The 144,179-nt window shown below is 46.9% G+C and overlaps 1 protein-coding gene across 3 annotated transcripts; it reads right to left on the bottom strand.

Moving 5' to 3' along the window:
- Positions 1-502: 502 nt before the first annotated feature.
- On the bottom strand, positions 503-75,448 carry FRMD6 (FERM domain containing 6). Of its 3 annotated transcripts, XM_074956526.1 has the most exons (15): positions 75,335-75,448; positions 74,846-74,904; positions 43,942-44,191; positions 42,015-42,105; positions 36,364-36,443; positions 34,135-34,211; positions 31,247-31,433; positions 21,799-21,954; positions 18,653-18,718; positions 17,656-17,724; positions 14,522-14,696; positions 11,293-11,628; positions 10,117-10,248; positions 6,980-7,071; positions 503-5,848 (listed from the first exon to the last, which is right to left on the bottom strand). In XM_074956526.1, the coding sequence occupies exons 3-15, from the start codon at positions 44,038-44,040 to the stop codon at positions 5,576-5,578; spliced, it is 1,833 nt and encodes a 610-aa protein (XP_074812627.1). In that variant the 5' UTR covers positions 44,041-44,191; positions 74,846-74,904; positions 75,335-75,448; the 3' UTR covers positions 503-5,575. The 3 variants fall into 3 exon arrangements, with proteins under 3 accessions (XP_074812627.1, XP_074812628.1, XP_074812629.1); XM_074956527.1 differs by lacking the exon at positions 74,846-74,904; XM_074956528.1 differs by lacking the exons at positions 74,846-74,904; positions 75,335-75,448 and adding an exon at positions 56,797-56,916.
- Between the last annotated feature and the right edge of the window lie 68,731 nt (positions 75,449-144,179).

The following is a 144,179-nucleotide window of genomic DNA, read 5'->3' on the forward strand; positions in this document are numbered from 1 at the left end:
TCCCCCCTGTAAAGTCAGGATGGTAGATACCTTACAGGGTAATTAGATTCAAAACATAGAGAACCCCTCTAGGCAAAAACCTTAAGTTACAAAAAAGATACACAGACAGAAATAGTTATTCTATTCAGCACAATTCTTTTCTCAGCCATTTAAAGAAATCATAATCTAACACGTACCTAGCTAGATTACTTACTAAAAGTTCTAAGGCTTCATTCCTGGTCTATCCCCGGCAAAGACAGAATATAGACAGACACACATACCCTTTGTTTCTCTCCCTCCTCCCAGCTTTTGAAAGTATCTTGTCTCCTCATTGGTCATTTTGGTCAGGTGCCAGCTAGGTTACCTTTAGCTTCTTAACCCTTTACAGGTGAGAGGAGATTTCCTCTGGCCAGGAGGGATTTTAAAGGGGTTTACCCTTCCCTTTATATTTATGACAAATCCCTAGGGAGCGTTCACACATGTGTTGGACAGGGCGCTGCTCTCCTATCCAGCGTGGTGTCCCGGCTGCTGCGGGGCACCCCTACCCTCACCCAGCACGGGTGCTGGAGGCTGTTCAAGGGGCATGGAGCATTGTTCTCAGTCTGTGGAAGGTAAGGAGCGCACACACTAAAACAGAGCGATACAGACAGAGTGGGCGGGCCGCAGTTAGACCACTAGCCTGGGCCTCAGGAGGGCTCAAATCCCTGTTCTGTTGCTGGCATCTTGCATGACCTCTGGCAAGTCATTTGATTTAGGCCCAGCTCCTCAAAGGTCTCTCAGCACCTAACTCCCATCCTGTTGACTTCGGCACCAATGTATCTTTGAGCATCTGGGCCTTAGTTGGTCTGTGCCTGTTTCCCTAGACAACGGGGATAATAGTTTTGCCCTCCTCGCGTGAAGAGGGGGAGTTGTGAGGATGACAGATGGTGAGGTGCTGAGACACTGTGGTAATGTGGCCAAGAACCACAGATAGCAATGACTGGGCCTATGGCTATCTGCCCCTTCTGAAGTGCTGACCTGACTCAGCATACATCTGGCGCTGTGGTGACCTCTACTTAAATGACCTTTGCTCTGGAGACATTTCTCTGTTCCTCAATCAAATGGGGTACATCACATGACAACACACCAGCTACCCATAAGCCATCCCCCCACCCCACTCCGACATTATCTGATGCGATGGGAGTACTTCAATAAATCATGCAACAGGAGTTCTCAGCACTGGCATAAGATGTTTGATTGGTTGAAATGTCATTTGTTCAATCTGAAGGAACCTACCCACTCCCGCAGGTGTCAGAGCAGACTATCAGAATTACTGAAGAAGGAATCTGTAAGCCAAAGGAAATATCTACTCTAAGAAGCTCAATGTTACACAGATGTAACCACCAAAGGATTTTGTAGATGATTCACAGATTTTAAGATTAGAAGAGACCTCCTCTCATTTGACCTCCCGTGTATGATAGACTAGAGAATTTCACCGTTACCCTCTATTGAGCCCAATAACTTGTGTTTGGTTAAAGCATCTCTTCCAGGAAGACATCCAATTTTGAAGACACCACAGGATGGAGAATCCACCACTTCCCTTGGTAGCTTGTTCCCGTGGTTAATCACCCTCACAGTTAAAAACGCTGGACCTTATTTCTATTTTGAATTTGTCTGGCTTTACCATTCAGCTGTTGGTTCTTGCTTTGCCTCTCTCTGCTAGATTACAGAACCCTTTAGAGCCCAATATCTTCATGGATTCCAAGGTCAGAAGGGACCATTGGGATCATCTAGTCTGATGTCCTGTATGACACCAGCTACAGAACTTTATTGATACCTTGTAATCAGGTCTCCTCTCTCTCTCTCTCTCTCACTGTAAGGCATTTTTTTTTTTTGAGAACTCTATTTTGGTGGAGCTTCTCTGCACCCTCTTCCATTTTTCAACATCCTTTTAAAAATGTGGGCACCAGAACTGAATGCAGGATTCCAGTATTGGCCTCATCCGTTCTTGCATGAAGGATAATTTCGCTGCAATACTCTCATTGAAGAACTCACAAAACTTCACCAATTAGTTAAAACATTTTTTATATTGTCAAGACTCATAGTAATGCAAACAACTGTAACTTTATTGTAATCTCTAACTGTACCATGAAAGGCACATAAACTTCAATGTAACAAAATAATTCCGCTATGTTTCCACACGCACACTCCCTTTCTCGTATGGTTGTGACAGGAAGATCCTTTCACAGAAAGGATTATTTAGTTTGTGCATGCATATAGCTCATTTTTGCAAACGTATCAGTGTAAATGTCAGAAGGCAATGGACACCAAATCCGGACGTTGACCATTTGGGGATTTCTAACCGATGCAGAATAAATAACTTTATATCATACAGCTTTCTAGTACCAAGTGTAGAATACAAGATATTGCCTTTTCAACTGCCAGCACCCCACATTACAAAGATCTATTTGCAACAAATTATGAGTATTATGACAAAAGCAATGACGTGTCTTGTTATGGGTCAATGCTGTCTATTCATGTAAGTTAACTACTTATGAATCCAAGTAGAACACAACTTGAGCAAAACCACCATGTCTGCGGAACCACATGAATGATTTCAGACTTTTTGGTTGGAGTATAAAGCAAAAGGCCCTGATCCTACAATTGGGTCCAGATCAGCAGACCCTCATGGAAACCCATGAACAATTTTAGGGCTCTGCATGATTGCAAAAGGTCTGTCTTGTACAGACTGGATTGCAGGATCTGGACTGAAAGTAGCCCGCTTTCTCGACGGCATAAAGCACTATTTGCATAATTAATCCTTTAATTACATTCTTCCCCCTATATTTTAACAAAATAAATAACAAGAACAAATAGGGCTCATATCATGTTGGGGTCTCTTCAATGATATGGGTGCTTTACAATTTTCAGTTTGGCCAGGGTCATACCAACGCGCAGCACACACCATTTCAAGAAAAACGGGTTTGCCAACAATGAACGCGTGAAGATGAGTAGGAGGGAAACCTTACATATTGCACACCACCACTGGGGAATAAACGGACAGAGGAGCAGGTATTTTGTACAATCCTTTTGACCACAGAAACTTGGCTTATCCAATCAGTTGGCAAGAAAAAAAAATCTGACCCTGTGAATTCAGAATAATTTTTCTTTTCCATTTTTGACAGTTGAACTTTGATAACTGCAATGTGATATAGCTGTGTATATTATATATGTTGTATAGACACTGCGTGTGCGTATATATAGCGTATATATCAAACACATCCATGTATATAGATCTGTGGTCATCCCCAGAGATACAACCCTAGAACCTGAAAATTCTGCTTGTTCTGCAGGAGGGGACCATCTTTGGTGCAGGAACTCAATGTGACTCAGCAGAGAGGGAAGAAACTCCAGTGCCAGCAAGGTGGACTTTTAAGGCTTGGAGACTTTGCACATGGCCGAGTTAGATCTAGTTTTGGCTTGTGCTGATGTGGGAAGGGAAAACCGCTTTCAACTGATGCAGAACCTCTCCATTGCTAGCAAGAGAGATGCCCGGCACCAGGGATGGTCTCGAGGAAAGCGGTGCGAGTCTAGCTCCGCAGCTAATCTGTGCATCTCCTATCACCTGCAGGAAGTGTTGGCCAGCAGGTGGCGGGTGATCCTATTGCACAGCACCCTGCAGGGATGTGCTGGGTGCCACCAAATGCTGCCCCCTATTGATGCGCCTGCATGCTTCACTGCTCACTCTCCCTGCACTGGCTAGACAGTACCATGGCAGCAATTGGCTACATATATCTTACACACAATGCAAACACTGATGTTATTATACATAATGGGCAACATTCACTGGTATGTCCTGAATGCTCTCCCCCACTCGCGCAACGTAAAGCCCTCACAAACTTGGCAGCAGAGTGATGAAAAGTAGCCAGTGTTTATGGAAACCCTGGCCCATTTTCTAGCAAAAAAAATATGTATCAGGCAGCAATGCTGTAGCAAATTTTGCAGTGTTCATTATTTGCTCTATAACACTGTCTCCCGTATAGCGATAACACTGATTACGGTGCCCTGCGCCAAAACTCTAAAGTCCTTTTTGTTACCAAAAACACACCCGCATTTCTTATAAAAATATCACACTCCTTATTTATAAAATAACCATTTTGTTAAGAAAAGTTTCCAGTTAAAAATATGATATAATCAAAATATGGTAAACTATGGCTGTAAAATACTAAATCCTAATTAAAAATAGGTCCTTTAAAAAGAGGCATTGTGCTGTAAATATTAGTTGCTGTAATGCTTTGCCCCATATTTACTGATTGTAAAATTATCATGACACCTGTTCATGTTAATGTCATTAGGACACTCCATCTCGAAAGCTGCACCTGTCGCATTTCTGATAGAACATCTTCCTCCTTTCATCAGAACTATTTAAATGGTAAAGTATTTAATGATGTGTGGAAAGCCTTATTTAAAAGAACAACAAAACTAGGTTAACTGAAAACAATCATGCTAACAATGCAGTTGCATACATATTATTTGCAACAGGAAAGTATTTTTTCACCTTCCAGACAGTTCGTGTTAGAAAAAACAACAAAAAACGATTGTCTATACGTATTATTAAAGGAAGGAAGCATATTCTTGGTATAAAAAGTATTTTAGAATAAAAATAAAAAGGGTCTATAAAGATCCAAACATATATAAACATATATAGAATTTTATATATGTATATTATATATATTTAAGGTACTTTGGTCAGCAAACATTATTGCTACATTATATATGATCTGTTATTTTTCATTTTTCTTTAAAATAAAGAAGTTTAGAAGCTTTCTAAGTTCCCATGTAACATCAATTTGATTTTTGTAAACTTTACAAAATGCTGAACAAAAGCTCTGTTTGGAACCAGATTCCAAAGGACATTTTTGGAAGAACTGGGATCACACAATACGTCAACTGCAACTGAACTCACGGGTTTCCACGGTATTAGGAACATGCATAGCGTTTCTTGTCTAGTTATTGCTTAAATCTCATCTTCTTGATACTGGCATTTAGGATATTTACATTTCTTTGGCCTGACAGAACACAACGAAGGGAGTGACGTTTTCTTTTTAGCATCTACAGAAGCTAAAGCGATGGCTATACAACAAGAGGCAATGGCATCTTTAGGAAAAGAAAAAAAAAAACCTAAACAAAAAAACCCCCAAAACCAAAAAAAGACAAACCCGACCAGACTCAAGAGCCTTCCTGAGGCAGGAATAAGAACGTAGGATTATCTTTGATTAGGTTAAATAAAGAAACGATGTCGTGCTTCTCCAAACTGAAATAAGATCATCAGTATTTTGCACCAACTACTTCCAAATAAGAAAGAGAATTCCTCTCTCCCTCTGACTGATTAACCTAGACAGGGCTCGGTCATGCCACACAATCTCTATCCCTACTGCCTGGGTACTACTCAAAGTGCAGTGGTAGCTAAAGCCTTGATTTGTAGTAGCAAAGGGCCAGGTGTGTAGGCAGAAGGAAAAGCCATATGGCACCAGACACATTTCAAGGAAATGTCAATAGATTTCAAGTCTTTCTAATAGTGCAGGTAGCCAGTCCAGCCACAATACAGCTGTGGGGCTTAAACAACGAACTCTGGAACTTCATCATGGGTCAGATCCAAAGAGAAGTATTTGCTCGTTCTTTTGACTGGGAAACTGTCCTGGATATTGATACACTGCTGAGCCAAGCAGCTGTTACAATAGAGACCGTCTTCATCCAGTTCGTGGCCACAGCCAAACGTGTAGCTCTGAGCAGTGTCCGCTAGCTGCAAGAAGTCTTTTTGGTAAAGCCGGATGTCATCCAGGCTTAAGCTGTGCCGGTCGGAGGAAGTCTTTGGTTTTCTGCAGGCGGTCTGTACAGAAGAGAAGATTACAGGAAGAGCATTAGCAGGCATCAGTTGTCAATCTAAAAATTACATCACTGGTGCACCTGTATGGCAGCCAGACAGCGCCATTATGCACTTGATGGTCTTCGCTCACCCTAAATATAACTCTCCCGTTACATATACGGAGATATGGTGAACGTGACCAGGGAGTGAGGGGGAGATTTTTAAAGGCAAAAACAGCAGTTAGGTGCCAAGTCAGCAAAATTCAGGGGTCAAATTCTGATCCTACTAAAAAGTCACTGGCAAAACCCCCACTGACTTCAGTACGGTCAAGATCTCACTTTAGGTGTTTGGACCCATTATAAAGATAGGGGCCAGCTGTCCAATTCAAATCCAGATGTGGGGTTGGATTTCAAATAACCCCTAGATCTGGGATCTTGGTTTGGACCCATCTCTAGACAGTGATAACTTAGTCTGGTACAGTCATTCAGGAGAGCAAACAAGTCAGATCCAGCATTGTGAGTTAGCGTATGTCTATTCTGGAGCGGAAGGTGTAATTTCCAGCTCAAGCAGACATTCCTGTGGTAGCTACATCGCTGTGGTCCTTGGAATCGTCTCTGCAGACAAAGTGAAAGCAGGATATGGGTGATGCTGGGGTGTTAAGTGACATTGTTGGAGCTCATACTGCTGTATGTCTCTGGACAAAGGAAACTTTCCTGGGCATTGTAACACACCAACATTCGGGATCAAGATTAGTGATGAGTTACCTCAGAAGGGCTGTGGGTTTGGTTTGGATAAAGCACCGGGATATAGGGCTGGTGTATTCCAATCCATTAAAGTCTCTGGGATCTGGAGATCTGATCTGATGTTCTTGTAAGGTTTCTAGCATTCCCTGTTTCTGACGTGGTAAGAAATGCAGTGGGAAAAGGCCCTCCCTGCTGTTGCTTTCAAAAGGCCCAGGTTTGCAAAAAGGAAATATAATGTTTTTTCACCCCCAAAAGCTAAAATTTACCTAAAAACTCTCAGAAATCCCATATGAGTTTGGAGCAAGGTATTGGATGGGCTTTCCCCCCCCCCCCCAGATTGGTTTTTCCATGTCTAATCAAGACACGTCATTTGCTTTAGATCTGGCCGTACGTCTGAAGTCGCAATGCAGACCTGAGGCAACGAGTCGCTGCTTTGACCACGAAGTCTCACCACTGTTTCTGAAGAGCTGGAGGTGGATGAGCTCACTTCCTTTACCATTAACCCTGAATTAGGAAACAAGGAAAGAAACAGATCTAAAGTCTGGAGTGATTTAGAGTCACCTTCTGGGTTGCCAGGATACGTTGCTGCCTGGTTAAGTTACCTTACGGAAGCCACATTTAAAATTGCACAGATGAAGTACTTGGTATCAACATTTTGTCACATCAAAAGAGATCCTCTTTAGTTACAGGGGCCATATTCATAAATTAATCTAGAGGGAGTCTGCACTGGTGTCTCTTCAACATGTATGTTATGCCAATTTAGCCTCCCTCAGGCACACAGGACCAAATTCAGAGATGCTGAGTATGTTAGATCCCTTTACATTAATCTTGGACTCCTCTGCTTACACACACGACGTCACTGTGTATGTAGGTCCAAGCAATTGTCAGTTACACATTAAAAGGCCACAAGAAAGATGCAAGAGGCTGAGGTTTTCCCGCCCCACTTTAACTTGTGTCTTTCTCCAGCTCCTCAGCAGATATGACTCCCATCAGCAGAGAGCATTTCAGAAGCACGTGGAGAAACTAAGTATAAAGAGTTCACGATACTTCCTGCCTCCGAATTTGGCTCCTTGAGTTGCTTCTCTAGCCACAGTCGAAAGCTGAGATCATTGAAACTGAGTCTGTATCTTTTAATAAACTCCTATGCAAAACAGAAACAAAGCCAATTTCTGATTATTCCTGAAGTAAGAAAATAAAGGAATGAACCTCTATATCTCTGGCACTATACTGATGCTCCAACGGAGCCCCAAGGCGAAGGGTTCCACTGAGGTTGGTAGGAGTTTTGTCATCGACTTCAGCGAGGCCAGGATTCCACCTATGGTTTATAGGTGGCCTGGGACTGAGGGAGAAAACTGGGATGACAATGCCAGGAGACTCCATCAGAGCTTCACTGATTTACACCTGCTCAGGATCTGGCCCTATATGTTCGTATGCTGATGGGCTAACGGTGTTCACTTTACAGTGCTTGAACTACAAACTTCAATCCACAGTTTTCTCACCTTAAGAATGCATCAGGTGTCATTGTAACCATTACAGCAACCTAATCTTTAGCAGTTATAAACCCTCCCCATAACCTCTTGCACCCAGTGAGAAGCTGAAATGTGATTAGTACTTAGGAATAGGAATTTCTCCTTTTCTAGGCGTGCCGCAAAAATCTGAAGTACAAATCCTGACATGCCTGGGTCAGGGCCCCAGTGCATAGTGGCAGTTCACTGATACAGTCTCTCTAGAGGGCAGGGTGGCCTTCATCTGACAACGTGCTGCTGAAAGAATGGTGAAGCTGACAGAGAAGTGCTGAAGCGTTCCTGTCCTTTGAGTGAAGATGGGAAAGGGAAGCGAGATCAAGGAAAGAAACTATGAAAATGGAGACAAAATGTGTTTAAGTATCTTCATTTGGAGTGAAGGCCAAAATGGCAAAACCACCATGCAGGTCAGTTTAACAGCGCCGTTTACAAGAGAGGTTTTACTTTCTATCTAGATGAAAGAAGAAAGGGCACTGTGTAAAGATCATTAGAACTGGTGCTAATAATTCTGAAAGCAACGGAGTTTGTTTTTAATCTCTCACAAATTAAGAGACTAAACGGATATTTAGACACAAATCACAATTTTGTCTGACAAGGTTTCACCTGCGATTGTTACAAGCAACACCTACAGCTGCTATAGCTACAAGAGACTAGAGAATGAGATGATTCCTCTCTATTTTTTCCAGTATGTGCCTTTAGTGGCCTTGTGCATAGAGTCAGTTTCACCATTTCCCCCGGACAGTCAGTAAATCTCCGTTCAATTGTGGGCCTGTCACCCAGCAACAAAGGAGTGAAAACCCCATTTAATAAAAGGAAAATGGGATTGCAGAATGACAGCGATTGCCAGAGGCCTTCCAGGGCAGGTGCAGAGCCTGCATCTTCTTCCAACTTATTTCTGAAAAGGTCTAGATTTCAAGTTGATGGTGTCCTTCAAAATGGGAATGGCTCATAGAAAAGTAAAATCCTCCAAACAAATAGCCTTTGGCTCACCTGATTACATCACCTAAGAACCCATTTTACATAAGTAAATGGGTCAGATTTTCCATAACTCCGGACATGTGCATCTGCACCACTATTTGCGTCTGCACCATGGTAAAGTGCATGCTCACATAGACAGGATCTGCATGTGATTACTGAAATTACACATGCAATCGGGGAGCTGTGCACGAAACAGAGCTGGGCAAGCGCACACCTCAGGTTCTGAGGATATGACATGTTTTGTTCCTCAACTCTTGGACTCAAGAAAAACAATTGGGACGGTCTGTTGGGCCGAATTCTGCATCGTGTAAGTGGGCTAAACTTCCAATAGCTCCAAAGGAGAGAGAGAGATGCTTACACTAGGACTGAATTTGGCTCAGTATGTCTATTTTTACTCTATATGAAATTCACTTGTGTGCATAAAGCTTTATTTGGAGGGATTAGGTGGGACTGAAGTGATATGGTATGTAGACTTTCTGCCGGCCCCCTGCAAAGAGGTGAATTTCATCCTAGATGTACTGATAAAAAGATACGTATATTACAAGCTACCGAAGTGAAATGTGCTTTTAAGATCCTCCCACTCCTGGCAATCCCTTATCTTAAAGCATCACCATGGTTTCCAGTACACATTCATCTGATCTTTAGTTTGACCCATTGCTACTGTGCAAACTCCTCATTGCTGTCCCGTGAGTGGTTGCCTTAGGCAAGTTTCACTTGACTCAAAATTAAAACTGGCATTTGCACCATCGAACCCAATGCTGCCACACAAAGAAAAGGAGATGAAGGGAGCTGGAAATCCTGCTATTGACCTCCTCCCCCAAAAGCAATCTAGTAGACTGTCCCACTTTGTGCTTTTATCTCACACCTGAAGGTAAATTCATGGGGATCTGACCTCCTGAAAAATCTGACTCCAGCTCTGTTGTGGCATTTGTCAAGATGACCCTTTTTCCTATTGCTTCTCATCCCCAGCACTTCCGCCTATGTGCTTTTAGTGATTTCCCCCACCATCATAGAAAGCAAGGTCAGGCATTTCCCCGTGGCATTTTACCCGAGTGTCCGTTAAACTTCCGTGATGTCAGCATATCCTCAGTGATGTAGATACACATGTCTGGGCTAACCTCGAGGGGTGACTCATTTGTCTGCTCCAGCTCCCGGGGGTCATCCACCAGCATTTCTATTTCTGAAGCCGAAGAGGAAGCAAAGATTGAATTATTTTCTAACATGGAAAGAGTGCCAGAAAAAAAATCCAGAGGCTCTCGGCGTTATACAATGGTTTGTCCCTACTGGCCAGCAGCTGCCGCATAAAGATAATTCTTGAGTCCTAAAAAGCAGCACTGAATGCCAGTCACGACTGCAGAAATGCTTGAGAAAATGATCATCTGTTATGTGTGTTATGGTCCCACCTACAGGTCTAAGCCACATGGTTGCTAGGTGCTGCACTAATGAGCTGAGGGTACATCCACACAGCAACTGGCAGGTGTTGTTCCTAGCCCGGGTAGACAGACCCACACTAGCTCAGCTCAAGCTAGCGCGCTAAAAATAGCAGCGTGACCGCTGTGGTATGGGTGGTCACAAGTCCAAGCTTGCCCAACGGCCTGGATTCAAGCTCTGGTGGCTAGCCCGGGCAACTGCCTGTGCCACAATGTCCACACTGCTGTTTTTAGTGCACTAGTTTGCTCCCCTCTAGTGTGTCTGTCTACCCACCTCTAAGCTCCAGTGCGGACAGACTCCCAGGGGCCCAATCACCCACATTGTGATGCTGGAAAGGGATGTCTGGGGTGACACGCGGGGGAAATCATTTGCCTCCTGGCTGTCTTTGGCCAGCATTCCATCCTACCAGCAATATTCAGCACCATGACTGCTTCTGACTGGATGCTGGGATGCAACAGCAAGGCTCAGGATTCTCACGGCACAGCCCTGATTCTTTCCCCTGGTGTCTCCAGCATCCTCCCGAGCGATTTCAGGCTAGGGTACTAGACTGATGAGGACGAGCTGCTTGGAGCAGGTACAACACTGAAAGCATTTTCACTGCCAGCAGCACTGACATATCCGTCTAACCTAGAAATCTATTCTTTCCTACGCAGAGCCTATTTCAGAAGCTCAGCTGTGCACGGGTGGAACGCAATAACCCCGACGGTTTGGTGCCAGATCTATTGCAACTCAGCAGCCAGCGAGACAGACTGCAGAGAGTGCATGTGGAACGGAAACCATCCGCTCGGCTTACCATCATCCTGAGAGTCCTCTTCCAGCCGGTCCTTCCCACCGCTCTCCACCCCGGAGGTGTGGGAGCTGCCATGGCTGGTCATGGAGCTGCAGGTTTTCAGTTTGCGGTGCACAGCGGTGCCCAAGAAGCTGTCCTCCGGCCCCATCTCCCTGGGCTTGGTGTCTGCCTCGATGCCGGAGGTGTGGGAGCTGCTATGGCTGGTCGTGGAGTGCCGCGAGAGGCGCTTGTGCTTGGCGCTGCCCGCGCTGCTCCCGCTGGCTCGGGAGCGTTTCTCCAGCTGGTCCATGTCCAGGTCCACGGTGTCGCTGATGTAAGACTCCCGGTACTGCTTCTTCTCTGCAAGGCAAGCCAGCAGCATGGTCACGCCCCCATGGGAACCTGGCGGGCTGCGAGGGGTGCCAACGCACCCGGGATGCGTACCGACTCTGGGCCAGATTGGGCCTGGGGACAAGAAGCTGCTTGTTCCCTCTCCTCCTCACCCCGTGTCTCCTGCCTTTGGGCAGCTGCTAGGCAACCCTGCAGCCCCTGAGCTGTCAGCGGTGCGGGGACAGGCTCCCCAGCATCCCAGAAGACAAGGCCATGGCCCTCAGAGCAACTGGCTGAGCACACAAGTGGGAACCGGCTGCCCCGCGGGCATGATGGCAGGGGCACTCCCTCCCCAGGTTGTATTCGGATACCCCTTTCTCTCCCTCCCGCCACAAGGGGGTGCACAGCCCCAACCCCGGCAGGGCCTGAGCCCTCCCTGGTAGTTATAGACTGCCTTGGGTCAGGCAGTGCAAGGGAGCACTGACACTGCTCCCTCCCAGCACCCCTGGGGCTGACCATCCCCAAAGAGGGGGCCAGGAGAGGGAGATGGAGCCAGAACCAGCCCCACCCCCAGCCTGTGAAATACCAGCTACACAGGACCATGCAGGGTGCACCCTCCCCTGTAATCCCGGGACCCTGATGCACAATCCCACCCTGCAGCACATTAAGGCCCAGTCAGGCCTTATTGATGCAGTGCAGCTATCTAATTATGGTTGTGTTTATCACAGCACAGGGCCTCCTCCTGACTCCTCCGATGGCCAGGGGCCTTATCAGTAGGCCAGCATCTGCCTCCGGCGTGGTTATCGCCCAGCCTGGTCTGCTGACGCTCAGCCCACACAAACAACGGCATGCAGATTTCCCACAGGGAACACATTCTTGATCTAAGTGAGCTGCAGGCTGCGTCCGGCCAGGCTCCGACTGGGAACACGCTGCACAACACAGGTCCCCAGACAGCCCCTCGGGTGGAGGTGGAAGGGATTTTTAGTGGCACCACAGTGTGCCAGGGTAAATTCAAACCATTCGTGCGGACGTGACTTCAGGATTGGGGAAACTGAAGGCAGGCTGAGTTTCAGGGCAAAGCCCGGCTCCTTGCCTGGCTGCCTTTCGCTGGAAAAAGCGGCGCGGCAGGCCAGAGGCCGAGTGCACTGGGGAACTCGGGCCGTGACACAAGGGGATCAGTTGCCCTTCTCATGCTGGAACTGCGAACTTGACTGCACCCTGCCAATGCTATCTGCTGAACAGCAAAGGCTCATGCATTTCTACACACAGCTCTCTGCAATTTGGTCCCAGTGCTGGCAAACAGCATGGAGTCCAGGGAAACGGCTCTGGGCACGCAACGGTGCAGGGGGCGGGGCTGAATCGCCAGCCCCAATCTGTCTATCTGCTGTGCAAGCCGGCCAGCATCACCCCCACGGGGTATAGAGGGGCAGTAGCTCTGATCCCCCACCATAACCCACGGCTTGGGGACTCACATGGCCCACACTGGCTATGCCACCTGCACTCTCCCAGCCTACTCTCAGGCTCTGCCTCCACGCTCTCCTAGACCGTGCCCATCACCATGGTGTCTGATCTCCGTTGTGGGGCTTGACTCCTTGGTGTGATGTGGCTCCGGATTCCCTCTGCACTTCCTAGCCCTGTGGCACCATGGGGAGATGGCATTTCTGCCTGCTTTTGGCCCTCACACGGCCACAGGAAGGGGTTTGCCCCTTTGATAGTAACAGCCGGGGCTGAAACTTCCCCTGATTTCAAGAGCACCAGGAGGTGGGGAGCTGCCCGTCCCAGCAGCCCACAGTGCAAGTCCCTCCTCCGAGCGCGGGTGGGAACTCATTCAGAAACCTGCGCACACAAACCGTACGGCGCGTGAGCCAGAGCGGGAAACCACAGGAGCAAGGCAAGCAGGGCCTGCTCATGCCTAGAGCGTGCCGAGGAGCATGGGTGTTGGAGGAGCAGATGCTGGGGCCTGGCACGGATGGCAGTGCCACCGCCACCGCGCCAATTCAGTCCTGTCGGGGGGTGTGTGTGTGTCGCTTTCTCGTCGGTTTTACGCAGTCACCTCCAACGCTTGCCACGAGGAATTGGTTTATTTTGAGGGTTTTTTTAAAACGTTCCTGTCTGAAAAATGCATTGGCTCTTCGGGGGGAGGCCTCAGTCTTGTCAGCCCAGGGTCTACGCGCTACAGAGTCTGGAGAGACGAGAGGGGCCTGAGAAGGCTGGAAACAAGCTGCACCACCGCCAGCAGCAACAGGCCACAGCCTGTCTGGGTGCGAACGGCGGGACAGAACGAACAGGTCCGGGAGGAGGGCGCACAGAGAGACTCCCTCCAGTCCCCCGCAGCAGCGTCCTCGGCCGGAAACAGCTCGGCTCCAAGGCTCTGAGACGAATCCTTGCTAGAGGCCACAGGGGATGAAACTGCAGCCGCGGGCAGCAGGAGAGCTGGTCAGAAAGGGTCCGAGGAAACACTGTTCTCATTGGAATTTGCCAGTTCAGGGAAATGAGAATGTTTCTCACATGTGGTCCGATTTCTCCCAAGAACCCACTGAAACCCTGCCAGCTGGAATGCCGCAGGGCTGGGGACCCCAGGGATTCCAGGGTCTATGGCTCTGGGTCACCTCTGGGCCTGCCCCGGGGCTGGGTGGTCTCCGGGCTCTGGGCCTGCCCACCAGGTGGACTGTCCTGGGGCTGGGGGGAGGGGGCGGCTCTGGGCCTACCCCGAGGGACTCCATCCACTTTCATCGAGAATTTTGAAATTCTTGGTTTCCCTCCATGACCTGGAATAGCCTTTTTCCACCCAGCTCTAGTCAGCAGCTCCAGCCAGATGAGAGGTTGCAGCTCCACTGTTCGGAGTCAGACTGTTGTAGGCTGCGGGGGAGAAAGGGGGGAGCAGTAAAACACAGTCTAGCCTGATTAAAAAACAGCCGAGTACCTTCATTCTCCTCAAGTTTCCGGACATGCCGCAGGATCGGCTGCAGATTCATGTAGAGGCGATGGCTATTGCTGAGAAGCTGCAGGAGGTGCCGGGAGCGCATGGGACAGCCTGTATAGTAGATGAGTTTCCGGGCTGATGGCAAACCATCCGGCAAAATCTCAAATTTCTTACCCTGTGCGGAGCAAGGAGGAAATATCAGTATCTGCACTGCAAAGGTTTGTAAAGGGAGGCGTCCAGCCTGGAATACAGAGACCGATTACTCTGTTCCCTTGTGAAAGGTAAAGGGAGCTTCGAGGGAATGGTGGGAGTTTGCTCTATTTAAGAAGACTCCTTGAAGTTACTAGCAGAACAATCAGTTACCCCAGGGCACATTGTCTTGCAGTGAGACAAACGTAGAAACAAACACGGTTTGCTCTGCATTACACAATACTGTCAAAATCCATGCCCAGTGTCAGGGCTGGCAGGTTCCCACGGCAAGACCGGGCAAGAGGTTTGGCTTCAGTTAATTATTCAGTTTCACAGGGGGGAAAGTAGTAAGTGCACGAGACACTTCAGCAGGAGAACAAACAGATGCATTTACACAATTTAATACACAAACGATGCTTAATGCTCCTGTGTCAGGCAGGAGGTTAGACAAGAGGATTATAATGGTCTCTTCCGGGCTTAACATCTATGAATCTTTCTAGCACCAACTCTGCTCTCTTTGGTGTGACGGAGAGCTTTGCCAGTGATTCCAATAAGAGTGGACCCTGGTTTAACAAGTTCCCAACCTGTACATTCTATTTGGTGCTTCAGCTGTAATGATCTAAAGGAAATAACAGATGAGTTACTCTGGATGAATTATTTCCCCCTTTACTAAGACCATAAGAACAGCCATGCTGGGTCAGGCCAATGGTCCATCTAGCCCAGGATCCTGTCTTCCGACAGTGGTCAATGCCAGGTGCTTCACAGAGAACAACAGAACGGGCAGTCAAGTGATCCATCCCATCACCCACCCGCAACTTCTGGCAAACAGGGGCTAGGGACACTCAGAGCATGGGGTTGTATCCCTGTCCATCTTGGCTAACAGCCATTGATGGACCTATCCTCCAGGAATGTATCTAGTTCTTTTTGGAACCCTGTTACAGTTTTGGCCTTCACAACATCTCCTGACAATGAGTTCCACAGGTTGACTGTACATTGTATTGACTTTATGATGCTCACATTTAAATACCCAGCAACCAGGCAACTTGATGGATTGGAAGAGATTCTAGCAAATTTTCAGGAAAGCAGAGTTTCTAAAACTGCTTTCATACCTGTACCATTATGGGGAAAAAGAATCAAACCAGGACTATTCATATTGATTTTCCTCACAGCAACATTTCGTTATTGCTCTCCAATTCAAAATGAGTTCACACTTGAGATTTAGCTTCTTGCTGTTGCTAGGTCTAGAGTGCAGAGTGGGGGGTGGGCTAAAAAACCCAGAAGAGGCTAAAGGAAACAGACTTTTCCCAATCAGGTGCAGAGTGTATCTATGATCTTAGAGCTTAATAAAAGGTATGAAGGACTTTGCAGGCTACTGTGTTTCCATGAAGCCGTATTCTTCAAAAATGTATCTGGGCAAAAATGTCAAAAGTAGCTAGAGATTTGGAGTTTCTCAGTGTTTAGGTGCCAAATCTGTGACACCTTAAAGAGCCTGTTTTTCAGCAATGCTGAGCACCTGGCCTCTGAACATTTTGGCCATTGTGAACACAAAATCTTAAGTCTAAAATATTCAGGACTCCCACCCAGCTCAGCCAGCTCCTTCATGGCTTGGAAACTATTGTTACAACCCACCAGATAACAACCCAGCTTGTAGTTTCACTTCCCTGTCCTAAGAGCACTGTAACATTTGCCTTTTTCTGTACGAGGTTCTGATACACTGGTGTATTACAGGGAGTAATTCCACTGTTTTCAGGGTTTTGAAAGGGATTGTCTTCAGTGTTGTTACATGTATGTAACAGATCAGAATCTGGCTATATGACAGTCACAGATTTGTAAGATATACAGTTAAGTACAAAGCTGACTGCGAGGAGTTACAAAGGGATCTCATAAAACTGGGTGACTGGGCAACAAAATGGCAGATGAAATTCAACGTTGATAAATGCAAAGCAATGCACGTTGGAAAAACATAATTCCAACTCTACATATAAAACGATGGCATCTAAACGAGCTGTTGCCACTCACAGAAGATCTTGGAGTCATTGCAGACAGTTCAGTGAAAACATCTGCTCAATCTGCAGCGGCAGTCAAAAAAGTGAACAGAATGCTAGGAACCATTAGGAAAGGGATGGATAATGAGACAAACTGTCATAATGACACTATATAAGTCGACAGTACGCAATACACTTCGAATACAGTGTGCAATTCTGGTTGCCCCATTTCAAAAAAAGATACATTTGAATGGGAAACGGTACAGAAAACGGAAGCAAAAATGATTAGGGGGTACAGAACAGCTTCCTTATGAGGAGAGATTAGAAAGACTGGGACTGGTCAGCTTGGAAAAGAGACGACGAAAGGTGGATATGGCAGAGGTCTATACAATCATGTATGGCGTGGAGAAAATGACTAGGGGAGTGCTATTTACCCCTTCACATACCACAAGAACCAGGGGTCACCCAATGAAATTTATAGGCAGCAGGTTTAAAACAAACAAAAGGAAGTATTTTTTCACATAACGCACAGCCAATCTGTGGAACTCATTGCCAGGGGATGTTGTGAAGGCCAAAAGTATAACCAGGCTCAAAAAAGAATTAGATAAGTTCATGGGGGACAGGTCCATCAATGGCTATCAGCCAAGATGATCAGGGACACAACCCCATGCTCTGAGTGTCCTAAACCTTTGACTGCCAGAAGCTGGGAGTGGATGACAGAAGATGGATCACTCGATAAATACCCCTGTTCTGTGCATTGCTTCTGAAGCGTCAGGCATTGGCCGCTGTCGGAAGACACATACTGAGCCAGGTGGACACTTGATCTGACCCACTATGGCCATTCTAATGTTCTTATAGGCAGTTTGCAGGTCAAAGGGAAGCTGATGAAAGATAGGAAGAAACATCACTGTTAAAAAAGAAAGATCATATGTTACGAACCCCTGATTGTTCTGTACTCACCACAAATACAAGTTTTCCCACGTTTGTCCAGGGAAAGTCATAAAGCAACTGTCTTTCTTCATTTAAATTCTGAGAAACAAATTGCACACAGAGAATGGGGTTTAAGAATCCTGAGACAGATTCATTACTTTTACTGACTTATGAACAAGCTGAACACAGCTGATAACATCTTTCACCCAGCACATTCAAATTTTGAAGCACTGTCCTGTAAGGTCTCTAGTGTAGACATGGCTTAAGTTTCATGAAGCCATCCAAAAGGATAAAATTCTCTGAGATGCACATAAGTTATTCTGCATTCATTCATTGCCTGCCAATCCCAATGACATCAATGAAAACTCAGCCTCTGGAATGCGTGCAGAATATCCAACACAGATCCAAAGTGCAGCTCAGAGAAGAGGATTCTGCTGAATGACTTTTCTGTAGCTGACATCTCGCAGAGTCAAAGCAATTAATAATATTTGCACCCTTTAGCAATTTGCTCAGGAAGACGTTTGTCTGTGCAAAACCAAGTGCTGTAATACACTGTAAATTGTTGATGATACCTACTGGCGTGTGCGTGTCTTGCAGGTCCCCCTCCGTGTTACAGATCTCAGCTAGGGAGCTGTGACTCTTTAGTTCATGCTGTTGGCTCTGGAGATTCCTCAGTTCAATCCTTGGGGCACTGGCTAGCAGTTTAGCACATTTCTAGCACAGTTAGTGTCTAACAGTTAATTTTTACTAGATGATTGACCCAAACAGTGATTGTTGAATTTCAGAAGTATTTGAGAAACTTCTGATTTTAAAAGAAATGATTAAAAAATAAGCAGGAATCAAAATGGCCAACTTCCACTGGTGAAGCAAAAGCCATTAATTCTTGATCATGAAACCTGAGGTCATCAGGTGAGGAAAATGTATCACTATTTTCATTTCAGACAGCCTGATTTCAGTGAGAATTGCTCAAGATATAAGAGCATAAATGAGAGCAAAAATTGGCTGATGGATACATTTAGCTACGTACCTGAAAGATCTGTATGCCCCGTGTTGTCAACCCAAGGGTTAACGAGGCTTCGATTTCCCTTTTGTCCTAAAAAAAATCCACAGTGCTTTTAGTAAATAATTTTCAATATAAAATAAACATCATATAGTAGATCCCTGAAGAGAAGAAAGGCAATAGCCGAGGCTGTCATTTTGCGGGAAATAACTGTAGCATTATGCTGTTTAATAATTGCATGTGGATGGCTCATGCTTCTTGGATACAATACGTAAAAAGGATCTGGGTGAGAGTTACTGGAGGTACTGGGCACCCGCTGCTCCTCCTGACTGCAAATGGAGTTGCAGGTGCTTGGCATGTCTAAACAATCAGGCCCATACAATACGATATAAATATAAAATATAAATATAAAAGCACAGCACTATCAAACAAATGTGAGAAAGAGAGAAATTTTATATATAAACAACATGGTCTAGAATTGGTGACACACACACACAGTTTTGACAGCGCTGCGATTCTCAGATACAGGCATGAGAACCCCCATCAAGAATTCCATTACACTCCCTGTCAAAGCCACCCAAACATTTTCTAGTTTCGATTTCTATAGCAAGATATTAAGCCCAACTCCTCTGCATTTCTGAGCCAACACTTTTGCATTCCCATTTGCTACCAGGAAAGATTTTGAAACCTGGAGACAAAGATCGCACAACTTCCTGTATCACTTCAGCCTACTGCATCTGTTCCAAAAACTGGATGTGTTTGAAAGATCTACAGTATATAAATCTACTCCTACTGTGTAGGTATCTTCTCTAATCGCTTCCATCTGCTGTGCAGTAACACACACAGTCTCAAATGTTCTATACTAGATGTTATGTCATTAAAAATGCACATCAATTGCTGGGTTTATTTGAAGCACTTTATGTAAATAAATCTAAGCAAACTTCTTAACTCAGACCCCCAAAAATAGGACTCACAGAAAAGTGACAGAAATTAAAGACAGTCCTGGAAGAGGGGCCGTAAAAACCTTTAGGTTTCTGCAGAAGACGTTTTAAAAGAGAAGCTCAATTGTCTTTATTTTTAAAGACGACCCATTTTCTGATGTTTAGACAAAAACTTAAGAGGGAAGGAGAGCATGCAGAGGCAGGGCTGGAAAAGCCTCTGATGCATGTTAACCCTGGACATTCAAGACACATTAGGCATTATCCATCCAGGCAAACACCCGTGTTGGAAGGTGTGTGATGTCATTATTGGGCATCATCCGTAAGGGTTTCACAAAGACCGTGGCTTGAGAATAGTTACTGTTACAGGCATCCAGGGCTGGATCATGACTCTACAATGTGCCCTGTGTAAGGGCTGGTGCATCACTGTAGTGCCCCAGGAGCAGACTGAGATACTGGGATCCTCCATGGCTTCCCTTTGCTGTGGTGGGAGGATCAAGTTACCCCTTCCAACCCCCATTCACCTGGCCAGCTATTCTGGTCAGTGAGTATGGATGGAAGGGGATGGGGGGGCCCCTTCTCAGCTTACTTGTACCCAACAGGGGGTACCAGGTGAGTAGCCAGAAGTCACTATCTTAGCAGAGAAGGAATGGGAATGGCAGGGTGGTGATGATCCAGCCCTAAGGCAAAAATCAGGTAATCATCACACCCATGTGCCTGAGTGCGAAAGTAAGAGGCTCCAGATGTGAGTTTGCCCCAAACACAGAGCGCTCTGACAGCGGAGCCATCCCTACCATTCTGAACAGAGGATCTGAGATTCATTAAAGAGATGGGTATTTGGGAAGGGTTCCCCCCCCCCCACAACCCCCAACGTTCACATGGCAAAGCCAAAACCAGGCATGTAACAATGCATAATCTGGGCCATTATTTCAAATGCTCCAACGATTGACACGTACCGAATCCTCTTACAGGCAGGAGAATGCTGACGAGAGGAGAACTGCCCCCAAGAACCCATCATTGGAGAAATCCTTTTATCCCAGCAACAGGCCAGCTGTGCAGCCGGTGGAAGTAGGCATGGCTCTGCTGAAGGCAGTGGAATGTCGCCGATTTACAAAAGGGGCTTGACGCTGCAAGGGAGTCAACGGGGCTTTTGCCATGGACTTCAACGGGAGCAGAATCAGGCCCAGGTGGGGATTTGGAACAACAGTGCAATAAAAAGGCTTAAACAACTCAATTGAACAGTTCAGGTCCAGTGACTTCAGTGAAGTGACCCCTGATTTTGGCACAGCACTTGCTTAAAGTTAAATATGTGCCTAGGCACACGTCGGTGCTCTGTTGAATCGGGGCCTAGGTGAACAATCATTTAACTTGGCTTTAGATCATTGTAACTGCATTTCATGGAGTTACTCCTGATTTACGGCTGCATAAGCAAGAAGAGAATCATGGCTTGTGTGTTAACACAGCAGTATTAGGAATGGTTCTGTCAGAGCTAATGCCGGCCTCTGTTGAAGCGCAACTGGGTGGTGTTTATTAATGCGCCGGGGGGAAAAGGAAGAGAGACATGGAGGAAAAATACACGCTGCTTTCCTATTTCACCCATTGAGCGAAAAAGAGGGTAAGCAAAAGTAGGTCATTTCAAGCACAGACAACATGGAAAAATAAATCTCGCAGCTGTTTCCAGCCGGATGCCATCTCCATAGTATTCAGCATTTGAATCCTCTTTAATAATTCATTCTATTGCTGGAATTCATCATATCTGTATTTGTAGTTTTCTGTTACTCGGCTCTCCAGCAGACAAACTTCTTCTCTTTAATGTGAGGACTATTACAAAACGTCTTGTGAAACATCAGGCTGTATCAAACAAATTGCTTCATTCCCAGGAGGAAAGAAATGTAAATTTGTCATGGGAGGATGAGAAATTACCCCAGAAATCTTGAATGCAACGCAGCATCCAGCTCACCCATCCCATCGATATATTATGCCTGCTTTTCATCTGGTCTCCTCTTAACTTTTAAAAATAAAAGCACTATAAAAAGCAGCAATATCCGGCCTCTTGAAGGTAAATGCATCACTGATCTGCCTCTAAGACTGATCCATGATAATGATCAAGTGACATCTCAAATGCAGCACTTCCCAAAGCATGCTAGAAATTATTCAGCAGCTGTCCTTTTTAATAAAAAGCACCCCAAATGAAAAACATATCGTTTGCCCTGCAGATTTGTCACCCTCTCTTACCTTGTACAATCTGTAGTAATGAACAGCGACATCATCCAGCCGGACGGCCTCCTTAATATATTTAAGATGTGCTTCGGAGGCCGTGAGTGCAAACTGATCTTTGTGCATGTTTGGAATGTGCTTTAAGATGTAGTCCTTCCCTCTCTTTGTCAGCACCTGTTAGAAGAAAATCAAGAGACACCTGTCAGTGCCTGCTCTTGGGATGAAAGCAGCAGCCTGCAACTGGCCTGCTGCTTCTGAGAGGCAGAAAACCAGTAACCATTTTTTTTTAAAGTTAGGTTTCCATGTGGGGTTATGATCTATTGTACCACCTGTTAGTCTATTGCTCTTAGACATTTGCACAATATCTGAGCATCTCACCATTCCCCTATGAGGCAGGGCAGGGCTAATATCCCCATGGGGAACAGTAGCAGAGAGAGAACAAGTGACTTGCCCAGGCTCACACAGGAAGTCTGTGTCAGAGAAGGGAATTGAACCCCAATCTCCTAAGCCACAGGCTACTGCCCTAACTACTGGGCCATCCTTCCGGCTACCGGCTGTCACCATGTTCTGAGGCTGAACCGGCAACACTGGGAAGCCACTGAGCTCCTCCTGCTAGCGCCGCACAGCTAAGGAGCTGTTACTTAGCTCCGAAAAAGCAAAATCAGGGGCAACAGCAAAGTATTAAAGCAGTCAACTGTCCAGAGTTCTAAAGACAGACTGGGGCGTAACAGCCTCCACCCCGGGGTGCTGCCGAGCAAGTTCCTGGCTCAGCATGCTTTATTTCACCTCCAGCTGCCCAGGGCTGGATGGTGGCAAACAGACCCAGCTCCCGCCTTAGGGATAATGCGCCAGCAGCACTGTTCCAAGGGGGGGGGGGGCAGCACTCCAGGACAGCCAGGGAAAGGGGGGAGGCAGCACCAAGTGCCCCGGAGATATAGGAAGGAAACCACCAGCCTTTCCCCACCGCTGTCTGCGCCTCGCCCTCCACCCGTCTTCAGTCGGAGAGAGGCTGCTGCAGGCCCCTGCATGGCCTGTGCCCCGAGGGGGTCAGACTAGCCCATCTAATGGGCTCTCCTGGCCTTTAGCACTATAAAGGATGACCTGCTCTCCCCCTCTCCTGTGCCAGGTGTCCTTAAACCTCTCTCCTGCCAAGGGTAGAGGGACCACCTGCCGGGGGAGGTTTCTAAAAGCTCTGGGGTGAGAGGAGAGCAAGGCAGCACCCAGGGCCCAGTGCAGAGCACACCGAAGTCGATGGAGAGACACCCCTCCGCCCCCGACTCCAGCAGGCTTTGGGTCAGGCCACAGCTTTTCCAAAATGTTCAGCTCTCACAACTGGGGCCAGGTTTTCCCAGGAGCTCAGCACAGGGGGATGTCGCAAGGATTCATTAGTCAGGGCTTGCACAGCGCTTAGCCAATGGAGAGGTCTATATATGGTAAGTGCTGGGGGCTATTATTACTCAGTGGATCTGTTCCTACACAGGGCTGAAATTCCTCCCGATCGCAAAAGCACATTTGCAAAGCCCAGACCCTGGCTGTGGAAAGGCGCTGAGCTCCCTTCCAAACCACGCAGAACGCAGTGTTTAACCAAGCCAGCCATGTACCTTGGGCTTCCACTCAATTATAAATACTTGGCACTTCCACGGCCCTGAACAATCACAGCCATGGTGCAGGCGGCTACCGATCACCCCCATTTTGCAGTTGTGGAAGCAGGAATGGAGGGGTGAAGAGGCAGTGCTGGGAATACAACACTCCCCACTCCCAGACCCACACTCCAACCACCAGGTACAACATCGCTGCCCTGCAGGATTGCCATTTGCTTCATTCCTTCTGGCTACCAGATGTAGCGGGGGTATTACTGGAAGAACACTGGTACTTCTGCTGCAGGATGCTGGGCCTCAACAAACCATCTGACTGATGATCCTGGAATCGTCACAAATGGATCCAACAGCATGAAATGCCGAGCATGGGCTCTCTTCTCCATTCATGTTTGCTGTAGCCAAGAGGTTAGGTCCCCGAAAACCAGCAATAAGGGACGGTGGCATTCGAGGCCAGGACTGCACCTGCTTTTCAGCTGCAGAAGGCCACCACGCTGCATCATGGCACTGCTTGCGTGTTGTGCTCCATGGTGTGCGTGCTAGGCTGGCATAGCCCCTTACTGCAGACGCTTCTGTCGATGCAGTCCCAACACCAATGCCCCACCCGACGTTAGCTATGCCGGCGAAAGCACTCTTCTTCCTGCCTGGGTGTGCCGACAGCTCTGTTGTGTGGGGTGTGTGTGAATTTTTCCACACTCCTAAACAGCTATAGCTCTGCTAGCAGAACTTCATAGCGCAGACCAAGCCCGAGAGAGACAGCGAGACCTTCCACTCCAGTGACATGCCTGTGGCAATTTGCACCAACGCCCTTGGAAGCAATCCCGTTTAGTTCACCCATACAGTCCCACTAGTCAATGGGAGTTTCACAGAGGTAAGTTCAAGACAGAATTTGACCTACCAACATAATAAAATGGTACCGTTTTCCAACAATGTATCACCCCTACAGACTGAAATTCTAGAAGATCACATTACATTAATGCTAGTTTTCATTTTATATATATAAAATATATGTATTTATTTATATTTTTTTATTTATATATTTATTTGCCATTATACGTGGCTATGGACTATATTCATGCTGAGTAGTGGGTTTTATCCTCTGAAATTTCAGACACTGGACTAAGACATGGGTATAGCACAGTTAGAACATAAAAACGACCATATGGGTCAAACCAAAGGTCCATCTAGCCCAATATCCTGTCTTCCTGCCAGGTGTCCCAGAGGGAATGAACAGAACAGGTAATCACCAAGTCATCCATCCCCAGCTTCTGGCGTACAGGCTAGGGACACCATCCCTGCCCATCCTGGCTAATAGCCGTTGATGGACCTATCCTCCATGAACCTATCTAGTTCTTTTTTGACCCCTGTTCTAATCTTGTCCATCACAACATCCTCTGCCAAAAAGAGGCTAAAACACGGGAGTGGGGAGGTATGTGTTTTTATTTTCTATTCTTATTAAGTTTGACTCTTCCATGAATTGTTCACAGTGTACACAAGGTTCTCTGGATACGAAAGTTTGCACAGAGATCTTTACATTAACAATCATTCAGAATTTGTATGCAGAGATGAGGCCACTCTCCATAGACTCCACCTCCGAGAAAGCAGCCAGTTATTTCACTGGCAGCAAGATGTGGCTTAACGTGTGGCTCCTGGAAAGCACTTCATTTAAGCAATTTTCAGGCGGTAAAATGTGAATAAATATCACAGTGCAAAGGGCCGTTTTTGAGCCCTGGCATCTGAGGCAGGGAAGCAGGCCAGTCTCACAGAAAGCCTAGTTAGGTATTTAGCAGAATCTAAACAGAACCAGCTGAGCACTTCACTTTGATGTAGCTCAGTCTGAAATCCATGGTCAGAGATAAGCATGTGTGGATCTCATTTTACCAGCATAACTATGTTGGTTAAGTATGAAAAAAACCCTATGCTCCTAACCGCCAGAAAAAGCCCCAGTGTCAATGCAGCAAAGTCCTTCTGATGATGCAATGTAGTTTGGGGAAGGGGTATAGTTATACCAGCAAAAGAACTTTTATAAGCTGCATCTCCATGTGGAGGATTTACCCCAACAGCTGTACTGGCAAACCTTTCCTTGAGCAGATAAGGTCTTAGTGTTCACAAAGAGAAATATAGTGATCCACTATAGACAGTTATTCTTGACCATTTTTCAAACAGCTTATTGCCCCGTCTTAACAAAGAGAAAGGACAGAAAACACCTACGAGCACGGGTGCTTTCCTTTAACAAAGCTCTTGGGAACCCACAAAGTTGCAGCAGGATTATTCTAGTGCTCAAGAAATAGGACTGACTCCCCAAAAGCAGATTTTTACTTCCATTTTCAGCTAGCGATTTCAAAGTCAAACACCCAAATCCCATTAAAACTCAATGTGAACTGAGTGCTTAACTCCCTTAGTCTCCTTGGTAACGCTTTAAGGTAATCATCAAGCATTTCAGCAGCTGGTTATGAGACCAGTTGGCTCAATTCTGCCCATTAAGTACACCCCACTGTACTAAAACAACTTTCCGAAGTGATTTTTTAGATTCTGTGTGGGACATGCAGCGACTCTGGACTAAGAAAATGAGGCGATTACTCTTCAGCTAAACCGCGAGTTGTCCGACACCAGCGAGCTCTGTTAAAGAGAATAAGGGCAGCAATCAACAGGGACAACAGTGCCTACATCTTTATTAACCTTTTCGTGTTGAACATTCAATGGCTACTGCAAAACCATTGACACGGACGAGTCACTGTTATGTTGATTCACATCTACCAAATACACAATATTATATTAAAGTTCAGTCTCTTTAATTGCTCCTCTTTAAAACCAATATGTATTCACAGCTTCTCTCCTCTGTTCTAGCTGTTCAGAGCAATTGATTCTTTTTAAAGTCTGTTTACTGGAAAGCACTGATTCAGAAAAGGACTTTGGGGTCAGGGTGAACAGCGACCGAAGAGGATTTTCCCAGGGTGATTCGATGGCTGAAGAGCAAAAGCAAACCTTGGAAGTATAAGCAGGGGCATATTGAGTAGAAGCAGGCAGGTGTTAACACTGCAAATGGCACCAGCGAGGCTGCTACTGCGACACTGCGTCCAGTTGTGGTGGCCACACTTCAGAAAGGACACTGACGTATTGAAGGGGTACAGGGAAGAGCTCTGAGAAGGATTCGAGATAGTTGCTGAAAATTTTCATTTCTCGATGAACCTCCCCCCTGCCCTCACCAAAAGGCATCGACATGGGGTATTTCCCATGGAAATTTCCATTTTCATGAACAAGCCGTTGTGAAGAGCTCTACTTGCCTCTGTTCAGGACAGACGTACAGCAGTGGTGCAGTGTGGGGCACCGTGACGGGGTGTATAACCCCCACACCAGAACTGAAGGGGTTAAGGAACAGTTCTGGGCCCAGACAACTCCACCCCTCTACCCCTCCATGGCTGGCTCCAGTTGGAGGCGGAGCTTAAAAGGGAACCAGACAGCTCAGAAGGGGCCAGAGAGAGCAGGGCAGAGACCCACCCTGAGAGCTCCTGAGGGAGGGCTCTGCAGAAACCATTCGCTGGGTGGAAGAGCCTGCCTGCTCAGCCTTGTGTGGCTGCAGCTGCTTTTATTTGCTTTTCCTTTATTACCTTCCCTCAGACTTCAAGCCTTTGGGTGGGAGGTGGATGGTAGGAAGCAGCCCAGGGAGAGGCAGCCTTGAGCTCTGCCTTAGTCACTGTATGGCCTTGGGTGAGTCACTCTACTCTCCTGCCTCAGTTTCCTTATGTGTAAAATGGGATTGTTAGTATTGTGGCACATGAGAGATTAGTTAATGGCTGCAGTGTGACCGTTTACACTTGTCAGGTGTTATAGACGGGTTACATATCATTTCTGTTCACTTTCAAGCGAGCTGAGACAGTGAGAAAGGAGCTCATTTGTCTGCGGGTTGTTGACCGTTCTGTAAAGGATTTAAAGTTTAAAGAACTCCCAGCTGGGCTGAAGGCTTGTATACACTGTTCCATCCTGATGCACTTTCATACTAGGTGAGATGTAAACTCCTGAAAAGGGAGGTTTGAAATGGAAACACTGGCTCAACCCTGCTGTAAGTGTGTAATCAGTCTATCTTGTGAGTGCACTCATGTTTTCACTGGGGGGTGTCATCTGGAGTCTTAACATACAGAGAAATCTCACAACCTGAGAGCAAAACACATCAGAGACTGCAAGTTGTAACGTTAACACACAGGCAAAGAGAAATAACCGTCCATGCACTAATGAAAGTAAGGCCCCGTTCCTGCAAACACGCACAGGGGTAAAGTTACCTATGTGCATAAGGGTTTGCAAGACTGGAGTGCATGATAGATGCAGATTGGATGCAGCTGAAGAGCTATGAGGAGTCCCAGAGAACTGCTAAAAAGGCCACATTAGCCTGACATATTTATAACAATTTGCCTTAATTTAAAAAAAAACAAAAAAAACACCTGTTTCTGGTAGAGCCCCCTTTAAACAGTATCATCTGGCATTTAAAAATCACCCAGCAGTGTTTTATGAAGGCATTGCTGTTCCCCTGCTGATGTTTATTAGGCTTTTCAGCAAAGGGGAAACTGACTAAGGGCACAGTCCAGTAATGCAATTAAGCCCATGCTTAACTTAAGCACCTGAGTAGACCCAGTGGACCACTTGCATACTTAAAAGTTAAGGGCTTTTCTGGACCAGGGCTTCTAAAGGAGAAAACAGGGAAACTGACTATACACGAGGTGCCGTGAAAAACCCAATTGACTAAATTTCAGGTTTCAGAGTAGCAGCCGTGTTAGTCTGTATCCGCAAAAAAAAACCCCAAAAAACCAAACCCAGGAGTACTTGTGGCACCTTAGAGACTAACAAATTTATTAGAGCATAAGCTTTCGTGGGCTACAGCCCACTTCATCGGATGCATTGAATGGAACATATAGTAAGAAGATATACACACAGACACAGAAGGCGGAATTTACCATATGAACTGTAAGAGGCTAAAAGAAAAGGAGGACCTGTGGCACCTTAGAGACTAACAAATTTATTTGAGCATAAGCTTTTGTGAGCTCACGAAAGCTTATGCTCAAATAAATTTGTTAGTCTCTAAGGTGCCACAAGTCCTTTTCTTTTTGTGGATACAGACTAACAGGGCTGCTACTCTGAAACCTGTAAGAGGCTAATTAATGAAGATGAGTTATCAGCAGGAGAAAAAAACCTTTTGTAGTGATAATCAAGATGGCCCATTTAGACAGTTGACAAGAAGGTGTGAGGAGGATACTTAACATGTGGAAATAGATTCAATAGGTGTAATGACCCAGCCACTCCCAGTCTCTATTCAAACCCAAGTTAATGGTGTCTAGTTTGCATATTCAAGCTCAGCAGTTTCTCATTGGAGTCTGTTTTCGAAGCTTTTCTGTCGCAGAATTGCCACTCTTAAGTCTTTTACTGAAATGGAGAGCAATGACTTTTCCCCACCAGCGTCTCTCAGCGACCGCACTCTGGTAACTGCAGCAGGTGATGGTACGACAACATTCTAGGACTGAAACGCGAGTCGCACGTAGACTGTGTCCCTTTAACTTCCCACCTGTTTTCTGGTGCAGGAGAAAGACTGGACCCGTCTTGGCATTTGGTTCTGGCACGCCGGCTGGCTTCAGCTGCGGGGAGCGATGTAGAGAAAGCAGAAGAAGATTTGCACTGCCTGCTCCATGGTCATGCGGGAAGGGGGCTGCCAGAGAAGATGGCTGGGCCAGGAGGTGGGCAGGCTTGAGTGAGATACATTCCTGTAGGCTTCTTTATGTGGAATTTTAAACCCATTACAAACAAAAATTCAGGTGTGGATTTCCAGTTGGATGGTGTGATCTCATCTGTAGATTATGCTGGTCCTGCAGTACCACTGGGACTCTCTGCTCTGGACAGAGCTTCCATGGTCGCACAGGTCAGAGACTGAAAACTTCTCCAAGGCAGGGCTGCAGCCTCCTCTGAAGTGTGTCCAGCATGGCTCTCGGCCAATAACGACACCACCACCTATCAGCTAGCCACAATACAGTCCCAGGCTCCACGTGATCAAACAACACAGCAGGAAATGGACCACTTGCTCCTACTGTCAGAGTATGGTCTTAACAGCACCTGCCACGCCCATGTGAAGACAGGGAACTAGCTTTACCGAAGCAAGCGTTCCATGCAGCGTGTTTCAGAGGTGCGGTGGGTACATGCGCTGCCTAACACCTTCAGTGCCCTTCTTTTGGTGGGCAACTCACTGGTGGATTGTCATGGCACACAACTTTCCTGTGTCGGGCAAGTAGCGGGAAAGTCTCTCTCATGTAACCAGCGGGACATCGTCCTTCAAGCTGGATCTGTAAGTTCCACGGCGGTCACCGGACAGCAATAATTCTGAATGAAGCAACCCCAGCATCTCCCTCCCCCTCAATTTCTCACACACACACCCCAAAACCTCCCAGGGACCTGAATTTTCTCTTTGGAGGAGAAGGGGAGGATAGCCTTCCCAAGCATTTGCAGACATGGGGACGCAGTCAGTATGTGTCACCCCTTCCTCCCCGCTCTCTGCGCAGCCAGGAGCGGGAAGGAGAGGTGAAGCTGCTCATACGCAGCCCCACAGCTGCAAGGCCTCCTGCGTTTTGTCTCCCGGCCCAGCCTCCTCGCCCCATTCACACTGCTGCTTGTGGCTGCTCCGTGCAGGCAGGAGCGCGACCAGGAGCTGTGAGGAGCCGCAGGGGCAGCGATGGGCGGAGTGCACGAGGGGAAGACTCGCTCTCTCTGGAAAGCCCAAGAACCACACAAACCGCCCACCCATCAGAGAGCCAGGGCCCCCAACAAGCTGGGGCCAAACGGCCCCACTCAGCACACTGGGCTGCTCCCTCCACCTCCGGAGGGCCACACGAGCAGCCGTGCCTAGAGCAGGAGAAGCAGGGACTCAGATCTGGAGCTCTGGCATCCCAGCAATGGCTGGGTGGTGGAGCAAGAACTCGCCAGCTCAGCAGGGGCCCAGCTGACCCCGCAGGGCAATGGGGTGTGTGCGGTAGGGTGACCAGATGTCCCGATTTTATAGAGACAGTCCCGATATTTGAGTCTTTTTCTTATACAAGCTCCTATTACCTCCCACCCCCGTCTCCATTTTTCACACTTGCTGTCTGGTCACCCTAGTGTGCGGGCACAGAGGACCGAGTATGCGCCGTACCCAAGCGCTCACGCCGAATGTACAGCCTGGCTTCGCCATCCCTGCAGCCCATAGCACTCACTATTACTATCCATTCACACTACTCCAGTGCATCCATTGCTGCTCAGGGGGAAACAGGCCCTTGCTTTGGGCTACCTGGGCCAGCTCCATGCTGCGGAGTTCCCACCAGCCCATGGCTTAATCCACAGGCCTTTCCAGTCTCACTGCTGCGAGCCCTTCCCTCTCTCCGGAAACCTGAGTGCACTGAATGTAAGAGGAACATAGGCCAGCCAGGGATCTTCTCGGTCACCAAGCCCCCTGCTACCACAGGCCACCCCGGCACATAATCCCCCATAGGCCTCTTGGGACAACAAACAGCGAGCATTATGATGAAGGAGAAACACCACAACCCTGATGTCCAAGCACAGCATCTGCATTCAGACCTGATCACGAGCCCATTTGTTTGCCCGGCACGCATTTTCCACTATGCCCGAACATACCCACCTTCCACCCCTGCCCTGATGCGGGATCCTGCCACGTGGAATGGATCAGAACAATGCTACTGGCAGCTACCACCACTTGGGTTCCCTCTTGCCTATCAAGCTCCCATTCAGGATATTTCTCGTTCCGATTCACTTCACACTCCCTCCGCCTTTGGACACGAGCGGGGGAAGAGGGCGGTCGTGCACACGGAAGCTCTCTGCCCGGGGAACAATGAGACGGCACCTACCCATGCAGGGAAGTAAGCCTCCGGCTCGAAGTATTTCCCGTAGTGCTTGTTCCTTTTGAAGTTCCCAAGGTCGGCCTGCAGCGCGAAGGCTGCCAGCAGGAAGTAGGCCTCCTCGCGCAGCACACACTGGGAATGCAGCAGTTGTTTTCTCAGGTGCCAGTAATAATAGTACCTGGCTGTTCGGTCACTGGGGAGAGAAGAAGAGCAGAACCGTGAGCGCATGCACGACAGAATGAACCTGCTCCGCGGACTATGGGCCCGTGATGCAGACCACACTGCTCAGCAGCACCTTTCCCCCTGCAAAACAAAGTCATTGCCAAATGCTGGGGTGGTGGGCGTCTGGGAGCGCTGGGAAGCCACACGGGCCAAATGCGCCTCTGGGCTACATTCTTTGCTGGCCCCCTCTCAGAGCTCCCCACAAGAGAGCGGGGCAGAGTTTCCAGCCTTCCATACACATCAGAGGCTCTGCCTGTGACTCAGACCCCCGCGAGGCAGCTAGCACGAGGCGCTGGCGTGAAGGAAACTCAAGGGAGGGCATCTGAGGAGAGGGCAACGGGGAGGTGGGGCCCGCCAGTGCAAGGAGGGAGCTGCGTCCGGGAGCAGAACTCACAGCTGATTCGGGGGTGCAGAGCAAAGATGCTGAGAAAGGAGGCAGGGGATTGCAGGGAGGAATGGGGGGGGAGGGGGGGCAGGACGGCCGCTTATGGGCGCTGATGTGGTGGGGACAACTTGGGGAAGGTGGGAAGGAACTGAAGCTATAGCTAGAGGGCAGCCAGAGGGATCCTGCCTGATTCCCATGTCCCTCCCCTACTTACTCAGAAGTTAGCTGCCCCCCAGACCCCTCTCATCCACTGCTCCAATGGGTCTCACACAGCACCCGCCTTCCTCCCGTCCCCATGGTATCTCTGGGTTGGCTGAGTATAGGCAGATCTTGCCTGAGCACAGGACAGTGGGGATCAGGAGGGCACAGGTGCCCTTACATCTGTGCGTGCTGGGCAGCCACAAGAGGAGAGGGAAAGGGGTGTCTGGTGCAGTCAGGTGCTTGTGGCAATATTAGCTCGGTCTCTGGTTTCTACCTCTCCTTGCAAGGAGGGAGCTGTGCTGTCAGGGGAGGAGGGGCAGGGCCAAGGAGCAGCAATGAGGCAGGCTTGTGTGGAGGATGCGCTGCCATGCACCGAGACTGGGGCTGCTTCGGGTCTGAAGGCTGCTTCTGACCGAACTAGCATCTTTTAATGGCTCTACATTTTACCCTTAATTGTTCAGTGACATTTCACCCGCACATTATTAAGGAGCTCAGACATGGGACCTCACTCCTGGGGCGGGGGGCAGCGTCTCTCCCTGCCGTGGCGGCTGGCGCAGACCCAGTACACAGCGACAGCCGTCAGTCAATATCTCCCTGTTGGGCTCTCCCCATCCCCAGGGCCGGGAGCCGGGGCCTGGATGGGCAGGATCCAGTCGCTGCAAAGGACCAATCAGATGCGGACGCATGGGAGGGACCTATCGGGAAGCAAACCAGTCGGGGCTCTTTCTGGATCTGCAATGTCTGCTCTACAAAAAAAGCTGGACATTGCCTTCTATTGGAAAAATCCGCCTGGACAGAGAGGCAAACAAGAGGCAAACTCGGACGTACGGTAACCCTACCCTAGAGAAACTACATGACCACCATGCAGTCCCGCCCTAGCAGAGGAAGTCACCACGAAAGAATTCTTAGGTCAGGGTTCTCCGTTATGCACACATCTGTGTGTGTGCGCGCTGCCTGGGCAAAGGACAGGGGGTTGCCCATCTGTAGCAATACAGTGGAAAGTTCATGTAAACAATACATAACTGAGTCAGGCTCTTACTCATTGCCCTCTGTTTTCTTTAGTGAACAATTTCTCCCTTTAATTAAAATGGTTATTCCCAGTAGTCTGCAAACCCTAAACACAATCGCAGTCGTTCTCTACCTTTATTGTACCTCCAGGACTGAAGCTCGAGCCAGTACCTCTTATGGTTGGCAAATAAAATGTCTGAAAACTGCTCAGCTCTGAGCTGTGCTGGAGACTCTACATATTTCTAAGCAGTGACGAGCTTCACAGGAGGAACAAATTGCAGTTTTAGCTACTGCACATATCTGTTGACCTATTCCTGACATCCTTGGGCCACATTCTGATCTCGCATAGACCCAGACCTTCCCAATGGGCTTATTTACACATCTCAGTAGTCCCAGTGACCAAGGACTTACACTGATAAGAACCCCAAATTCTCAAGAGGCAGGGGTTGTGCAGAACTTGCACACACAAATAGGCACACCCAACTGCAGGCACACATTGGCTAATAGGATAGATGAGGCCTTCCAACAAGCAAACGGATAGCGGCGGCAATACTAGCTTGTGCACACACGGCTAGAGGAAAATGCAGGGCCAATCATGGGTGCACGACTCCATGCAACTTTGGGATGAGCCACGTCACCCTTCTTTTTGGAAAGTTCGGCTCTATGGCATATATTGTTAATTGAACAAAAGCTGAATGCTGCCTGCTTTTTGCTTTACAGTGGAAAAACACAATATGTTGTAAACCAACCTGCCCAAACTATATCACAAAAGACTCATTGTATCTTGCTAAAGTAAAAAACAAAACAATTTCTCCCTGCTCAGGCCAGCCATACAGGAGCACTTTGCTAATGTTAATCTTTATAAGGATAGAAATATGAAATTGATCACGTAAAGGCTAGTTACAAATAATTTTTTTCCCTAGCAATCCGCTGTTACTGAGGGTCTATGACAAAGTTACAATACATGCAATGAACTCTAACCAAGTAGGAATAACCCAAGAAATTTTCTATTTTTTTCCATTAACAATAAAGCATTTTTTGGTGCAAAAACGCATTCTTTGTAATATTTTCCCCTCACCTGATCAGTCTGCCATTTTCCACATAATATTGCACTCGAAAGTGGATAATCATGGGGGGACCAAACTGGTCAATGCCCTGCAATAGAGAGAAAATTATTCAGAGTTCCTTCCACAGAGGATATAAAGAAACCATTGAGAACATAATTTTTTGCAAAGTTTTCTGTGAAATCAGAAAGATAATGCAATCTTTGATGCTCTATATTCTGTTTTCTCAGTGCAAAATTTATCATGACCACCACATCCAGGAAACCAGAGAAGGTGGAGCTAGTGGAACAATGTAGAACAAAGTCTGGCTGTTTTTCTAAATTGGACATTTTTTATAAAAATGTTTTGAAGTTTTCAAAAGTTTCCATTTTTTGGGAAAACTTCCAAGGGAAAAAATATTTAGCCTGTTGGCTGCTGTTCGATCTATTTTATCCCTTCATTTTTCATGCATCTTTTTCCTGAGTTGCCAATTTCATATGGTCAGGTTAGCCACAGGGTAGGATATATCTCAAAATGAGAAAGCTTCAGATTCCGTTTCAAAACGGAAAAGGTTTTGAGTTCAACAGTTACCGGATTTCAAAAATGGGGCAAGGGGGAATTCTGAGAAAAATTCTGCAAAAAATTAAGAGAAATAATTCATGTTGTTCTGAAAAAATGGCAAGATTCCAATTATGAAATTTTCAAAAATTCTGTGAATTTAAAAAAAAAGACGTTTCCAGCAGCTATAAGGGGAAGGGGGGCAGGGGGGACAGAGGCCATTGTTGTGTTTGGAGTTTGTTATTTTAATGCATTTTTTCCTGTTCTCTACAACTGTCAAATATAAGGGAAGGGTAACAACCTTCCTGTATACAGTACTATAAAATCCCTCCTGGCCAGAGGCACAAAATCCTTTTACCTATAAAGAGTTAAGAAGCTCAGGTAACCTGGCTGGCACCTGACCAAAAGGACCAATAAGGGGACAAGCTACTTTCAAAAGGGGGAGGGGGGGAAGGTTTTGGTCTGTCTGTTCTGTGTGCTTGCCAGACACAGATCAAGGAAGCAAGCCATCCATCTCCATTAGAATTAGTAAATACTAGCAAGGGAATGCATTAGCTTATTTTTGTTTTGGCTTGTGATTTTCTCTGTGTTGAGAGGAAGGTGTATTCCTGGTTTTCTTTTTGTAACTTTAAAGTTTGGCCCAGAGGGAAATCCTCTGTGTTTTTGAATCTGATTGCCCTGTAAGATTATCTTCCATTCTAATTTTACAGAGGTGCTTCTTTTACCTTTTTTCTTTATAATAAAGTTCTGTTTCTTTTAGAATCTGATTGGGTTTTTTTTTTTTTTTTTTTTTAAAGAGTCCTAAAAAAACCCAGGTTGGTCTGTGCTCATCTTGTTTATTCTCAAGCCTCCCCAGGAAAGGGGGTGTGGGGGCTTGGGGTGACATAAGGGGGAGTAGGATCTCCAAGTGGTCCTTTCCCTGAGTTTGTCTAAATCACTTGGTGGTGGCAGCGTTACCTAATCCAAGGTACAAGGGAGAATTTGTGCCTTGGGGAGTTTTTAACCTAAGCTAGTAGAAATAAGTGTAGGGGGTCTTTCATGCGGGTTCCCACGTCTGTACCCTAGAGTTCAGAGTGGGGAGGGAATCCTGACAACAACCTACAAGAGATGCCATAGAATATGTCTAGGTTGGAACTTTTCTGCAGAGATTCAACTCACACTCACCCCCATTGCTTTCCTTTCGGTGACCTCTTGTCTCTCATTACAAGGAACCATCCCCTAACCATTCTTGTCTGACGTCTCCTACCCCAGAGCTTGGTATATGGGTTGACTAGCTTTGACAGATCTGCCAGTTATCATGAGGGTTAATGCTCTAGGATCCTAATGTAGTTCCCAAATGTTCCCTAATTTAGCCTCCCAGACATCCTGCAATCCAGCAGTATTCAATTGCCATCTAGGTAATCTTTATTTTCTCAAGCTTTTCATTTATAAATCACTTAACAATTGAGAACTTCAGATCCCCTCTTGTTTTGCAGGTAGACAGGCCATGCATGAAGAAGTCTTTTTGAGCAGCCCTATGCCACTCTCATCAGTAACAGTTGATTCGTTTTTAATTAATTTTGCATGCTTCAAGTTTTCCTCTTCGTCTTATAAATTATGCACCCTTCAAACCTTCCCCTAAGGTATAACAGCTCCAGCTAGGTGAAACAAGGAATCTGTAGAGAGGAAATAACTGGCCCCTCTCAACCCAACTCTTACGGTCATACCTTGCTAGCTTCTTTCTTCCATTCCTTTGGGCAGTATTTGTAGAGTTTCTGTGATAATTCCATATACACGTGTTCATTGTCTGCATTAGAAAGAGTGGAGATAAGAAAGGAGAAAGCAAATGGTTCCCCAAGATTTCTTTTAAAAAACGTACTATAAAAATTTCACACCCACAGTTATGCAAGCTCCCAAATACATTTCAAAAGAAGAAAATGCAGCATTATTTAAACACTCTCCAGCGTAAACAACAAATCCACATATTTCCTGTGGCAAAGTATCAGATCTTCATCCAGGGCATTGGTGAGTATTCTTGATCCTTACCTTTCTCATACCCTAGAGCAGGGGTCGGCAACCTTTTAGAAGTGGTGTGCCAAGTCTTCATTTATTCACTTTAATTTAAGGTTTCGCGTGCCAGTAATACATTTTAACATTTTTTAGAAGGTCTCTCTATAAGTCTCTATATTATATAACTAAACTATTGTTGTATGTAAACAAGGTTTTCAAAATGTTTAAGAAGCTTCATTTAAAATTAAATTAAAATGCTGATCTTACAACGCCGGCCCGCTCAGCCCGCTGCTGGTCTGGGGTCCCAGCCCTGTCCACATAGAGTAGGTACCTACCTTCTCCCTGGTTCTGGCCCATTCTCTTCCTCTCTCTGTACTGAGATGAAGGTGGGAGTGCACTGAGAACAGGGCTGGGGGTGAAGGAGCAGGGTGGGGATTGGGCTGCAGGGTCTGGCCAGGAGCTAGAATGAGGGAGCAGGCTCAGGGTTGGGGTAGGAGGTTTGGGTGTGGAGCGCTTACCTGGGCAGCTCCCATTTGGTGCGAGGGGTGCAGGTGGGAATGTGGGTGTGTGTGTGTGTGCAGGAACGCCCGTTTGGTGCTCAGGGTGGGGGTGAGGATGTGAATGTGGGGGTGCAAGAGTCAGGTCATGGGGTATGGGGGGGCTGGGTATGTGTGGGGGGTGCAGGAGTCAGGGCAGGGGGGTTGTGAGAAGGGTGTAAGAGTCAGGGCAGAGGGCTGGGGGTATGTGAGGGGGGGTGCGGGGTCAGGGCAGAGGGCTGGGGGTGTGGGCGCTCCCAGCCCTGAGCGGCTCACGGCAGGGGGCTGGATTCCGATTCCACCCCCTTCCCCAAGGTCCCCGGAGCAGAGAGCGCACTGCAGCTCCGCTTTTCCCTCTCCCCCTCAGTAGCAAGGGCCATCAGCTGATTGGCCGCAGGGAGGGAGAGAAGGAGGGACAGGAACCCTGCACGCTGGGGGAAGAGGCAGGGGGAGGGGGAAGCTTGCTGGCCCTGCAAGGAGAGAGCGGTGGGCGGGAGCGGAGAAGAGTGGGCTGGGCGGGGCCGGATTTTTAATTGCACGCTGCTGTCCCCGGCAGACAGCAGCGCGCCATTAAAAATTGGCTCGTGTGCCATAGGTTGCCAAGCCCTGCCCTAGAGGTCCTAGAAGCATCTTTCTGGATTCCTTTCAAGAGCCAGCCCTCACAGGTAGAAGCCAGTGACTATGCAGTGTGGCAGCATGTTCTTGCTTTCTATAGAACTACAGCACTATAAGAAATATTTATTGTGCTTACTCTTATTAAAAGGGACAGTAACATCCTTGGTGCTTTGTTCAGCCCCACTGTTTGGGGTCTCCGAGGGTATGTCCACACTGCAAGTAAAAACCCGCAGCTGGCCTGGGCTAGCTGACTCAGGCTTGCGGGGCTTGGGCTAAGGGGCTGTTTATTTGGAGTGTATACATTTGGGCTTGAATTACAGCATAGGCTCTGGGATTGTGGGAGGGTCCCAGAGCCCGGAACGTCTATACCACAATTCAACAGCCCCTTAGCCTGGGGCCAGCTGGCACGAGCTAACCACAGGTGTCTAACTGCAGTATACTATAGACATACCCAGAGTGGTTAATCGCTCCCTGACAGCGAAGGGCAGAGCTGAGCTGAGCTAAGCAGGGAGATGTGTTACAGGAAAGTCACTTGCTAGACGAACTCAAGAGCCGCAAACAGAGGCAGCTAACAGGAGAGTTTTGGAGGGAGTGTGAGAGGCTCTTTTTCCAGGTTCAGCTGTATTTGCTATTTCAAGATGGCCAGCCATGGAACAATGGTGGTGACCTGCAATGGATGTCCCATGTTTTCTTTCCTGCCTGAAGCCAGAAGGGACTATCTGTGCCTGAAGTACAAGTTAGTGGCTGTGCTGGAGAAAAGGATTCTTGGATTGGAGGAGCAAGTAGAGACAAGGAGGAGTTCCTAGACAGCCCAGTTCAGGAAACACCAGTACCCCAGGTTCAAAGAGGAAAGGAGCCGGCCACCAAGGAGTTGGAGAGGGAGGACGTCAGAGAGGTGACCTGGGAGTTTGCAACCACCAGAAATAAGAGGTCATGGCAGAATCTGAAGTGGCTGGAGATAGACGAGGAAGGACAGCCTGTGGCTTCCAGAGAGAAGAGGACCAGGAGAAATTACACAGAGCTAGAAGTTTCCAATCAATACCAGGTCCTCAACGTGAAATCTGTGGAAGAAACCTCTCAAGATCCAGCTGGTCCAAGGGAAAGGAGGGATGTACAGGGCACACCTGGGGCTGGCAGCTTGGCCCAACCTGTAAGAATATTAAACTTGCCCACAAAGATCTCCAACTATCCAAGGGAGACAGACAATCCTTGTTGGGAGTTCAGTACTCAGAAGAATCTAAAGAACATTTGTCAAGAGACAGGTGGACAACAGGTGGTGTGCTGCTTTCCCAGAGCTAAGACATGAGATCTTACTAAGACTGGATAGGCTTCTGAAATGGTCAGGCAAGGATCCACTGGTGATGGTTCATATTGGCACTAATCACACCACATTGCGGGATATCTCTCAGATAGTCGATCACTTCAGGGAACTCGGAAGCATGCCCAAGCGATCGTCTCTGAGATTCTGCCTGTCCCACGAGTAAAGGAAGCCAGAAGATCTGGCAAGTGAACCATTGGCTAGATAAGTAGTGTAGAGTTTTGGTTAAGCGGAACATTGGTTCCCCTTCTGCTGAAGTGGAAGTCATCTTAACTCGACGCTCCCCCTGACCCCATAGAAGATGGTCCAATCTCCTCAGGGACCGGCTGGCTTGAGTAGTGAGGAGTACGTTAAACTAATAATAAAAGGGGAGGGTAAAAAGAGGGAAGATATGAGCACTCAGCACAAAATCAAGATGAGAACAAAATTAATCAAGGAACCAAAGGACATTATCTATTTCTGAGTCACTGATAACTTAGAAGAAAATGATCCTGAATGCTTATGGGTCAGTGTCCAAACAGATAAAGCACAGGATGGGATATTAATTGGTATCTATTGAAGACCACCAAATCACACCAAGGAATAGGATGACCTTCTCCTTATGTACCTATCTATAAAGTAGAGGAAAAAAGCTGAATAATCATGGGGACTTAATTATGAGTGGCATATGCTGGAAATCTCATACCATCAGAAATAAAACATCTGTGGACTTTCTGAAGATTAGACACAACAATATCCAAACTCAAAAAAAGTGGTGTATCCAACATGGGGCAATTCTATACTAGACCTCACCTGAATCACATGCAGGGGAAATGTTGCTTTCATAGCCCCCCTCAACTCCTGCCATTGCCAAATGGATCTCAAAGATTGGAGTCGCTACCAGGAGCTGGATTTTTCCTGGGCAAAGCAGCAAGGCCCAGATCCTCAAGGGTATTTTGAAATCACTAGAAGTTAGGAGCCTAAATACCCTTGAGGATCTGGGCTGGAGTTCCAAGTGAATTATCAAAGCCTTTAGAACTCATGCAACCCTGTAGACCCAGTCCCCCAATTTGATTTGCATTATCAAGGTCTTCATTGGATAGTGTAGTGGGGTGGCTGCCCCATTCCCACAGAACAGAGGTTAAAAGCAGCCCTGGAGAGGGCTGCGGCTGAGATAAAAAGAGTGAGAGCAGCTGAGGGAGTAGCTGACCACAGCTGTGACCAGCCCAATCAGGCCACAGTGGCCCGGATAAAAGGGCTGAGAGAGGAGCCGGGTCAGGAGTCTCACTCCAGCCCTGGAGTGGGAAGGGCCTTGCTGCCTTGGAGCAGGGTACCGGAAGCAGAACTGTGCTGGGGAAGGGCAAAGAGAAGCTGGGGAGCTCCAGCCTAGCAACTCCCCAGGCTGAGGGCCTTGTTAAAGGCCTAGAGAGGTACTGGGGCTGCAAAGGTGCAGCCCGGGGATAGGCAGAGGCAGCTGGTCCAACCCCCTTGCCAATGATGAGTGGTTTACAGACTGCAGTCTGCCACAGAGAAAGGGGGCTAGATGACGACTGGCAATAGCCACTGAGGCAAGGTGGACACAAGCGGTGGGGGTTCCCCTGGGAGGGGAGACCCAGAGTGTGGGGACTGCTGTGGTACCAAGGTAAGGGGCACCAGGGTCCGGGAGGGACATGGGGCCTGTGCAGGCGAGACACCGGCCAGCAGGGGGCGCTCTGGAGCTGGAGTTGAGCTAATTCCCGGACGACCAGCAGGAGGTGCTGCGGCGGTGAGTATGCAACCTGCTACAGATAGTAAACACTTCTCAAATAAACCCCAGCCCCTACATTTCTGTTCCTGAGTAACTTCAGAAGAGAGCAGGGCACTCTATGTACACCTACACTGCATTCTGAGCCCGAGTCCCCCTTCCATCCACAAATCAGTCTGACTCGGCTCAGCAAGCACTCAGGTCTCCCGTCCTAGGACACTGCGAGGCGGGTGGGTCAGAGCCCAAGTCCTGCTGAGGGTCTGGTCCAAGCCCTGTCATTCTGCAGTGTGGATGCAGCTCAAGATGAATCCATGAGCCAGGGTCCCACAGACCTGGGTTTACGATGCAGCGCAGAAGTACCTTCAGACCCTGATTCAGCCAAGCACTTACGCATGTGATAAAATCCCATTGACCTCAATGAGAACTAACCACATACTCAGGTGCTTTATTGAACAACTTGGGTATGTGCTGAACTGGGGTCTCAATGCAGCACGGCACTCCGCACATACTGAAACTCCTCCGACATTTTGGCCTCGTGCAGTTAGTCCGGCCTCTGGGAGTTACCTAGCAAACACCCCACCAAGAAATGCTGCTTGGTGAACAGATAAGGAAGTAAACAATCAAGCATAAAATCTGCGGGGGACTTTGAAGGAAACCAAAACACATTTTGACTCAAGATGTAAGGAAGAATTATTTGTTTTTTGAAGCAGTGATTTAACACCACTTCAGGAACTATAAAAAGTATGTGGGAGTGCCTCTTTAACAGCAGCAGTGCTCACCCGGGGCTTGATCCAACTCTCACTGACTTTAGTGCGGACTGATTGGGTTCCCTAGACAATACCAGAGAGCACATGATAGTTTGTTTGAACATACAAAATATATAGAAAACTGCAAGAAAATAGAACTTAGATGTGAGCCAGCTCCAAACCAGAGCCTTATCCTGTCACCAATCAGGGCACACAACGAATGGGGATTTCCGGGTGAAGAGGGACAGTGCTACAACGGACAATACTTTATATTTATCATCCCTTGTTATAATAATGCTCAAGTTGTTTATCAACATTTCACTCATGACATGGCAGGTTTATTCCTATTCTGGCAACCAGCATACTTCTGTTGCACATCTGTATGTGACATAGCATTGTTTGAAGCATACAAGTTCAGACTGAGACTTACTTTGTATGACGCTGAGTCCAAAGAGATGACAATCCCTTAACCTCAGAAGGTCGCACACCTGGACAAGTAACTCACGACATAATATTTTAACCTGCAGCAGAAAAACACAGGATTGAAAATATTAAACGAGAATCTGCCAATATGTTCTTCAGATGTTTTATGATCTTTAATCAAGCCCCATCCTGAAGCCGCTGTACATTCCTGGCTTCCACTGAAGGTCAATGGGAGCTTTGAGTGTGTACCAAGAAATGTAAAACATTAGGCATATAAATTATGTATTCTATACCATGCATACTCCAAATTCCAGCTGATCCCATTACCCACTGCATGAGACAGACTACCTAAAGGTACCTAAAAGGTAGGCCAAGATGGTCACTACTTTTGATATCAGTCTAACAAAATATTTGCCTCTAACAAAATAAAATGCTTGCTACAGGCAAGGCCTTTCACACCGACAGGCCTTGGCTACAGTGCCACAGATCCACAGTCACTTAGGACCTCAAGGTTGTCACTATACTGTAGGTGGTGGCCACTCAGCACTGCACAGGAAGGACTAAACTCTGGTCTTCTCCAAGGATGAAAATCAACCTTGTGCAGAGGGCTGGTGTTAGGCCTAGGAACCACCAAAGTCCCAGGACCTTAGTTCTGCATAGTCCCTGAGAAAGGCCAAAACCTACCACTTGTGCTAAAAGAGGATCTTCTTTAGTGGTACCAGTATTAGGGCTTAGTTATGACACAGACCAACAATTCCAATTCCAATTCCAATTCCAGCCAGTAGAGATCTGTGGTTCAAAAACCCACAAATTACAACATCAAGGACTCACAAGAGTTTAAGAATAAAGCAAACTAAAAGTGTCCCCCATGTTGCTGCTCCTGTTAATTTGCAGTACAGGTTTTCTTCCCGTTGGAGTTCTCCTGAAGGGCCCGGTTCTCCATTGTCCTGCACTGTGCGCAGTAATTTACACCCAGGCAAAGGAAGTGCAATATGGATGTAAAACACTACCAACCTGATTCTGTAGCATTTCTACTCCCACCTGGCACTACTGTGAACAACTACACGTAGTGCAGGGGACAGGGAATCAGACACACAACTCCTAGTTCAGAATCTCATTAACCTGTAGAGTGGAACAATTTTTGGTTTCTTTCTCTAGAATAAATTCCAGCCCAGCCCTTTGAAAAAGCTAAGAAACCCATATTATTGTCAAAAGGCTCCATTCTGCCTCTATGTTCACCCTTCCAAAACCAATGGGCGTTGGGCATGCATGTCAGGGGCTTAACTGGACCCAGTTCTAATGATACATAAAGGAATGGATCACACCTAAAATAACGTCACTTGGATTTAGCTAGAGCAGTGCACAAAGAATGAATTCTCAGAGCATCAAGCCCTGATGAGACAGAGAGAATAAAATCCTGATGTGCCTTCAAATGTGACTAACTGTAAAAGGAGTAATACATTTAAAACAGCAGAAGACCGACCTCTTTTAGAAACACATTTGTTAGATATATACACACACATATATTTTCTGTGTCCTAAATCAAATATATTTTATATAAAACGGAGAGGTTACCAAAAGAGTGAGCTTTTGTACATACCCTCCAGTTGCCACTTTTCCATGCTGTTTGATGTAACCGGGCATAGAGAAGAAAGGCAACTGCGTGTCAAGTGGACTTCTTAAAAAAAGCCTGCTTTAAACTAATTTTGAACACTGTGTTGCAAGGAGAGTTGCCCTGGGCAGATAACTCTGCTCATCTGTCAGTCCAGTGGCAGCCTGGAGATCACCTGTGTCACAGATGCCAGTGTGTGATAAAGCGACTCCATCAGTAAAACAGGGGCAATCAGGACAATGCAGGCTGTGGGTACAGCATCCTAGGAGACCCAATGCTAGGTGAATGCACAGGACATACCTGGGTTAAGGCGTTTACCTACATTTATAATGATGTTGAGAGAATCGTCGTTGGGAAGGAAAATACAAACGCTGCGGCGGTCTTGCATGATTCTGTTATTATGGAAGTTCAGTTTGTTCATTGTGTTCTGGGCTCTCTCTAGTGGTTCAATGCAGCGCTCCGAGTCCTGGCAGAAACCTCAGGTTCAGAGCACTCAGCAGCCAACAGCTTCTCCTCATCACAAACCCATCACAGGAGGGACATTCTGGCCTCTCTCTCTGGGGGTGCCATAGCTGGGAAGGAGAGAACACGTGAGTGTCATATCAACAGGGAAGGGATCTCAGCAGCCTTCTTTGAACAGTGGAAGGGCTACAGAGCTTTAGGCCCTGGGACGCATTTCAGTGGAATCGTTTCCCTCAGTGGCTCTCAGCCTCTCCCATCCTGAGACCGTATGTTACAACAGAAAAGGGTTCCCCGCTCCAGGGCCGGATTAACACACAGACACATGTGGCATGTACCTAGGGCCCCAATTCGTCGGGGGCCCAACCCAAGCAGTGCTGCGACCCTGTGACCCAGGTCACAATGCCACTCATTCAAATTCGGCCTGGCTGCCCCTCTGTCACGATGGGGCAGGGGAATGCACCAAATCTGAGTGAGTGGCATCGCGACCTGGCGCAATGGGTCACAGCACCACTCAAACCTGGCCTAGCCGCCCCCCGTCATGAGGCCCAACCTGAGCGGGCAGTGGGGTGGCCCAGGCTGCTTCTCCTTACTGCTTCTACGGGGCCAGCTCCTGCACTGGGGCTCCCCGCACCAGGAGCCTGCCTAGCTTTGCCTTGCTTCCAGCAGCCCACATCCCCTCTACTCTGCCCGCAGGACTTGCTCAGCAACAGCCTCAAGACCTGCTACAAGTACAGGGAGCTGCAGTGAGTGCCCACATAGGGGAGCCAGCCAGGAATCCTAGAGGGATGGACCCAAGGGGTTAACAGGGCAGCATCTGTGCAGCGGGGAAACCTGGGGGACGGACCTAAGGGGGTTAACAGGCAACATCCGTGCCGCTGAAGCCTCTCACTGACTGATCTGGAAAGGGAAGGTTAACTAAGCAACATCCATGCAGCACCAGCTGGATGTACTTGGGTTACGAAATCATAAGTGCAGCTATGCTGGCCAGGGCAGGGTTACTATAAATGCATCCCTAATGTGGGAGCATCTACTTTAGCTGGCCTGTAGAGGGGCCAGAAGTGCATGTTTGCCTGGGTTAATCTAGTCCTGCCCTTCTCTCTTGGGCACCTGCCCCTCAGGTTGGGAACCCATCACTTACACCTAGCAACAAAAAGCCAGCTGGATTTACATTAATTTCCTAACACCGTTAGGCATTTACAAAGTGATGTGGAATTAACAGCTGCAACTCTCAATACAGAAGTATTTGTATTTAGTTAGCTTGCTTTGATGAAATGCAATTCATTGTTATTCAGTGTCTTATGTGGTAGCCTCTGTACTAGCTCTCTAATGCATCCTCAAGGTATGTTCTGACCATCTGCCTCTCAGAGGATTAACGTGGGATTTATTATTTCTCATTTAAAACATCCCTGCCCAGTTTTAAGGTACAGCAGCAGACAGAATTACCAAGGAATAGCAGTTTTATAGGAGGTATTGCAGACAGCAGCAAATGATGCTGAAATTTCACTGCCCCACTTCTACAGACCTGTTGTTTCATGAAAAATTACACGGCTACTGAAATGGCCATCAAATGACACCATCTAGGAGGAGTTCTCTCAGTCCGACATCATTAGCACAGATAGGAGCTTTCAGACCTTTGAAAAATGATAGTCATCTCACCCAATGTAGTGATTTTGAAAAGGGGAAACAAAAGTACCACGGCGTCCAGGTCTCAACTTTCCTTTTTTTTTTTTTTGGAAACATACATTGTGTCCGTGATCCTCCCAATAAAGTTGAACACAGGCATTTTTGTGCTGGGCTGGTCTTTGGCCACGTGGGCTTGGATTCTGCGCGCGCACACACACAACTAGCTGGCCATACATGAGCCATCTCATTGAGTTCAACGTGTAAATGGGTTACAAGATCAAGGCGTTAATTCCTGCTCTGTATATTTCCCAATATACAGACTCCCCCTTCCCCCTGCACTGTCTGCATACAGAGTCTGCACTCCTAGGAGTGGTATGTTAAAGCCTGACAAGTTGGTGAGGTTTCAGTGCAAGGTAAAACGTACTATTAAATCAGATTTACCTTGGGCAGACTTTTACCACCCAATCTGTTCCATGCTAAAGCTAGAAGACTTAAGTGCTCTGCAAGGCACTCTGTTAAAACAGTCACTCACGGAAACTATTTGGACTGGGTCTTTGCTCCCAACTATATTAAGGCCCCAATTCAGCAAGGAACTTAAGCACATGGATAACGTTAAAACAGGCTGCCAGTCCCACTGACTTGGGGTATTCATGTGCTTAAATATCTTGCAGAATCAGAGAGACTTACTCACTTAAAAAACCCATCCATTATGTTACTTGAATACCGCTCTGAGTTCCCACCCATACAGGCGGTGTTGCAAAGAGGACATGACATACCATTTTACCCATATGAACAAAACCAGGTCTGAGGCCAATCTAGTACGTATCAGAGTTACACAGAACCACGAAATCTCCTAGGACCAAAAGCTCAGAGACATGAATTACAGTGGCCAAAAATTCCAACTGACCCTGAAAAGCCTTGAAATGGCAGTTTTATTCTTCTGGCTTGGTTTCAGACAAGCCTCTAAAGGGCTTTACTGGCATATTAAGAAGGGGAAAATGTATATACGGCAAAAACAAAACAGTTCTTTTTGGAAAGAAACAGGAGTGCACTTGGATTTAATTTGTTGCCGCTAGCAGAAAGAATGGGTGGTACCTTTATAACTGCTCAACAACACACCCCCAGCTCTGCTGTATTTAATCCATTTGTTTCTTCCATGATCACTTATATTCTGACCCCTGATTATTTCAGGATTTAACAAACGAAAAAAATCAAAACGCGCTACTGTTTTTACAAGACTATAAATTGGAAGCTCATAATTCTTTCCTTTCGGGTTTTAGAGAGGCGATTTTTTCATTCCTATACAGTTAGTGTAAGTACTTCCCATTTCAGTATCCCCCTCCTCCCCATCAAAACTGTTCTATAGGAGGGATGTTAGAAGTTATTAATGGCTTATTGAAATTCGACTCCTTAAATGGTCTTAACCTCAGGAAAATTTCCTCTTAAAACATACATCAAATATCCTCAGCTGACATGCATCAGCACAGATCCACTGACGTTAACCAGCTGTGGATCTGGCTCCATATTCCGAATTAAACTGCAGTCTCTCTTTTCAGGAATTATCTACTGGTCATTAACACACCTAGAGAACAGAACGAATGTTTCTGCTGACCCACTTTCTATGTGTTAAATTAGAAGCACCTAAAGTCTCACCACTGGGAGGAAGCCACAATTTTCTTAGCAGATTGAAGAAGGAGAAATGGGAAAGGCTCTGAGACATGAATCATCACTACATACAATTTTGTAATTCAACAGCTGAAAGGCTCCAGTCAGATGGGAGAGATTACTGCAGTTGCTTTACTGATATAATTTGCAATGGTCTAAAGTGTAAAATTCACCATCTCCTACAGCTCCGTTTTGATCTTGTAATAAAGCGGATGGGTCAGTCCAAGGCTGCCCAGAATATGACTATGCTCAGATTCCAAGCACCTCAAATGCTGGAATACATTCAAATTCCTCTACTTCTATCTGGTGACAGGGAGAGCACATAGTGACACTAACCCATCTCTCTCCCAGCAGGGAGGTCTTACAGCAACAATCCTCCAGGCTGACTGGCTAGCAGACAAGGGCAGCACTATCTTTCCAGCTACCCAGACGAGACTTTATGAAGGGCAAATTTACTATTGCTTCTGGCCTTTTCCAGGAAAAGATCCTTGTGTCCTTTGATTCTGACTTCACTTGTTTTCAAATCAGGACACTTATAAGCTGTGTTGCAGAGTAAGACACCAGTATGTCTCCGTTGTTGTTCCCCATGGATCCCATATCGAATAGGTTATTCCTTCTCATTTATTTACTTGTTTGTTTGATGTTCTGAATGCTACATTTAGAATGAAGGACACAGTTTGGTCCCTTCTCTTCTAGTCTAGTGTATCAAAGTTCTTATACTGCACTCTCACTATGTGCCATGACTGTACATCTGATACATGCCATCCAAGGCAGCACTGTCCAATGGATAGCGTACTCGACTGGGACTTAGGACACCTGAGTTCAGACTGAGAGCAAAGTTCAACCTGGAATTAAAATGGCTTTAACAGTGAGGGTGATTAACCCCTGGAACAGATTGCTAAGGGGTGGGGTAAATTCTCCATCACTTGGAGTCTCTCAATCAAGATTTGCAAAAGATCCATTCTAGTTCCACTATAAGGTGCTGGGCTAATCACTGCATGAAATTCCCTGGCCTGTGTTATGCAAGAGGTCAGATTAAATGATCATAATGGTCCCTTCTGGGCTTAAACCCGATTAATCTTGCACTGGCTCTGCCATGGGCTTGCTGGACACCCTCAAACAAGGCACCGCACCTCCCTGTGCCTCCGTCTCCACTCCTGCCCTCTGTTTTGTCTAATTAGACAGAGCTCTTCAGGGTAGGGACTGTCGTCACTTAGGAGGTATTTGTACAGCGCCTAGCACAATAAGGCCCTGATCATACTTGTGGTCTCTGGATGCTACCGTAATACAAAAAACAGACTTGGGGAGATTTACCACTGATAGGCCCTAAACTAACCAAACTCTTGTAATGGTCATGGAATAGTTCAAAAGAACCTGGCCTCAAATACATGTTTATCACCATTTCCTCTGCTCAGACACTCCCCTGCGCTTTTTGGGCGTCTGAACGAGGATATGCAAAATAATTGTTGGCCTCCTTTCTGCAGCCTATGATGTAGATGGTTTGCAATGTCTCATGTGACTGAATAGTCCAATCCAAGATTTGCATGGTCTTTGGCAGTTACTGAAAATGTATGGATCTTGGCTGGGAGCTGCTTGCTTCCTAATGGCTCTCTTCTCATCAAGCTGTAGGAGCCAGCTCCTGTCATGGACTTTGATACCCTGATGGAGACAATGGCGCCACTTGTTACAATAGGATATGCAAAGAAGTTTTAAATAGGATAGCAGAGAAAGCGGCATTCTCTCTCCTTTGCAGAAAGCTCTTCACTGAGTATTTCAGTGGCCCTCAAAAAGGAGAGAGAGAGAGAGAGAGAAAAAAAGTCAGCTCAAGGCAAGATGTCTTATGAAATACTCTTCAGAGTACGTGCTCAGCATACACTAGGCACAGAAATGAAGGGGTCCTCCAGCTGACGGAGGTTTCGGTTGAATAGAAGGAGACTCATTTACAGCAGCTGCCCTTAATCTTTCCAGTTTTCCCTTTGATAAGAAAAAGAGCAGTTTTGATGGTATTTATAAAGAATAACTAGGCAACACAGTGGTAATGATATCCGGTTATCAAAAGCATTTTCTTTTAAAGGGTGAGCTCTGAACAAGTAGTTTTAAGTCACCGTGATGATTTATGAATGCCCAGATAACCTACACAATGAAACATGCAAATGTCTCGCATAGAAACTACTACTTCTTCCTTTTTATAACCTGTTGATTTACGCTCGCACTGAGGAGGCTGCCCCCTTCCTTCAGCGGATATTTGCCTCCGACCAAAAGAGAGCACTGGTCTCCGTGCCAGTTTCATTTGCCTATTCTGAAAGTGCCTTACACTACACCCTAGCCTTACCGCTGCAGTAACAAAGTCATGAAACTCAGAGTGAAGGGCCCCATGTTAAACTCAGCTCTGAGCTGTTGAACGTAGGCCTTATGCAGACATCTTTCAGTAAGGGCAAGTCAGCTCCCGTGCTCCATGGCCGCAGAGTCCCCCTGGAGAACTGGTCTGATTCTGCTGGGCACAAATGGAGCTAGGGATTGTATAGTGGGGGACACACTCCTGAGCAGAGCCTCACCCTTCATGGGCTTCCTGCACCACACCATGACGGGTGGGTGGACACACAGGCAAGGCTGCATATTTTGATGATCTTCCTATGATCGGGAGAGGGGTTGGAGCAGGCTCTGTGGCTTGGCTGTGGAGCCTCTATATTGCCTACATGGGGAAGGAGTCTTCCTCCCTCTCTCCCTCTTGTATCTGCTCAGGTATTAGCCTGTCCACATGGGGCAGACACTGGTCTCAGGATTTGGACGTATACAATTACATGACACTAGGTAATGTGGCCCAAGGGGGATGAGTTGAGTGTTGCTAATGAAATTCCCTGAATTGAACTGACAGAATCAGTCCCGACAATGACAAACCAGGGTCTAAATAGAACAGCCACGTTAATGTCAAGGCTCATTAAAAATTACAGGGGAAAACAAAATAGCACTTGCCACGTATCCACAGCCCTGACACCTCAAACTGGAGAACTCCGATTTCCTCCAAACTCATTATTTGGAAACTCAGGATAGGAGGGTGGGGGGACAGCGATCTCACAGAGGCTGGTGGGATGGAGCAGAATGGAAATCAGGCTCTTCTAGTTTTCACCAAAATCAACAGGATTCTGCCCAGAGTCGGGGGGAAGGGTGGCCATAGTGTGGTGTGGGCCTGGCTGGGTGTACAGCTTGGCCTACTCATACAACGAAGTAGATGACCCTCTACTATTCTCCCTGTCCCCCTGTAATTTCAATCCAAGATATCTTTTTTTTCCTTCCTAAAAAGCTTCCTTCCAGCAGGTAACGTCACTGGTGCAGAATGGTGACTCTGGGATTCCTATATACACAGTCAGGAGAGCACTGGGGATGCTGGAGGACACATGGAGCTAATTCAATGCAAATTATTCAAAGGCAAAAGACTTCATTAAAAAGGACACCATCAATCTAGGGAGGGAAATCACTTCTGCCTGAATTCCGATTGGTCCATTCGAGAAGTAATACCTCAAATTATTATTATGAAGCGAGATTAGAGGAAGAGAGCTTTGTTTTTTCAGCTTGTTTACTCTGGACAGCATTTGACAGCATTTTGCAAACAGTCTCTCAATGACTCTGCAGCAAGTATGCTCAGTTTACAAGTCTAAATATGTCCAGGGATTTTAGTGAGTGCTAACGTGAGGGCCACCCTCTGAGCTGAAACACCAGGGATCGAACTGGGGTCCTCCAGACCTAAAAGCGTGAGTTGCTCCAGCATGACCGATAGCAGAGGTTCTCAGCCTTGTTCTTTCTGAGACCCCCCTCAACATGCTATAAAAACTCCAGGGCCCAGTGGGGGAGGGGGGAGAGACTCACGCATAGGCGTAGTTTGACTTCTATTTTGGGTGGGGGCGGGGCCGGCAGGGCTCAGGCCAGCTCTGAACAGCAGGGTGGAGGAAGGCAGCACCACCTCCACCCCGACCCACCTCAGCAGGCCACCCACCTGTCTGGGCTGTGTGGGGTAGGGGTTCACGTCAAAAAGTTTGAAAACCACTCAGGATGCAGGCAGGGAGTAGCTAGGGGCTGAGTGCAAGCAGGGGGGTAGCTCAGGGTGTGGGCAGAGGGGTAGCTGGGGGCTGTTTGCAGGCGGGGGGGTAGCTCAGGGTGCGGGGGGCGGTAGTTAGGGGCTGTGTGCGGGCGGGGGGGTAGCTAGGGGCTGAGTGCGAGCAGGGGGGTAGCTCAGGGTGCAGGGAGGGGGTAGCTAGGGGCTATGTGCGGGCGGGGGGATAGTTAGGGGCTGTGTGCAGGCAGAGGGGGTGGCTCAGGGCGCAGAGAGGGGGTAGCTCAGGGTGCAGAGAGGGGGTAGCTAGGAGCTGTGTGCAGGTGGGGGTAGCTCAGGGGTAGCTAGGGGCTGAGTGCGGGCATAAGGGTAGCTCAGGGTACAGAGAGGGGGTAACTAGGGGCTGTGTGCAGGTGGGGAGGAGCTCAGGGTTCAGGGATGGGGCACCTAGGGGCTATGTGCAGGTGGGGGGAGGGTAGCTCAGGGTGCAGGCAGGGAGTAACTAGGGGCTATGTGTGGGTGGGTGGGGTAACTCAGGGTGCAGGCAGGGGGTAGCTAGGGGCTGTGTGTGGGCAGGGGGGTAGCTCAGGGTGAAGGAGGGGTAACTAGGGGCTGGATGCAGGAAGCTCAGGGTGCAGGCAGGGGTTAGCTAGGGGCTGTGTGCAGGCAGGGGGAGCACAGGGTGCAGGGATGGGGTACCTAGGGGCTGTGTGTGGGCAGGGGGGTAGCTCAGGGTGCAGGGGGGGTAACTAGGGGCTGGATGCAGGCAGCTCAGGGTGCAGGCAGGGGGGTAGCTAGGGGCTGTGTGCGGGCAGGGGGGTAGCTAGGGGCTGTGTGCCAGGAGGGCTTCTCTGTGGTCACTGCTCCCCCAGGGCTCTGCTGGCCACAGAGCGGGGTCCCCCTGTCTGGGCGGCTCTTACCAGCTGCATGAGCGGAGGAGCAGCCGCAACCCCGGGCACCAGCAGCAGACGGGGGAATGCCGTGGCTGCCTGCTCCATGACACCAGCAAGAGCAGCAGCTGCCCGCCTCCGGCTTCCCGCCTCTGAGACCTGGCCAGGGGATGGGGTCTCAGGAGTGGGGAAGGGGGGGGGGGTATGGAGCTGCCCCTGGGACTGCCCTGCTCTGGCACTGCAGTGGTGGTGGTGGGGGGGGGACACGAAAACCAGTGCTCGGGGTTTCAGTCGCGGGGTCCTGAGGCCCCCCCTGAAATCCTTGGTTGAGAACTGCTGACCTAAAGAACCAAGGCTCCATAGCTGGGAGCCGGAACAGACTCCTACCTTCTGTCAATTGGCGCGGAGGGGGACCAGGAAAACACACTCGCCCCTGGGTTACGCCAGCACCACAGCCTGGGCCCGGAGCATCAAACAAAGCTCCTTGGGTCTCACACCAGTTGGAACAGAGGGCCCCTCCTCAGCAATACCCGTGCAACCCCTGGCCTTCCCATTACCCGCCAGTGGCAGTTTTGTAACCCCCACTGGCTGGCGGTTACACATGTGTGACTGACTGGACCTGAAGGTCCTTTGGTTGATAATGTGATAAGGTGGAAGAGAACCCAGCTCCCTCTCCCACGGCTGGGCTGTCTCTGCAAATCTAACAGGAGTCCAAAGCAGTAAACAATCATTTTTCCCACTACAAGCAGACGACCTGATTCTGATTATACCCAGCTGTTCCAGTGCACGAGTGACCAAGATGGAGCTCTGCTCTTGTGCCGTTCAGAAGCTCTTATCCGCGGGAGCGTAGCTCCCTTTCGGTCTCTCTGGATCTCAGCCAACCTTCAGTTCCCAACTTTCTCCCTCTTGTTAGTCCAGACAGTGCAGTTCCTAATTATGGTGGCGCTCCACTCCTGCAGAACCCCTTAGTCTGAGCCCTGCAGTGCTTCACATTGCAAGACACACTCTGCAAGGTTTCAAATTTCCACTGGAGCCACCTCACCCTCAGTCGCTCCCAATTCCTTCCTTCTTATCTTAGAAGCGTTGCAGAAGCATTATATGGGCACATCTGACTGGTACAGGTTTTTATAAACAGTGCACTGGCCTGAGCAATAGGTTTTTTCACCATGCCTGGGCCACGCAGACTTTACTAGGAACATGAAACCCTCAGGGTTGCCAGTTCTCACTATTAATTTGGTGTTTTCTTAAAGCCCCATTTCCTGACGTAAAGTGATTCCGTGAGAATCTCAGCTTTCATTTAAAATCAAAGTGAATTTCTAGCCTTTATATTGAAGGGAAAAGTGTCACGATCTAATCCAAGCGCACCCTAACAACTCAGATGCAAACAAAAAACCCTAACAGTCGTTATTTTTAAAATCTCATGATTTAAGACAACCTCATGATTTTGGGGGCCCGAATCATGATTTTTCAACATTTGGGTTGGCAATACCAAAAACGCAGTTAATATCTAAATTGTTCCACACAAAATGAGCCAAAGGCACTGTTTCTCACCGGGATCAACAGAATTACACGAGCCTGGAGTTTCTAGGCCAAGCCATTTGGATGAAGTGAGCCAACAGAAACCATGGGAATGGTTTCCAAAAGTGAAACCCATCTCATTTTTCAGCCCCCCAAATCTTCTCAATACCTGGTCAGGTTTGTCCCAAACTTTCCAAAAATATTCTATCCTGGGCTAAAATCCGGCATGTGAAATTTCAGATGGATCAGTTTGGTTTGGCAAAGTAGAGCGTGTAGGATGAAATTCAGCTTGCAAAATCTCAGCCATAAATTTAAACTAATACTCATCATAATCACAACCACAAGGGAGAAAAGTGATTTAGGCTTCCAAGGAGGTTTTGTAAGCAGACAGCAAATTTTCACTTATGCTCTTGGCTTTGCAGTGTAAAAGGGCCTGAGCATAAATGAGAATCTGGTCCAGAGGGCATTCTGAAGAGCTATTATACAACTTTCTGATCGTGTCCCTTAAAACAAAGGTTTCCTGTTAGAGGAAAGATCTTTGTACATATTAGATTTAAAATACAAACTTTCAGCTTTCAATTTGTTTTTCATAATACTTCTTGCAATGTTAGCAATTTAGTGAAGACTTTCAATCAAAAGCTCTTTGGAGAAGGGAACTTTCATTTACTAGGGGTAACATTTTTCAAAGTATCTAAGTTCATTAGGGGTCCCGTTTCAAAAGTGACTTAGAATCCTTAGTGCCTAAGTCACTCTCTCATTGAAAGTCAGTGGGAGTTGGGTTTCTAAATGTCTAAATCACTGTCGAAAATGAGACTTGGGTAACATTTTATGATGTGTCTTAGGATACTAAGTCCCTTGGGCATGGCTGGAAATTTTACTCAATATGTTTGCATAGTGAGACTTTAACCTGGTTGGCTTTTAGCTCAGATAATAATATTTCAGTTCTTCAGATCACCTGCTCTTCCTAGGTGATCCTACAATAAAATTCACAAGTGCTAAATTGTGGCATCACATTAACTTAAATAAGAGGCTGGGCTGATAGTCACTTTGCTAAAGAATCAAGCAAAGACAAGCAGAACGGTGAGGGATTTGGGTCCTTATTAAAATACAGGCTTCAGAGACAACAGCAAAGGGAATACTGAAGAGGGCAGACTTAGAAAATTGCTTTTTCTGTAACTGGTTCCTTGTTTCCAGTTTGTTCAGATACAAAAAAGGTCTCTTTAAAGCAGCAGGAAATAAAACCAACCCCTAAAAGTAAAGGAATACCAATGGACACAGACAGGAATAAAATCTAAATCTAAACCTTAGGTCAGGGAACCACACAAAGAAGAGTCAGACACACCTGTCGCAATCTCCTCAGCCTGTGGGAACAGAAACCAGGATTCCTTGCTGATAAGCACTTGCTGATACTGAGGGGAGCACCCAATGAGTCTGGTGAATTTAGCTGCTGGCACTTAAAAGGTTAAACTAAAAACTGTTCTCGGAGTCAGGCGAGAATACAGCTCCAATTCCACAGAGCATCAAGTTAATATCACATTTCCTGCTTAGACTTGAGACTGGTCTCGTCATTTAAATTAGAAATTAAAAGACTAGAAAAGATACACAAGCTGAAAACAGCGAGAGCCGCAGAGCCTGCACGCATTGCTTTGTTCAGACAGTCAGTGCAGCCTGATGCAGAAGCAAACATCTCCCACCATGTGGTTCAGAGACAGCTGTTTAAGGCACTCCCTGCAAAACAAGCCAATGGCCTTAGGATACTGAGCGAAGAAACTAACTTGCATGCATCCAACGAAGTGAGCTGTAGCTCACGAAAGCTTATGCTCAAATAAATCTGTTAGTCTCTAAGGTGCCACAAGTACTCCTTTTCTTTTTTTAACTTGGGGAAAGGGCTGGCAACACTAACACAGCCCAGTCTGTGGCAGAGCAACAAGCTGTCGACCACCACCCAGCTTCTCTGTTGCCTAAAAACAAGTCACGATTCCAGTCCCTTTTGGTCTCCATTTGGCAGCCGGGACTCCCCACAGTGCTCAGCTGCAGTGTGAAAAGTCTTTATGCAAGGAGTTGAGTTTAGGTCAGTTCCCTTCCCACCATGCCCTCTCTCCTGTACACTTCACAGCGAATGATTCAGGAGCATCACACAACATTATTTAAAGCAAATAAGGTATCTCATGCATGCTATGTACAGTGTGAATTGATCAGAAGCAATTTATCAGGAGTAGCTGAGCCTGGACTACTGATGTCTGTGTGAACACCACTCACCATGCTCAAGACCACCAGTTAATATTTTCAAAAGGGACTAGCAATTCTGGGTGCCTCAATTTCTAGAGGCCCAAACTGAGACACCCAAAGAAAACCTGATTACCCGCCAGGAGCTCAGTGCTTGCTTTGAAATCTGGCCTGTACATGGGACTCAAGTCGGGTCCCCAGAACTGAGAAACCCAAAATCATTAGTTCCCTTTGAAACTCCTGGCCCATCATCTTTTCACATACAGTATCCTAGCAAACATGGGCGCCTCCGCCCACTACCATCTGTGTGAGATTACTGTACTGGATGGGAGCTAGCTTTCTTTGCAGGCCACAGAAGTGCGGACAGCAAGATTGGTCTGATTTGGGTGTCATCGGGTTTGTGGTACCGTGACTCTTAGTCAGCTACAATATCTGGTACTATTTTTTGCCCTACAGTTATTGGAGTTGATTCTTCTTCTCACTAGGGCCGATGCTACTAACCAATTGAAAAAGGAGATTTGTTTTTTTGCATTGCATAGCTCTAAACCCCAGAGGGAGAGATCACATTACAGCTAAGGCCCACAAATCATATTCAGATAAGTAGTCCTGCTGAGCCGAATTGGGGAACCCTTCTTCATGTCAAGACTGTTTCAGGAAAAGGACCTTCTGTCGGTAGAGCAATGAGGCTGCTTAGAGTAAGGAACTACCCACGTGGGTGAGCTTGCTGCTATGCTGAGCCCACTACCTGTCATGCTGACCAACACTACCCGGAAACAAGGAGACACTCCCCATCTGTTTGCATCCATCCGTTGTCTCTGGTCTTAGACTGTGAGCTTATGGGACAGGGATGGTCCTTCTGTTCTGTGTTTGTGCAACACCTAGCACAGTGGGGTCCTGGACCATGACAGACTCCTGCACATATGATAAAATAACAATAAATAGTTATGAGTAACAGCTTCATAAACTGACCCACTATGAGTAAGGCAAGCAGGATTTAGCCCTGTACCTATAGAAAAGATCATCCAAACACCATTGGTAACTTTACCAGTAACGGAGTAACTTTAAGAATACTGGATCTGGTCTGTGAAGCTAGACGGACCCAGTAACATTAGCCATCATTACTGCTTACTGTAAGCATGCAGAAGGATTAGTTGCTTTGCAATATTAAGCATCTCCATACATAGCACAAGTTGGGTCTCCACTGGCGTCCCGAGTTCCAGGATGGGAGTTGGCTGCTTTAATCCCACATCAGCCCTGTTCTTAACCGATGAGTAACAGCAGCAAAATAGGAAGCGTTATTTGATGAGAGCCCCAGAAAAGCCCAGCTGCCCTGTCTGTGTGCAATGCCCGCTGACACTGGTCACACGCTGCTAACACAGACACCTGGGGGCCCTCTAGGTGCTACTGCAATACCAATAATAAAGAGGAATAAGAAATGGTGCCAGAGAGAATGCGTGCAGGAGAGAGGCTGCCAAGCCATGGCGAAGGATCCTAGTTGTATCAGAACAAGGGAGCATTGTATTTGCTACACAGCTATAACAAAATGCAATCGAGATAATAAACTAGGAATAAATGCTGGATGGAAACACAGATACAAACAATGACTGAGTTTTTGGGTGAAGAGTAGAGGCTCTCCTTTCCTGGAGCCCTGAGAAATCCAGAGAAGGGGCAGCAGGTGGAGAAAGCAAAGTGTGATGGTGGGGTGAGTGGAACTCGTTCTAAACAGGTCTGGTTCTTACTTCATCACACTTGATGGTGTCGAGGTACAAACTTTCAGTGAGAGAAGGAATGTCAGATGCAAAGCAAGGTGTTTTGCTGATGGTGTCATATTTCCCTTCCCTTCCTATACACCTCTAATCACCCAGCAGACCCTGTTCTTTCCTGGGGCTGTCCAGGGGCCGGTTTGCTCAGTACAGACCCCTGCTCTCCTCCAGAGTCCTTCCTTTTTCCTCCCGCTTGCTATGATCACCGCAAATTGCGCCAGCGGTAAGTCAACGTGTCAAACAGTGAACGGTGCTGGGCAGTGGCTGAATGGGCAGCCACCCATCCGACCCAAGAAGGCAAAAGCATGTCTCCTACGTTTAATGACTAGTCTTTGCCATCTCTGTAAATGGAAGTTGCAGTCCATTCCTGAACCCAAGCCTTTCCTCCTTGCCAAAAATCAGCAGCTAGTAGCAATGCTCTGGGGCCAGCTCCCCCATTTCCCTTGGATTTCATAACAACATTCGCAGAATAAGGCCTGGCCTACATTTAGAAGTTAGATCAATCTAGCTACTTGGCTCAGGGCTGTGAAAAACGTCACACCCTGAGTACCGTGGTTAGGTCCACCTAAGCCCTAGACTAGACATTGCTGGATCGACAGAAGAATTCTTCCTTCGACCTAGCTCCCACCTTTTGGAGAGGTGGCTTAACGCCCGAGACAGGAAAACCCCTTCTGTTGACGTAGAAAGCATCTACGCTACAGGAGCACAGCGACACGGTCACGGCTGGGCTGCTGTCGTGTAGACGTAGACCCTTAGAAAAACAAAATGAAAGCATGAAGAGTATCCTTTTATAAAGAAAAGTTCACACCGTTCCCAGGGCAGGAAGACCATTCAACATTCAGAGATGCAACCTCTGGCTGTTACCTGTCAACTCACATCCACCCAGCAGTTCCTGGTCCAGCAAATGCTACTGTCAAAAATGCCAGAAGGTGCTCTGAAGGGTAGGAGATGAGCACGTCAGAATAACCAGATCACTTGATTTTTACTTGAGAGGGAGGCCTGACTTCTGAAAGATCTCTATAACGTAGCTTGGGTGCACAACCACAATTCCTCTGAACTAAAAATGCTCATTAGTCAGGAAGGATCAATTAAACGGTCCAATAGCGAAGACCTATTTATGGCCAGTGTCCTTAGTAAGCTGGCCATAAAGGACACTCGCCATAAAGTCATCCCTTGCTTATCAGAAGTTAAATTTCAGGGACCAATCCTGTACCCATTTTTCTTCCCTCACTCCATTTGTCTGCAACATCCATTTGGCGCCTGGTCATAAAGCTAGTCTGCGAGTTCCTTTGGACAGGAACTCTCCTGCTGTTTGCTTGTACAGGGCCCAGTGCAAAGGGGCCCTGATCTGTGAGTGGGACGCATAGGCAGGGCTCCTTTTCAAACAATAACAATAGTTCCCCACACACCAAGAACTCCCAGTGAATTTGAAACTTTAGGGAGCAAACGGTCAGCCGACCTGTCATCTCTCATTCACTATTGCGATGTCGACTCCCGTGTACCATCCACCCAGGACACCAACCTCCAATGCCTACTTGCTACACCGTCAAACAATCTCCTTCGTATTTTCTCCCATGCTGCCCCACATGTCTGGCAGGAGCTCCCCATAAACACCCCCCAAACTAACTGTCCTCCTTCAAATCCCTCCTTGGAACTCTCCTTTGCGGTGGTGCTTACAAAAAACGTGATTAGTCTGAGACCAGTGCCGAGCCTCTTGACCCAAATTGTCTCACTGCCTCCTTGTATTCTGCCAGTCTGTCTGCATCCACCTTTTCTTACACTTGCATTATCAGTTCCTGGGGGCAGGGACTGTCTTTTTGTTCTGTGCTTGTACGCGCCTAGCGCGGTGGGGCCTCAGTCCTTGACTGGGGCTCAGAGGTGCTATGGTAATACAAATAATCAACAACATGACTAATCTCAGATACCTGAAAAATTGGTTTCCATGTTGAAAGAGATGCAGGCACTTGGGTTTGGTCCAGTAAAGCTCAACTTTTAGGCTAAGTGTCTTTGAAAGGCACCATACAACCAGGCTGTGCACACTTATAGAATTCATGAATTTTAAATTCCAAGATCCACTTGCTTTTTTTGACAACCACCTGTGATATGAAGCCATGTCAGATGTAGCAACCAGGCACAAAAATTCCTTTCAAACATGATGCATTTCTAGCAGCCTGTATCCGGCGGGGGGGGGGAATGCTGGACTCTGGAAAATTCTTTTCAAGCATCTGCTTCTTATTTCTACAATGTAATCTTTGATTCCTTCATGCATGGGCCTTCCACAGAGCTCCCTTTGGCACATATGCCGTGCTGTTTACTAGTGAGCGATTCGACTGTGAAATTCCTATTATCTGGTAGTTAAGAATGGAATCTGCACATTTAACTTTGGTTATCCCGTCCCTAAAATATCTGCATCTGTTACCTCTAAGAAGGGTCCTGACCCACTCAACTGCCATGGACAAATTCCATCCATTATTTGATCAGAGGCGGCATTAAAAACGCAGGGCCTGATTTCTAGACAAGCCGAACACGCTCAGCTTCTGCTGACTTTAATTGGATCGGGGGGAGGGGGGGGTTGCTGAGCTCTTTGGAAAAAAATCCGTCTGTAAGGAGCTAATGCTCCCACCCAGCGGTGGATGAATGGGGGGGGGCAGTTTAGCTCCAGGCCATGTTTTCCCTCATCTCCGAGCTCATGAAAATCCTTCAGCTCCCACTCCAGAGGGTCAGGCCTCCCACTCCAGACACCACGCGGGAACTGTTGGTGTTCCAAGCAGTGTTATCTGCCACTCGGTCCCCTCAATGGGCTGTGCTCCTCACTGGGGCAAGGTCGCGGTCGCTTGAGTAGTGCTACTGAAGTGGAGGTAGATCACAGCTCACCACAGGGGAACAGTGCCCCCCCTGCAAAAGCTCTGGGATCTGTGGGTTGAGAGCAGAGCTTTCTGCAGATCCTTAGCCACTGCAGGTTGGAGGTCCATGCCCCCAGCTCCTCTGTGGTCCCCAACTTCCTGAGCAGACCCCTTGATGGAAACTCCATGAGGTTCACCTTGGAGCACCCAACCAGGGCCTCTGCTCTGCTCACGTGTTTCCTGTGGCCGTAGAAGGCTGGTTATTTCTCACACTGTAGCATCATTTTTCCTCATTAGAGCACAGATTTCTTCCTTCACCCCAATCACACCCCCTGCCAGAACACACCGAGTTGGCATTGTCAAGAGAATGCTATTTGTGACCACCTTCTATGGTCACTATTAAAACGCACGATGAAGGGAGAACAGAGAACATCAGTTCAGAGCGATCGGCAGATAAACCCTGGAGCTAGTCTGCACTGCTCCGATTCCCCGCAGTGTATTGTTCTCATTGTGTGACACATTTATTCCTCTTCAGAGTGTTACAACAGATTTTCCACCTACTGTATTTAAATAGCAAAGGGATCATCATTGATGGATATGAGAAACAGAGTTCTGAATAAGTCCTTGCATATTTTTACAACACAAATGTTGCCAAATGTTTTTCACACAGCCACCTTAAAGCATTAAACGAACTCACTAGTCACCGACTCCTAGCTGAGCCCTTAATTCTTAAGAGCTACTAATAGGATAAAAAGGAATGGATGAATTGAGGGGTTATACAATAAAGATTTGTACAAGGAAAGTAAAGCAAAGCAAGGATGAAATGTCCAACTGAGGGAGAGTGGAAAGATGAAATTTACCATGCTTCACTTCACTCTGGAGGAATTTTTTATTTTTAAATTTTAAAAATGTCTTCTTCATGATACATCATGTCAGTGTAGGTATGCAGCAAGCTACTGTTACAAGTTTTAAACCCCTCACTTAATACAACTTCTGCTAACCAAAAGCTGGATTAATTCAATTCATGTTTGCGGTTGCCACATAATTAAAATTGTCTCCAATTCTGCATGCATTAAAAAGTTTCCATGTACTGTATGCAAGCAGATGAAAAAGACCTTCATTGGAACAAGAGCTCTTCATTATAAATATCAGATTACTTCATCTGCCACAAAAAGCCAGAGATTGGATGTTGGAAAACCAAAGTAGAAAGAGAGAAATAGAGGATTTGCCATATTGAATTAGATGATTGGACCATCAGTTTCCATACCCCACCTCTGGCACTGGCGATAACTGATGCTTTGGAGTAAGGAAAAATGAACACACGATAGCCAATTATGTGCCGCTGTATATGGGGGAACAATTTGTTCCTGAGCATAGCAGATGACTATCAGATCCTGAGCATCTAACACTCGTATAAACTTTTGTGGCTTTAATAAAGACAAGAGAGTTACTCCAGATCTACAGCACTGAGGCCGAGATCAGAACCTGGCCCAATCGCTCTGCAACTGACCATATGACTAGGGTACCCTTATCCACAGACATTAGCAACGGTCACAGTTCTCCAGACCCTTTCTGAAACTTAGCCACAGGATCTGATCCCAGGACATCCTTCAGCACTGTCGTGCTTATGTCTCATTCTGAAGCCAAGGGGAACGCTGCCAGAGCACGTACCTCAGCACAGTGAGGATGGAAAGGTAGTGGGTGCGCTTACACAGTGAGCTGAAAAGGAAAAGTCAAACCAAACTGTGGACTGCTCTGGGAAGGATGAAGGCAGACTACTGTTTGACCCTTCAAAAGGACAGATCTTAAGAAAGTTAAATGCTCAAAAATGTAAGTCTGATAGCGTGGCAGACCTTGGGAGACAGGCCAGTCCTTGCTTACAGACAGCCCCCCAACCTGAAGCAAATACTCACCAGCAACCACACACCAGAACCACTAACCCAGGAACCTATCCTTGCAACAAAGCCCGTTGCCACTGTGCCCACATATCTATTCAGGGGACACTATCATAGGGCCTAATCACATCAGCCACACTATCAGAGGCTCGTTCGCCTGCACATCTACCAATGTGCCAGCAATGCCCCCCTGCCATGTACATTGGTCAAATTGGACAGTCTCTACGTAAAAGACTAAACGGACACAAATCAGACTTCAAGAATTATAACATTCATAAACCAGTCGGAGAACACTTCAATCTCTCTGGTCACACGATTACAGACCTAAAAGTGGCAATACAACAACAACAAAAACTTCAAAAACAGACTCCAACAAGAAACTGCTGAATTGGAATGAATTTGCAAACTGGACCCCATTAAATTAGGCTTGAATAAAGACTGGGAGTGGATGGGTCATTACACAAAGTAAACCTATTTCCCCATGCTTATTTTTTCCCCCTACCGTTACTCACACCTTCTTGTCAACTGTTGGAAATGGGCCATCCTACAAAAGGGTTTTTTTCTCCTGCTGATAATAGCTCACCTTAACTGATCACTCTCGTTATAGGCCAGAATTCTTGTGCCAAAGTCGGTTTCTGCCCAAGCTAAATTAGGACTGTTAATTTAGGATCAAAGGGGTGGCACTCCTAGGATTTAAATAAGTGTTTCTGCAGGTGCTTCCGATCTATCCTGGGCTGCTGAACCCTTACATTTTGGGGCAAAGCCTGTAGGGAAGCCCTGCCTCTCATGATAGAAGTTACCCAATGTAAATATATGAAGGCCGTACGCTGCAGCACAAAATAAAAGCCCTGGACAAGTCATTCCGAGTGTAACTCCAGTAAAGCCAATCCTGTTACTCCAGGGAGGTGTAACCCAGCTTAGATGTTCAGCAAACAGCGCTTGGGGACACTAGTTATTGCCAGGGTGGGGAGCTATTGGAGGGGGAAGGCAGAAGTCACATGGGGCCCGATTCTCCTTTGCCCTGCACTTTGGGCACTCATTTACTCCACGGCACAGCCAAGCTTTCCACCTGATTTGCACAAATAAAAACGAGGGCACAAAGGCCCCGATCCAGTTCCCACTGACATCAAGGCCCTGCATGGCCACCAACAGGAGCTGAATCAGGATCAAGATGCAAGGCAATCGAGAATCAGGAATGAGCTTCGAAAGATTTAAAAAAACCCAAACATCCAGACAAACACTGAAAACTGAGCAGGTTTCAGAGTAGCAGCTGTGTTAGTCTGTATTCGCAAAAAGAAAAGGAGTACTTGTGGCACCTTAGAGACTAACAAATTTATTTGAGCATAAGCTAAGGTGCCTCAAGTACTCCTTTTCTTTTTACTGAAAACTGAGTAAATTCCCCAGTATCAGCCCAAATTCTCCTCTCAGCTCTGGTGTAAATCCAGTGACCTGGCCCCCATAACCACCATATCTGAACGCCTTGGTGTCTATTTCTCCTGACAACTCCTGCTAAGTTTCACACTCTACTGATCACTGTGGAGCTGCTCTGCTGTCACTCCTGCAGCACCCAGGGTTTCAGACACCTCTGCAGATGGATTACCTCTTGCCACCCCTTAAAAACCCTTCTCACTGGAATGTACAGAGCCCTGGCTGAGCTGCACTGCACGGGACAGACTGTCAGCGATGCTACTTGCAAAGGAGATTTGGCTGAAATCATGTGTCATTTGCTCTGTTCAAACACAGAAACAAAACAAACTGATATCTTGAAAAGGGAGAACAGTTCCTGCTGCACAACACAATATCAGTCATATCTGTGCTGGTTTGGATGCAGAACGCTTGGCAGTTTTCAAGGTCCAGAGCCTCATCTGGTATCAATTCGCAAAGTATATATCTGCATAGCTCCATTGTAACTATGCAAAATCTACACCAGCTGAGGAGCTGGCCTTTCCCGTTCATTTGTAAAGATACACCTTCATCTGCTGCCAGTTTCCTGAGGAAATGCATTTCTGAAGGCTCAACTATTCAGGTCCAAATTCTGGTTGCTTTGTGCACATAAAACGCCCACTGACAACTGCACCAGTAAGGCATTTTGTCTGCACTAAGTTGTTACCCCCAAGGAGAAAAACAATAGCTTGTTTAATGGGACCCAGAATTGCTAAATCTTCTTTGTTTCAACCCAACACCACGTCATGCTAATATCAGGAAACCTGTTTGTATTTGCTTCTGAATCTTTGAGGCAAAGTGTGATTTCCTACAAAAAGACAAGAACCAAAACCATTTCTGATTGCTACCAACCCAGAAAATATCTGAAAACATGACGTTCCACTAGACGTATACGCTGCTGAATAAAGGCAACACTGCAAAAAGCAATGGAAATACACGGGGCCTGCTGCTTTAGCCACACACAATTGAAATGTTGTTTGTGGTTTTTTTGTTTTAAATCATACCAAGTAACAAGGAGTGGGTGGGGCCTTGTCTCTGCCCTGCCTCACAACACACGAGTCCATACAGGAGACGTAATCTGTGCCAGGTAGAGGGCTGAGGCAGGTACCTTGTTCCAGAGGAGTTGGGGGGCAGGGGAACCAGGGTGTGACAGAGTCACAATTCACTCTCCGGTCTGTTTCTAGGGCAGAACCTATAAGGGTACGTCTACACTGCAATTAAACACATGCGGCTGGCCCATACCAGCTGACGTGGGCTCAGGCGTAGGGGCTGTTTAATCGCAGTGTAGATGTTTGGGCTTAGGCTGGAGCCCCTGCTCCAGGACCCTGTGAGGCAGAGGGTCCCAGGGCTCTGGCTGCAGCCCAAACCTGAATGTCTTGAGCCCCGTCAGGCGAGTCAGCTGGTCCTGGCGTCTAACTGCAGTGCGGACATACCCTAAATCCTGCCCCTACACTCAGGGCTCATGGTGAAGCCGCAGACTAATACGGAGGTATTAATGTGTCCATCTTCCACGGTGAACACCACCGAGATAAACCTGCGCTCTGTCCATTTGTTTTCCCCCAGATCTTTCCCAAGTGCTTAAACCTTCAAGTACAATTTTTAAACCGTACAAAGAGCTGCAGCTGAACACAACAGCACGGATGTGTCTGAACAGCTTTAAAGGGAGGGGAGGTAGTTAGCGCAGACAGACTGGGGATCTGCCTTGATGACAGCGACAACCCAACCACCATCTCCAGAAGAGGGGAGCAGCCTGGCTGCACTAACCCCAGGCAAAACACAGACTAATTCTGGGCCTGTTCCACCAACTCTTACTCGCGTAAGCAGTTCTTGCTCCGGCAGCGCTCTCATAGGAACCAAGGGCAACGCCTGAGTGAGGAAGGGCCCAATCCTGCCAGCCTACGTGGTTACATTTTCACTGTGGGCTCGATCGTGCATGGTGCTGACTGCCCTCAACTCCCTCAACTCAGCAGGAGCTCAGAGCGCTCAGCACGTCGCAGGATCATGCCCCAAGCATAGAACAGGGTCAGAGTTCGTGCTGTGCTTCCCAGGGGGCATGACACACAAGGAACGACTTGGGGGAGGGTCGGGGGCAAAGATGGCTACCAGCCATTTCTGCATCCCCCATATTCTCGGTCAGCTGGGGGCTGATGCGTTTCTGGCACAGATGCTACCCACACTGCTGATGGACTGCCCCGCAGCTGGAGCGGCCCAGAATCTTCGTAATAGTCAGTGCTGCAGAAACACCTCGCCAGCCCCAGACACTGCCCCATCACCAGGCTCTGCAAGGGTCGAGGGCCATGTAGTCCTGCACTGCTCTGGTACCAGGAGAATTACTCCCCAGCAAGTTGCAGTGCCTTTACAACCGCAATATACCTCCAGAGTGGGGAATAAGGACCTAGGGCCAGAATTCCACCCCCCTCTCTTTATACAGAAGTAACAAACCAGCACCAAGATCAAATGGGAAGCAAGTTCAGGACCTATGATCAATTGTCTTCCTACACCACAGTAAGTCCGCCACTCTTTTTTGGCTCCTGTTTCCCTCCAGCGTATCCTTACAGAAGTTCCTATGTGTTGTTTTGCTTTATAGCCGTAACTAGCGAAACGGTTAGTAGTAAAACATGGAGCATCCCTCATCCCATACAAATGATTAAATAGCGACACCAAGGCAGAGCTATGTTTATCCGTTTTTAATATTCTTCAATAGTAAAATTTCAGGAACAAAATCTTATTATTTTGACCCAACGCTGCTGCAACATACAATATCTTTCCCTCTGATGTATAATAAATCCCAGCAAAGCTGAGCTCACCCTGGCATAGCACAAAAATGGCACTACATTGTCAATGAATATTTTTCCACAGGCAGTGTGGTACATTCACCCCAGGACTGTAATTAGCGAGGAGACTCTGAAGGCTGTAACTCTTCCTGTTTTGAAATGACCCATGTAATATTAATCAATAGAATGGGTAAGTTGAGCACAATTATAGTGCAATTTAAGGATGGCTTGTTGTATCTGGATGGAAACAATTATCCTACAAGGCAGGAGCTTAGGAGGGGAGACATAATTATGTTTAAAACAGAGGCTGCTGAGTATTAGAGAAGAATCAGAAGAGCTAACTGGATCAATTAGTATTGTAGTTAATAGGCAGGGGTATCATGTACCAGGCCAGCTGGCACAATTTACACTGTGTTTGTATCCAGAAGTTCCAATCTGTACTGATGACATTGTTAAGGGGGAACAGACAAAGAATTGCTGGACAAGAAGGCGGCACTCAGCTAAATAAGTCTGTCCTGTTTGTTTATTTTAGCCACATGGACAATCCTTCAGCATTCTCTCCCTCTAACTTATCTAGTCAAAATATCCTGTTCCCTTTTGATTTCCTATTTATAGATGCCTAGACTTTAAGGTCAGAAGGGACCATCATGATCATCTAGTTTGACCTCCTGCACTTTTCAGGCCACAGAACCTCACCCACTCACTCTTGTTATAAACCCCTAACTTCTGGCTGAGTTATTGAAGTCGTCAAATCATGGTTTAAAGACTGAGTTACAGAGACTCCACCATTTACACTAGTTTAAACCTGCAAGTGACCAGTGCCCTAGGCTGCAAGGGAAGGCGAAAAACCACCAGGGTCTCTGCCAATCTGACCCAGGGGAAAATTACTTCCCAACCCCAAATATGGCGATCAGTTAGACCCTGAGCCTGTGGGCAAGACCCCTCAGCCAGACACCTGGGAAAGAACTCTCTGTAGTAACTCAAACCCTCCTCATCTAATGTCCAATCACCAGCCACTGGAGATATTTGCTGCTAGCAGTCACAGATCAGCTACATGCCATTGTAGACAGTCCCATCATACCATCTGCTCCATAAATTATCAAGCTCAGTCTTGAAGCCAGTTGGGCTCAACCGGCTTTATTAAAGCCCTTCACAAGATTTCATCGGTCACTTCCAAGTTTTCTTTTTTCCTTTTTCAGAGCAGGTGCTCCGCAGGGCACGGGACTGTGGGTGGGATTTAGAAAAGTGCCTCAGGCAGCGAGATGCCCAGTTCCAACAGACATCAAGGGGAATTGGGCACCTCATTCCAGCTTGGGTCTTCCTGTGTGAAGAGTGGGGACTAATACATCTGAGGCCAGACATGGAGACTCTAGCTCATAATTAACAGTACTGTTGGGCAGATTTTTAAATGTATTTAGGCACCTAACTCATTGACTTCCATGGAAGTGAGGCATTTAAATACCTTTAAAAATCTGGCCTTAACACCACAAGCAAGCCCACTCAGATCACTGCAGTGATGCCCTTTGTCCCAATCTGGTCCAGAATAAGGACGACGAATAAATTCAAGCTTTTAGCCTCTCTCGTAACTATGTACGTCGCCTGTTACACAGAGCTTTTCACAACAAGTCTAACAGGAAAGAGAGAACATGTATACAAAAGGATATTTCCCATGAGCCCCATTGGACATCCCTTACTCATGGGAGCAGTTCCAATGAAGATACTGGGATGACCCACTTGAGTGGCAGCTACTTAGTGTGAGGGTACAGAACTGGGTTCTTTAAAAGAACTCTGCAAGTAATATGCGAAAGCATGCATTTGAGGAAGAGACTTCTCCCTCCACGGCTTCTCTTTCTACAGTTAAGTAATAACCAGTGTTTTATGAAATCACAGCCACGGGAATGTCTGGGATGTCATACGTTCAGGCATTATGATTTGGCTGCAGGAGGAGGCAGAATCCATTTGTTTATCCACAACTGTAATAAGCAACACAAATGATAAGTGGAAATATTCAGAACCCAGTTATGATCCCACATTATACTGAGAATTGTCTTTAAAATCAGCAACCATCTTAGTTGTTTATGCTGCACTCCTTCCATGGCAATATCTTTCCAATGGAAAGGTGTCCAAAACGCAACGAAGAATTCTAGACAATATCTCCTCTGTGCCTAGCACAACAACAGAATATAAATCCAAAGAAATGACTCTCTCTGTCTGTGACACATTCCTGTACCTTGTTTATTTTCCACTGGACTCAAACAGTGAGCTGACGGATTCAAGGATTTTTCCACAACATACTCTCAAGCCCAGAACCTCAAAGATATTTTAACTCCTAACTTCCACTGAAATCAATACAAGTTAGAAACCTAAATACGTTGGAGGATCTGGATATAGATCCTTTTCCTCATCAGTAACGTACACTGCGTGACTGCTCCTTTACACACACACCCAGTGCGTAATTTGTAATGAAACAGGTGCCGGGCCTCAAGCATAATGTATGCAGCAAGCCCAGAGGTGCCAGGGCCATGAACTGCCAAGCCTAGAGGTGCCGGGGCCCAGCCTTGGCACACATTAAGCACTGCACACCCACATAGGTGATATACAGACAAGCATAGTGGTGGCAAGAGTAAACCATAAGGTAATGTGCTGACCATAATTAAAAACATTTTGTCCCTGCTTGCTAATGTAACTGTTGCCACTGGCGTCAGTCAAGAAAAAAAATATAACATTTTACATTTCCTTAGAAATTCTATTTGAAAATTTTCCTCTAGTTCCATTTGGTCTGCTTGGTTTTGCAACAGAGCAGAAGATTGATTCATCTACTTGTGTCCAGGCTCCTGGTCCCCTACTTAAATATTTACACCATTGCAGTATTTGAGCACCCACAGAAAGACTAATGGAGTTGACTGGAACTTCTACTGGGGTTATTACTCTCCTCCACAAATTTCACAAAGGAAATGTTTCCCTATACCAGTAGGTCTCTCGTAAACTCTTTCCAACTAAGAATTCTAGTTCCCCATCACTTTTTAAAATGGACCATTCTTTTCTTCACCTTCTGTTTACTGGGATTATAGATAAGAATCCTGCCTTGAACTCCTTAATCCAAGAACCAATGTTTCCTTTTTGGTCCAATGAAAGTACTTTTAATTTGTTTATATTTTTTCCTCCAATGCTCTTTCCTGCTAGAATGTTTACATTGTTGAAAGCCTTCTGTGTATTGCTCATACTACTCTTCATATTCCTTCTTAATTCCATTGACAACCATTGCCCTTTCCCTTGTTTAGGCTTCCCCAGGATGAATATCAGCTGCAGTTTCTTCAGCTGTTTATTAGCTACATCTCCTTTTTCCCCATCCAACATTACAGAACTAGAGCCAGAACAGTTCAGTACTTTGCAACAGAGAAAGATAGTATCTGCCTACAACATGGTCCAATCGGTATCAACACTGCAAGATAACCAAAAGCTTCTTGGAAGGCACATGATGGGCCTGATCCAAAATCTGCTGAAACAGGGGTTCTCAAACTTCATTGCACCACGACCTCCTTCTGACAACAAAAAATTCCTATCCGACCCCAGGAGGGGGGACCGAAGCCCTGGGTGTGTGGGAGGGGGGACAAAGCAAAACCTTGAGCCCCACGGCCCCAGGAAGAGGTCAAATCAAAGCCAAAGGCTTCAGCCCCAACCAGGGGGCCTGTAGCCTGAACCCCGCCACCCGCGCTGAATCCCGGGGGCTTTGGCCCCGAGCTGCTGCAAGTCTAAGCCAGCCCTGGCGACCCCATTAAAATGGGGTTACAACCCACTTTAGGGTCCCAGAAAGACTTTAATGGGTTTTTGACAGACTCTACTAAACAAACTCCATTCATGCTGAAACGAACAGAATCTGATCCTTCAAGACTGAGGCCCAATCTTGTTCTCACTGAAGTCCATGGCAGCTTCGCCCTAACTTCAAATGGGAGAAAGATTAAACCATAAGGAATTACTTTTTAATCCCTGAAATGATCTTCAATGGTATTCCATAAATGAGCAACCAAATGGCCAAAAACAGAATGGTATTGAGGGGTTTTTCTACAAGTGACTCGGTATTGCCTTTCTTAAATAATCCTGTATAAATTTAGCATCCTTACAATGAGCACACACTACAAATTACATTACTGGCTGCTTACATTTCAGATGGAAATAACCTCTACCAAACCAGAGCAGCAATGTGCTTTGTTTCAATTGACAATGTTAATAAACTTCACTTCCTCAGAAGAAAGAGGGAAATGCTGATTGTTTAAAAGAAACATTATAAACCAGAAAGCGCATAAAGCTAGATTAACAACGAGGCAGATATTTTAACAGCCATAATTTGTATATTCCATCTGGGGTCCACAGCATATAAAAAACAGGGAGGAAGAAGTTGAGATCATCTTAATTTGAAATTCACATATATTTTTACATCTGGTCTGAATTAATCTGTTCAGAGCACTGACTTTCATGTAAAGGAATAATTGCTTACAGATTTTGATTTAAAAGAAAATTTCATAGAATCTCAGAACCACAGGGTTAGAAGGGACCGCAAGGGTCATCTAGTCTAACCCCCTGCCAAGATGCAGGACTTGTTGTGGAATTCTTAGTTTGAATAAACTAAGAGTTAAAAATTAATATGACCAAGAACTCCCTTACGAAGTGAGATTAGAAACAAAGTACATGTCCAAATCTGAACACACCATCAAAAGTAGCTGAGTTAAAGGAAATAGCCTCAGTTTCAAGCATTTTGTCCAAAAAGGCCAAACTAATCCACAAACTTATCCTCCATTTAGGAGGGTCAGAGATTTTATAAAGCAGTGTTAAATCAGCCTAGGAATAGAAAAGGTCTGGCAGTTCAATCCGCACAGTTTTGTAATTTTTCTTATCAGGAAAAAGGGTTTGGATTGGCGTGAAAATATTCTTATGAAAGTAAAATACATCAGCCTTATACAAAAAAGCTGACTCCTGTCCCAACAAGACAAAAACATATTCAAATGTTTTTGCTGCACTAGCCAAGTTCTTCACACTGACTAAATAGGTGGAGCAAGTAACACCACTTCTCACTAAAGTTGCCTGACACTTCTCATTATAAGATCCTGTTTTCAGTTGCTGACAAAGTTGCCAAACTTTAACCATTTGGACTGAAATTTTTCATACTGGGTGTTTGCCTCAGACAATTTTTTTTTTTGGGGGGGGGGGGGTATTGTAAATTAAAGCCAAAATGGTTCTGTCATTTCTGAGAATGAGACTAGGGAAAAATACATTGTTTTGCCCATGTTACAAAATTCTGCAGACTTTTTTTCTGAAAAGCTCTAGCGCCCCCAGGCTTTGGAGCAAAAACTTACATTTGGCAGAGGGGTGGCCTTTGTGCAAGTGATGTGCCTTTTGCTGTCCCCATAAAGAACTGCCCAAATTTGGCCAAGTTATAAGCCTCTGGGGGAAAAAAAAAATCTCAGTTTGCACATGCTCAGTAGAAACTTAGATTTTAGCAGCTGAAAGACACCAAAGTTTCTGTTCACACTGAGCGCGCTCCAGCCTACAGCTCAGCAATACTTTCCCTGAAACTGCAGCTCTGGGCGAGGCATGTAATTAAAGACTGTATCATAATACTCATGCACAAGGAGGCAAATTAAGGTTGCACAGGCAACCTAAATTCTGTTTTTTCCTAACTTCTGAATGCTTGACTTAGCAACCTTAATAGTGTTCTTTTAATATAGATTTTTGTGTACAATATATTTTTTTTTAGAAGAGCTGCTAAGTCTTACAGCAGAGATGACCCATACCTGCCGACAGTTGGGTGTGGGGAAGGGAGGAGGCAGAGCGAGGGCAGCCCTGGCTTCAGCTGTGTTACTGAGCATGCTCAAGCCATGTGGACATGCTCAGTACAAGCCAAGCAGCAAAACTGGGGGGGGGGGGCATGTAACCCGGCATACTGCCCCCCACCATGCGTAACCTTTGCCCTACAGCAACTCTAAACTTGCACACTCAACTTTTCCCCCTTGCAACAATGTTGCTAACACACACTTTGGGCATGTCAACACTACAGCAGCACAGCTACTGGGGTTTCTCCGTCACTGTAGTAAATCCACCCCTCAAGAAGTGGTAGCTAGGTCTATAGAAGAATTCTTCCATCGACCAAGCTGCATCAACAGTGGAGGTTAGGTCGACCTAACTATGTCGCACACAGCAAAAAGTTTTTCACAACCCTGAGTAATGTAGCTAGGTCAGTCTAATTTTAGGCAAAGACCAGGCCTTCCTGTCTGCTTCAGCAGTGCTTCCATGAAAAATGACAGATGTGCTGATTGCTGTAGTCACCCACTGGTCAGATTTTTATCTACTCTTGCAAGTCAATTAAAACACTAACTCAAACTCTAGGTATTTGGCTGCCTGGACAAGATAGCATGCAGATAAAATAACTAGATAATAGCGCTCTGCTGTAGACGTCTTTCTTGCTGATATATTACTCCAAAAAGAGTTTAAATATAGATTTTAAAATATTTCATTTTACTTTCTAAAAATGTATTACTTAATTTTCAGTACTCAGTACAAGAGTAAATATTTAAGGCCCTGATTCCACAAGACTCAGGTTCACATATAACTTTACTCATGTGAATAGCCCCAAACGTTACCCCCAAACTGAGGCACTCAAAAATCACTAGTCACACTAGGAAATCTTGGGGTAATATGTCCCAGTTTAGATGGTAACTTGCTCCCTATTGGACTACTCTCATGAAGAAAGTTAAGTATATTTGCAGGACTGGGACCTAAATTTCCACTTTCTCACCAACAAAGTACGTCATTAAAAGGTTAAGCAGTTTTATCTACCAGACTTCCATAATCCAGAGAGGATTCATCTATTTCTTTTATCGGCCACACATTTTAACAGAACTGTCTTATCAGTTTACTTATAAGGTGTTTTCCTACAAAATCCTAATAATGTGTTATGAAATCATCAAATTAACCCTCATAATTCGCTTTACGATCCCATTCCTACCCCCACAAAACGGTTAGCAGAACTACTGATTAAAACGGGAGCAGGCGAAGGCTAAATCTGATTTTGAGTAAATCCTACTCATATTAATGAGCGGCTATATTGATGTCAATAGGCATACTAGTGCAGGAGTAAGAACTGCTCCTGTGAGTTAGGCTAGGAAATGCAGAGAGCCGAAATGACAGTTCAGTATGGAAAAGTCTTCCTCTAGAAGTACCGATGCTGTTAAATTTCAACTCCCAGAAATCACTAAAAGGAAATGACTAACATTCTTGGAAAATGAAGCAACTTGCAGTTTCTCCAACACCACTTACTAATCCCTAAAATTGTGCCCTGTGGCAATAAAGAGTAGTTCATGCAATAAACAGCAACATTAAAATAGATGCATATGAAACCAAAACACTGAAAATGTCTATATTTCCCAAAGGAAACGAACAGGAAAGACAATCCATGGAGATTTTATTACATCATCTCAGCTTTTCAAATCACCGCATTGAAAAGAATAAAAAACCCAATATTTAAACTCAAACTTGTATAGGACAAAAACAAAAAGTGCTTTGAATGTTACCCTGCTAGAAATAATGGAATCTACTAACTGGGTTGACTTTTATTTTCAAAGAAAGCTATTTCTGCTGTTACATTTGCGTCATATTAAATCCCTCACCAAGACATTGGTTTTAGCAAAAATGTCAAGGTTCCTATGATCACCACCTTAACAGGTGATCCGTCTAAAACTGCCAGCCTTCACGTGGGCTTTAAAATCTCCTTGTTTTGACACATTTTCACCAGTTTGTGCCTTCAATTCTTATTAGGGTCAATGGGTTCGCAACTTAACATCCCTATAAAGGTCTGATTTTCTGAAACACCCACCTTCTGCAAAGCAGGTCCCTTTAAGGTCTCACCCAAACACAGAGGCACCCCAAATCACTAGCCACTTTTGGAAACGATGGCTCCTAATTATTTGCATTTTAGCAGCGCCCTCTAGGTTCAAGTCACTGTCTACACACCTGCCCTGAAGAGTTTTCTCCAGGCTCGCACTCCCCGCACATGTCATGCAAAGTGCCAAGAAAAGTGAGTACCTTCTTATTATTAGTTTTCGCGCAACTCCTGGAAGCCCCGGGCATGGGCCAGGACCTCACTGTGTAAACACAAGACAAAAAGCTAATCAACGCCTCAAAGGGGCTTTATCTTTATAACCCAAGGCTAGGACAAGCGGGACCCCTGGACGGCAGACGGGCTGGGCAGAGCCCTGCCTGGCCGCTCCAGGGCGGGCATTACCCGGGCACGCCGTGCCCGAAGCTCGCCTCCCGTTCCCACAGCCGTGTCCCGCCGCAGTCCTCGGACAACCCGAGCCCCGCAGCGCCCCCGCCCGCAACGGGACCCCCGGGGACCCGGCCCGCAGCCCCCACGCCCCAGCCAGGCGGCGTGACAAGCGCCCCCCGAAGGGAAGGGAAGAGGGCGCCGGCCCAGCGGGGCGAGGGAGCGGGGGTCCTCCGGGCCGCCCCCCCGGCGCGCCTCCCTTCCCAGGCCGGTCCCCTCGCCTCGCCGGGCCCGAGCCGCTGCGGTACCTGGGCGAGCGTCCCCCGGGCTGCCGCGCTCCGGCTCCCCGCTTCCTCCCGCCGGCCCCAGAGCGCGGCCAGCTCCGGAACGCGGCCGCCGGCGCCGCCAGCCGGGAACGTACCAAGCCCCGGGCTGCGGGGGAGGAGAGAGGCGGGCGGGGGGCAGGGCCCGGGCGCTCCGGCAGCGCGGCGCTGCGCGGCGCAGCGCCCCCAGCCGACGCGGCGCAGGCCGGCCCCAGGGCCGCCCCCTCCCCCGGCGTTGCGGCTCGGACCCCTCCGCGGGGCAGCCCTTGGTACAGCCCTGAGAGCCGCCCCCCCGCAGCCTCTGAGGGCATGTCTACACTGAGCCGCGGGAGTGACTCCGGATTGAGCCTCAGGCTGGCTGGGTCAGCAAGCCCCCAGGAGCCGCGACCCAGGACACTGGGGGGGGGGGGTCAGAGCCTGAGTCCTGCTGTGACGGGGGTTCAAGCCCTGTTATTCTGGAGCGGGTCGCCCAGCCCAACATAGCCAAGTTTTGACGAGCCAATAGTCGTTGGGTTGTAAACCAAACTGAAGAGTTTTGAAGAGCAAACAGGCAGTGGGTTGTAAACCAAACGGCAGAGCAGTTCCACTGAGAACAGCTCAAATCACGGAGTAGTTTTCTGCCCAGCCACGGTTTGTGTTGCCCGATTATATTCTGCAAGTACATGCCCACAGGGGCTGGAACGAGGGGTGCAGCTGCAGCCCCCTGGCTTGAAGAAGATTCCATTATATACAGGGTTTACAGTTTGGTTCAATGGCTCGCACCACCCCGGCCCTATGTTCCTGGACCTCTGTAGGTGAGCTTCCCCCCAATAGACATCAAAGACACCACTAGCTCATCATTAAAACAGTCATGTCATAAGCCCAATTGTGCCACCTTTGCTCATATTGTGTAGTACCTTAGGGCAGTGTTTCCCACACTTGGGACGCCGCTTGTTCCGGGAAAGCCCCTGGCGGGGCTGGGCCGGTTTGTTTACCTGCCGCGTCCGCAGATTCGGCCGATCATGGCTCCCACTGGCCGTGGTTCGCTGTGCCCGGTCAATGGGGGCTGCGGGAAGTGGCGCGGGCCGAGGGACGTACTGGCTGCCGCTTCCCGCAGCCCCCATCGGCCTGGAGCGGCGAACCACGGCCAGTGGGAGCCGCGATCGGCTGAACCTGCGGACGCGGCAGGTAAACAAACTGGCCCGGCCTGCCAGGGGCTTTCCCTGAACAAGCAGCGTCCCAAGTTTGGGAAACACTGCCTTAGGGCATGACTCAGTGTTAGTATTGGGCAAAACATTTAAACCGGCACCAGTGGGATTTCAGCACATACTTAAGTGCTTTGCTGAACAGGGATGAATGTAAGCATTTTCTTGTATCAGAGCCTTATTATACCAATAATCTCATTGCTTTTCAGTGGTACTCAGACAAGGTTAGTTAACTGAATTTAAGTTATATTGCTATCTGCAAGAGAAATGCCTTTGTTGCATTGGATTTCAAAAGGGAATCATTACAAAAAGTGGACATTTAATTGTGTAGGCAAAGATATCCCTGAAAGATTTTGGATTAGTCAAACAAATGAGCACAAAGAAAAGGAGTACTTGTGGCACCTTAGAGACTAACAAATTTATTTGAGCATAAGATTTCGTGAGCTACAGCTCACTTCATCAGATGCATGCAGTGGAAAATACAGTGGGGAGATTTTATATACAGAGAGAACATGAAACAATGGGTGTTACCATACACACTGTAACGAGAGTGATCAGGTAAGGTGAGCTATTACCAGCAGGAGAGAAAAAAAAAAACAAAAACCTTTTGTAGTGATAATCAAGGTGGGCCATTTCCAGCAGTTGACAAGAACGTGTGAGGAATAGTAGGGGGAGGAAATAAACGTGGGGAAGTATTTTTACTTTGTGTAATGACACATCCACTCCCAGTCTTTATTTAAGCCTAACGTAATGGTGTCCAGTTTGCAAATTAATTCCAATTCAGCAGTCTCTCGTTGGAGTCTGTTTTTGAAGTTTTTTTGTTGAAGAATTGCAACTTTTAGGTCTGTAATCGAGTGACCAGAGAGATTGAAGTGTTCTTCGACTGGTTTTTGAATGAGCACAGTACCAGGAAAAATATGTTCTACTTTATTCTACCATATGAGTGGACTGATCTGGTAAGAACCAATACCATTGCTTTCTTCAAGTTCTATTGAGAATGATCATCAATTTTAGCTCAAGTCACCAAACATTTTAGCATCTGTGCTTAAATGAACAAAGTTGTTGCAGGTCAGACATCTGGAAAAAGCATATTCAATATGTTTTATGTTCCTCTTAGGATTGGTTCATGATCATCTTTATATTGCTATCTCTTAAGACACATTTGATGCCAAATAGTAATTGTGTATCTCATATGGAAAGATAAATTAGTTCTACTTAATATCTTGGAACATAAGCACAGTTTCTTAGCCTGCCTTTTCCACATCATTTACAGCCTTTGAGCTTGCACATTTTACGCATTATGAATACTGCATTTTCTTGGGGTATGAAACTTGCTACAAAGACATTGAGATGATTAGATAAAGCAAATGAAGTATAATTCGAAAGCCTGGATAATTTACTGGGTTTTCTTATCTGTGCTTATAACAGGATGTACAGTACATATAGCAATACAGTTAACATGCACATTTCATTTACATATATGCTAAATGGTTAAGTGAAAGTTTTTGAGCCAGATTCTCCACTGGTATAAACCAGTATACCAGTGGAGGCCAATTGTGCCATGCCAGTTTACACCAGTTGACAATCTGTTTCTTTATGCAGAGAGAAAAACAAACAAACTTTAGCTGGTATCCTCTCTATCTTTTTTTTTTTTTTTTTAAGACAAACAATAGATCCATTAAGAATTCTGGAATTAATACTATTAAAAACAGGACATGGAAGCATAGACGGAAAATGCAACTGCAATAAATTAAATTATATTTGGACAAGATGTAACAGAGACTTAACAATGGCTTTTCTCTGCAAATTTCAGAAAGGGAGCCATTACTGTGGCTGAATATCTCATTCACTTAAAATGCATATAAATATTTTGAACTAGGATATATTTACATTAACAGAATTGAGTCTGCAGGGCCTAGCAGCTGCTTTCTACACTCCTGTGTCATTGCCAGTCAAGTTGCTTCTGCAACAGCATTTCAGTGGTAGCATTGTTGATGGCAAGAATAACTACACAACTGTGCAATGAAGAAACCTGGCTTATCTCAAGCAGATTTTCCTATGGTTTTGTTTAACCAGTTGAAAAATGTAAGCAATGACCCAGAGTAAAAAATGAATTCATCTGCCCATGAGCACCAAGCCCATTAAAGAACATTTGAAAAAATTGGCAAACCAAAGTTAATTGAGCCATTTAGTACAGAAATTATTTTTAAACATCTTTAATTCTATGCATTTTAGGTTTGTGATGGGATAGAGCACAATCCCTTGTCAATATACTTTGTAATTCTAGGCCATTGCAAAAAAATTGACATAATTAGTTAAGATGTTTTTTCATGATATAACCATGTGTATTATACCACACTAATTAAATCCAGAGGGTTGTTTTTTTAACAACATGTGAGCTTTCTCTTTATATTATTATTTAATATTTGCATCTGCACCTAGAACTCTCAATCAGGGATTGAGGTCCTGTGGTGCTAAGTGCATACTTATAATTAAAAGATAGCCTTAAATAACTTACTGCTATGATATAATATAATAGAGTCTAAACTACTGCACACAATATATCAACACATCTGACAATAATACAGGCCTACAGTGTGTAGAGAGATGCTGGACTGAGGGCTTCACCAATATAGTATGTTTTAACACAAACAAAAGCTTTGTTTAGTGATAATTAAGGCTGCCACTCACCCAAAACTATACTGAATATACATAAGAATGGCCCTGCTGGGTCAGACCAAAGGTCCATCTAGCCCAATATCCTGTCTTCCAACAGTGGCCAGTGCCAGGTGCCCCAGAGGGAATGAACAGAACAAGTAATCTTCAAGTGATCCATCCCCTGTCACCCATTCCCAGCTTCTGGCAAAAAAATATAAAAATATAAACTTTAATGCTCTTCCATCTAATATCTTAAAATTCATAAAGCCCTCATCAGGAGGTTCTTAAGTTTCTTACATCTCCTTTTCCAGCTTCACTTTTTGCCTAGTAATAATACCTGGTGCCTGTCATTGGTAGATCTCAAAGCCCTTTGCAAAGGAATTCAGTGTCATCTCCATTGTACACACGGATATGAAGTTTGTCCTTGTGAAAGGTGCTAGGTTGACATCATTCGAGGCTGAAGTCCTCTTCCCACAAGAGCCTATAGGCCCCAACTCTGGAAAGCACTTCCCCACGGGTAGAGCAATGCCAGCAGGAATATGAATTTAGGACCGGGACAGCAAGAGCGGCAGCAATAAAGCTCCCTGCATTGTCTTGATCGAGAAGGAACCCTACCATGTTCAGTGTCATTGCCTATACTGGGGATGTGCATGTTTTACATAATATACGTCTAACGTACCTGGGTTATGCACTTCTGGGTAAGTAAGAACCGTTTTAATAACGTGTCGTCTTTATAAACTTCCAGAACCACTGGTACGTGTTATAAAATATCTCCATGAACTTGTTTATGGAGGAATCAACCACTTTTTATTCCGCAAGCCTTATTCACGATGAGTAAGTAGTAATGGGACTGCTTGTGTGAATAAGGGCTGACAAAATAACGAGGGGTCTGATTCTCTGCTCACACCTGCATAACTCCATTGTCTTTTGTGAAGAAACGCCCCCCTCTTCATGCTGGGGGTGGGGAGGGGTGAGATCAGTAGCAAGGCTAACGTGTCTTTAGCATTATCTGGCTTGGCTGCAGGGCCAAATGCTTTTGTTTCCAGTTACATTAAACCTTACTGAGAAATCCTTGCATGGACCATGTAATAAAAAAGGAGTTCTGTTAATCTTGAAGGGGGGAAGGAGTTGTTTTTTTTCTGTATCGATGTTTTCATAGCATCATAGAATATCAGGGCTGGAAGGGACTTCAGGAGGTCATCTAGTCCAACCCCCTGCTCAAAGCAGGACCAACACCAACTAAATCATCCCAGCCAGGGTCTTGCTAAAGCATGACTTAGACCTTAATTAAAAAGAGCTGCTCTCTACAGAGTCACCACCATATATTGTTTGCCGTAAACGCTCATGAAGACTTGGAACATTTTTTTTCCCAGAGGATCTGGGAAAGTTCTTGCTGCATCTCCATACAAGCTGAGAAATGGCATCAACATTTCAATGCAGTATACCGAGAACACAGGGATAAATTTGGCCGTTGGACTCCCGTTAGCTGCTTCCATTAGGGTCAATGCCAGCACATGAGGGCAGGCCACACCCATGGCTTCCTTTGAGCACACATCTCACTGAGGGTATGGATAATGGAAGGCAGCATCACATACAGTTAAAACCTTTATGTCCCGGGGGAAAATATAGTAATAAAAGTGTGACTGTGTTGGAGAAATGCTGAAGCCTCTCGATTGTTGTCATGAGTAACACCACAGAGTGCCCTTTTTACAACCAATATTCACAACCCGCTAGAGCAAATGAAGAGATCACTTTAGTGCTCCAATAATTAAAATCTTGAAGCTATTTCTTGAGATCATTATAGCCTGACATTTTGGGAGAGGCTGGTTCTGTCCTTAATCTTTTATGATCATGTTTAGAATAAGTAAAAGTTGCACTCTCAGTGAGTCACAGCAGAAGCCATTTGCTAACGATAAAGCTTGGGCTTTTGCTGCTCTCAGCAGGACAGTCTCATTATATTTTGGTTCTAGAAATAGCCTCCGTCATTCTAAAGACATAATTAAGTCTTTGTCTTACTTAACAACATGCACGATAGATGGGCATGAATGCATATTCATGCATGAACACACACACACACACACACACCACACTTTCCTCCATCAGATAAAATTCCCGTTGACTTCAGTAGGAGTTTTCCCTGAGAAAGGAGTTCAGCATTGGGCTTGCACAGGTTCATTGCAGAAAGAAAGGAGGCAGTGTTGCCTAGAGGAGAGGGCACTAGAGTGGGATTCAGGAGACCTGGGTTTTATTCCTGGCTCTGCCACTAGCCTCATGAATGATCTTGGGCAAGTCACTTTGTCGGTGCCTCAATTTCCCATCTATAAAATAGGGATGATGACACTGCCCTCTTTTGTAAAGTGCTTTAAGATTACTCATGAAAACCTTTCTATAAGTGCATGGTATTATTATTTTTATTAACATTTTGTAGTATCAGCAGTTTTCAAATTAAATAGGAGACTCATTTTGCCATTCAAGGAACAAAATGTGTTACCAAACCACACAGGACACTGAATATAAAATACCTATCTGTGCCCTTTCCCTGGTAGACTTTCCCTGCTAGCCTCTCACATTATTTCTGCAGTGCTGTGTTATTCTAAATTCCATCCATTAGTGGAATTGGTCTTCATTCTGCCACGGAATCAGCACCAGCCTCCCTCATTACCTGGCTGAGCTGAAAATAACCGGTAGTAAGCTCTGGCTATATGCCATACAGCTGAAAGAAAGACACAAGCACGTAGGAGGGGGACTCAAATCATAAACCTTTGCAACATACGTTTTAGATTTATGGAAACAGTCTTAAATTATGTTGACATTTTAGGGGCTGCATCAGCTATTTGTGCTAGGCTGTAAGTGGTTTATTCCTGAGGATTGTATCCCCCATGCCACCAACTCGAATTTTCTCTTGTAAAGTTATCAAGCCATGTTACATTTTGGTTTGCTGTTATCTTAGTCTGCAACTTTGCCCTATGGCGATCCAAAGAGTTACTGGCAAATCCAACAGAGAGGTTGTTTTCTGTCTTTGAGTTTTGCATCTGTGTAAAAGCCTGGGTCAGTGAATCTCTCTTGCTGTTGGTTCCTACTACTCTGGTTCAGTCCATTAGCAGAAACTGACTGCATGCTGGAAATCTGACTTCCATCCTCAAGGGTCCAATCTTGCAAGGTGTGGAGAGTCCACAGCTTCCATCCGCAATCAATCACAGGGGTGGCCCTAGGGAGATAAAAACTGTCTTCCACAGGGAAGTGGAGTATGGAGTGAATCGTAATGTTCATTAAAAAATGAGGTGGATGATTGCAAAGGTTAAACTCTAGTGAATGTGGGGAGGAGCTGGGTGAGTTTGCTCAAACAGCTGCCCAATGAAACTTAAGGCTCGTCCACATGTGACAGTTTTGCACCATTTTAATTATAGATGTGTTTTTAAACTGATTTTGATATACTGTTGCAAACCCCTGTGTGGACACACTTATTCTGGCCTAAACCAGGCCTATTTCGATTTAATTTAAGTCAATTAGGAATCAATTTAAGCTAAACTGAAATAAAACTGTTTACACGCAGGTTTGCGCCGGTTTAACTAAACCCGTTTAAAACCCAATTTACATCAAACCAGTGCAATTTTCTTATTCAATAAAGCCTTAGTTTTTTCTTATCTTCTGCTTAAGATCTCTAAGCCTTTCCTACCCATCCACAGAGCTAAAACTCTTGTCCCAGCTCTCATGATCTCGCGTCTCAATTACTGCAACATCCTTTTTTCTGGCCTTGACAAATGCACCCTGGCCTCACTCACTTCCTTTCAGAGTATTACTGCAAAGATCATTTTCCTAGCCTGTTGCTTTGGCCATGTCACCCCCTCTTTGAATTCCTCTGCCGCATCCCTCTTCTCTCTTGCATCAAACAAAAGCAGCTTGTCTTCACTTTCAAGGCCCTTCACGGCCTATACCCACCCGGCCCATCATCTCACATTCACTTTCAATCTGTCAGTGCTTGTCTCCAGTCAGCCCACAATGCAAGCTTCCATCAGCCTCTTGTTACACTTTCAAAGGAGCAACTTCGGGCTTGCTCCCATGCTGTCCCTCACGCTTGGGAGAAGTTCCCTGTGAACATTTGCAGAGCTACCTCATTAGCCACCTTCAAAACTCTCCTTTGCTGTGATGCCTACAATGAAGCTAACAGGGATTAGGTTACTGATGTGCAGAGAGCACTGCCAATCACGCTGACCAACGCTGTCTCATTGTTTCCTTGTGCTCCCTCTGTCTGCCTGTTGACTCTTGTCTTAGAGTTAGATTGTAAGGTCCTTGAGGCTGCAACCATCTTTTTGTGCGTGTTTGTGCAGCACCTAGCACATCAGGCTCCTGGACTCCAGGGCTATGGTAATACAATAATAATATTAAAAGTTGTGATCTCTAGCTGAGGCAGGCCTCTCAGACAGACCATCAGTTGCAGCAAATTATGGGGTAGTCTTTTGATGTTAGTAAAAATGTCCAAGCATGACCAGTTTGAGCTCACCAAATGCATTTGGCTTGTGATCTTAATCAGATTTGGATCCAGATCTCCTGAGATGGAAGACATGGGAATTAACCAACCCACTGTACCTACCGCCTAGCATTCCATCTGCAATTCTGCTTCTTCCACTGAGTTGAAAAAACTTCCCAACTGTGCGCAGGAGCTGAAAACAAAGTTCTGCCCTGAAAGAGAAGTTGGTTCAGGTTACAGGGGAAACTGATCCACTGTCACCTAAACTTATTCAACCTTTAGGCTTTGTTTGAAATTGCTGGAGTTGTTGACTTCAAGCTAAATTGTTAACTTCACCCGGCGATGATCAATGATAGCTGGATGTGTCAGCTGTCGTTGCCAGGCCAGTGGCAGGCAGCCATCAGAGACTCAGGCAGGAATGTCAGAAATGCAGAACCACACACAGTTCCAGGATCCTGGACTGTCCTTCCCTCTGCCTGCTGGCAAAGTGAGCCTGGATTCCCCTTAGTGAGGCCTAGCGTGCTCCATGTAACACACAGCACGAGCACACAAGTCTACGTTGCTGTTGTAAGTGTAAACTTCTTGCCGAATGAGAATTCGGGTTCTGGTTTGGCTCCGATAGTCCACTCCCATCTGAGATGCGTTCCCCAGACACTGCAGAACCATAATAATGCCCTGTCTTAGCTGGGGAAGCCAATATCTAACACACACAGGGGTTAGCAAAATGAATCAACAAGATCTGGGCTGAGCCAAACAGTTCCTGAGGAGAGCGAGGTTAGACTGGAATGAGAGGATAAGAAATAAGATCCAACCTCAGTTCACAAGAAATGTCTGAAAGACTGAGAAAGATTTAAGGATCCATTCTCAACTTCTCTTGGTATATTGGAATTTACATCTTGTCTGTAGCTCCTTAATCGAGATGAAAATACTGAACAGCTACTGTTGATATGGTGTGTTCTGACCATCATTTACAGCTGCCTAGGACTTAGAACCATTTCAAAGCTGAGAGTCAAATTCTCATGTCATGCACACCAGTCCAATCCCAGTGAAGACAGTGAGGTTGCACTGGTGTAACGAAGGAAATGTTGGCCCTTTATGCCTTCTGATGTGCAGATATTTAAGGGACTGTTGGTTAGGGGCCTGAGCACAAGAATGAGCAGTAGGAACTCTTGATTTGCACTGAAATATATACAAGGCCAGATCCTTAGCTGGTGTCAACTGGCAGAGCTCAGCTCTCCTGACTTCACTGAAGCTACACCAGTTGACACAAGCTGAGGAATGGATTCAGGATTGCATCTGAAATTCACATGATCTGATGGTGTTTGTGCTAGGAACAAACATGAACTATCCCTCCTGTTGTGTGTTAAATGAGTGAACTAGTGAATACCGTCATGAAAACAAGTGCAATATTTGAGGGCGGACACAGCCAAGAAGATAGGATGATTGTTTTTACACCTCACTCCAAAGATAGACTCGGTAGTGTAAACAGCAACAGGACTTGGTGAATATCTTCAAGAGCTGGTAGATCTGATGCCTGTACATTTCAGAGTTATCTTACTTTGCAGAAAGGTCAGATCAGTTTTATGCCTGTGGCTGTGTAATTGCGACCTGGAATACTTGCTAATATAAAGGAGAGAATGATGTCTTTGTCTGCTGCATGGTGAAATGCACTAAACATATTTGGATAGTGAATGCTGCTGAAATAAGTTGAAAGTCACAGTGCTACCATTCGCCACTCACTACTCATCCAGCCCTACTCATCCAGGACACACTATTAATGGCAAGTATTTCAGTCAATGATTTTAGCCTTTTTTCCACTGGTTAATTATTGATAAACATTTTGGGCCAGATCCTCAGCTGGTGTAAATTGGCATAGCTTTATTGAAGTCAGAGCTACACTGACCTACATCAGCTAGCCCTTGAACTTTTACATCTCTGATCATGATTTGAAATTGTCTACTGAGCCCTTTATGCAAACATTTCCCCCTCTGGGTCATTTGCAAACCGCCTAGTAGATAATCAGGGATTCCAAGGCCAGAAGGGTTCAGTGTGATCTAGTCTGATCTCCTCTGCAACACAGGCCAGAGGTTTCACCCGAGAATTCCTGCACCCAACCCAATAGTTTCTGGTTGAATGACAACATTCTTTTAGAAAGACATCCAGACTTGATTTAAACACACCATGTGATGCAGAATTTACCATGTCCCTGGATAATTTGTTCCAATATTTGATTGCCTGCAGAGTTAAAGATGTGCACCTTATTTCCAATTTGAACTTTGCTGACTTCAACTTCCAGCCATTGGATCTTGTTATGCTTTTGTCTGCTAGATTAAAGAGCCCTCCAGTAGCAAAAATCTTCTGCCTATGGAGGTACTTCTAGATCATGATCCAGTTGCGTTTCTCAATCTTTTGTTCATTAAGCTAAATAGATTGAACTCCTTTAAATTTTTAACGTAAAAAAGGTTTTCCAGACCTCAAATCATTCTCACTGCCCTTTTTTTGAACCCTTTCTGATTTTTTCAACATCCATTTTGAAGCGTGGACACCAGAACTGGACACAGTACCCAGTTATGGACTCACCCGTGCTATATAGAGAGATAATACCACCTCCCTACTCCTGTTCCATATTTTCCTGCTCATGCACCCAAGGATTGCATTAGCCCTTTTTGCCATAGCATCGTACTGGCAGATTATGTTCATTTAGTTTCCACCACAACCCCTACGTTCATTTCAGAGTCACTGCTTTCCAGGATACAAACCCCCATCCTGTAAGTATGACCTACATTCTTTGTTCCTAGATGTATGACCTTGCATATGACTTAGGTGAACAATCACACATACCAAATAACAAATAGGCAAAGGGAAACAAGATGGGGGAGGTAATATCTTCTATTGGACCAACTTCTGTTGTTGAAAGAGACAAGCTTTCGAGTTACACAAAGCTCTTAGGCAAAGACTCAAAGGAAACAGGGATATAGGTAATTTAAACCTTGGTGCTTTCATTCATGGAAAAAAACAGTAACTGACTGATAGGAGTTAAAAAGAAACTACCCACATGGGCAGGTTATTCCATAATCGCCCACTAGGGAGTTTCTTGCACCATCCTCTGAGGCAGCTGGCGTTAGCATTTGTCAGACAGGATATCAGACCTTTCATAGAATCGTAGGACTGGAAGGGACCTTGAGAGGTCATCTAGTCCCATCCCCTATGCTCATGGCAGTACTAAGTATTATCTAGACCATCCCGAACAGGTGTTTGTCTAACCTCCTCTTAAAACTCTCCAATGATGGAAATTCCACAACCTCCCTGGGCAATTTATTCCAGTGCTTAACCATCCTGACAGTTATAAAGTTTTTTCCTAATGTCCAATCTAAACCACCTTGCTGCAATTTAAGCCCATTGCTTCTTGTCCTATCCTCAGAGGTTAACGAGAAAATTTTTTCTCCCTCCTCCTTGTAACAAACCTTTTATGTCCTTGAAAACTTATCATGTCCCCTCTCAGTCTTATCTTCTCCAGCTTAAAAACCCCAATTTTTTCAATCTTCCCTCCTAGGTCATGTTTTCTAGACCTTTAATCATTTTTGTTGCTCTTCTTTGGACTTTCTCCAATTTGTCCACATCTTTCCTGAAATGTGGTGCCCAGAAATTTCCCCAAGACGATCCCTGTTCTCTCTCTCTTTTTGTGTTCTCTCATTCTCCTTTTTCAGTGACCCCCAACCCAGTTGGGGATAAAAAACACAATACAGTACAAAAATACCTCATCAGAAACCCCCCTCCCCCCCAAACACAGTCTCTCTCCTCTCGTCACCCTCTGATCCAGTCTGGAAACTCCCGTGTTCCTCATGCTTCAAGATGGGGATAGGAGTCTTGCTGGTCCACAAGCCTGCAGCATGCTTTCCCCATCAGTTTACTTTGCCTTGTTGGATGGTGAGTAACAAAGGATCATACCCAACAGCCTTACTGGTGGTTCAAACTCTGCTCTCTCAATAGCCTCAGCCTGACAGCATCTCCCTTTCTTCTTCTAGCCTTAGTCCCATCTACTATACGGGGTCGGCTCTTCAAGTCCTTCTCCATTCTAGTCTGTCTTGAAGCAGTTCCTTGGAAACTCCACAGCTAATCAAATCCTTTTGTTTGACATCCATCTACTTTGGAGTCTTCCAACTCTTCTCTTCCCTTCGGCTTCTATATTTCCTATATAGTCTTTCAGTCGGTTGGTCATATGGCCAAGCTATCTAAGCCTGGACTCCCGTAACTTTTCTATAATTGGTACCACCTTCGCAACTTCCCTAGATGTGTTCCTTCCGAACATGGGCTATCCTCATAATGCCAAGCATTCATCTTAACATTTTCATTTCAACTGCATTCAATATCTGTTCCTGTCTCTCCCTCAGTGCCCAGCACTCGGAGCCGTACAAGAGTGGAAGTCAAGTCATCACCTTGTAGATCTACGATAGACAGCCTATTAAACTGAAAAGTAAGATCACGCCGCTCACTTCTTTCCATTCCTTTCCTGTTCTGATTATAAACTGGCTGTTGAGTTCCCTTGACAGGATCAAGCGTACAGGGTGATTTCCTGCATAACTCTGTTTGATCCAGAAGAAGCAAACTAGAAATGAGGGGGAACACAGTCAGCTGGGGTTAAAAAGAGAAAGTAAAGCAATTGACCAATTAAAAGGTGTGGTGGAAGCCTTGCATGGTGCCACCTGAGAACTGCACATTCAGGCATCTCTTCCCAGATTGGGAATAACTTGAGGTGATGTCTTGTGTTAGGTCTGAGTGCAAGTGTTCATGTCCTCAGAGTGTCCAGCGTGACGATATCCCCAGCTCAGAGGAGGCTGCCCGTCCAGCTCTCCCAGATAACGCTGCTGTCATGGTAAAGTAAGTGAGAATGTATTGTGAGTGAGGAGACGGGTGACATCCCCACCTGCCTGGCAGTGGGGGAAGACAGCTCCATGAAAATATTTCATTCCAACAAATAGAGCATATGGCGATTTTATGAGCAGGGTTTTGTGCTGGTCCTGCATTTTGGCAGATGGCAGTGGTTGGTTCCTTTAGTGGAGCACTTGCCTTTTGCCAGACACTGCTATATAAGAGTCCATCCATCGTGCCAGCCCTTAGAAACGGCCAAGACAGAGGCTTGCCCCATGCAGTTCAGTTCGAATTCACAGATCTTTTAACTGCTATCTCCCTTCCCTGCACCTTCAGTACCAGGCCAGCCAGCCTGCCCCAGCCAGCATGGCAGAGCAAAAGGGAGGGTGAGGATAAGACACTCCAATACCCAGGGGTTAAAGGAAGGCCAGCAGGTGGAACATAGCTCTGCCACCAATGCCCGGCCTTCCCGTTGACAGTACAGAGTTTATCATAGGACCAAAGATGGCAATGTCTTGTGCAGAGGTAGCTGACCCCGCTTGGACTGACCCCAGGGTTTGAACCCAGGACCTCCAGAGTTAAAAGCATGAGGCTCCGGCTTTTCAGCTAAAGAGCAGGGCTAAGATCCCCAGAGGTATTTAGGCACCTAAGTCTCTTACATGGGAGCAGTAGCAGACACATAAACCTTTATGTGGAGCAGACAGTGGAGAGTGACAACAACCCATATGTTCCCAGTGTGGTTCCCAGACGCTGGTTGCGCACAAACATAGATGCCCAGTAGCCATTGCTGAGTTTTGTTTTATTTATATATCTTATAATTACACCCCCCATAAAACTTTCAATGCCTTGGAGCCGTCACATTGTGCTGCTCTCTGTTCCTGTTGCAGTGTGAGAACTGAGGTACACTCCGGGAGCCGCTAGCCAGGGCACCAGGTTTCAAGGCCAATGCTACCCACCTGCTAGGCTCCAGATCATCATCGTTCTTAGCATTTACACAGCAATTCACCCGTTCAAAGCTCTGTACAGATGCCAACTCACGACAGAGAGAGAATACACCTGACGGCCTGTCAATCAACTTCTGGACAGGCGGAGCGTTCCCTGCGGCGCTGCTCGTGGGATTCAGTGGAGCCACTGAAAGCCCGTGGAGCATTCACAATGAAATGAGTGCATTCGAAAGAGGATTTTGTTTGGTGCACGTTAGCTCAGGCTCCAGGGGACAGAGGATGGTGGGGGAGGAGAGATCAAGGAACAATAATATTTTCATAAAAAGAAAAGGAGGACTTGTGGCACCTTAGAGACTAACCAATTTATCTGAGCATAAGCTTTCGTGAGCTACAGCTCACTTCATCGGATGCATTGCTCACTTCAGTGGAATCCATCCGATGAAGTGAGCTGTAGCTCACGAAAGCTTATGCTCAAATGAATTGGTTAGTCTCTAAGGTGCCACAAGTCCCCCTTTTCTTTTTGCCAATACAGACTAACACGGCTGCTACTCTGAAACCTAATATTTTCATAGATTAGTATGATATATTTGTAGCATTAAGAGCCTGGGTCAAGACCCTGTTGTGCCAGGTGCGGTACAATCACAGAATAAAAGAGACAGTCCCTGCTCTGAAGAGAATTATTGTGGTGACTTGTATTGAACACCAGTGGGGGGAGCAGAAGTGTGGAGGAAAGAGAGAGTGAGCTCAGAGAACTCAAAGCACAATGGAAGCACTTGAAAAGGGCATTATTGGGCTAAGTATCATGGCCGGATTCTCAGCTGGGATAAGTTAGCATAGATTTCAGTGGAGCTACATCGTTTACACCGGACGAGACTCTGGCCCTGGATTTTTAAATAATACATTTTCTGACCTAAAATCTAGGGCCAGAGCCTTAGCTGGTCTCAGTCGACACAGTTCCACTGAAGGAATGAAATCAATGGATCTACATTGATTTTCGCACGCTAATGACCTGGGCCCTATATTTATGCTGGTTGTTTACTTTTTGGCTCTGACTTGGGCTCAGGAAAGTAACCAAAATAGCAGTCTTCTGTGGGATCTGCTGGGAGCAGGAAGAGAAGCAAAAATCATCAGCTAAATGATCTGCATGAAAGACTGGCTCAGTGTTAGGACATTCCCCAGTCTTACAGGGGATCAGGAGGAGCTGTTGTTTCTCTCCATGCTGATGTGGGTCCTGACAGACAATGATGAACGGTGAGAAATGACAGTTCAGCCGGAGAAGCTAGAACACATGGAAAAAAAGAATGTCTGAACATGAGCCCCCACGGAATCCTTCAGTCCTGCTTAACAGGCCTAGCATTGCCTGAGAAGGGGGCAACTGGCAGGGACCAATTCAATTAGCATCAAACCAATGGGGGGAAAAAGGCAACCCAGAGATTTAAAGGGTTACTTGGCTTGCCCTCGCTTCCCTTCTTAGGTTAACCCCTCGAGTAATAGAGGGAATACCCGTAGACCAGGACTTTTCATGCAGCTCTTGAAAGCATGACATTTCACGGCAATGCACGGACTTCTGTTCCCTTCACAATGTTCTGATTTTTCTATTTAAAAAAAGCACCAAAAAAAAATGTGATTTTCAAAAAGCAAAGGCTGACCCGTTTTCAGTGGTTTGAAAATGGATTTTTTTTGTTTTGTTTTGGTTTCTGATAAAATAGTGTTGGCGTTTGGTTTTCTAAAACTGAACATTTGTACTGAACCCCCCCCTCCAAAAAAAATTAACCCCACCCCCATTGTTTTTTGGTTTTTGAAAAGAAAAAGATTTGCCCCCAGTTTTCTCTTTAGTTTTTCTCTCAAAAAACTAAACATTTTTGAAAGGATATTTTGAAGAAAAAGATCTTTTGTAAACTTCCTGACAAAAAAGAAACAACCCCCTCCCCCCACCCCCTACAACTAGCATTTTTCAACCAGCTCTACCAGTCAGTTATTTGGTCCTTGACCCCACATCCTATTGCATGAGAACACTGCAGCAACAACCTCTCCTGGAGTGGCTATAAGACATGTTAAGAATATAACACTTTTGTCTGTTGACTTTAAGCTCTCCGTGTTCTTGCAGGCTTTGGTGGCAAGTTATTTGATGAAAAAAACAACAACAAAACAGCAAGCTTGCTTTCTGGGCAAGTTCCCCCAAGTTCCCATGGCTCTACTTTGGGCTCAAAATGAATTTTTATCATCCTGCTGAGCCTAAAAGTGTGACAAGCTGAGGAGGGATAAGGTGTCTTAGTTCTGCAGTTGAGATGGGCAACATTTCTTCTGGCTGAAGGCCAGAGTCTGACATGGCTCAGCCAATTCGAGTCTTAGGGCTATGGAAGGTATATAGAAAAGTTAGCCTTCTGGAAACCAAATGATTTGTTTGAAAACGCATCAATTATCCGGCAGTCATTTAGGAGGCCAGAAAGTCAAGGTGTTTGCCATGTGACGACCCTGCAGGCTCCTATGTGTCCATTCCATTTCTGCCTGCCCAAGTATGAGATAGTTAAGGAAGTCTTTATTGGCCATGACAGCCAGGAGGTTTAGAACAGAGGGCAAGGAAAGATGGCTGCCGTGAGGACATTCCGGGGATGTATTTTTGCAATGTCATGATGACACTTGCCTGAGCTAGCTGTTTCCCTTTGGCTCTTGGCCTCCTATAACATGCTACATTACACACTGTGCCGTTGGGAGAAGAAGAGAAATAAAAAGTAGGCATTTTGAGTCTGATTACAACATTCAGAACCACCCCTCTTTATGGCTCTTGTCGTCTAGTTCCATTCTTGGAAGTCTTTTGGCCAAAAGCAGGGCGGGGGGTGGGGGGGCGTGGCATTTGCTGTAGCAGCTCATGGGATCTGAAGACATCTTTTGGCGGGGGAGGAGGGGGCGGTGTACACCAGGGCTGGAGCCTCTCAAAGCTAATGCAATCCAAATACTAATACCACCATCTCAGGTCTAAAGCTATGGCAGAAGGCCATTTCCAGTGCTTTACCTGATGCAGTTCAGTGGAGGGTTTGATTTTGGGGATGGCTAAAGATTCTATTTTATTCGGGTCATCTTCGGACCGATCAGGAGTCTTGCACAGAAAGTGCTCGACTTTGCTTATGCAACCAGATTTACTCCGTCCTCTGGTGCTGAAGTGGTAGAGGAGCTGTGTTAACGGGGAGTAGAACCAATATAGTAGAGTAACTGGGCCAGGGGAGGCATTTATGCCCCAGGAATTACTGATCCATTGCACCACTTACTTTATAAAATTGATCTAGGGTATCCTCTTTTGTCAGATCTTTATACACAAGGATTTTGCTGTAAGCACAGTGTTTTAAGACAATCATATAAAGTACGAGAGTCAATATTTTTATTCTTAGCAACAATTGTTTATTCCTTTGTGCGGGGCTTTGTAAAGACACCTATTTTCAACAGGGAGTAGCTAAGCGGCAGGACATAAAACCAGTGGTCATGAGCCATTTGGGTGCTGTTTCAGAGAGAGCAATGCATTGTTGGCAACCGGACCTAGTACTGAGTGGTTTGTCTGTCTCAGTCGTTTGACATTCCTTGATATACATGACTGTAGTGACATCATCATTGACAACAGAGGGTCCAGGGGGAGGCGAGATCTGGATACACCTAACACGTGTAGGCCCCAATCCTGCAATTGGATGTGGGGGCAGGACTTTCAATCGCCTGGAGCTCCAGTGACTTCAGTGGGATTTTGCATAAGCAGAAGGGTCTGTCTGTCTGCATGAGCAGATCTGACTGCAGGATCAGAGCCTTCACTTTGGTTCACATCACTGGATCAATTACATTGTTCTACCTCTGTCATTGGCAATTACATAGTTCCAAAAGAAACTCTTCATCGGGGGTGGGGGTCTCTCTCTCTCTCCCCCACCCCACAGAGGGCACATTAAGTATGAAGTTAACGTCAAGGAATCAAAGAGTTAAAAAGCAGTGTGTCTGATTGCTACTCTGATCCGGGTACACAATATTCTATTTAAAGACAAATCTTCACCGTAAATTAACAAATGACTCCTTGTTTGCCCAAATGTCACTATGGGATAAATGTCTACCCTCAACCACATCAGTTCCACTGCTGTAACTACAGTCAGAATTAAATGAACACAAAGTTTGGTTCATCCCTGGTGTAAATGCATTGACTTCATTGGAGGTACAGGTGGAAGGAATCTGGCACTTGAGGTCAGATTTTGGTCTCAGATTTACATGGGTGTAACTATTGAAGTCAGTATAGACTTTCTCCAGTTGGAGTGATTCAGTTTTACAGTTGTGTAACCCAGATTAGAATCTTGCCATATAGTTTTAAAATAACCAAAACGCCCGTGCTAAAATGGGACATAGCCCAAAATGTTACTAACAGATTCTACCCGGAAACCTAGTCCTTTTTCACACTGTCTTGTTGTTTTACTTCAGATCCATGCAGAAATGCCACCAATTTCTGTTTTATGACGTCTCCAGCATGTTTTAAACTTGGCTGCCATCTCACTTCATCTCATCTGAGCCCTTGGTTCAAACCACAAGCATGACTAACTCACCAATTATGAGATCTTGAAAATGTTAGCAACATGGAGAAGCTGAAATTTATGCTGACTGGGCCTTTTGTCATCCAGTCCAGGATCTTACTACTGTGTTTTTACTGTTTAAGGGGGTTTCTAAACTGCTGCCTTCGAGTACCAATAATCCCATTACTCTATGCAGTAATATTTACTTGGGGGCAGGGGTAGGGGGGAAGTATTTCTTATAGTGACACTTTAATTGGCTGCAAAACTTGCCTTCTTACCTATAATATAGATTTTTCAAGAATAAATAGATAAAATGCTTGGGCAATCTTACTATGTTTTCTAATCTATCCATCAATAGCTATAGGAGGGATACAATTTTCAGAAGTGCCTAAGGCCCAGGGTTAGGCATCTAACTATCTTTGAGGATCTGGGTCTAAATGATTTAGGACTCTAAGTGCCATTTTTAAGTGACTTAAAATAAATAAAATAATTATTCCGAGATCTTACATGGCATTTTTCATCAGCAGGTCTCAAAGCCCACTCACAAAAGGTCAGTATCAACCTTATGTGTACAGATGGGGAAACTGAGGCAAAGAGGTGACTTGCCCAAGGTCACCGAGCAGGCCAGACCTCCTGAGTTCTAGTTCAGTGCTCCATCCATTAGGCAATGCCGCCTCTCATTTCAACTGATTTATGGGCCGTCACAGACCTCACTGAAGCCGATGGGTGTGCTAACCATCTTTTCATTTAGGCTAAATGATGAGCAAATTAAATGCCCTGTGGTTTAATAATAGCTAAAACAACCAAAGCCACTGCCCAAGGCCCCAACCACTAAGGCAAAGCCTGAGTAGTAGGTGAGCCATGAGGCCTCCGAGGTTTCCCTGGAGACGGATTGCACACGCAGGCTTAGAGCACTGATTTGGTCGCAGTTCTCTGTTGGACGGTGTGTGAAAGGAACCAGAAAGCGATCAGCCAATGAGAGAAGCCGGGTAAATGTGACCTTGGGAGGGAGTGAAGAGAGTGCTTCTTTTGGGCAGAGAGCTGGCTGGAAAGGCAGGCTTGGAATTTTCATGGGTTCCTCCAGCGTTCAGGGAAGCAGGACTTTGCGTAGGTTCTAATCTAATCGCCTTTTATGATGAGATTACTGGTTCTGTGGATGAAGGGAAAGCAGTGGATGTATTGTTTCTTGACTTTAGCAAAGCTTTTGACACGGTCTCCCACAGTATTCTTGTCAGCAAGTTAAGGAAGTACATGGGCTGGATGAATGCACTATAAGGTGGGTAGAAAGCTGGCTAGATTGTCGGGCTCAACGGGTAGTGATCAATGGCTCCATGTCTAGTTGGCAGCCGGTGTCAAGTGGTGTGCCCCAGGGGTCGGTCCTGGGGCCGGTTTTGTTCAATATCTTCATAAATGATCTGGAGGATGGTGTGGATTGCACTCTCAGCAAATTTGCGGATGATACTAAACTGGGAGGAGTGGTAGATACGCTGGAGGGGAGGGATAGGATACAGAAGGACCTAGACAAATTGGAGGATTGGGCCAAAAGAAATCTGATGAGGTTCAATAAGGATAAGTGCAGGGTCCTGCACTTAGGATGGAAGAATCCAATGCACCGCTACAGACTAGGGACCGAATGGCTAGGCAGCAGTTCTGCAGAAAAGGACCTAGGGGTGACAGTGGACGAGAAGCTGGATATGAGTCAACAGTGTGCCCTTGTTGCCAAGAAGGCCAATGGCATTTTGGGATGTATAAGTAGGGGCATAGCGAGCAGATCGAGGGACGTGATCGTTCCCCTCTATTCGACACTGGTGAGGCCTCATCTGGAGTACTGTGTCCAGTTTTGGGCCCCACACTACAAGAAGGATGTGGATAAATTGGAGAGAGTCCAGCGAAGGGCAACAAAAATGATTAGGGGTCTAGAGCACATGACTTATGACGAGAGGCTGAGGGAGCTGGGATTGTTTAGTCTGCAGAAGAGAAGAATGAGGGGGGATTTGATAGCTGCTTTCAACTACCTGAAAGGGGGTTCCAAAGAGGATGGCTCTAGACTGTTCTCAATGGTAGCAGATGACAGAACGAGGAGTAATGGTCTCAAGTTGCAATGGGGGAGGTTTAGATTGGATATTAGGAAAAACGTTTTCACTAAGAGGGTGGTGAAACACTGGAATGCGTTACCTGGGGAGGTGGTAGAATCTCCTTCCTTAGAGGTTTTTAAGGTCAGGCTTGACAAAGCCCTGGCTGGGATGATTTAACTGGGAATTGGTCCTGCTTCGAGCAGGGGGTTGGACTAGATGACCTTCTGGGGTCCCTTCCAACCCTGATATTCTATGATTCTATGATTCTATGATTCTTTGTAAAGAAAACAGGCTTATACCAAAGAAATACTTGATTCGTATAGTCAGTTTCTCCTTCTAACAGAAATACATTAAGGCCTCAGATATTGGCTAACTGCTTGGCCCAAGGGTCAACAGCATGTATTAGATTCAGCTGGGCAGGTGGAGTGCTCATGCATGGCCCCAATGTTCAGAGGTATTGTTTCAGAGTGTTTTTCAAAGAAATGCATCAGAAAAAATAGTTTTTGACCATGAAAAGCAAGTAGGGTGACCAGATGTCCTGATTTTATATGGACAGTCCCAATTTTGGGGTCTTTTTCTTATATAGGCTCCTATTACCCCCCACCCCCGTCCCGATTTTTCACATTTGCTGTCAGGTCACCCTACTCACAAGTGACATGAGACGGTACCATCATCTTTTACCTACTATCCATGAGTGCAGAAATAACACCCTTTGCCATGGTACAGGTTAGTTAGGACAAAGTCACACTCCACTACCATGGGCTGGGTGGTTTAACAACACATGGCCAGAGAGTCACTTTAGAGAACAGTCTGCTGATTCTGCTAGTCTTGATTCCAAAGCTTCTGCTGCCCTAGAAGATGAGGCCTCTACTTCCTCTCTGGTTGGTGTTACCACGGCAATAGGTCAGAGACTATGCTTAGAGCTGTCCCACACCAAGAGGAATTAAACCAGTGCTAATCCTAGAAGATGCATTTACTGAGGCAGAACGTCCCTAAGCGTTGTCAGTTGCTCTGAGGTATTGGGCCATGTAAGTTCCACCTGCCTGGAATCTGGTCGACTTTGGGAATCTGACATTGGTTGTTTGTGACCCAGCATTCTCCACTCCATCATGCCAGCTCCATCGAATGCTCCTCAGTCTGTATTTACTTTTAAGCTTGTGCAAATACTGTCCTTGCGGTAACCTGGTCTGTCTTAGCAATGGTGCTGCCTCATCAATCGAAGTTCACATTAACGAGCAACTCTGTCACAACCCTGCGAGGTTCATGGGAGCAGACATGCTCCAACCCTACACCTGGCAGCCTACTGGCAACAGCTGACCTGGGACCCACAAAGCCCAGCCCCAGTGTGAGGCTCCACCCCTTAGGTCTGATTGGCAGAGTCCCAGAGCGGCTGATTGGCCCGCTGGCCCTACTTAAGCCAGCAGCAGGAACAGGAAGCTGTCTGACCAACTAGGCTCTGCCCTGCTCTGGACTGCGTGCCTTGTGCTTCCTGCTACCCCGGCTGGATTTCCCAGCATTCTGACCTGGCGGGACTCCAAGCATCTGACTTGTGGTTCCCCACCTCCATTTTGTCTCCTGCCTCTGACCCCCTGGTATCCTGATCTGGCCTGACTCTGGGTCCTGACTTGTGGTTCTGACCTCCTGGTATTCCGACCTAGCTAACTCTGGACTCCTGTCTCATGACTGTGGCATCTGGCTGCCCATGACCAGCTGTGACAGGTAGTGGGCCACATTTCATTCATGAGCATGATGCTTTGAGTTCATGGGTACATGGGATTCTTTCACACCTTTCCGTTCCTGCCTCAGCGCAGAGGGCTAGACTCGATAACCTCTCGAGTTTCCTTCCAGCCCTGTATTTCTATGATTTTATTCCATGTGATCAGAGCAGTTTGTACCACACAAAGACAATACCTACACTTGATCTATTTATTCACTATCATCATCATCATCTGTATTACAGTGGAATCTAGAGGACTCCACCTTGATCAGGGCCCCACTGTGCCAGCTGCTGTTCATACACTTAGTGAGAGGCAGGCCCTGCCCTAGAGATCTTACAATCTAAATAGACAAGACAGCCAAAGGCTGCAAGAAAGTATTATCCCCATTTTACAGATGGGGAACTAAGCACAGAGAGGTTAAATGATTTGCCCAAGGTCACACAGGAAGAGAGTGGCAGAACTAGGGTGTGAACTCAGAGACTTTAAGGTCATTAAGGACCATCATGATCATCTAGTCCAGGAGTTCTCAAACTTCATTGCACCGTGAACCCCTTCTGACAATAAAAATTACTACATGGCCCCAGGAGGGGGGACCAAAGCCTGAGCCCGCCTGAGCCCTGCTGCCTCAGGTGGGGGGACCAAAGACGAAGCCCAACCTGAGCCTTGCTGCCCAGGGCTGAAGTCCTCGGGATTTGTTTCAGCCCTGGGCCCCAGCAAGACTAAGCCAGCCCTGGTGACCTCATTAAAACGAGGTCGCAGCCCACTTTGGGGTCCCAACCCACAGTTTGAGAACCTCTGATCTAGTCTGACCTCCTGCACATCACAGACTACAGAACCTCACCTAACACTCCTGTAATAGACCCCTAACTTCTGTTCCATGCATTAATCGGGAGACCGTCCATCCTCTGTTTCTTTCTCTTCAGTCCCAAAGTGCTTGCTGCTTATAAGTGAATTTGTTCCCTCTTGTATCCATCACCAGGGCTGTGCCTGCTTCACACTTCTTCAAGCTAGTAGCTAATATCCACTGACTCCAAAAAAACCCAAAACTAGATTGATTTTGTAGAATTACAACTTGCATAAAAGTCCTCCTAGAACGCTACATCCCGCTTTGTATCCTTTCTCCTCTGTCTCTTTATCCTGAGGCATTGAGTACAATCCTCCGGGGTGCACAGCATTTTTAATTCCATGGCCAGATTCAATTATAAAGTGGAACCAAAAAGTTGCACATTGTATCTCTCTATTTACCTGCCCAATCTGCAATTTCTGGATGAGTCCAGGCCAGTTTTCTGTAGCTCAGTGGGAGCAAGGATGATTAAAATGATCTGGGGCTTGGGAAACTGTTTGTTGCATCCTGCAGTGTTATTTATTTCTGCAGAGTAGTGGCTGTCCTTATTGTACCAGCTTCACAATAATGAAGAGTAAGAGCTAGTTTGTTTTGTTAACACCTCTAATAATTCTCTGTCACTGTACTCCGCAAACAGAAATCCAGGGCAAGACAGCATCTTTCAGATGAGATTGGTTTCGCTGATCAGTCTAAGCACCCGTAAGTATGTAATGCCTTTTGTGAGCAGCTCAATGCCGTTATGTACACAGCTGACGACTGTAAGGAATAGCAGCAATGTCAACATCCTTTGTTGATTTAGTGTTATAGCAAATTGTGGACACACAGCATCCTTTAATCTTCATAGTTTTCAGTGAGCTAGGAATTTGTGTCTGCAATTAAATGTGTACACACGCTGCTGTCAGTTACATGGGTGTAAATGAGGACAGAATTTAGCCCACTGTATATAAACACAAGCTCTGTCTGTGTGTGTGTGTGCGTATGTGTGTGTGTGTGTGTGCGGGCAACTTTTTCAGCAGGCCCACGAGCAACTACGATATCTGTCTTAAACTGCCCCTGGCCTTCCACTTTAAAATCATCATTTGGTCACACAGTGCCTGGAAAAATGCTCCCCCGCTGTTTGTCCTCTCCGCAGTAAAGCCACTGACGGCCCCGCTTTTCCTGCTTGAGTTTTGATTCGCAAGGTCAGTCGTCCCACATTCCAAAGGTAGGTGAAAAAATGTGTTTGGAGAGCAGGGAATTGCGCCAGAACAATGACTCATTGTGTAAGTATCAACCAGTTCACTAGTGGGTCATTGATACAGCAATACGAACATTGTCAATCTAAACAAGGCCAAGCAAGCAGCAGATGTCACATGGGTTTGCCAGGATTCTGGGCAGTCCTTTGAGATCACTAACCTTAACTACAGCACAGCTGGCTCACCGCTCCACTTTTTTATATGATGTTCCAGTGGGGCTCTATTCACAGCCAGACCCTCACTCACTGGGGTGCCATTGATTTACACCAGCACATGTACACCAGAGTTTAACCTCTTCGGTGCTGGTATTTAGGGAATCCTGATCAAATTCCCATTGTCTCCAATGTGGCAGGATCAAGCCTTTACTGCCTGACAATAGGCACAATTTTCTCCATGTCCTGGGAGAAACAACATAGATCCCCCTATGCCCGACACAGGCTACTTCTCTGGATGTTCCATCAGGCTCAACAACTGACAAGTGTGCTCCTGCAGAAGTGGGTGTTAGTGATTAGCAAGGACCTTTTCTTCACACTACCTGGCCCCACACATTCCCCTTCTGAACTGACAGGAATGAGGCAGTGCATGATAGAAAAGTCACTCATCAGGAACAGATTTTGGCCAAAAAGTGCTGTACAGTGACATCAGGCCTGTACAGTGAGATCAAAGCCCAGGGGGCATGGGTCATTTGCAGGTTTAATCTAGTACAAATGGTGGATTCTCTGTAACTTGAGGCCTTTAAATCATGATTTGAGGACTTCAGTACCTCAGCCAGAGGTTAGGGGTCTATTACAGGAGTGGGTGTGTGAGGATCCGTAGCCTGCAATGTGCAGGAGGTCAGGGATGGTCCCTTCTGACCTTAGAGTCTATGAGTCACTGAAGTCAATGGAAACACTCCCGTTGTCTTCAACGGGCTTTGGATCAGCTCCTTAAGCGTTATTATTTTCTATGTAGCTCAGCTGATATATGGTACATATATATTGATGCCCTTGTCTATATTAGGCATACTTCATGGTACAGTGAAGCCTGAAGATCAAGGAAGCCCCAATATTTAAGACTCTATGTTCATTTGGGAGGAATACTCCAGAAGAAATAATATTTATATAGTGCTGCTGGAGAGAAGGGCTCCTGCCCCAATGAAGTTACCATCTGATAGAGGGGATGCCACTAGGTACATTACATACTATCATAAGAAGAAAGAAGGTAAGACGTTCCAAGGCTCTTAACTCTTAGCCAACAAAATCTCTACTTTGTCACAGGTGGGTAGGACAACCTTTTGTCATCAATCTCTCTGGATAAAGGGAACCTTCTGGAGACGACCAATCCCCAATCACTGCTAAAACCAGGCTGTTTCAGTCAATGTGCAGATTATGAGACTATTTGTAAGAGACTTAGACTTTCTTTGAAACAATCATTACACAATGCTTAGACCTTCTGGGCAGGGACTATCTCTCTGCTTTGTATTTGTACGGTACCTTGCACAATGGGCCATGAGCCATGACTGGGGCTTTAGGGCAATACCAATAATAAGAAGAAGTAAAGGCAGGATAGTGCCTGATTTGAACACTACCACTAAAGGAAGTCAGTGAAGCCTGGCTCTTTTGAGTTTTCTACATTTAGCTGGTCAATGATCATGAAAAATCCAGCTCATGGCAGATGCCATCAGAAATTGGGACCAGATCATCTGCTGGTGTAGCTCTATTGATGGAGCTACATCCACTTCCATCAGTCGAGGACTTGGCCCTGGATGTTTACTATATTGCCTTTACTGTAGCGTTTGTGGTATTTCTTTCCTGAGAAAAGATGATGAAAGAAATAGCATAGAGCATTTCACTAGTGTCACCCACTCATCACCTATGGACAAGGATCCTCACTGAACACTTGATCAGTCTGAACCGTAATCCTCTTTCTACCCTCAAGCAAGTGTCCATGAGCCACAGTAAATGCCATCATCGGAATGTGGATCCACTGTACTAGAGTTATGGTCAATGGATTGCGCAGAACTTGCAGACACACTAAAAATATACAGCAGCTTCCAGAAACAATAAAAATCTGCAGCAGCTTCCTACCTGTCTCCCCGAGCAGACAGGTGGAGAATGCAGACTTTAACCTCATTGACACTGGCTGGAAATCCAGAGTCACACCACTGAAGTCAGTGGAGTTACATTAATGTCACCAAGATCTGAATTTCTCCCAGTGCATAGAAGCACGACTCAAGGAAGCAATTGTGTAAACTGTTCTTGGTGCTACTTTCAAGCTAGTGTAAAGCTGGGAAAAGCAAGGTTTCAATTCCTATTCTCCATCTAAAAAGGGCGAATTGCTCTGTTCTCTGTCCCCTGGCGGTGCTAACGCTGGTTTCAAACCTGGCACTGCTGCACATACACAAACAGATGCCCAAGTGAAGGCGGGTTTAATGAGGCCCAATTACATTCTTACACACTCCCATCAAGAGAGACGTTTCTCTGGATCCTCGTTGTGCAGAACATCAATCTTACGGGGTCAGGCACAGGCAGTAAATCTCCGCCGGTTGGAAGCAGCACGTGAGAATTTATGTCCCCCATTTGAGCTCCCATAAAACAACATAAATACATCACAGAATTAGAATGTTACTCAACAGGAATGAGAGGAAAGGGATGGATGGCCAAGGCAATTCACAGCAAGGGGCAGTGCATCAGCTGTACCCTCAGGCCCAGTGTAAGGATCTGGAAGACTAGAACCCACTAGGCCAGACCACCCATGTCCCGGACGTGACACTGGGAGGTGCTGTGAGAAACCCCTCTCTGGCACAATCCTTCACCCATTCCTTCCCTGCTCGGGGGTGGGGGGGAGGGAGGGGTAGAGAGTTGCTGACGGTCTATAGTAGGAGTTGAACACAACACTGGCCCCCCCTTGCTCTGGCTAGCAAGTAGGAAAAGAAGGGGTGTGGGGGGGCCACCCATCTTCTCCAGAGAGCAATACTGGGTGTGCAACATCCTCTTACTTCCTCAAAAGGTTGTTACAAGGAGGAGGTTGATAAATTGTTCTCCTTAACCTCCTAGGATAGGACAAGAAGCAATGGGCTTAAATTGCAGCAAGGGTGGTTTAGGTTGGACATTAGGAAAAATTTCCTAACTGTCAGGGTGGTTAAGCACTGGGATAAATTGCCTAGGGAGGTTGTGGAATCTCCATCACTGGGGATTTTTAAGAGCAGGTTAGACAAACACCTGTCAGGGATGGTCTAGTTAATACTTAGTCCTCCCGTGAGTGCAGGGGACTGGACTAGGTGACCTCTCAAGGTCCCTTCCAGTCCTACAATTCAACATGCTGAGACCTAAGTAGCTTTCACAGGAGTGCAAGGGGGATTCTTCCCTTTCCAGGCACGTCGTTTTCTCTTTTCTTCCAGCTTTCTGAAGCAGGGCCCTGCGATGGGCTTAGAAACCTGCAGTGCCCCTCATGCTGGCTGAAAGAGGGGTGGGATGACTGCACTGAGCAGGCCTGCTTTGGGCACTGATGTGCATGCTATTTATGACATATCCCCCAGCATAAAAGCCTCATGCAAACTGCTCTCAGCACGCCCCAAAGGCCTAATCCAAAGCTCATTGGGGTCAGCAGAAAGCATCCTATTGACTTCAGATGCTAGGTCAGAGCCCAGACTGAAGGAAGCTTGGCCCGAAGTGCAAGGAATCCCACAGCTAGTAGGTGGCCTTGGAGCAGATTAAGCTTGTGAGTGCTGTGTCCTAGGCTCTGCGTGGGAGCAAGCTGCCAGAGCTGCAGTTTTCCCCATGGCATCTATTGCCACTGTTGGCAGCGAGCATGCCTGTGCGGCACTTCACCCTGGCTTTACAGGAAGGGGCTCTGCTAAGGATCGCATTTAGATTTAACGAAGCAGCTGTTTGAATGGTAAATCAGATGTAAATTGCTTATTAGAATATACTAGCTGGGATATGAATGGCTATGTACAAGGATCCATCTCTAGACGAGTCAATAAATATTAGACCTTAGTAAATAGATTTTAAGAATCCAGTTCTATTTAATTAACAGCCAAGAAGTGCAATTAGAGGCAATCCAGCAGACCGAGCCCTCGCACTGTGAAACACACTGGCCATGTTTGCATACACAGTCGTCATACAGTAATATTCAGCTCTGCGAAGCACTGGTGCATACCCAGAGCGCTGCATGAGAGGCATCACGGCCTATTCCCAAAGCCTTTCAGTCTTTCTACTGGCTACAGTGGGCTTTGGATCAGGCCCATCGGCCCGGCTCACGCACTGAAGGCACTGGGACACCACACCTGCCCAGAGGGCTGCCTGCATGGATCCAGTTGTAGGATCGGGCCTTGGAGTGAAAAAAGAATCACTCCAGGGCAGAGCTCCCATGCACCTCCTGGGCCCTACATGTGAGGCTTGAGTGGTGCATAGCCCGTGTAGAAGCCCTCGGCCCTGGCTGAATTTCCACCCTAATTAGACAATTTTAATTAAACATTAGCTGATTGATGTATTGAAGTTAAACACTAAGGATCAAGTCCTGGGCCCACTGGAGCTAGCGGCAAAACTCCACTAAAGTCCGGGGAGCTAATTTTTACTTGTTAGATTCAGTCACATAAGATGATTTGTATTGCGTGTGTCTGTATCTTCCCATTGTACCTTCCCATCTATCTTAGGTTTTTCTAAGGCAACTACCCACAGGTGCTGACTTTTGTTTTTGCTGGTGGGTGCTTTTGAAGAGGTGTGTTTGGGGAGAGGGGCTCTGCCAGTTTTGGGGGGAGGCTATTTTCAGCATATTTATACACGTCTTTTATACTCCAGTGATTGACTGTGGGTCTATAATTGGTATCTTAGTGGGCGTGGGGGACCTTGGGGGAAGAGGCGGAGCAGTGGTGGGAAGAGACAGAGCAGAGGCGGGGCCTTAGGCTGGAGCAGGGGCGGGGGTCACAGGGCTTCTAGGGAGCTTCCGGCGCACCTGCCCAGCCTCCCCAAATGCAAGAGTCACATGCTGCCTATGACTGTGGCTCGTGGGTGCTGAGCTTTCCCTAGCTTTTTGGGCGGGTGCGTGAGCCCAGGAACACCCACGGAGTCAGTGCCTAGGCAAATACTGGTTTCACTGTTCTATGTGTGGTTAACTAATTACTAAGAACCTATTTTCTGATGTTTAATTTTAGGCACACAGGAACTATTCTAATAAATCTAAATTATGTGAGTAATTCAATGCATTTGAAGTCTTGCTCAACTGTGGTCTGTTAGAGATTGGTTTGCTTAATAATATAGCTGGAATCCGAGTTTCTCTGTTTGCCGGCTCCATTTCTAATCTGGGGGGAGATTTAATTTTAATTCAAAACTTTTAGTCGCCAGCAAGTTAAGTATCTCCTCCATCTGTGTCTTTTGTTAGAAAGCTGTTTGTAATTTAGGGTTGCCACATCTCAGGTACAAAAAGCCAGGACGTCAAGCATGATCCTGAGCCCATAAAACTGGGGTGTACAGAGCATCCTTACAGACTTCCCACGACAGCCACTCAAAAGAGGGACGAACCGGGGAAAACCTGGACAGTGGCAACTTTATTCTGACTCAAATCCTCCCCCCCCCAGCCCCCGCAGATTAAACAAATCTACTAGCACTATTTTATGCACAAAATGAGTAAAAGCCACATATCACCTGGAATAACCTCAGCCTCTGATTGGAAAATCTGCATTTACACTGAAAAACCAAACATTTGTTTGCACTAATCAAGGAGCCTGATTGCCAACTACTTGATTTGCACATGCAAAGATCTGTTTGTGCATGCAAATTGGGTAACTGCACATGCAAACGGTTGGCCATGCCAATTATTCTGCACATGCGAATTTAGAGGCTGGTTTGAAGCAGGTTGAAAAGGTGGCTCTAAGGATCCAGCTGTCAATGGGCTTTGCATCAAGTCATTAAATAATTCAGAGCTGCTTCTAACCTAGAGCTACACACACAGTACAGGGCTCATGAGAGCAATACGCTCAGGCTTTCTAGTGCCAGCAGAGCTAGCGCAAGGCTCCAGGATTTTTAATCTGGCAGAAAAAATATATTCCCTCATTCAATTCCTACCTTATTTTGGGTTTTTCCTTGGGCTGTACCCTCCTTCCCCCAGTTTTACCATGTACCCTGCATGGGACCAAAACGATGGTGCAAACACTCCTCTGCGGCAAGGAAGAAAACACTGGGTGGGGGCAAATCCTCTTTCCCAGTCCCTGTTTTCATTCTTGGTTTGCTGATTATGTTACGCCAGGAGCAGCGTATCGGCATTTAGACACAGCCCTTTCCTCACACGTGGAGTGGCTCTGTCTCAAGGAGGCACTGCAAAGCAGGGAAGCCTTCCTGTTCCTCCCATTTATAACCTTAGCCTGGCAATTCTTAACCAGGAGCTCGACTCCCTCACTGGGAAGTGGTGAACGGCTTCCAGCTGAGCCTGCAGCCATGTCCCCGATCAGGGTGGTGCTGTGAGCACTCTGTCACCTGGTTAAAGAAGCAAGTAGAATTCCTTGCTAATGCAGTAGGCTTTTAAACGCATGCCTGCTGTGAGACAGGGCTCCAGTACACAGGGGAGAATGAACGACAGATTGAAGCTAACTTAGATTTCACATCCAAATCTAGATCCCGAGCGAGCCACTGTGGGAAGCATTTTGAAAAGACAAGCGGTCTTACATAGAACTTCAGAGTAACAGCCATGTTAGTCTGTATTCGTAAAAAGAAAAAAGAAAAGGAGTACTTGTGGCACCTTAGAGACTAACCAGTTTATTTGTAATAATAAATAATAATAAATAAACTGGTTAGTCTCTAAGGTGCCACAAGTACTCCTTTTCTTTTTTCTTTTTACATAGAACTGTCACTGCAATGGAAAGGAAACATGGACAGCTCCGAGTGCTGTTAACTGAATGGAGCTCAAATCCTTAACACAATGAAATCTAGTGCCTGATGAACTAAGGAGAGTTATGTTATGACTATTTATTGCAATGACCAATTTATGGATCTGATCTTGTCAAAACTTGCCACAATTGACACATTAAGACAGCCTGCCTTTGACTAGCTTTGCCTCGTCTGTAATTGTCATTGTGGGTATGTCTATGCTGCACACTAAGCCCAGGTTCTGACTCAGGTTTGAACCCAAGACCCCCTCTGTCCACACACAGATCTGCCTGATTCGGGTCTGCAAGCACTCAGGATCTGGGCCCTGGGACCCTGCTGGGAGGTGGGTCAGAGATGAGGCTCGGGCCCAAGCCCTGTCATTTTGCAGTGTGGGCGCAGCTCAAGCTGCACATCTGAGTCAGATGGTCTGTGTAGTGCAGTGTGGACGTGTTAGCATGGCAGTTAGACCAGGTACAGCAATTGTAAGCCTAGGTTTACAATGCAGTGTGGGTGCTCAAGAGCAGGTTTCGAACCACTGAGTTGACACGCACAGGTCCCACAGATCTGGGTTTACAATCATAGAATCATAGGAGATTAGGGTTGGAAGGGACCTCAGGAGGTATCTAGTCCAACCCCCTGCTCAAAGCAGGACCTAATCCCCAACTAAATCATCCCAGCCAGGGCTTTGTCAAGCCCAGCCTTAAAAACCTCTAGGGAAGGAGATTCCACCACCTCCCTAGGGAACCCATTCCAGTGCTTCACCCCCCTCCTAGTGAAAAAGCTTTTCCTAATATCCAACCTAGACCTCCCCCACTGCAACTTGAGACCATTGCTCCTTGTTCTGTCATCTGCTACCACTGAGAACAGCCGAGCTCCATCCTCTTTGGAACCCCCCCTTCAGGTAGTTGAAGGCTGCTATCAAATCCCCCCTCACTCTTCTCTTCTGCAGACTAAACAAGCCCAGTTCCCTCAGCCTCTCCTCGTGAGTCCTGTGCCCCAGCAGCAGGAGGGCCAAGGAGCCAGAGCAGGCCTCAGGTACCTGCTGTGCCAGAGCCCTTCCCCCAGCTCCTTACCCCCATTCCCTGCTGGCTAAAGGTTTCTTCCACCCCCAGCAGGGAGAGGGGCTGCTGTGGGTTCCAGGCCCACTCCCCGCCATGTGAGGTGCACGGTAGGTACCAGATTCCCACATAGCCCCACGGGGGCTCAGCTACCACAGCGATGGAGGCCACACGAGTACCTGAGACTCGGAAGGGCCGTGCCCACGATCACCCAGCCTGGCAATGCTAGGACTAGAACCCAGGTCTCCTCGCTCCCACTCTCAGGCCTGCTCCACTAGACCGCATTGCCTGTCCTGGCAAATAGGGTCTGCTCCAGGGTGCAGGGACATTCTCTGGCCCCTACACTGTGCAGCTGTGACTGTGGGTCATGTGATGGAGCCAATTATCCTGAGCAGACTTGGCTAGGAGAGACGCCGTTTGAAAATCCTAGGACGAGCTTGAGTTTCCTGCTACTCTTCACACATTCAGGCATAAAAGAAATTGAGAAACCATCAGATGTACATCTTTGTCAGGCACATACCCCTTGAAAATAATAAGAACTGCGTTCCAGGAGCATGTAGGGGCTCAACTGGGGATCACACCCCTTTTGTGCCAGGAGCTGTACAAACTTGCAGTGAGAAACCCAGTCTCTGTCCCAAGGACCATACTGCATTTGGCCCCAAAGCTATAACTGGATCTGCACGTGTGGCTTTAGGAAACAATGGTCCTCCTCTTAATACTTCATCTCTACTGAACTATTCAAAAAGACTTTGCTGGGATAGTCAGCAAATCCCAGCGATCTCAGCTTGTACTATCCATGTTCCTTGCGTTCAGTTTCCTTTGAGCCACCAGGTTCCTGGCAGGCAGAATGCAGCAGCATAGCAGATGGGTATATCCAAGGTGAAATCAGCCTGTCTTCTTTTAAATGCAAGTGTCACATGGCACAATGTCAGAGTAGAGCCGGGTGGTAGAAAGAAATGTAACCGAATATGGCACAAGAAATGCACACTATAAATAAAACATGTAGAGGAGGATTTTGTATTCCCTGCATGACCACACCCCACCCTATCTACACACACACACACACACACACACACACACACACAGATGCATACTCTACTATCTGTATCCATACACACACACACACACACACGGTGCCAGGGCAGTTCCACTGTGCAAAAAGCAGGGGAAAACAGGCTTTGGGGTTTGTACCCAGCGAGAGCTCCCTGCAGACCCGTGCAATGGGGATCTGGCTGATCCCCTGGTCATTGCTCTGAGAGGGGAAGAGGGGAAGCCATGTGGAGGCTCTTCCAGCCCAGAGGCTGCAGTAGCAGCAGCCTGGGAGCAGTGGTTTCTAGCCCTCAGTCCCCAGAGTAATGCCACCTGGCTGCTTGGGCTGTGTGCTGGGGCCAGAATTTGGGGCGTAACCAAAAGGCCCCAGCCAGCCAGTCGGCTCTCGCCCTGAAAGGGCTTCAGCCGACATGTCGTTTGTGTGACTTGTGCATGGCCCGGCAAGGGGACAGATCCGAAGGCTTGCAGAGAAGTGATGGTAAATCAGGCCAGGCGCTGACGGCTGACGCAGGGACGTTACAAGTAAGCCCTATGGAAAAATGTAACAAAGAGACCCCTGCCACTCTGTCCCTGCCATGCCGACTTCCCCCTGCATCTGTCAGCATGCGTCCCGGACGCTCTGTGTCTGCAGCTACCTCATCAGCCTCTGTGAGACGCCTCTGCCCTGCTGCCAGAGGGGAGAGGGCAAAGGCCAGACATGGGAAGGAGGACTGCAAGAGAGAGAGAGTGAGCTCCCCTCCTGCTATCACTGGGTCTCCCCCAGCTGGCGTTTTTAAAGGGCTCTGGTCAAGGTTTAATGCTAAGAGCATCACGGCCACGTGGAAAAGCTTGCAGGATCACCTCCCCAACAGCTAGCTTAAGCTCCAGGTGTGCTCCCACTAATGGCAACACTCCCATGAATGGGGCTGGGTCACCACGCTGGGGAAAAGCAGGAAGGACCAGCTGTGAATCGTTCCCACAAGAAGTGACAGCAGCACGGAAGAATCAGGAAGCCCAGTGAGGATCCAAATGCAAAGGGAGCTTTATGACTCTTCCCAGGGCCTGCGGGTTGGAACCGCTCTGGGAGCTGGAGGGCTGTTCATCACACGCTTGTCTAATTAAAGTGAAGCAGGAGGGAGTTGGAGCGACAGGTTGACTCACCTTCCCCAAGGCTAGCGAGTTAGACTGGCGTGTGTGGGTGAGTTGCAGGGTTGGAGGGGGAAGCAGACGCCTGAGTCATGCTCCCACTTAAATCAATGGGAAAATTCACTTCAGAGGGCCCCCGAAGTCAGGCAGGCAAAACTGGGAGGCAGGAAGAAAGCGGGATCTAGGGCATTACTACTGCTTTACCGTACAGCATGCTGTCAGGAGTGCACAGGACTTTCATAGAATCTCAGGGTTGGAAGGGACCTCAGGAGGTCATCTAGTCCAATCCCCTGCTCAAAGCAGGACCAACCCCAACTAAACCATCCCAGCCAGGGCTTTGTCAAGCTGGGCCTTAAAAACCTCTAAGGAAGGAGGTTTTTGTGCTAGTTACACGAGGTCCCTTCCCCCAAGGAGCCTGCAAACTAAAGTTGAGTTTACAACGTCATCGGCAGAGAGTTTGTCATCTAACGGGGGCGTTGCTGGAGCAGAGATGTGGGGCAGGGGGCAAAGAGCAATCAGAAGCAGAGGGATGGGTTAGGGCTACGTGTGAGGGGCCCAAAGCACCCCAGTGAAATCACCATTGTCAGCAGGATGTATTGGTCCCACCTAGACGCTCCATTGTGCTGGGCGCCGTACGTATGTCTACACACAGTCCCTGCCCCAAACTGCTAATCAACTAAGTAGAAATCAATGGAGTTGGGTCACACTCAGGGAGTGCAACAAGAACGGGATCTCCAGTACATACAGGCATGATCCCAAATGGGTCTGTTTAAACCGCAGGGGCTCAGTGCTGGCCCAGTCACAGGGGTGTAGCAGCTACCCCAGTGTAACTCCAGGCAGACCGGAGCAATTGCTGTTGGAAGCACATCACCAGCCACAGCAGGGGTGTCTGTCTTGTGCAGTATTTAAGGACAGAGAAATGGGAGGAGGATCCTGTTGTGGATCAGCAAGCCACAGGGGGTGAATACTGTCCAGGACCTATGGCTTGTTGTGATTCACAGGGGCATGACCCAGCTGAATCCAAAGGAAATGACCAGTGTCAGGGACAGCTGCAGCAGGAAGAGAGCCTGAGACATAAGCCCTTGTATCAGTGGCCTGGTATGAGGCAGGACCTGCTTATGGAATTTGGCAAGAACAGGGCTGATACTGCAGACATGCTCATGCCTAAGAAGTGCTAGGCACAGAGTGCTCACGCAAACACATCCCGGTATCAAATGGTACCAGAACACCCCGATATCAAGGATGGTACAAAAACATTCCCCAAGGATAGCAGGAACACACTGACCCCTCCTAAAAGATAAGGATGATAGTATGTAATAGAGATGTTTTGATTGAACCAACATGGACAAGGTGATAACTAGCCATGTCAGGGGGCAATGACTATATCAGAGGCAGTACTAACTTGTTTGTAATGGGGTATAGGGAGGTATCTCAAAGGGAGTGTCTTTGTCCAGCTGAGAGGGGAACGGAAAGTCCCGCCATTCACTGAGCTGCATCCATTGTCACAGGCATACATGTCTTAGCATCCTCATAGAGTCTGACAGATGCTATTACCGTGCTTTGTCGACAATAAACCTGGCCTGGCGCCTTCGTACCTTAACGGATCTTGTGGTCATTGGGCGGTTCGCTCCAGGTCTGCTGTGCTGGCTGTCTGCACAGAGCTGGGGCAGCACACAGGGAGAACACACACACAGCTGAACATCTAACCACACTGGTGACCCACGACCGCTGATTACATCCAAGCTCTATGAACTGCAAGAACAACCCTGCAGCGCCATGCGTGACCCTTTTCTAGCAGAGGGCTGTGCTGCTGGGGAAATAAACCCAGCCCCTTAACAAAGGAATAAAAAAGGCCTGTACCAAGATCTCCCTGATGCAAGAGACTCCCAGAGCCCAGCAGAACTGGATCCCCCACACCGTTTCTTCATTAGGGTTTAAGCATGGCTGAGTCTGGGGAGGAGCTGAGAGAAAAGGTTCAGCTGTGAAGCTCCGTTCTGCTTTCTTACAGATGACGTATGTACTGCAGGGAGAGCGCTCACGGCTTGCAGGGTTTGCTCCCGCGCTCGGCACACTCGGCCCCATGTAAAATGTACGTTCCCCTCAAATGGTACAAAGTGTTTGGGCCTGCAGAGAACATTCAGCCAGGAGCTCAGTTCCTGGGCGCAGTTTGGAAAGCTGACCATCGGTTCTCTGGTTAGGCTGTGGGATGCCTCACTGCAGAGTCTGTAGGAAACCCAGGAAGAGAAGGGGTGTGGAATGGCAAGGTTACTCACCTCATAGGAGGGGCAGAGAGAGAGAGAGAGAGAGAGAGAGAGAGAAGGAAATACTATTTTGTTTTTAAACTGCTCCTATTTGCATGGGGTACTCTCCACCCCAGCAATGCAATTTGCCTGGACATGAAACCGTCAGCCCTGAGGCAACTGCAATCAGCACAGAACATTGCAGCACGTCTCCTCAGCAACACGGGCTGCTGCGAGCACATGCGACTTGCTCTCTACCCTGGCTTCCCAGCGAATATCACATCAGACACAAGAAGTCGGGTGTGAAATCTGGGCCCTGCTGCAGTCCGGGGGAGGATTGGTTGCCGCTGATTGCAATGAGAGCAGGGTTTCCTCCTTGGTCCTTCCCACCATGGTATTTAATGATCTGGGCCTGGGGTAAAGATCATCTAAAGCATCAGGATGAAGGTCGTGGTCAATAACTCTACCCCTCAGGCATAATGGAGCTTTCTGCTGCAAGGGCAAAACTTGTCTGTGGGGGAGAAGAGTGTTTTGGGGGGGCTTCTTCCAGACTGTAAAACAAATTCCCACAGGGACTGCCACAAACCTCACCCCCTTCCACTCCAAGTGCCACGTGCATTTTTTCCCGCCTGCCTTCACTAATGGAAGCCCAGGGTACAGCACACCAAAATACACATTTAAAGATGTATTTTTAAAAAATCCACATGCCATTTTTCCAGGAAGAAAGGAGGGAGGGAGCGAGGAAGGGAGGGACAGAAAGAAGTTCAGGGTAGTTGCTACTCATGTCACTCAGTGTCCTTCTGGAAGTCATTGGGACTTTACGGTGATGGGTGCAATACACTAACCAGAGCAGAATGGCAGCTTGGGATCCACTACAGACTATGATGGCATGATGTCTTGCCCAAGGTCTTGCCCTGCCGCTGGCTCTTCATGGTTGCAGGGGGCTGCCTGCATGGCTGAGCTTGCAGGATCAGAGCCCAGGTTTGCAGAAGGCACAGAGTTGCTGTGGTGTCAATATCGCTGTTGCACAGTCACACTGAGTTTGCATCCTAAAAATCTTGATGAGCTGTTATTATTGGAAAGACACCAGCTACTGTGTTCTAAAGCAAACACCCGAAGGCAAAAGGGAAGAGTCTGTGTTATGTGCTGCTGGCCTGAATATTTTCACTTTGGAAAACAAAGTTGTTTATGAGCTATACAAGCACAACAAAGCAAAAGCAGCTGCAGCTGCTAACTTCTTTTATGTGCTTTGTTTCTCTCCTCAATTTTTATGATCCAGATATAAAGCTCTGGAAAACAAAGGTTCAGAATAGAAGCACTGACACCAGCTTACATAGTGGCATAAAATAGACAGCTCTGATTCTAATTTTATATCTCTAATATGAGCTAGAGATATCAGTATAGAATTACAGCAGTATCCTTTATCTATGTGTGCAGACATATTACAGGCGGAGCTGGTACGTCGTCTACAGTTAAGGTTGCCTGACACTTCCCATTATAAGACCCTGTTTTCAGTTGCTTATAAGTTAGCCAAATTTTAGCTGTTGAGACTGAAATTTTCCATGCCAGGTGTGTGCCTCAGGCTGACCTTTTTTGAAAAGTTCCAGCAAAAATTGTCAGTCGTTTTCAAGAGAAAGATTAGGAAAAGATATGTTGCTTTTGCCCATCTTGAAAAAATTCTTTCAACCTTTTTTGGCGAGGCTCTAGTGCCTTGAAATAAGGCCTTGAAACATGGCAGGAAGGTCACCTTGGTATCAGGGATGTGCCTTATGCTGTCCCGGTGAAAAACCGCCCAAATGTGGCCAACTCGTAAGCCTTTGAAAAATTCAGCTTGCTCACACTTAGTAGAGACTTGTTGGGGTTTGGCAACTAAATTCTTGAAGATTTTGTCTGTACTGAGCATGCTCCGCCCCAGGGCTGAGCAGGGACTTTCTCCGCAATTGCTCCTCCAAACGGCTGCAGGGCGCTGTTGTGCTGGACACAGGAATTGTGAGCCGGTAGATTGTCTCCCTGGTGCCGTCGGTGTTCCCCTGCTGGAGTCCAGGCAGCGCGGGGGAGGAGGAAGCTGGCTGACGGAAATAACAAGGGACAAGAACTGGAAAGGGGTGGAATAGAGGGGGTGGATTGGTACAGGGAGTCTGCGGGTGGAAGGGAAGACTGGGACGGGCACCTGGGTGGGAAGGGGTGGGACGGGGGATGTTGCAATTGGATGGGCAAGGAGCCAAGAACTGGGGAAGACTGGACTGGCACAGGGATAGGCTGATGGGGACAGGGCAAAAGGGGTCGGGCTTGGGGGGGAATAGGGGCAGAAGAGTCTGTGACCACTAGAGCACACCCCCTGCACAAACCTGGAATGGAACCCAAGATTCCTGAGTCTCCTCACCCCTCTGCTGTCAGCAAATATCCCTGCCCAGCAACGTGAATTCTGGCCTTTTCTAACTTCTGTGTGCTTGACTTTGCAGACTTAACGTTCTTTTAACTTAGGTTTTTTTGTCCATAATACACGTAATCACACATGCAGAAAGGGAGAGAGAAAAAGAGACAGACATCGGTACTGAAAGGAGGGGAGTGTAAAAAAAACCGCAGATGGGTGAGTATATGAAATAGCCCCCCCTTCATCTCCTAATGACAGAGAGGGATTTCATTGTGAGAAGGAATGTTTGCATGGATCAGAATGTAGTCAGGAGACAGAAGTCTCTGTTGATTCTGCACTTAAGTGACTCTCTGTTCCCAGAGATACAACGCGTGCAAGATTCTTTCCCAACTTGACTACATTTCTCAGCACTGGTCTAAATGTGTCACAAATTCCAGCCATGTGGAAGAGGCAGGACGCTGAGTGGGTAGCTTCTGAAGGGGGAAAAGAAGCAGAGTTGTAAAGGGGAGACTTATTTCAAGAGGAAGTTCTGGTTGATGCAAACGTGACAAAGCTACCCCCATCCCCAAGCAAGTCAGTAGAAAGAGAACCACTGACTTTCAGGCCCTACGTTGTCTGGGGAAAGCAGGACTTTTAAATGTCATATGGACCGCACCTGGGAGCTGGCCTTTCAAAAGTGTCTAATGCAGCAGTCCCATTACAAGCAAACCATTAGTGGGGAGGTGATGCCTTTGAGTGGGATTGGTCTCCCAACTCCCTTAGGCTCTTCTGTAAACCTCCTCTCGTGCATTTAGTGCAGCCACACAGGCTGTGCCCTCCCTATGGCTTGCATCAGCCTTTGCAAGAGAAATACGTGGAGTTGGTAGGACCTAATGAAAGCACTGAGTTTTCAGACAAACAAGCATCTAATTAACACTGACAAGGCCTCCAGGTAATAAACACTGAAAGTTCGTCACTCCGAAGTACGTACTGAGTTTGTTAAATACCAATTTAAGCAATGAAAGCTGAGATTCCCCACCTCCATGCAGGTAAACCTGTACAATTTTCACCACCAAAGAGTAATCAGCACTTTAGCAGTAAAAGAAGGAAAAAAAGAGTCCACCCAGAGTGGACAGTTGGGAATGTGTTAAAGACACCCTACAGGACGTTACGTTACTCTCTGTTCACACGGCGCCACCCATCTCAGTCCGAAGAATGCTGCCACATGGCTAGAGGTCAAACAACGGAGAACCCTGTTTTCCTTCACTCTGCTCTCACGTGAGCCTGGCACTGAGTGAGGCCAGGAAGCCCTTTCGATTGATCATTTATGAGGCACGTTCCAAGTTTCTCAATTACATTTTACAAACTAATCTCCATTCAACTGGCTTCTTGCGCTGTACAGCACCTAGCTGATCTGCCACTGGGATGCGACTCCCACCATTTCACCCACTTTCCCACGCCGTCCTCAGACTTCATCATGCTAAGAGCTACCTCCAGCCAGCAAGGGCTGGACACGGCCCCCTCAGAGCTCACCCACATCGTCCCAAGCATTCAGCGAGATGGGGCTCAGTCAAGATCAATGTAAGGCACTCTGATTATAGAATCATAGAAGATTAGGGTTGGAAGAGACCTCAAGATGTCATCTAGTCCAACCCCCTGCTCAAAGCAGGACCAACACCAACTAAATCATCCCAGCCAGGGCTTTGTCAAGCCAGGCCTTAAAAACCTCTATTCCCTCCATCCCCCATGGATGGAATATGCTGTCTTCTCCACTGGCACATGGAGTGAAGGAGCAAGCCTGCCTCTCACAGAGGTTGAAGAGGTAGCTTAGAAACAATCAATCATTTTCCAGGCTATTCAGACAACAGCCTACTGTACATACACTTTTGTCTTATTTGTGACATAGATAGCATGGTTTGTTATGCAGGTCAATTCACGCAGGTAAGAAATAGAATAAAAATTCCGGGCTGGTTTCTCAACTGGGATAAGTTGACATTGGTTCTAATCGAGCTAGGCTGATTGTGAGCCAGATTCTCAGCTGGTGTCAAAGACCTGTGTGTGGTTGGCGAAGCTGATCATTCCACCACAAAATGAGGGAGACCGGGGCCCCACCTTACCCCTGTTATTTGGGGTGAGTTGTTTCTTCTAAACTTTCACTTCCATGAAAGCAGTATAGCACAGATCGAGTGAATATGGCACATCTGAGCAGGTTCATCAAGATTACACTGAAGATCTGCTATAGACATCACATCTATCTTCACCCCCATCCCTCCACTCACATACCACACATATACTTTCTGATGAGAAGACAACTATCCCAACAACTGGATGAAGCTAACCCAAGGAGCTGACAACCTCACATGAGGCTGTATTTCGATACCCTTGCTCACTTGGGATAGACCCTTTACTGCACATGTGGTCCCACTGAAGTCAACGGGACCATTTGCAGGTGACCATGCCACTCAGACATGAGTAAGGGTGTGGGAGTGTGGCCCACATCTGTGATTTGAGAACAACTGAAGTCAAGGGGAGTTTTACCATGGACTTTAGTGGAAGCAAGTTCAGGCCTTGGAGTAATGTCCGATCCCCAAGTAAGCCTTGCCATTGGTAGCTTGGCACCTGGGGGGAAATCCTGGACCCACTGAAGTCAACGCCAAAACGCCCATTGACTTGAAAGTGGCCAGCTTAAAATAATAATTGTTAATTCTTTTATTGATCAAAAAGAAGTCAAAAGTTCTACACTAAGCTCACGCTACTTCCTTTCTGGGGAAGCATGCCATCCTTCTCATACAACGAATTGAATGCAGCCCCTTAAGCCTTTCAGGTCTTGATTGTTTTCGGTGCCCACCTTTATAAAGATATATTTCTGAACAATTCTGCTGTGGTGTCTCGGATTTTGCTTTACAAACCAACCACGCTGGTGATATATTGGGATTATAATGGGGTTATACAGTGTGAGCTGAGCTAACTAAGCAATATTCATTTTTCTTCTTCATTCTGTACATGAAACCTGGGTAGTAATTTAGGGAGCCCGGCTCTGACAGCGAATGCACATTTAATATATTACATACAATTAGCTTTCCTATTGCTTTTGCAGAGCTCAATCCTGCATTACTAATCAATGCATCAGGTATTTGCTATCTGAGAGTACAGATGAGCATACCAGGAAATCACAGGAAGGCATCTGTCTAGATCGGGAGTTAATCTGATGTTCACAGAAATGCACTCCATGAGGGATTGAGTTAATTATGTCTTGAAAAGGCTGAAGCAAGTGATTCCAGCCACATTGTCACATGCCAAATTGGGGTGCAATGTGAGCAGACCACACAGAACGGCATCATCCTCAGAATTTTACTGTCTGGGCCTCGTATTCCCGCTACGTGGCTTGGGCAGCTGAGCCTTCTTACGGAGTCACTAGGCAATGTCTGGTCTATTGCCATCGTGCTTAGAAAGGAATTTAAAGCAAAAGGCCTTTAGGATTTCCACAGTGAAAACGATTTCTTCCAGAGGGCCAGATGTTATCTAAAACCCCGGATACACAAAAGCAATTCTTGCCATCATTCGGTAGACAAATTCTAGGTAAGGAAACGTGGAGAAGAATAAAATCAATAAAAAAAAATACCTGCAACCTCGAATCTGGGTCCGTTAGTTGGGCTAGTTTGATTTGTAGGTCATTAGGTGAGCTCCATATGGAAAAGTCCTATGGAAATCAATACAGAATGATGGCATATTAAAACCAACCTTTAGAATTCCACAACAGAGCTGACTTTTGCTATTCAGCTGGTGTGACAGCATTCCAGTCTCCTGCAGAGAGATGCAGAGCTACTTCTGCTGACCCATCAGACCAGGTGAGCCCTACTAGGTCCAACCTACATCTATAAATCAGGGGTAGAGTGGGGTTGGGAGTTGGCCGAGCCTCTCTCTAAGGCTGAGAAAACTAGGAGCAGGGGAAAGGAGGTTCTACAGGAAGTCTAGGAACAAGCAAAGCTCCAGAAAAAATGGATACTATATTTTATGTTTGAGTGTGATTCAAGTTAATGAAAAAAGGCAAACTGCAGGGCAGTGGGAGAGGGAGTTTGAACACTAAGCACATGTGTGTGTATGCACGCACATTTGCTTTGTTAAGAGTAAGGTGGAGTCTCTAACCAGCACTGTTGGTTTAAAAATTCAATAGAATCTTTATTGTAAAGAATCTCATTTTCTGTGAAATTCCATGGCATTTAAGAGTAATTTTTAGAGCACCCCATGGCTTTCATCCTTCTGTCGGGCTTATCCATAAGGGGCATTTTAGATTCCCTTTCTTTTTGCCTTCTGCGGGTTAGAAAGGCATTCGTTTCAGGCCTGCCTTTCCCCTAGTGTGATTGTAATATTCTCCATGCAGAGCGACATCTGCCCTGCTCTAAGTGACAGCTTGTGGCTAGACATCAGATACAGCAAGAGAGAATGAGATTTATAGCCAGGTCCCTCCTCACTCCATGACATCATGGCTGGAAAAATAACACCACCACAATCAGGCTTGATGTCCTCACAGTTAAGAGAGGCAAGGAACCACAATCCAAGCCCTCAACTGAGTGTCCTACCAGAGGCCAGCAAGAGTGGAAATCTCTATATCTCACCATGCCTATTTCTGCTTTAGTGACTTTTGTGGACAATGCAAAGTGGAACATGATGTGTGTTTAGTAGAAGGTGATGAAAATTAAACATCTCCATCAAACCAGACAAAACTGGAGGGAGGAATAGCTTATCGATATGTCCACTTACTAAATTTTAAAGAGTTTAGTAAAGCACAACTTTCATCTCTTGTCAGATCCAAAATGGACGTAGGGACTGATTGTGGTGGCTAAAGCGAAGCCTGACTGATTAGAAGTGAAAACCTTTAGAACCAGCCTGCTTTCGAGCCTCCCCGCACCCGGTCCCCTGGGTCTAATTCCAACCACAATCCCTCGCTAGCAGCTCTGGGCATTCGTTTCCAATGAGTCTGCAAAAAAATAATCATTGAGAGAACAAAGAGCCTCAAGTCTGTGAATGTGGCCAGAGATGCAGGGAGAAATTCCAGGTGTTTCTTGTTTTCCACATCAGTGGCTCCAGCTCTGCATTGGCTTTTGTTTACACAGCACTTCCCTAGAGCCAGACTTCTTCAGAGGCCTTACTTTAAAAAAAAAAAAAAGGCAAACTAAAAATCCAGGAGAATACAATTTGTACCTTCTTGTGAAGAAATGCCTACACTGTACTTGTGCTGGCTGAAAGAGCCCTCAGGTCTAACCCAGGCTGGTGTGATTTATTATTAGTAATATCATAACTAATAATCATATCTTATAGTGAGATTGCACCTTTCCTCCCACAGTATCTCTAAAGTTTCACATACTGCATGTAAGATGTACAAGCATGACTTCAACTGCTAGTGTAATGCAGCCACCTCTGGAGTGGAATACGGCAACTGACAGAACTGCAGCTTAGCACAGGCGATCTAGAAGAACATGTCTCACTGAAAACACAGGGAGTATTTAGGGCAGCAGAATGCACTTACCACATCTCTGTTGAGAAGCGTTACAGGATTTTTAATAGTCTTGGACCAAATCAACCTGTCCCACGGGGAAACACAGAGGAGCAGGCCAAGCCGAAGAAAACTCTGTGGCTTATCTTAAATACTTTCAGGGCCGCATCAGCACTGTATCTATCCCCACAACATCCTTGTGAGGCAGGGCCGTGCTATTATCCCCCCAGGACAGCAAGGGAGCTGTTGCACAGAGAGGTTAAGGGCCAGATTTTTAAAGATACTTTAGTCAGTGATTTCAGTGGGAGTTGGGCACCTAAACACCATTAAAAAGCTGGTCCGAAGTGACTTGCCCAAGGTCCCACAGGAAGTCTGTGCCAGCACAAGGCATTGAACCCCGGTCTCTGAACTACTGGCCTAACCATTGGAGCATCCTGTCTCTCTCAGAGAGTTTCTCCTAGAAATCCATGTGATTAAATGCACTGGACCAGGACTCAAGAGACCCTGGTTCAATTCCCAGCTCTGCTATGTGTTTCCTGTCTGACCTTAGGCAAATTACTTAAGATCTCTGTGCCTCACGACCTTCCTGGACTCATGGAGGGTCTGGTGAGGATACATCAATTGACGTTTGCAAGGGGGACAATTTAGGTACCTGGATAGATATCTCCTAAGGGCCCTAATGCTAGGCATTGCTTCAGTTCTTACTCAGAATGACACCAAGTGAATCACTACCATGCGGAGCTTGCGACTTTCTTTGGAGATCTCCCATCCAAGTAGGGTTGCCAACCCTCCCGGTTTCTCCGGAGTCTCCTGGAATCAGGCCATATCTCCTGGAGGCTACTGAAGCCAAACTGGGAGATTTTAGGCTCTAAAAGCCCCGTGGGGCTAAGGCAAGCTCCCTGCCTGCCCTGGCCCTGCGCTGCGGCTGGCACATCCCTGAGGCCCTGGGGGGAGGGGGCAGGGGGCTGGCAGAGTGTGGTCTGCCCCCTGCCCCCCACAGGGGCCGCAGGGATGTGCCGGCAGCTTCTGGGAGCAGCGCTGGGCCAGGGCAGGCAGGGAGTCTGCCTTAGCCCTGCTGCGCCGCTGACCGGACGCTGCCCAAGGTAAGCGCCTCCTGGCTGAAGCCTGCTCCCCATACCCCCCTCCCGCACCCCAAACCCCTGCCCCTGCCCGGAGCCCCCTCCAGCTCCCAAACTCCCTCCCAAAGATTGCACCCTGCACCCCCTCCTACACCCCAACCCCTGCCCCAGGCTCAGCTCGGAGCCCACTCCCACACTCTATACCCCTCGGCCCCAGCCCAATGCCCGCACCCCAACCCCCTGCCCCAGCCCAGTAAAAGTGAGTGAGGGTGGGGGAGAGCAAGCAACAGAGGGAGGGGGGATGGAGTGAGCGGGGCGGGGTCTTGGGGAAGGGGAGGGGCCTCAGGGAAGGAGCAGGGCAGGGGACAGGGCAAGGGTGTCTGGGTTTGTGCGATTAGACATTTGGCAACCCTACATCCAAGTGTGAGCCAGTCTCAATCTCACTCTACCAAAATCAGAGCCCAAGGTGTGGTGGCTGAATTTACAGAGGCCATTTAATGCTGCATATTGAAACCCTGCTTTCTGCCTGTGCCCTTTGATTTTTACCATGCCGCATCATGAGTGGATCTTTACGATACTGATCTGTTTGCATAACTGGGAGGCACTGAAATTGACTCCCTCCACAAAATACGCAGCTTTAATCTGCATCCAAAGAAACATATCTTCTGTTACACTCAGAAAAATCTTGCAGTAACGATCATCCAGGTTAGATTAAAGGTCAGCCGGGAGACCCAGCAGCTGAATAAGGAGGATGTTGTACATGTTTTCTGGAACCAGTTTGCCTTATTTCTTAAATTCATCATTAAACAAAGCTTCCCTCCTTTCTCCTAGAGGGGTCTCATTGTTCTTGCACTCCCTAGGTACAACCCTTCCTTAAAGGACATTGCCACTGCGCTGGGTATTTCTAGTAAACTAAGATCTCGTAAAGCAGACAACGATAATCCTCCTTTTGCTGCCAAAGCATCGTCATCCATGTTTACAGACAAACCATTGTAAGGGTCCCTGCTTCTAGTGAAAGCGCCCTGAACAACGGATGGAGCAGGCACTGCTCTCAGGCTAACTAATGGAACCTGGGACCTTATGTGGCCTAGATCCTAAAGGTATTTAAGCTCCTAACGTCCATTGAAATCAGTGGACGTTAGGACCTAAATAGGTTTGAGGTTCTGGGCCCTAAAGTCTAGTAGAGCTGCTGAGTGGTTGATTCACTGATCCTAAGGCCAGACAGGCCCATTGTGATCAGCTGGTCTGACCTCCTGTATGACACAGGCCAGAGACCTGCCAAATAACTCCTTGATCAGAGCTCTTAGAAAAACACCCAGTCTTGATTTTAAAATTGTCATTGATGCAGACTCCACCAGGATCCTTGGTAAATTGTGTTAACAGTTAATTACTCCCACCGTTAAAAACGTATGCCTTATTTACAGTCTGAATTTTTCTAGCTTCAGCTTCCAGCCACCGGATAGTGTTAGACCTTCCTCTGCTAGTTTGAAGAACCCATTATCAAATATTTGTTCCCAGTGTAGGTAGATACAGACTGTGATCAAGTCACCCCTGAACTTCTCTTTGTTAAGCTAATAGATCAAACTCCCTGAGTCTATCACCATAAGGCAGGCTTTCTAATCCTTCACTCATTCTCATGGCTCTTCTCTGAACCCTATCCCATTTATCTTCATCCTTCTTGAATTGATACAAGGTTCAAGTCCCTAACAAAGATAGGTAGGTCCCTCAGGGTAGGTTTTCATTGGGAGAGATTGGGTGAGTTCGGCAGGCTGGATGGGGGCCAGCCTGAAGTGGCTGCTTGCGTCAAGCCTGTATAAATTCTACCTACACTTAACAAACTAACTGTGCATGTGGACAACGACAGCGGCTGATTGTGCATCACCCTCTCACGCGTGGGCAGTACCCAGCAGCGCGAAGGAGTGGTTAAACCAGCAGATCTGGCTATGGGGGAAGGGGACATTGCTGGGTTCAGGGGCTTCCTCGGGTGGCAGAGAGCCACCTCATCCAGAGGCATCCCCTGCATGGGAGGTGTGCCAGAGGCATGGCCAGGGAGGAGGGGATATAGCCAGGGGCAAGGCATGGAGACAGCTTGTCTCTGCTTAATTGTTCCTCTGCTAAACCCAAGGAGTAAAGCTTGTGAATTACTGCAGACAGGGCAGGCTGTAGTGACTGATGGGGCTTTCCTTCCTGCCCTTAGGAGGTTCCTGGGGAAGCCTGGTCTGAGAGGGCACTGGCCGCATTGCTCCTGCAGGAGACAAGCTTTCCAGGGGCTGCGTGGAGCCAGCAGGCCAAGTGTTCGAGTGAAGCCCCCTTATCTCTGACAAGACCCCTTGCCCGAGGGAATAGACCCCTGTCACTTCTGCAGGAGAGAGGCACAGGGCTCCCCTAGACCTGAACTGCACAGACTTTCCCCAGCCTGCCTATGGGAAAATGGGGCAGTGGGTTATTATCTGGTGAACTCCAAGCCTTAACTCTATGCATGCATCAGCACACACATTTTTAGCTTCCCTAGAGCCATGTGAGCACAGCTAGGGACCAGATAACCTGAATGCATGGTACCCACAACTAAACAAGGCAGATCAAGGACTGATCCTCCAAAGTACTGAGACCTTGAAACAGTATCTGAAAAAAATCCTCCCATTGATCTAAAGAAGGCTATTCATTTTGGGTGGTACTTTTTCAAGCACCTAGGGGATTTAGGAGCACATCCAATGGGTTTGCTCTCCAATTGTGCTCTTCAATTCCTTAAACACTTTGGAAAATCCCACCCTTCAGAGATACAAGTGTTGGATCAAGTTCTGCCCTGGTGAATGCAGGTGGTGAGACCGTTGATTTAAAAGGAGTTGCATTTATCACAGCAGGGCTGGATCTGGCCCAGAGGCTGAGAAAGAGAACAACCCGACATCCACTGGAAGGTTTTATTCAGGGAGGTTGAGAATGCACTAACTGTAAACCAAAGGGAGTCAGTCCCCAAGCTCTCAAACCCAGGTCTCTTTACATGAATGGCGCAGGTGACTGCAGGTCATCCAAGGGGAATGTGGGGAACTAAAGCCAGGGTGATGAATTAACGCACACCCTGTGATAGTGACGCATCGGCTTCGAGTGTGTTCGGAAAGATACTGAAATCAAAGAGCGAAGATGATTTGTGGGGAGGGGGCAGGAGAGGTGTGAAGAGTCAAAGGTAGCCCAGATGTTCCCAGCGAGGAGCCAATCTATGGAATGTGGGAGGCAGCTGGCTCCTTGCTCCAAACATCTGCAGGAGTCTCACATTCCTAAAGTTACTAGGAGAGGTGCCTTACTGCAGCCCTTCATGCAGGCTGGGGGGGTGGGGGGAAGAGAATTCAGGCTGCATTTTTGCATTCTCATTAGGGCTGAGATGTGTTGTCAGGTCAGTCCCATGCAGACAGGTCTCCAGGCTTTTTTCCTCCTCTGAATCCATCCCCTCTGATTTCAGGAAGGCGAGAAATAGAGACACAGGCCTTCTTCCGTTTTTACAATCTGATCGCAGAACAAAGCCATTTGCCGAAAGAGAGGCGTGAGCCTGTGCTCCAGCTCCCTGTTGGTGAACTGCATTTGGAGCACAAGGGCCAGCAAGTCCAGCTGCAACAGAGCGGATCAGACCAGACGATCATAATGTTCCCCTCTGAATGAATTAACTGTCCGTTGTGTGGTCAGACAGGGCCGAGCTCACCTCCGTGGCGTTGCACTGATGCAGTAAGAGACGGATTTGAACCGTGTGGTTGAAACAACAGATTAAAACGTGCCTTGTCACTGTGGGATAAACACCAGCAGCTTGATTCTCCATGGCCTGGGCCTAGTGCACTCCCTGGAGCGCAAAGGGAACTCAGAGGGGCTGGGAAGTGTTAGCACATCAGGATGGTACGAGCCATTTGCACAGGGGGTGTGTGTAGTGGGGGGGAGGAGGGGAGGGGCTTCGTGGTAATGTTTGCTATGCCGCATAGGGCGGAAGTGCTCTGTGCATTCCCCTAGTCCTGGCCCAGGAGTTATCTCCTCAGTGGCTGCGTCTAGCCACGCTGTCCTCCGCTCGTTAATCAGCAAAGTTAATGGAAGAAGTGCACCTCGCACTCGGAAAGGGAAGCAGTGAGGTCTGTCATCCTGATCGCTGAGGGCACACTCAATGGGGGGGCACTGCTGAAAACATTGGGCTTAGCTGACTTTCCCAGGACCCCAGAATGCGTCGGTGGCAGGGCACTGAGCTTCGTGGATGTACGGACTCTTCCGGCCCTGCGGACTTCACTGCACGCAGATAAGAAGCTCTTCCAAACGATCTGAAGTGCGAGCTCTCTGGCTCTCTCCAAGGCTTCAGACGTCAGCAGCCAGGAAAGAATTTCCCCCATCGGGTCGGGACAGAGAAGCAGCTTCAGGGCAGCTTGAAGTTCAGCTCAGCAACACCGAGCGTGTGTCCTGCTTCTTGGGGAGGAGGTGGTGTGAGCAGCTTCAGCCAGACAGAAAACAGGATAAAAGAGAGGCTGGGGGCGAGCAAGGAGAGCTTGGCAGAGATCCAGGGAGCTGCACCAAACAGCTGGGAGTGGAAACATGCCGCGGGGGGAGGTGGGGGGGGGATTTGTTTTAAAGTAGAGTGAAAACCAGCCCTCCTTCGACCAGCCTTCCTAACCCAGCTTGATAGCAGTGGACAAACCATCCCTTTCATCCCTTCCCAGCTGCCGCCGCTAGCTGCCCACCACAGGGCACTTTGCTCCTACCTGGGGCTGAGGGCGCATTTCACTGCACTGGGATGGTCAGGGCCAATTTCGACAAGCTGCTGGGCTGAGCGATGGAAGGGCCGTTGAGAGCCGGTTCCATGAACATCCTTCACGCCTCCCTGAAAGGCCTGCGAATGCCAGCACGCAGCAAGGGGGAGCGCATCCAGACCACGTGCCTTTTCTGCTCCTCTCGCTTCCCGGGCTGCCCCGTTCCCTGCAGCGGAGTCCCTCCCTATTTACACTACCACCGTAATCAGCCACTGTCATCTGGGTCCTGTTAGCATGATGACTGCCATCTTGGCCAGCCCCCTGGGGACCTCCAGAGCTGAAAGCATGGCTCTAGGGCCTGAGCTAAAGACCCAGCATCTGCAGCAAGGGCTGTAACAGACTCACATCCTCAGCAGACTGGGCACGGGACCGGGGGAAGGGGCATATAACACACTAGCAGGGGGTCATGGGGGAAAAACCTCAGCTGCCCTATAATGAAGTGCTCTTAGAGCAGGGGACTGGGCATCAGAAGACTTAGGTTCTACTCGTGACCCCTGCTCCTGGCTTGGTCAACGCTCTTAATGGCTTTGTGCCTCGGTTTTCCCTTCTCTAAAACATGGATAACCATTCTAAGCCAACTCTGAGAAGCACTTTGCTCTCCTGTGATTAAACACTAGGGAGGGCCACAATCCTCCTGTTGGACGCGGTGCTTTCATTTCCTCATGTCACAGACACAACCCTTCATGGAGCGGGTTATTTAATGTGATGTTTTCCACACATCATGTTTTCCACAAGGTATGTCCTTGTGTTTGGACCCAGCAGCCTTTGAAGGGAAGACAAACACCTCCTGAGTCAGGCATCCTTTAATCTTTCATTTCTTGCTCATCTATAATGGGAAATGTTGTTGATGCCTGTCTGTGCTGACTGCAGATGGTGAAGGGCAAACGGGGACTCATGGAAAAAGCCAGTGAGCAGGTCACCGGAAACCCTTTGCTTTTTGGATACACTACATGCATCCCATGAAGTGGGCTGTAGCTCACGAAAGCTTATGCTCAAATAAATTGGTTAGTCTCTAAGGTGCCACAAGTTCTCCCGTTCTTTTTGCGGATACAGACTAACACGGCTGCTACTCTGAAAACTAAAAGGAATGCAGAGAGAACCACCTGGCAATTTCTGGGCCATTCGTTTTCAAGAAGAACCTCTTACTGAAATCCACAGAGAGTTCTGCTTAAAAACCAGTGACATGTGTGGGTCCTGTCTTATTGGGATCCAAGAACTGAACCTGATGAAGTTAGAAATGTCTCTAGGAGTTTCTCCACCACCAGTCCAGACTTAGGAATGTTGCCTTAGAAGAGGTTATGATGATGCTAATTCAGGATTGTCATGTTTTAGGACTAGGTCCTGTGCCCATTGAAGTTAATGAGACGTCTCTCATTGATTTCAAAGGATCCAGGATTAGACCGTTAATCCAGGATTATCAAAGGAAGTTAGGTGCCCAGCTCCCATTGAAATGCAGTGGGATTTGGTGCCTAACTTCCCTTGGCTCCTTTGAAAGTCCCAGCCTCAGTGTTTCACTGTGTCTGTTTAATCCCCTCAGTCCCACCCAGGAGACTTTGGCATGTTCACACGCACGCAGTTTGGGAGCAGCCCGGCTTTCCAGCCCCACGCCCTTTGTCTGTAGCTCATCTACTAGGCTGAGCCTTAGGCCGAAATCATTTCAATACACTGATGCAGTCTCTTTGCCAGCTTAGGCACCAGCTCTGCTTTTCGGGCCCTTTGTAATTTGTCTGACACCTTGCTCCTGGCAGGTGTGATTCACAGCGGGGGGGCTTTGTCTATAGTACACGGTTTTTTCCATGCGCTGTTTGTTCACTACAGTTCTAGGATGTTGGGCCAAATCAAGATCTATTAAACAGAACTCACCTTAAATCATTTGAGCTTAGGCTGCTAGGAGGGACTTTTGATTAATTTCACCCCTTGATATGAGAAGGGACAGTAGCATAAACAAAGCCTAGCAAATGCTAGGAGCTATAATGGATGACAAAGACACCAGGGGCTGTATTCAGTGGTTCTAATGACCTTGTTTTGTTCTCTGCTGTTACCACATTTGGCAGGAGACTGGATTCATTTCCATAAACCACTGTTCCCCTGATTTATACCTTACATGCAGATTGCTAAACATACATTTCTGGATCACTGGCTTTCTTCTTTAGGTCCCCAGTGATTACAGGGAGGTTGCATTACCCCCCGGGGTAATTAATAATAGTACTTTGTGCTTACACAGAAGTTTTCATCTATAGACTTTTGCTTTACAAAGTAGCATTATCTCCAAATCTCTAGGTCTGGTGCAGTTACTGGGGCGTGCAGTGGGAAACGAGCGTGGCTTTCCACCATCCTGACTCTGAAGCCAGTTCATCCCTTGGCACAAAGTAGAGACATCTGATGGTTGCTCTAACTTGTTCAGCTAGAAATGGCCAGCAAAAGTCTGCGACACAAGACAGGGATTGTTGGCGCACAGCCGGATTTTGGACACGCCCCTCAACCCAGGAGCTGCCCGGAGGAGTGAACTGGAGCCAGCACTAACTAGCTCTATGCCACCCAGGGGTTCCCCCAGACCAGAGGAATACCCAACTTATTAGAACAGGGCCAAAATCTGACCTATTATCCTTGTTTTCCATACAGAATATAAGCAAAGGACAGGAAGGTTCTGTGATTTGACAAAGTCGCACAGTACATCAGTGACAGAACCTACATGGCTTGATGCCACCTACATGTTCATCCCACTACAAGACCATCTGTACTTACTGGAGCCCCAGCAGTAGAATAGTCTCCTCTTCAGGAAACCTTTTCCAGGAGCCATGCAGAGAGAAAACACCAGCTTCCTGGGCTCTTACCACCTCACCACCACTTCTGTCACCCACCCTTTGTATCAGCATCCATAGCCTTTAGATGCCCCTGCTTGGCAAATGTTCTTAGTTTTTGCTATTGCGTCTAAGCATTTGGTTCCCCAGTTTCCCACCAGCACAACAAAGCAGTTTCATTCCCTGCCATTGGAGAGACCTCGGGCACTGGGGCGCCTCGGTCCCTCCGGTTCTCTGCCTGCGGCACACAACAATTTAGTCTCCAAAGGACTGATGTGTGTTAGTCTAGTGAAACTATGTGTTTCTATGACTAAAGAGTGGGTCCTGAATTTCACATAGTGAGTGCAGTGTTGGGCCATAGGTATGGCTGGGTTCTTCTTGATACCATGGCTCACAATAATTTCAAGGAGCGTTTAGCAGCTTAGCATATCAATTAGTATTTGAATAGAGTAAGAAGATTATTGGCGCAGTGCAGATGAAGAGCCACTGCTGGGTCGATGATGATGACTCACGTGCTCTCATCCCCGGACTGAAAGTCCTTATGAATTTTATGCAGAAGAAGTTACTATTATGGATCTACAGAAGCTGCTTTTCTAAATGAGTTCTCCAAAGGCACTAGATCCCCATTCTGGGCTGATACACTGTAGTTTGAGAGCTTTGGGTATTAAAAAAAGCCATTTTTTTAAATTAGAGATGTATAAAAAGCATAGCCCAGAGTGAATTTTTTATGGCCAAGTCATAAACTCTTCAATGTCGGGGATTAACGTGGAGACATTGATACAACATTAACTACTCTGGCATAACCAGCCCTGCTGTGATACGCAGGGCGTGGGGGACAGGGCATACAGCCAGCAGCTCATTTCAACCTGCGCGGCCTGTATAATCTTGCTTCTCAGTGATCTGCACCACAGAACAGTCCAGGGGGTATTTTTAGAAACACAGGGCTCAGTAGTTTCTGCCCCAGCTATGAGAGCTTTAGACCCATCCCCTGGAGAAAATGAGGCAGAGGGGGAGCCAAGTCGATGATGTCATTACCTTCTACCCCTGAGCAACGGCAGGGTGACCTCCCTAGTATCCGGCCATCATGCATGACCAAGCCCCAGTGAGAAGTTCCTGTCCTACCAGCAAAAAGCACTTGTTAAAAACATAAGAGCGGCCATACTGGGTCAGACCCATGATCCATCTAACCCAGTATCCTGTCTTCCAACAGTGGCAGGTACCAGCCGCTTCAAAGGGAATGAACAGAACAGGGCAATTATTGCGTGATCCATCCCCTGTCGTCCAGTCCCAGCTTGCGGCAGTTGGAGGTTTTGGGACACCCAGAGCATAGGGTGGCATCCCTGACCATCTTGCTAATAGCCATTAAGGGTTCTATTTTCCATGAATGTATCTAATAATTTTTTTTTGAACCCGCTTTCAGTTTTGGCCTTCACAGCATCCCCCGTCAACGAGTTCCACAGGTGGATGGTGCATTATGTGAAGAAGTACAGCCTTATGTTTGTTTTAAACCTGCTGCCTATCGATTTCCATCAGAATGGTGCCCTGAAATGCCACGCCATAGGTCCAACTGGGCTGGGAGCAGTATGAACGTACTAGGGACTGGTTTTCATAAGCCTTACAGAATTTGTACATTGTATGGCACTGACCAAACACTGGGCCCTGCCAAGGTTGCTCTGCTCTGGTGGAGCAGCACAAAGCCACCTTGAATCGGTTCTAAAGTGACAATGGGGGATTCCCCTAGTTTGTGAGAATTCTGGCCTGGCCCCTTTCCCAGTGCAGAGGGCATGTCAAGTCCAGCTCGGGTGGGGCGAGAGAGCGTGATGGGGCCGGAAGGAGCGGAGTCAGAGCAAGATGCACTCTGCTGCTCCCTGGCCAGCAGAGTGATCACTAAGGTCTGCTGTACCTGGCATAAGTTGAAGCAGATCCATGAACTTCAGCACCCTCCTCTGCAAACATTGTGGCCTTTTCATACCACCCCTAGTGGTTCCCCTTTGTCCATGCACAAAATGGCGCACCCTGCAATTAATTGTGGACACAGCCACCACCCATTGCACATTTCCGTGTCCAGCACTCAGGTACTTTGATGTCTATATAGTAGCATTTGCACCCACTGTTAACTGTGTGCGTAACAATAGCACATGGAGTCAGTGGCTATTGACTCCTGGCATGAGCCTTGAGAATGCTGACCCAGGTCATGTGACTGGAACCAAATATATGGAGACTGGTTTGAGGCCTCGTTCCATAAATCTCGACAGCAACTCACTAAAATAACAAAGTGGGTAAATGAAACTGTCCCCGGTCTTTTGGCTGGCTTTTCTCCATTGTGTAACAAGCCAGTTCACCGCTGGAGAGCAGGAGCATCAAAGTACTGTTCTTCTAGAATCATAGAATCATAGAATCTCAGGGTTGGAAGGGACCTCAGGAGGTCATCTAGTCCAACCCCCTGCTCAGAGCAGGACCAATCCCCAACTAAATCATCCCAGCCAGAGCTTTGTCAAGCCTGACCTTGAAAACCTCTAAGGAAGGAGATTCCACCACCTCCCTAGGTAACGCATTCCAGTGCTTCGCCACCCTCCTAGTGAATTTTTTTTTCCTAACATCCAACCTAGATCTCCCCCACTGCAACTTGAGACCATTACTCCTTGTTCTGCTACCACTGAGAACAGCCGAGCTCCATCCTCTTTGGAACCCCCTTTCAGGTAGTTGAAAGCAGCTACCAACCTCATTCTTCTCTTCTGCAGACTAAACAATCCCAGTTCCCTCAGCCTTTCCTCATAAGTCATGTGCTCCAGGCCCCTAATCATTTTCGTTGCCCTCCGCTGAACCCTTTCCAATTTTTCCACATCCTTCCTGTAGTGTGGGGCCCAAAACTGGACACAGTACTCCAGATGAGGCCTCACCAATGTCGAATAGAAGGGAATGATCACATCCCTCGATCTGATGGCAATGCCCCTACCTATACAGCCCAAAATGCCATTAGCCTTCTTGGCAACAAGGGCACACTGTTGACTCATATCCAGCTTCTCATCCACTGTAACCCGTAGGTCCTTTTCTGCAGAACTGCTGCCGAGCCATTCGGTCCCTAGGCTGTAGCGGTGCATGGGATTCTTCCGTCCTAAGTGCAGGACTCTGCACTTGTCCTTGTTGAACCTCATCAGATTTCTTTTGGCCCAGTCCTCTAATTTGTCTAGGTCCCGCTCTATCCTATCCCTACCCTCCAGCGTACCTACCATTCCTCCAGTTTAGTGTCATCTGCAAACTTGCTGAGGGTGCAATCCACGCCATCCTCCAGATCATTAATGAATCATTAATCATTCTATTGGAGGTCTTTATCCAAACTCTTCCCTAGCAAAGCCCCAGTATACGATGATGCTAAGTATGGCTGGGAATTAATCTAAATTTGATTCCCATATGGGAGTCCATATTTTTCAAATAGAAACAAACCCAGTTACACAGGCAGAGTTTGGTTCTGGTTTGAGCTGGGCACAATCACCAAGTTAGGATCCTGATTTGGACTCAGATCCAAATGTCCCCAAAGCACCAGAGTAACTGTCTTCTGACTTGACATTCAGCTGATTATCTGCCTATCTACAGTCTCTCTGAGAGGCACATCACTTGGGAATTTAAGCATCACAAAGAACCAGCAATCACATTCAGATTGAGATAGTAACTTCAGCCTGAGTTCAGCTTTCAGATTTATGTCCATCTCTAGTTCTTAGCACCAAATACTCCACCAGCCTCACTGTTCTGTGTTAGAAATTAAACTGCGGGACTTCACCTGAAAACACCTTCATCATATCAGTCCTGATCCATCTGCCACTCAAGCAAAACTCCACTTGTCTTTGGTGGAGCAGGACCAGACCCTTTGTAAAATTAAAATATTCCTATTTATGAATCTATTGAATATAAAGCTGCTACATAAAAATATTAGGCCTTCTCATTTGCATTGGGCTGCAAGTCCAACATAAGGTGATAATACTCCTCAAGTAGCAGCTTCTTTCTGAGGAGTTGGCCCCTACCTACCAGCCATCCCAGTTGTGTGTACGAGAACCAGCACAAGTCCCATGCAGCAGCGCACAGAAAACCCACCTCTGCGCGGGGGTGAACTTCGCTTATACTGAATTTATACCAGTCATTTGAGCTGCTTCTGCCTCACTCAACCCAGCTATTGAAATGCGGCACACGCAGGGCTTCCCAAAAGCCGTGTGCTGCTGTACAGCAGAAGCGAGCCATTCACCCTTTCCTTGTTAAATGAGCAAGTCACGTGACTGGGCCATGATCATTTGATGCCTCTGGCAGCCCACAGGAAATGAGTTCTTGGGATCAGGCCACATCGGTCCACACCACAGAGAAACCACCGCCAAAGTCTGCGCTGATTGGTACCATGCAGCAACTGACGGGGTCCTGAGGCTGACTGGGTCAGGAGAACGAAATGCCTACAGGCTCGTCTGCCCCTTAAGGGTAATGGGACCTAGTGGTCAGCCCACCCTGAAATGTGGATGGCCCTTTAAGAGTTTGAAAGGTCCAATATCTCTATATAGAAGGACCAAAGGGAGATATGGACAGAGAGGAAGTTGTCCCAGGAATGAGCGGTGTGTGGGAGAATAACCCTGTTGCTATATCTTTAAGGGCCAGGAGCCTTGAAGAGAGGGTGGGGCAAGGCTCCCCACTCCCCCAATCAATTGGGGACCAGCATAAAGGCTGCCTCCTCTGTTATAGCAGGACAGACACTAGGAGGGAAAGGGTGGGCTGCCGAGCAGCCTAAAGGGTAATTAAGGAAAAGGAGCCAGCTAGGGGAGAAGCCCCAGAGCTGGCTAAAGGGCCCAGAGCTGGCTAACCCAGAACTCAGCTCCTGGGTAAAGAGACAGTGTCACTAATGAATACAGCCCCAGTTCGCAGAGGAGGGCTGGGGATTCTGGCTTAAGGAGGGGTTGAAAAGGAATGGGGAAGGCTGCCCAGACTAGAGACTGTTTTCAGGTGCAGGACAAGAAGGTCTCCTGAAGGAGCCAGCAGGACTAAGCTGAAATGATGAATGGCCCTAGATGTACCTGACTGAGCGTGGGTTTATGGAAGGTCAGTCTGGACTTGTTCATAACTTGGGTGAAGGGAAGTGAGGCACGGGCTCACCTGCAGCAGCAGACCTGATGGAAAGGGGGTGCACCAGGGTGACCTTCATTCCATCAGACCCTTTCACCCCTAAATGTGGCTGACCCATTTCTCGGTTGAGGCACACTGGAAAAAAACGCCATGCAGAATGTACTGAATTACCAAGGCACAGCGGGGGTGCAGGGAGGCTGCCCTTTTAATAACAAGTTATCTGTATTTCTCAGCATGAATTGGGCCAGTTACAGTAACTTTGGAGTGGTTTTTATTTCAGTACATGGGCCAGTGACGTGCAATCAGCCATATTCTAGAACTAAGACATGACTGAAAAATTCTGTTTGATTATTTACATTGATTAGGGTGGCTAGTCTCTGCTTGGGGTGGGGGAGGGTTAAATATATATAATTCTGCTTTGTAAAATTCCTTTCTAAGAGCCTGAGTAGTAGGTGTAACATGGAATGACTGAGTTTGAGAAAGTCATGAATTCTTTTGGGTACTATTTTTAAAAGTGCCAAAGACCCAGATCCTCAAAATTATGTAGGTGCCTAACTCCCATAGCTTCCAATTGGAGTTAGGCGCCTAAGTACTTTTGAGGATCTGGGCCTTAGGCCTTACAATGCTGAGAGGAGCAGTACCCACATACTTTTAAAAATCTGGGCCACAGTCTCCTACGTCCCACTGACTTTCAATAAGACTTACACGCCGAAGTCACATAGGGCCTGATCCTACACCATTGAGGTCAGTGGAGGATTGGACCCTTTGTTGTTTTTGAAAACTTTGCAATTCATCCATATTACTTAGATCACAGGATACCGAAACTAAGCATACCCTGGAACACTGGAATACATGAGATGATCAAATATGCCTTCCTATTTCTCATGTGCGGATGTTTCGAAGAGTTGGGTACCTTGTCATATATGGGTACTAGAGACTTTGTATAGTCCTAAAATGATCAAGCGACATGACTTTCCCCCTATTTTTTGCACACTGATCGATATACCATACATGGCATGAACACAGGCAATCCAGCACATCTTTTAGTCGTTAGCCAAAGCTTGACGCAGATGAACATATCAAAATCTCATGCTAGAGATCAAGGCTTCCCTACATGTGCACAGGGAGAATACATACCTGGACACCGTTACACATTAAACAGTGTTGCTGCTTTAGGCCTAGCCGCAGTCGGAAAAATAGCAGCTCTTCAAAGTGAGATTTGGAATTTTGCAATGGTAGGGCAGGTTGCTCAGGGAAAGCACAGGTGAGCAGTGTACATTCCTTTTGAAGATCTGCAAATCCCAGGATTCTTGCACAATCTTCTCTGTTACAAAGACAACATCACAGCCCTAAAGGCAGACAGAGGTATGAAGCCTTCAGCAACTCTAATAGCTTGGTACTGGAATTTGTGGTGTCTATCTAAAGCGGACATACTGTGGCCATACCCTGGGTCAGCATGTTCTCTCCCCGGCTCAGGAGGAGGAATTCTACAGTCAAGTAACTGTGAGAAACCCCAAATCAGAATGTATCTGCCATGATGAGCAGAGTGGTTGTAGCTGTAACGGTCCCGGGATATTAGAGAGACCAGGGGGGTGAGGTAATATCTTGTATTGGACCAACTCCTGCTGGTGAGAGGGAAAAGCTTTCGAGCCACACTGAGCTCTTGTGTGGCTCGAAAGCTTGTCCTTCTCAGTCCAATCCAAGATATTACCTCACCCCCACCTTGTCTGCCATGATGAGCTGAGTCAGTCAGATGCTACGCCAGTATCTCCTCTGTTCCTCACTTTTCCCGAGTCACCATTAGATTTAAACTTGTGTGAAGCGAACTGGATTAGAACCTTCTCCTCCTGCTATTGGTCCAAATCACCTACGCTGTGTCTCCTAGAGAACTGCCTTTGGGCACTGGTCTGAGGTAAAAAGAAAAGGAGGACTTGTGGCACCTTAGAGACTAACCAATTTATTTGAGCATAAGCTTTCGTGAGCTACAGCTCACTTCATCGGATGCATGCTGCAGCTCACGAAAGCTTATGCTCAAATAAATTGGTTAGTCTCTAAGGTGCCACAAGTCCTCCTTTTCTTTTTGCGAATACAGACTAACACGGCTGCTACTCTGGTCTGAGGTAAAGGTCTCATCCAAAGCATTCCACAAACTTCTAGGCCACTGCAAGCCATGCACACTCTCCCCACCCCTCGGATTTTCAGGTAAGTTGCAGGGCTGTGCCCTCATTCCATGAAGGCTGAGATTCGTTAAGAGGCCTGAGGGAGAGAGGAACGCATCTCCCACTGACGTTCCTTGGAGTTGGATACCTGACTGTCATAGGCAGCTTTGAAAACCCCAACCTGTGTCTCCTTCCTGCATTCTGGGCCTGCTCCTCAGAGAGATCTTCTGTTGACTCATGTCCTACTTTCCAGTTCACTGCGCCAAGGTAAAGAAAGCCAGCTGCTTCCATCCTTCCTCACCCTCAGAGCATCATAGAGCTGCTTTTAGGACCCCCTTCACACACGTATTCTTCTCTGAGGTTGAGTAACTCAGGCGGTATTTTTTTGTTAGTAAAATATCATCTATTATCCAAGCTCAACAAGGTCTGGATAAGTCTTCCCTGCATCCTTCACTCCGCCCTAGCACACCCGGGCAGCAGCAGCGGGAAGTTAGCCAGTACCATGCAAACTGACTGTTCAAAGGAAACAGAAGGGGAAAGCACAGGAGAGACAGCGGGGACTGAAAGAGAGAGCAGAGTCCCAGTGTTATATCTGAGATGTTTCTCTAACGCAGTCATGGATAGGCCAGCTGCGAAGGTGCAAATAGTGAGACATTTTCATCACTCTGAAGGCAGACCTTATTTGCTGGAGTAAGGAAATAAAGCCAAGTGACAGCCAGCTCCCACCGGCTGCATTCCACAAGTTTGTTCAGCCCCAGACAACGTGCTGTGTTTGGTCTCTCCTCAAGTCTCCCTCCGAGTCTTTGATCGCTCTAGCGTGGCCTCTTGCTACTGGCTCCGAGGTGAATAGCGGAAAACAGCCAATTATTTTATTTTCTGTTTAAAGTCACGTTCATGAGAGGAATTGTGAAACGGCCCCTGCACTTCAGCTTCAAAGCCCATCCTGACTTTGGTCTCCTCACCCTGATTGCAAGCTGGAGTGCTGTTATTGCTGATATTTATGTCTGATGTGCCCCGGTTGTGACCTCATTAACCATGCAGCTGCTACTGCAAACATGCGGTGAAAACTCCAAAGGAGGAGATTGTCTGAAAACTGCATGCTGCCCTTTGTGTTACTTATTTTAATTCTTAGGCTCAGATCTTCAGTGGTGTAAATCCGAGACGCTTTTCAAGAGAGCTACACCCATTTACACCAAAGAGCCAATCCTTACTGCTGACCTCTTTCACTCACCCTTTATATTTAGTTTATAGGAGCCAATTTTGCTCACCAATGTTGCTGAGTCTGATGACTGCATGATAAGTAAGGCCCTATTTCATTGGCAATATTGTGGCTCCCACAATATTAGGCTTCTGCTGCAATTTTGTCAGCCGTGTGGCTCCTGCTGTGATCCTGGGGTGGCGGGGGTTCCCACTGTCAGCCCTGCACATGGCGGGGGTTCCACTGTCAGCCCGGGGCAGCCGGCGGCCAGGGTTCTGCTGTCAGCCCAGGGCAGCCGGCGGCCAGGGGCCTGCTGTCAACCCCACACATTAATGACTGTAATATAATTGCATCAAAATGTCTGGTTATCAAAAAAAAATATTAGCAGGCACAACGTAATATTTGAGTGTTTACATTGTTCCATCAAATTTTTCTTAAACAAATAGGTCTTTTCTGGCTTTTCCAAATTACCACAATTAATCAATGTCCATTATTACTTTTCCAAAATTTTCCATTTTGTGTTTGCAGTTTAGCCACCATTATTTGACAATCATCCCACAATTCAAGTAGGGCCTTAATGACCAGGCTATTTTAGTATTAAAAAGGACACCATCAGCTGTATAAATCCAGATAAATAAACTTGAGAGCTAGTCAATTTTAATAAACATGAGTTCACAGTCTGAGCTATAACACCTGTTCTAGTTCCCCTGAATGCATCTCTGTGATCTTTTTACAATCAGTGTCCTGGGGGGAGTGACGAACTTCATGGTGTGGCCACAGAACAATTTGCAGGATTGGGGCCTAATGGATGATACATGGGTAAACTGTGAACCAGAACCAACGGGGATTGTGGCCACATGCACAAAAAGATCATTTGCGAAGGATAAGAAACCCCTTTATTCAGAAAAACGGAAACACTTCCCCTTGATCTCTTAGTTACAATGAGTGGGTGTCACTTGTAACAATACTAGATTTTTTAAATCACACTTTTGTCTGTTTAAGTTAACCATGCCCCTTTAAGAAACTAGAATTTATCCAGCAAATGCCAATGGAATTTGGACTTTTCTCTTGAGATGAGCTGGAGAATTCTGAATTAGATATTATATATCCTGTTAAAGGAACACTACCAACTCATATTTGGTCCTAAATGTAGGTTTTACAAGAATAAGCTCTTAGAGAATTTAAGAACACTCGAAATGTTTGCTACTCGTAAAACAATTCCAGTGAAAAGAGTTTCCCGGCAGCGTCTGCAACCCGAAAATAGCACTGCTAAGACCCTGAAAGTGAAACTGATTGTAAATGAAACTGGGTATCAGTTTAATCTGACAGTTTTTCTTTCAATTGCTATTGAATAGCCTAGGCTCTTATCAGATGCTATTCTGTTTCGGTGTATTTTGTAGCCAGCTTTAAGATTGGTAATTCATATCTCTAACTTGTAAGAGTCAAAGTCAGGACTCTATAGTTATGAATGTAGCACAACCTCACCCTCAAATCCAGAGTAATACATGTAGAGATCATACAATAATTTCGTCTCTCTTTTCCTACAGAAATTCATTCAAAATACCTGCCATGTGTGGTGGATACTGGGTTATGAGCAGAATGAATCATTCTTATGGCCTCACTAGCACATTGTACAATGTAGCAGAGAAATGCACAATCGACATGGAAATACAAGAGCTGTCATGCTAGTCCTACTTCACACACACAGTGCCCAGCACCATCGCTCAACCCACACCCAGCTCCAAGAGAGTGGTCATGGTCAAAAAGCAAAGGAGACATGGCCAGTGGAGATGGTATCCTTCCATGCCCACAACATACACTCAGACATGGCTTTGGGAAAGCACAGGTTAGTGTGGCCAGAGGTGAATGGGAAGATTAATAAAGAATTAAAGGAGGGTAATGTAATTAATGCAAATCACCCTGCATTTATGGAAAATAGAGCCTGTCCATCTAATTTGATATCTGTTTTCGATGAGATTATAAATTTGGTTGCCATTAAATGCAGATTTATTGAAATTGTTCATGGGAAAAGGTTGGTTTTGATGAATTTCCTGACTTGAAAAAATCCTTTTCAAAATTCCATTTTGACGCCTTTGAAATGAAAAGTTTCAGATTTCTGTTTTGAAATGACTTTAGTATAAAATAAGTTAAATTTCTAAATAAAAAAATTTAAAGTGAAAGAAAAAGAGGTCAAAAGTGAAACATGTCAAATGTATTCAAAGGAAATGTTTCAGTGACCTGAACCTATCCTCCCACCCCCTGTTCATTCATGAAAATTTTTGGAAAACGGGTTTAGCCTTAAACAAGAATTCCTGCTGTTGGCCTCACATAGCCCAGATAGATTATTATGGTGTGATCTGTGGCTTGACCCTACCTGGCACTTGTTTGAATCCCTGTTGCCCATTGATCTGTAGCATTCAGGGTTTGCCAAGACAGTTCCTGTCCTGCATCGTGGCTGCTTTCATAGCAGTTGTATAAACAAACTGATACCTTAGTGTGGAAACACGGTGCTCCGTGAAACACTGTCCACTCCTAGATGCACACCAGCCCACTGACGTTCCCAGGCTGGGCACAGCTGGGATGGAGAATCTAGCCCTGTCACTGTAGATCAAGAGGTTCACTAGCTGACGAGGAAGTACAATAGGGCTGGATCTTAGTGAAGCCTTTCTGAATGCTTCCCATCCTTTATATTCCTTTACCCTCTGGCCCCGGACCTGGGCCAAGGAAGAGTGCAATTTTCACCTGGCGTGTTTTAGGCCGGAAGAGCTACTGCACAAACACAGCAAGAAGGGGCACGCCTTCTCTTTAAGAAAATGAAGGATCAGGGACAGCAAATGTTCAGTGAGTGTTTCAGTTACCACCCACCCTAGGAAAGAAAATTCAGATGGGTTCCATAATTCTTCATTTGATTCATTAGAAACAATCCCAGAAAATAAAGCGTATAAATATGTAAGGAAAATGGCCCCGCCTAGCTAGCTTCAGTAAATCACCTGATCAACCCTGTCTACTTAGCTATGCCTCATTCACAGTTATTAAGATCTTTCTGCTGTAAAAATATTCTCCACCCATCTGGGTAAGCCCAGACTACGGCTAACCTACTTATTAGATGAGCACGATGACTGAACAGTCATGAATGTTCATACAGCCCACACATATTGGGTGGGAAGGTTGCCACCCACCCAGATTTTGTCTAGAGAACCTAGTTTTGACAGGTGTGTTGCAGTTCCCATTGTTAATCCTGTATGTGTACACCCCTCCAGGGTCATGAACAGAGCTGGGAGAATCATGTGGGGGAATTTAGCCCATTTTCCTAGTAACTAATTTTCTGCAAACAGACTACAATTTTTATAAACCTGATCCACTGAAGATAATGGGCATTTTGCCAGTGATTTCACTCAATGTGAGCAAAGCCGGGGCATGTTTGAAATATTTCCACCAGTGGTTTGGGTGAACAAATCTCAGGAATGGCTGGCTCGCTCTCTGAGCTGTGTGACTGTCACATGGTACCGTGTCTCTTCCCTGATTGGATGACTTAACCTTTATAAACAGTCCATCCACTTCTGCCCCAAACAAACTGGATTTCATGGTGACAGCAATCTGGATTACAACCACGAAAATTACTTTCCCTAGATATTCCTGTGAATAAACCCCGGTCGCACAAACATTGGTGAAAATCAAATCAGGAGGTGGGCAAGTCCAAATGAAACCTGGTTCTAATGAGAAATCACTGGAATGTCCATGCACAATATTGCTCACTAGTGATCATGTGAGGTTTCTGGTGCCATCTTAAGCCAGACAAGTACCACTGTCCTGATTCCTTGGTGCCTATCCATAAGACACTGTCTGGCAGGCAGATTCTCCTGCTCTAGAAAGCAGAAGAGCCTTAAACTGGACAATGCCAACCAGCAAAAATCTTTTGAGTTCCAACGGCAGTTTCTGGTGGGAGAAAAGCTGACAAAGAGCCAGTGACCTTTGGTGCCTTCCCCCAGACCACAAGCAGAATGCACTTCACACTGCTCCAGGCACCGCATCCAGCACAGCTGCTGAAGACAGAGGGGAAAGCTCCAAACAAGCTCTCCTCAATCCAGTTTTGCTCTGCGCATGGAGTTTGGAGCACCCTTGGGACCTCCAGGCTGCAGGATTCCTGCAGTTCATTAGACCTAGGTCTGAGCACCTGAATACCAGAAAAGCCTCAGTGAGTCAAGAATGTAACAGCCCACAGAGCTGGCCCTGGCTATTTTTCTACCGAGGGTGGAAAACGTTTTTGGCACCCCTCCCCCCAACTCCTGAACCAGCAGAGCAAAAAAGGCAGAAGAACCTAGTGATGTGGTGCCCCTCCTGCCTTCCCCAAAGATGTGCTGATTTGTCACCCCTGATCACCCACCCCTCAGGCCAGCCCCGGTAGCCCATCTCCTCAGCAACACCAGCCCTGAGAACACATGGCCTCCTCTCATCCCACTGGCTCCCCTGAGAATACTGGGTCAAGCCCAAAGCCTTATCTTCAAGGCCGTCTTCATGGCACCAGCCACCAGAACCCCTCGCTCTGTGACAATGGTCAGGTGCTATGATGCTGCCAACCTCAATGCTGAAGCTCGTGGGAGCTGGAGAGAGGGCCAAGGCTCTGGAACGCATAGGGAAGGTAAGAATAACCAGAAATCGCATGCCCTACAGATCCAAGGACAAAACACACATCTGTGACTTAACTCCCTATCTGCAACTGAGATCAGCAGAGAGAAAGAGAACCGAGAAAGAAAAAGAGGTGCAGACAAGAAGGAAAAGAAATAAAGGCGGAGGAGTGGGGTGGAGGGAGGCAAGGAAAAAGGAAATAAAAATTAACTAATGCATTTACCCAGCTGCGTTGTAAAATTTGGCATCACACCTTTTGTATATTTGCTCTTAATTCTATGAAAGGCACCCAGCTCCCACTGTGACGAGCAACATTACCCGTCCATGGTCAGGTAGAGGGATACCACATAGTCTGGGAATCCACCAGCACTCAAGATTTTCATGGCCACACTCAACGGCCATCTTTCAGGGATAGCTGAGAATGAAATAAATCCTGGCATCAGGCAGACAAATGGATTATTTGATTTACTAAATGGTCATTTCCACCCCAACTCCTTCCCTCCAGGAATGCTCTCCTAACTCCTGCTAGTGAAAAAAAGGTACACCCAGGAAAGCTGTTTCTTTGTGAAAGAGGGCTGTATTTCAGAATGGCACCTTTGGCCTGAAGCAAGAGATGGGCCAATGTTAGACCCAGAGCTAGATAAGTGCAAGCTAAGGTTTTGGACGTGGGTTCAAAAGGCTGAGCCTGAGCTAGGGTTAGGTTTGGGATTTGCATCTAACTCATGCAAGATGCATTTGACCCAGACGCCCACTGGTGGTTCGCAACTCTGTGTCAACAACTTTTGTAAGGCCTGCTATACTCACTGCCCCTAACATGCTTGTCATACTCTGAATTTAAAAGGTGCAATGTAAGGTATCATATAAACAAAAATTCACAGCCCGTGACCTGTCTGTGACTTTTATTACATACCCCTGACTGCTTGGGGGGTGGGGAGGCAGAGGCCAGTGGCACCAGCTGCCAGAGGCCACCGTGCAGCGGCTGCTCCAGCTGTCCCCAGGGCCGCCCACCCGCCGCTGCTCTGGCCGCCCCCCGGACTGCTGCTCGGTGCAGCTGGCTGCAGGGCCGCCCAAGTGGCTGGCTGCAGAGCGGCTCCAGCAGCGACTGATGGGTCTGTTCCTGGGGCTGCCTGAGCATCTGGGCCAGCGGCTTGGGTGGCTCTGGGGTCAGCCCCACCGGCCGCTGGAGAAGTCACGGAGGTCACGGAATCCATGACCTCCGTGACAGACACGGAGGCCTATCGATAGGAAAAGGCGGGGAGAGAACCCATCGTTATCCTTTGCTCAAGGAGACAAAGAAACCCAGTGCTCTGGGCGATGTCTGTTGGATCCCAGCTCAGGATTGGCCAGCGACGCTGGAAGAAAGACTGGGGTAAGAAAATGCCTTTGAACAAAAGACTCTGGTTTGTTAAGTTAGGTTTTAGCCTTAGAAGCATCTTTTTTCTTTTTTGTTTGAAACATTTCTATCCTGATTCCTTCTCCTTGTTCCCCCCTTAAATCTCTGGTCTTCATTAATAAACTTACTCTTGTGTGCTCCAAACTGAGGGGTGAAATCCTCAGCCACACTAGCTGGCTGGTGCTCTGCACAGTCTCTTTAAAAGAGCAGCAAACTTGAGACGGTTTTGTGAGTGCTACAGGGAGAAGGGCTGGGCACTCCAGGGGCAATGGTTTGGGGCAAACTCGGGACTGTTGAGGTCACCCTGCGAGGAGCACCCAGGCTGGGGGACGCGAGGGTGAGGCTGTTGTGTGATGAGCAGGCTGCAGGTGGCAGGGCACTGAGTCTCAGCTGCACAGTGTAGGGGAACCAGGGTCACAGGGCAGGCGGTGACACCTCCCCACCCTCACCCTGAGCTGGGCTGAATCCCACAGCTGAATCGTCACACTGCTCTCGGGAGAATTTTGGCCCCAAATGGCAGAAGGCTCATGAGCACAGCTGCTCCTGGGAGATTTCTTCCTTCTTGTACAGTGGTGAGCTCAGGTGAGCAACTTCACATCATCTTGGACCTCATCTGGGCCAGATCCAGGAAAACAACTCATTCCAACCTAGAGCCTCCGCCACAAGAGTGGGCTCGAATCCTTGTCTCCCCTTCTCCGATCCCTTGCCACGTTGGCGCTGTAACCACTGCCTAAAAGTTTCCAATAGGGCCAGAGGCCACCCATGGCTCGAGTTCCTCCGAGCTGGGCACAATATCCCACAACGCCTGCCCAAGACAGGCTTGTATCCTGGGATACAGACAGAGACATTAGATCCCAAGGGATGGAAATGCTGCTGGTAACACAAAGCAGCTGGTAACACTGGCAAGCGCCATTTACCCCCGGTGGGGCAGGAGGTTTGAACGGACCTTGTCCCCCACATTGAACAAGCAGAGCTGCTGCACCTAAAGAGCTACTACCTCGGAGGAAGGCAGGCAG

Source organism: Natator depressus, chromosome 6 (assembly GCF_965152275.1).
Source record: "Natator depressus isolate rNatDep1 chromosome 6, rNatDep2.hap1, whole genome shotgun sequence".
Lineage (NCBI taxonomy): Eukaryota > Metazoa > Chordata > Testudines > Cheloniidae > Natator > Natator depressus.

Bases quoted from the DNA above. Each gene is read 5' to 3' on its own strand.
- FRMD6 (XM_074956527.1), bottom strand. From the start codon at position 44,040: ATGAACAAACTGAACTTCCATAATAACAGAATCATGCAAGACCGCCGC. The intron at 31,434-34,134 runs GTGAGGGGAAAA...TTCTCTCCCCAG, and splicing joins GAAAATGGCAGACTGATCAG to TGACCGAACAGCCAGGTACT. The intron at 10,249-11,292 runs GTAAGCCGAGCG...CTTCGGCTTCAG, and splicing joins AGAGGACTCTCAGGATGATG to AAATAGAAATGCTGGTGGAT.